The sequence below is a fragment of the Lithobates pipiens genome, unplaced genomic scaffold (assembly GCF_037356315.1).
Source record: "Lithobates pipiens isolate NorthernLeopardFrog02 unplaced genomic scaffold, aLitPip1_a1.2 Scaffold_13, whole genome shotgun sequence".
Classification (NCBI taxonomy): Eukaryota; Metazoa; Chordata; class Amphibia; order Anura; family Ranidae; genus Lithobates; species Lithobates pipiens.
The window spans coordinates 386703553-386847731 of NW_027507718.1; the positions used below are offsets into that span (position 1 = coordinate 386703553).

The 144179-nt window shown below is 43.6% G+C and overlaps 1 protein-coding gene across 1 annotated transcript; it reads right to left on the reverse strand.

Moving 5' to 3' along the window:
* Positions 1–936: 936 nt before the first annotated feature.
* LOC143975194 (caspase-3-like) lies at positions 937–98829 on the reverse strand. Its single transcript, XM_077477301.1, has 7 exons — positions 98768–98829; positions 85459–85550; positions 66655–66773; positions 56888–57040; positions 42454–42629; positions 18284–18401; positions 937–1280 (listed from the first exon to the last, which is right to left on the reverse strand). Exons 2-7 carry the CDS (start codon positions 85515–85517, stop codon positions 1078–1080), a joined length of 828 nt encoding a protein of 275 aa, XP_077333427.1. The 5' UTR covers positions 85518–85550; positions 98768–98829; the 3' UTR covers positions 937–1077.
* Positions 98830–144179: the final 45350 nt, after the last annotated feature.

Below are 144179 nucleotides of genomic sequence, written 5' to 3' on the forward strand. Positions count from 1 at the left end.
TCGCTATATACCCCCAATGAGTTGAAAATGTAACTGTATTTGTTTGTTCAATGCTTTACAAATATTTTCATTTTATTGATATATATTAACAGCATGTCATCATAAATATTTATCTATGTAAGGATTCATGCATTAACGTCTGTATATAGTGTGTATTTAATCATTATCTATGTAATTATCTCATCTACACAGTACTAACTGATGATTCATCTGTAGAATTCACACAACGTCATACTGTGCTATCTTCAAGTCCCTGACGAAGCTGCACTCTCCGTGAAACTCGTAGGCCATATTTCTATTAATTGTTGGATCTGCACACCCTGAATTCAAACCTAATCATACAAACTGTAATGTACTTTTTTCAACTGTTTTTATAATAAATAAAATTGTCTTTTTTCATAAGTTTATTATTGTATTTCATTTGTTTACACTTCTCAGAGGCACAATAAAGTCCCATCAAGTTCCATATATTTTTTGAAACATAGTTGCACAGATTTACTGTAGGTACTTATGGCAGCTTTATGTTAAAAAAAGAAGGAGGTGATCTTTACACTGTGTTTTCTTTCCAGTGTTTAGGTAAGTGCCCATGGAAATTTTGTTTGCAGAAGTTTACTTATTCTAAGAATATCATGAAACCACGTAATGGCTGGAGTTTAGACTGACAATGGAATGTTCGTGCAAAAGGACCATAGTAACAAACAATGCTACTTCAATGTGTTGCTATACTGTATGCTGTTTATGTTACTATCTCAGCAATGACTAATGCTATTCTAGTTAGATAGCAATGCTACGAATGAGTTCTATACAGACTTTTTATACTTGGACATGTAATAACTGATTGGATTTTGATGTATTTATGATCTTTCTGTGTACTCTAATGCTGGGTTTCATAAATAATTTTTTTTAAAACATATATATCATGAAGCAGAACAAAGCTTGGTATTCATTATTATTTTTATTAAGAATCAATAACAACTGTATCCTTCAGTAAAAGCTTGGGAAATGGTTCAGTCTGGTTAATTTTCTTAATGATCTAATGAAAAAGATTGATCATATTGAATGGGTGTTTTTTTTCTCTTATAGATAGATATCTTTAGTAAGTTTGCTGACAATACAAGGCATTTCTTTTTTTACACATGTTCCATATTCGAATGCAACTTTATGGTTTACACGTGTTAAAATCTGCATCAGTTCATACTTCTTCCCATACTTTGTCAGCATATCACACAGCGACTGAATAAACCAGGAGCCATAAGATGTGTCTCTGAATGCCACATAACCTTTAGAGAGAGAAAAGGCATAAGGGTCATTGAATCTGTTGATCTTGTATTTTTTAACTGAAAATTTATATATAAAAAAAAAGCAGACTTCTAATCAGAACCTCCATTTTACCATCCATCATTCTGTCTCAGTCATTTCATGGACTACCTGTACTTTAGTTGAGGAACTTAAGGTAGGTTATCACAAGAATCAGTCTACCCAGAATTGAAGTTTCAGCTTCTGATACCTGGCGGCCATTATGAGGGGTCCCATGGATTTTGTATTTATGTTCTATTACAAAGAATGCAGCAGGAAATATTAGAACACATACAGTGGGGTGTATTCCATATGCTAATTGTCTTGTATATACTGTATATTCTCTCTTTATTATGGTCAGGACACAACACAATTTTTATTTTTAACTTTTTTTCTTTTTAGTCAGGTAAAAATGATATATTGCATTTACGTGTGTGTGTGTGTATATATATATATATATATATATATATATATATATATATTCTAATTTGTTTTGTTTTTTTAAATATTCTTTATTTTACATTTTATTGTAGGAGGTAAAGCATGCTTATGTCAAAAAATATCAGTGCATACATATAAAAACGATGGCATATTAGAGAAGTTGACTATAGTGCCTCAGTCTGACTTCAAAATACTGTAAACTGAAAATAAATTGTCAGTTGTTGTGTTACAAATCCTTCTGTGTCATCTAGATGTACATGCCAGCCAGTAGAATGTCCTGTCTTTCACTGTTAAGCATTGGATCAGGGAGATAAAATATACTACAGACTGGTGTAAAAAGGGGAAGGGAAGAAAAGAGGTAAAAAAAAAAAAACAAGAAAGAAGAAGGGGAGGGGTGTAGAAGGTTTGTTTACTTTACGTATGCATAAAGATAGAATCAAGGCACAGAAAAAAAAAACTCCCTTTGTCCTAATACTCATTGGTATATTTTTTAATATCGAGTCAGCAGGTAGATTTCAGGGATACGTTTTACATGTTCTAAAGGCTCTCCCTAAAGTATAACTAAAGGTAAAACTTTTTCCTAGGGCCTTCATGGCAGCATACCCCTGACAGAGCTCCACCTCAAACTCTTACTTTTTTTATTTGCCCCTTTTGTACTCAGCTGATAGATGCCAGATTGGAACCGATACCGGCTTGGATTTAGACCATTCTTCTTCTGATTAACCCTTTTATGCTTGGTTGCCCAACTGGACTTGACCTCGGCTCAGATCTCGGACTAAGGCTTGCATGGTGCTCCACACCCCTGCCACTCTATGTCCACAAAGCCTGTCTCCATCTCCAGAGGCTTTAAGGACCCGAGGTGCAAGGGAGGCCTCCCCACTATTTCGGTCTCACATCAGGTAAGTGGCCCTCGTGGCGGTCTATACTCTAAATGGCAGGAAGATTATCCTGAATTAGACAGAAACAGGATTGGGAGGATGTCTGGGAGTACCCTTTCCTTCAACCCTTTCCTTCAACTAATAGCAGTTCATGATCATCTAATTCAATACAAGTTACTCCATCAAATTTATTTGACACCCAAAAAGCTAAATAAAATCTACTCTGGGACTTCTGACCAGTGCTGAAAGTGTGGTTGCAACGAGGCAGACTTCCACCATATGCTATGGTCCTGTCCTAAGATACAATCCTATTGGAGAGGGATTATTCAATTTATAACAACTATTACAATCTCCCTAACTGTCTCAGTTTGTTTACTGGGCCTGGTAAACCCCCTAGTGCACCGTAGAGCAACTAAAACTCTACGAGGACCACGACTACGAAACAGCCCGAGGAACCGTCTTAAAATTTTTGGAAGACCCTAGTGAATGCAGCTATTCCCCTATACAAAGCTGCATATTTTTCTCGTGGATGTGTGAGTACATTTAATAGAATTTGGCATATTTGGCTATATTCCCAGAATATTAATGCTGAGCGGTGTTGAAGGGTTGGATATGTTTAGAATAACCAGAGGTAATCACAGTAACCAGAGAATAACCAGAGGACAAAGGATTGTCAATCCTTCATAATTAATTACTTAACCTGTGGATTGGCACATGCTCTCCTCAGTGCACCTATCTCACAGTAGCAGTAAAAGTTATTTTTTTCCTTTTTTTACAGGTATTAACCTGAGAGGTCACCCACAATTGCTACTTTCTCTGTTTTATGTAGAGTGAGCCGGGGAATGCCCAGAGGTAGTGATGGACGAACTTCCGACGGGACGTTTCGCGAACGCGGCCGATAGTTCGCGAACCAGAACGTTCGTGGCGGGCCCCATTGACTTCAATGGGAGGCGAACTTTGCAAACCTGCAGGTCAAATTTGCAGCCACAAAATAATTAATAGCTGTGCAAACATAGTCCCACCACATGGCCAATGACATACAGTGGTGTGAAAAAGTGTTTGCCCCCTTCCTTATTTCCTGTTCCTTTGCATGTTTGTCACACTTAAGTGTTTCGGAACATCAAACCAATTTAAACAATAGTCAAGGACAACACAAGTAAACACAAAATGCAATTTGTAAATGAAGGTGTTTATTATTAAAGGTGAAAAAAAATCCAAACCATCATGGCCCTGTGTGAAAAAGTGATTGCCCCCTAAACCTAATAACTGGTTGGGCCACCCTTAGCAGCAACAACTGCAACCAAGCGTTTGCGATAACGTGCAATGAGGCTTTTACAGCGTCCTAGAGGAATTTTGGCCCACTCATCTTTGCAGAATTGTCCTAATTCAGTTACATTAGAGGGTTTTCGAGCATGAACGGCCTTTTTAAGGTCATACCACAACATCTCAATAGGATTCAGGTCAGGACTTTGGCTAGGCCACTCCAAAGTCTTCATTTTGTTTTTCTTCAGCCATTCGGTGGTGGACTTGCTGGTGTGTTTAGGATCATTGTCCTGCTGCAGAACCCAAGTTCGTTTCAGCTTGAGTACACGAACAGATGGTCGGACATTCTCCTTCAGGATCTCTTGGTAGACAGCAGAATTCATAGTTCCTTTTATCACGGCAAGTCTTCCAGGTCCTGAAGCAGCAAAACAGCCCCAGACCATCACACTACCACCATCATATTTTACTGGTTGGTATAATGTTCTTTTTCTGAAATGCAGTGTTCCTTCTACGCCAGATATACTTGGACACACACCTTCCAAAGAGTTCCACTTTTGTCTCATCGGTCCACAGAATGTTGTCCCAAAAGTCTTGGGGATCATCAAGATGTGTTGTGGAGAAATTGAGACGAGCTTTGATGTTCTTTTTGCTCAGCAGTGGTTTTCTCCTTGGAACTCTGCCATGCAGGCCATTTTTGCCCAGTCTTTTCCTGATGGTGGAGGCATGAACGCTGACCTTAACTGAGGCAAGTAAGCCTGCAGTTCCTTGGACGTTGTAGTGGGGTCTTTTGTGACCTCTTGGATGAGTCGTCGCTGCGCTCTTGGGGTAATTTTGGGCGGCCGGCCACTCCTGGGAAGGTTCACCACTGTTCCATGTCTTCGACATTTGTGGATAATGGCTCTCACTGTGGTTCGCTGGATTCCCAAAGCTTTGGAAATGGCTTTATAACCCTTTCCAGACTGATAGATCTCAATTACTTTCTTTCTCAATTGTTCCTGAATTTCTTTGGGTCTCGGCATGATGTGTAGCTTTTAAGGATCTTCTGGTGGACCTTACTGTGTCAAGCAGCTCCTATTTAAGTGATGCCTTGATTGTGAACAGGTGTGGCAATAATCAGGCCTGGGTGTGGCTAGAGAAATTGAACTCAGGTGTGCACAACCACAGTTATAGTATGTTTTAACAAGGGGGGCAATCACTTTTTCACACAGGGCCATGATGGTTTGGATTTTTTTTCACCTTTAATAATAAACACCTTCATTTACAAATTGCATTTTGTGTTTACTTGTGTTGTCCTTGACTATTGTTTAAATTGGTTTGATGTTCCGGAACACTTAAGTGTGACAAACATGCAAAGGAACAGGAAATGAGGAAGGGGGCAAACACTTTTTCACACCACTGTAACACATGTATGAGGTGAATCTGGGATCGACAACTACAAGCATTCTTTTTTTATATGGGAAATTGTTGTGACAATTCAGGACTGTGGACAAGAGGGAAGGTCAGGGTAGGCAAAGAAGAGGGTGCAGGAGATGATCACCAGCAGCGTGACATACAGCAATGACACCTGCACTGTGATAGAGTCATCTGACACCAGCACCGTGATAGAGAGCACTGACATCAGCAGCGTGACATACAGCAATGACCCCTGCACCGTGATAGAGTCATCTGACACCAGCACCGTGATAGAGAGCACTGACATCAGCAGCGTGACATAAAGCACTGACACCAGCACCGTGATAGAGAGCACTGACATCAGCAGCGTGACATAAAGCACTAACACCAGCACCGTGATATACAGCACTGACACCTGCACCGTGATAGAGAGTACTGACATCAGCACTGAGATATACAGCACTGACACCTGCACCGTAAGCAGCCCCAGGAGGAAGTCAGCATAGCACAGGGACGGTGGGAGCCCCTCATAATGAGCATAGCACAGGGATGGTGGGAGCCCCTCATAATGAGCATAGCACAGGGATGGTGGGAGCCCCTCATAATATGCACAGCAGAGGTACAGCCCCAGGAGGAAGTCAGCACAGCACAGGGATGGTGGGAGCCCCTCATAATAATCAGCCCCAGGAGGATGTCAGCATAGCACAGGGATGGTGGGAGCCCCTCATAATAAGCAGCCCCAGGAGGATGTCAGCATAGCACAGGGATGGTGGGAGCCCCTCATAATAAGCAGCCCCAGGAGGAAGTCAGCACAGCACAGGGATGGTGGGAGCCCCTCATAATAAGCAGCCCCAGGCGGAAATCAGCACAGCACAGGGATGGTGGGAGCCCCTCATAATAAGCATAGCACAGGGATGGTGGGATCCCCTCATAATATGCACAGCAGACGTACAGCCCCAGGAGGAAGTCAGCACAGCACAGGGATGGTGGGAGCCCCTCATAATAAGAAGCCCCAGGAGGAAGTCAGCACAGCACAAGGATGGTGGGAGCCCCTCATAATAAGCAGCCCCAGTAGAAATATGACACCGCTCAACCTCTTCAAACAGGAGGGTACGGGCATATAGTACGGTGTGCTTTTTTTGGACAAGGAAGTGAGCCAAATGAAGAAAGAAGGTCTGTGTGCTCGATTAAAAAAATTGTTTATAGACATATACATGGTCTTCTGGTCACATGTGTTGAATTCCTCCGAGATCCATGCCTCATTCATTTTTATAAATGTGGAGTTGGTTAACACTGTCGTGAGCTAGGCGAGTATGCTCATCGGTCACGATCCCCTCTGCTGCGCTGAACGTCCTTTCGGACAGGACACTGGACGAGGGGCAAGCCAACAGTTCGATTGCAAATTGGGCAAGCTCTGGCCAGAGGTCAAGCCTGCCCACCCAGTAGTCCAGGGGTTCATCACTCCTCAGAGCATCCACATTGGCCGTTAACCCGATGTAGTTGGACACCTGGCGGTCTAGGCGTTCCCTGATGCTGGATCCGGATGACACCTGTCGATGGGTCGGCTGAAAGAATGACCTCATATCCGAAGTCACCAACACTTCTTCAAACCGGCCTCTTCTTGCAGGCGCTGTTGGATTGGTACCCGCAACTCCTTCTCTGGGAGTGGGAATTGCTCCTCTGCCAGCGCACGCAAAAGCAGAATGCAGCATTTCTCGAAGCAAGGCCTGGAAGTGCTGCATTCTGACAGCCCTCTGTGACGGCGGTAGCATTTCCGCCATTTTGTGTTTGTACCGGGGGTCTAAGTACGTTGCCACCCAGTACTGGTCCTTGACCCTTATGCTTTTTATACGGGAGTCCCTATTAAAACACTGGAGCATGAAGGCCCCCATTTGCACTAAAGTGGAAGCGGTGTGGTGGCCTGGCTCCTGCTCATCATCCAGGATAATGTCGTCCTCTTCATTCGCCTCTCCCCATCCACGCACAACAACAGGGGTCCCAGAAAGGTTTAAAGCATGCTCTTCTTGATCCTCCTCATCCGCCCCGGCACCATCCTCCTCTGACTCCTCTTTAGACTCCTGTTGTTGACTTGTCTCAGATAGAGTAGCCCCCCTGGGAATTCATCCAGCATTGCGACTTCCTCATCGTATAGGGCAGCGGTCAGCAGTAGTGCACCTCAACCCTATGTATTGTGGACCTATACCAGTCCTTATAGAATAGCAGACTGTACCTCACTCAACCCTATGTACTGTAGTACCCTATACCTTACCAGTCCTTATAAGGACCTTTGTGGAACAAGTAGGTTGTGTGTAACTGATTAGCAGACTGTACGTCAGTCCCTATACTGATGAAGGACTGCTGCAGTATAGGGCAGTGGTCAGCAGTAGTGCACCTCAACCCTATGTATTGTGGACCTATACCAGTCCTTACAGAATAGCAGACTGTACCTCACTCAACCCTATGTACTGTAGCACCCTACACCAGGTTACCAGTCCTTATAAGGACCTTTGTGGAACAAGTAGGTTGTGACTGATTAGCAGACTGCAGCAGAAGGGCAGCAGTCAAGTATAATATTCTTTCTATATTTGGAAGAAAGAATATTATACGTGTACAAGCCTATTACCATACCACTGATACTAGTCCTGAAAAGAACCTTTGTGGACCTAATATAGTAACAGCTACTGATTAAACTGACAGTCACTGCCTCACACACAGCTTCCTGCCTGTCCCTATATAAACTGACAAAACAGAGGCTGCTGGAACAATAACTGGAATAGCACTTTTGTGGACCTGATAGTAACAGCTAATGAGTAAACTGACTGTCCCTGCAGCACACACCGTCCTGTCCCTTTCTCTACACTGACAAAAGACACTCAGGCTGCTGCAACAATCACTAGCACAGCACTACCTCAAACCTATATCCTGAACTACACCTAACACCTATACCAGTCCTGAAAAGAACTTTTGTGTACCAAATAGCTAGCGATTTGGGTCACTGCAATCTCTCCCTGCTCCACACAGCAACCTCTCCCTATAGTGACAGAAGAAAGAATGTAAAATGGCCACCGAATCGGGTGTATTTATAAGTTAGGGGGAATGTCCAAGTGTCCATGTGCTGTAATGTCTCAATTGGCTGTCCTGTACCCCATGATGGATGTGTCATCATAGGTCAAAGTTCTTTTACACAGTAAACACCGAAGTCCGCTGGGCGAACGGCGGCAATAGTCCGCTGATCGGGCAGACCGCGAACAGCCGAAATTCGCCGTGAAACGACCGCCGGGCGAACCGTTCAGCCATCACTACCCAGAGGCTCTGTATTGTAAGTCTTTTTTCACAAAACTAATAAAAAGAAGTAGTGATTGTAAAAAAAAAAAAGTGACCACTGCAAAAAAAAAGAAAAAAAATCCTCTTGACAAGGTGCATTTATCTTGACCTTAAATTATCTTATCAAGCAGCTAGGGGTGCATGCAAACTGACGATAGCGCCAAGCAGCCAGGTGACATTATTAAAGGCGAATAAGAGAAAAGCCCTCTCTGCTCCACGGGAGTCAAAAAAATCTTTTTGACATGGGGCCTGTTCAAACACTCCCGGTCGCGTTCAGGTTTAAGCACTTTCCATCAGACTGGGTGAGTCACTGTCAAGACCTCTGGGTGGTTTCAACAATCAATTCTGGTCATTTTTGGGCATTCTCTTATCTGCCTCCCCACAATTCCTTCACCCCTGCAAAAGGATTCCAAGTTCATCCTAGATTATGATAATTGTATGGAAGCTCTTACTTTCTCTACAGGAGCAAGCGGTACAATAAAAAATGGTTGGATGGTGTCCTATGATAGTTTTAAAATGATTAAAACTGCTACATATACCTCAAAAGCTTTATACAAATGATCCAACTAGGACGGTGAAGGCCGTCAATAGACCTTTAAGACGCCTGTCTATATATTCTCATTCTCCCAGCATTTCAGAAATATGTAAGATTTGTGGTGGATTAAGTTCAACCACAATTCGTCCTTATATCTGTCTTGGCACTCCTGAGAGAGATTGGGTTTTTGAGTGTGTCATTACATTGACAACATTCTACTCTTCGTGTGCAGTCCAGGCTAGCTCATGGAAAACAAAGATAGTGGATTATCAACATCTTCATCAGACTAAGAAAAAAAACAGTTATCTCCAGCTCTACAGATGATACACTTCGAGACCTTCAGGAGGTTGGGACCCTTGCCACCCCAACAGGTAGCAAGAATGAGTAGAGCATTGGCACGTTCCTGCTTGTTACCTTCACAGTGTTTGAGCCTGATATAAGCTATGGGTGGAAAGGAATCTGATGGACCTTAGGGCAATGCACCTACCAGGTAATTTAAACATTGAGGCAGATCGGTTGTCTTGGAATTTCCTGGACAACAATTAGTGGTCCCTTCATACCCACATCTTCAATCAAGTTGTGCATCTCTGGGGACTACCTCAGATAGCTCTATTTGCTTCAACGATCAACACCAATTTGCCAATGGTCACCTCAAACTTTTCCTGTCACCACTGGCGGAGGGAGTGGATGCTCTTTTGTGCCCTTTGTATTGGATTCTGGCCTACGTCTTTCCTCCACCCCCACTTATCTTGAAATTCCTCTCGAGACTTGTCACAGTCATAGCCATCCTTCCTTATTGCCAAGAGGATTGTGGGTCCCACTGGCTATGAACCTCAGTTCTTGCCCATATATTTCAGATCCACTCTTATCTTGCCTTCTAACACAGGGGAAGTTCAACCACCTGAATGTGGAGGTTTGAGATTCTAGGCTGTTCACAAATGTCATTTCGACTCTCCTGAAGCCAAGAAAACCCTTGACAAAATGCATATATGCTAGGATATGGGAGAAGTTTGTTGCTTGTGCAGTCAGGAAATGTTTCGACCCTCTCTCTCCTTTAGCCGCCCACCTTTTGGGGTTCTTCCAAACTGGTCTGGATCTGGACCTGAGTCAAAGTTCCCTAAAGGTTCAGGTAGCCACAATCTCGGCAATGACTAATACAAGATGGGCTGAGAGTTCCCTGTAATACAGTTTCTCAAAGGGATAATGATGATTCACTCTCCTAACAGACATCCTTTCCTCAGATGGGAATCTTACCATAGTTCTGTAGGTCTTAATGAGACAACCCTTTATTCTGGTGGAACAGTCCTCTGTAACTTTCAAGATAGCATTTTTAATATAGTTCTAACTTCAGGCAGAAGGATTTCAGAATTGCAATCCCTTCCAGAAAGATTAGACTTATGCCCCTTAGAAATGTTTGCTCCCAAGGTTGCATCTTCCTTGCATTTGGATGAACCCTGGGCCCTGCTAACCTTTACAGATCATCAAACAGGTTCCTTGCACGAACTAGACATTGCCAGAGTCTTATGGGTCTACCTTGAAACCAAAGCAGCCTTCAATTTATTAAACACGCAGGTTGTCATTCCTTTCGGAAAAAAAGCATTGTCTAGAACACTTTTATTCTGGATTGTAAAGTTAATTCAAAAAGCCTTTAGTTTGAGAGTCATGGAGCCAGGAGGGCAGTAGCAGCATCTTGGGCAGTGCGAATCAAAACAATTTGCAAAGCAGCCACCTGGTCATCGCAACACACCTTCCTGAGGCAGTACCGAGTGGACCCATGTGCCCTTAAAACTGAGTTAGAAGGAAAAACGGTTCATTCTGCACTTACCTTCTCTGATTAAAACATTATTGTCGATCATCATCCCATCCATGTCAGCTATTATTTATCATGTGTATGCTGTCATGGAGGCGCCAGGAAAATTGAAAAATTGTATCAATATTTACCATAATTTTCCTTTTCTGGTGTCTATACATGGCAGTACACACTCCCACCCTTGCTATTATATATTTACAAAGAATGCTGAGGGTGTACTCGTCTTTTACTTTTGGCTATTCACTGGTCCTTAGGGAAGAGTCCGTGGAGCTTTATCATGTGTGCGCTGCCATGGATAGACACCAGGAAAGGAAAATTATGATAAGTATTGATACAATTTTCTGTTTTTTTAAGATTTGGATAAAGCTGTGAGGGGTAAGAACCACTGTTTTTATTGCGGTCTGTGTCCCAAATCCAGTTACTACGTGATGCATAATCCTCTTTACGTTAACAAGAAAAAAATTGCTTTGCCTCTACCAGGTGAGCCAAATCTTTCTTTTGTGCCTCATGTTTCCCCTCTCAGACACTGCATCTGACAGTGGGAGGGCTTCAGCAGCAGAGGCAGTGCTGCCAATCCAGAAATCAGTTGGTAGGACTAGGTGTGGTGAGTTGCTGACTGACAAACTGCATGCTTGCTAATCAGCTGTGTCAAAACTGATTGCCTTACCCTGTACAACATCTTCTCATCCCAAGGGTTGATTGTTAATTTTGCCTAGTAGACTATGAATAAGGTGATATACTTACTTTATTCCTCACTCCCACAGGCTTCCTCCTCTAGTAAAACCGGTTCCCCAAAACTTTTTAACTTAAATGCCTGGCTGGTCATAGTTGACATCATCCCAGTCCTGCATTATACTGAGAAAAGCCAAGGGCCCAGCCACAACCCATTTTTTTGGACAGTAGAAATAGTATTGGCTAGTGAGGAGCAAGGAATAAAGTATGCTATGTGGCCTATTTTCTAAAAAACATCTGAAATATTTGTATATATGCCTGCACAAGTCAATTACTATTTTTAAAGAAGAAGAAGCTATATATATTGGTGCCAGTCATAGGCACCAATACATGTGAGTGTAATTTTTTTTTTTGCTATTTACTGTTTTACCATTTTTTAATAAATACTACACAATTATATGTTTAATGTTAAACCAGAAAGAACCGCGCTCCCTTCAAACAGTGCTTGATACACACACCTCCCACGTGAGACCAATGTCCCAACCAGGGGAGCTGTGTATATAAAGAATATAAAAAATAAATGCATACAGTGCAAAGTGATTAAACAATCATAATAAATGTGACTACCACTAGCCCATAATACAAAATTTCAATTGTGAATTGAATATAAACCTGGATACATGTATATACACAACTATTCCAAAAATTTGAAAAAAAGAGCTTAACTACACATGTAAATAAATAGTCAAAAGTGTCCTTAATAGCAGTTAAATGTGTCCTTATGTGATAGTCCTCAAAGCGAATCCAACTTATGAAGTCAATTATTTTCAGATGCAAAACACCACGTGTTGATTATAGTGTCCAAAAAAGATACTTCTTTGCTTCATATTCCCAAACCGTGAAACATGCCACAGTGCACCACCACCAAAGGTCAAGATTGGCTCCTTACCAGATGTCAAAAGATAATTTGCTTATCAAAGGATCAGGCCAAGCTATGTATACAAAACAATAAATAGTGTAGCGCTTCTATTAAATGGAAATGTGATCCAAAGAAAGAAAAATCTAAAGTGCGATCACAAAAAAAATCAATCTTATCAGTAATCACATAAAAAAGTCAATGATCACATGGGGAAAGTCCATAGACAATCACAGATGTTATTGGAATCCTCTATGCTGTGACCGGTACACAGAAGATGTGATAAAACTGCTTCAGAAATCAGGTATAACCCAGTACATCGGCTTGTCTGAAGATATCAAAGAAATAGGTAAAATACTCTTAACGAATATGATGGACTCACACAGTCATATGACGGCTGAGTCAAGTGCACTTAGGGTCCAAACCTAGGACCAGAGGGTAGGTTGATGGTGATATAACCAGGTGTAGAGAAGACTCCAAGTGGCTGTAGATCCCAATAGGCGTCTCCAAACGGCTGTAGACCCTGGGGGACGTCTCACAGGGGGTTCTCTGGAGTGTTCGTCAGGTTATCCAATTCGGATGTAACTTAATAAGAGTTACAACTCCAAACAAAGGATGAGGGGTTTATAAATTTAAAACGAAAAAAGAAAGCTCCACATGGTGCGGGTCAAAAATTATTAACCATCAGGTTTTATTAAAAGTCATATAATAAAAATATGAGCGAGCCCGACGCGTTTCGACATAGAGTGTCTTCAACAGGGGCATGAAGACACTGTCGAAACGCGTCGGGCTCGCTTTTGGCACCCCACATTGCTTTTATTTCATTCGTTTGTGATCACTAGTCATAATTTTTATTTTTATTATATGACTTTTGATAAAACCTGATGGTTAATAATTTTTGACCCGCACCATGTGGAGCTTTCTTTTTCTTTTTTCGTTTTAAATTTATAAACCCCTCATCCTTCGTTTGGAGTTTTAACTCTTATTAAGTTATATCCGAATTGGATAACCTGACGAACACTCCAGAGAACCCCCTGTGAGACGTCCCCCAGGGTCTACAGCCGTTTGGAGACGCCTATTGGGATCTACAGCCACTTGGAGTCTTCTCTACACCTGGTTATATCACCATCAACCTACCCTCTGGTCCTAGGTTTGGACCCTAAGTGCACTTGACTCAGCCGTCATATGACTGTGTGAGTCCATCATATTCGGTAAGAGTATTTTACCTATTTCTTTGATATCTTCAGACAAGCCGATGTACTGGGTTATACCTGATTTCTGAAGCAGTTTTATCACATCTTCTGTGTACCGGTCACAGCATAGAGGATTCCAATAACATCTGTGATTGTCTATGGACTTTCCCCATGTGCTCATTGACTTTTTTATGTGATTACTGATAAGATTGATTTTTTTGTGATCACACTTTAGATTTTTCTTTCTTTGGATCACATTTCCATTTAATAGAAGCGCTACACTATTTATTGTTTTGAATTGTTTGACTTTGTTTAAAGTGTTGGCAGCTGTTTTTTTCACTTGTTCTCCCTGATACAGCGCAGTGTTTCCCCCCCCTTTTTTCGTTCAAGCTATGTATACTCCTTAATCCTCCAAAACTCCACCCTCCTTCGGGGTTAAGGTTCAAAAAGGCTCCAGTTTGTATAAATTATAAGATCCACCATAAAAGAGGGAGAAAAAGGCGCTCCAATAGTGTAAAATTGCTTATTTAATAGAAATTAAAAACTAAAAAAAACACACTTACAATCAAGCAGTGAGATATGGCATAACAAGTGGGAAGCGCCGGCTGTACGCAAATCTCCACAGGTCTATCCTTCTCCAGCTGGTATAGTTCACAAGGCAATAAACAGCATGTCACACCGCCCTACGCGTTTCGTGATACTTCACGTCGTCTCGGGGCATGGGTGACACACCATATTGCTTTTCTTATATACTCAAAGATGGCCCAAGCCTCCTCCTCCATAGAGAGCCCAGGCCTTGCTCACAATCCCGCGACGGAAGTGACGCACACACGTGTCCTACCTCCGTAACCAATCCCCATATCACCAGAGCCTGATGGCCAATGATAACTGGTTTACCGCCGTTCGAGTGCGAGGACCAAGCCTCGCTATCGATATCGTAGCGGAAACAACACCTGCATAGCGACAGAGGCGGAAGTGACGCACAAAAGCGTCCTCGCCAACACAGCTGACCACAATGCATTCCAGCCCTACAGCCAATCATTGATGGTATCCTATTATCTATGAGCGAGAACCACGCCTCGCTCTCGATAGTGTATTAATAAAGAACACGCATAAAGGCCAGGCCTCGCTTTCGATTATAAGGCGGAGGCATGACACAATCTAACTTCCGTCATATCGCCCGTCCCAGCAGCGCCTCCCCTATCTTCCCACCCCTCCCAATAAACACGACTAGAACTGTAGTCAGAGGGGGAAAAACAGTGAAGAGTCACTGCAGGTGTATTAGTGCATATTATTGAGCATGGTATGGCACCATCAGAGGAGGAGGCTTAAACCCACATCCTATCTGCAAATATCATAGCTCATAACAATTAGATCCAAACAAAAGCACTAAAACGTATAATACAGAATTCATGATATCAGACTAACCCTGTCCATGTTCATAGTTACAGGTCAGAAGCAAATTGTATACATATATACACTAAATGTATAATTCAAAAAAATATAAAGAATATGTGAAATATAAAAAATATATATAAATTAAAAATTTTAAAATTAATTAATTAATTAATTAATTAAAAAATAGCTTTTCCCAAAGCTCTTCCTTCGTCAAACCCCCAGACTTTTCAAGCATTATTGATGAAAGCGTTGACATCAGTGTCCACGTTCATCCCAAATGGGGTACCGTATATACTCGAGTATAGGCCGACCCGAATATAAGCCGAGGTCCCCAATTTACTCCCAAAAAACTGGAAAAAATTATTGACTCGTGTATAAGCCGAGGGTGAGACATGCCTGTCCATCCCTGTGTGTCGTCCATCCCTGTGTGTGTCCATGCATCCGTGTGTGTGTGTGTCCATGCATCCGTGTGTGTGTGTGTGTGTCCATGCATCCGTGTGTGTGTGTGTGTGTCCATGCATCCGTGTGTGTGTGTGTCCATCCATCCCTGTGTGTGTGCATGCATCCGTGTGTGTGTGTGTGTGTGTGTGTGTGTGTGTGTGTCCATGCATCCGTGTGTGTCCATCCATCCCTGTGTGTGCATGCATCCGTGTGTGTGTGTGTGTGTGTGTGTGTGTGTGTGTGTGTGTCCGTGCAGCCTACCTGTGTCCAGCCTGCCTGTGTCCGTCCAGCCTGTGTCCGTCCAGCCTGTGTCCGTCCCGGCCTGTGTCCGTCCCGGCCTGCGTCCCGTCCCGGCCTGCGTCCCGTCCCGGCCTGCGTCCCGTCCCGGCCTGCGTCCCGGCCTGCGTCCCGTCCCGGCCTGCGTCCCGGCCCGTCCCGCAGCTCTTCGTCGGTGGCCATTCTAGGATTCAAAAGCCGCGCCTCCGTCGGTGATAGGCGGAACACTCAATTTCCCACTGACTGCTGGGAAATTGAGTGTTCCGCCTATCGGATGTCCGTGATAGGCGGAACACTCAATTTCCCAGCAGTCAGTGGTCCGCCTATCATGGACGTCCGCTCATCCTCATACTACGGACGAGGATGAGAGGACGTCCGTGATAGGCGGAACACAGACTGCTGGGAAATTCAGTGTTCCGCCTATCACAGGCGAAGGCGGAGACGGAGGCGCGGCCTTTGAATCCTAGAATGGCCGCTGTCTGTCTGCTCGACACGCTGATCGGGCAGACAGACAGCGATGACTCGAGTATAAGCCGAGGGGGGCACTTTCAGCCTCAAAAAAGAGGCTGAAAATCTCGGCTTATACTCGAGTATATACGGTATATGTCTTTAGCCTATAGATCCATGACATTTTGAGGCGAGAAATTTCTCTTACCAATGACCCACCCCTCCAGTGTGGTTTATATTTGTCTATCCCCATATAGAGGGTATTGGAGGGGTCCCTATTATGTACCTCGTCATAATGTCTGATGTTTCCAATATGTTTATTTAATCTAACCTTCAAGGCCCTCTTGGTCCTCCCCCCATATTGGAGACCACAGGGGCATTGTATGAGGTACAATACCGCCTCCGAGGAACACGTAATAAAAGGTTCTACTTCATATGTCCTTTGAGTGCTTGTGGAAGAGAAACTGCAGATCTTAGAATTGTTATTGATATTCAACGAACATACTTGGCAGTTTTTACATCTAAAGAATCCTGTGAGGTTCTGAAAGAAACATCTGCTCTTCTTAGGAGGATCTTGTACACTAGGGGCAACCCAATCCTTTGGAGGATTGAGGAGTATACATAGCGTAGGGCGTAGGGCGGTGTGACATGCTGTTTATTGCCTTGTGAACTGTACCAGCTGGAGAAGGATAGACCTGTGGAGATTTGCGTACGGCCGACGCTTCCCACTTGTTATGCCATATCTCACTGCTTGATTGTAAGTGTGTTTTTTTTAGTTTTTGATTTCTATTAAATAAGCAATTTTATACTATTGGAGCGCCTTTTTCTCCCTCTTTTATGGTGGATCTTATAATTTATACAAACTGGAGCCTTTTTGAACCTTAACCCCGAAGGAGGGTGGAGTTTTGGAGGATTGAGGAGTATACATAGCTTGGCCTGATCCTTTGATAAGCGAATTATCTTTTGACATCTGGTAAGGAGCCAATCTTGACCTTTGGTGGTGGTGCACTGTGGCATGTTTCACGGTTTGGTAATATGAAGCAAAGAATTATTTTTTTCGGACACTATAATCAACACGTGGTGTTTTGCATCTGAAAATAATTGACTTCATAAGTTGGATTCGTTTTGAGGACTATCACATAAGGACACATTTAACTGCTATTAAGGACACTTTTGACTGTTTATTTACATGTGTAGTTAAGCTCTTTTTCTATTTTTTGGAATAGTTGTGTATATACATGTATCCAGGTTTATATTCAATTCACAATTGAAATTTTTTGTATTATGGGCTAGTGGTAGTCACATTTATTATGATTGTTTAATCACTTTGCACTGTATTCATTTATTTTTTATATTCTTCATTGGTCTCACGTGGGAGGTGTGTGTATCAAGCACTGTTTGAAGGGAGCGTGGTTCTTTCTGGTTTAGTTTTTTTCACATATATATATTTTTGGTGTATAACAGAACTGCAGCACTGACGGGATTTGAATTTTCAGATTTATATTCTGTAGCGCGATTTTTCTTTTCTTTTATATATGTTTAATGTTGTCTCCTGCTTGATTGATGTTTGAGTGCCATAAAACTGGAGGAACTTAGTAGAGACCAGCCTAAAGTAAGAAGCCTTTGAGGGCCATAAACGATACCTGACCTACCTGTAAAAAGGGGTCAAACACCTTTGGTTAGTGTGCATCTACACTTTTGAGCACAAATGGTGAAGACATGGATTCATTTTTAATAGAATAGTCACTTTGAAGAATACTGTATCACAGTTTTGGCATTGGGATTAACATCACATTGCACTTTTTAGTTTTTTTCTTTATTTGATATTTTGCATTTATATGTTTTTAACACTATTGTATAATTTGAAGCATGTAAGGGCAATACTTTCATGTTTTTGGTCAAGTTGTATTTTAGTTTAACAGTATATTTCATGTAATATTCAAGGCTGGTTGCTGGGTGAGCACAGTAAGGAAAGCTGAATCAACACCCGGTAAATTTTACCTTGGGAAGTAGAGTAATGGCAAAGAAAGTCGGCTTCTATTGGAATTTTACCAGTGGATGTTATGGCCTCACTTGCATATGGAGTCACACCTCTATCAACCTTGCGTCCTCTGCATGCCTTTAAAAAAAAACACGAACACACGCAATAATTACTTAGTTACATCTATTATATTATCATATTTTATATAGACTACATTTTAGTAGAACTGGTCTCTTAGCTCAATAACTATATTTTACTAAAGTGTACCTTTGACAGGCTGGCCTACTACATTAAACAAGCTTTCTCAGAATATTTTTTTCTCTTAAATATGCATGAATATCCACTTTTCATTTTACTAACTTATCTGTACTTGCTATTATGTGCTTATGGATTTTAACTTTTAAAGGGAGTGAAGTTTTCCATGAAAAATGTTGTGGGTTTACTACATTCCATATATTATTTAGGATGATTTTAGGGCAAAGGGGTTTTTATTCGATCGTCAAATGTTGACATTTCTACATATATTCAAATTTAAAACCATAAGCTGATCAGCATAGCCAGAATTTAAAACAAAATCCTTTATTGTAATCCATTTAAAAACAATGCATTACAGATATAAAACAAAAATGCTCCATGAATAAATAGATTACAGTATAGGATTTTATTTTATTATGCAGCTGTGCTGATCAATTCAGAGTTTTAAAGTTGATCTCAATGAAAACTAATGTGAACTATGATAGAATTATGAATAGAATCTGTACAAATGTTGCAACCCCCCCCCCAAAAAAAAACACTCTTTGCTATAGTCACAGTGGTTTTGCAAGTTCCTTAACGTAGAAGTAAAGGCAAAAAAAAAAAAAGAAGGTATTTACACTTTGAACTGTTTGAACAAATAGTATGCAGCATATTTATCAGCAGTGGGAAGCAAAGATTTAAATTTGCTTATGTAGGGCGGGAGTTTTTGCCACCTAAGTTACTATGTAAATATGTGATGTTCTTTAAACAATAGTTTGGCTCCCTCTAGTGTCCATTCTAATTAATGTTACTAAGATTTTTGCATTGTGGGAGATGTAGTGAATGAGGAAGTGACTCATATGTTTAAACCATTCAAGGAACTACCTACCCACAATGCCCCACTTACCTACCTACAAGGCCAAGCCACCGAAAAGCCTGCTGGGTAAGGATATATAAGGGACGCCATTAAAGACCTTCCCGCAGGAAGCTGTGGGGCTGCGATTGAAAGACTGCGGCCTGTTTGGCGTGGAGCGGAATCATGTGGCCTCCAAGGAATTCCGGAACACTGTGTGCTGGATCAGCGTGTGGATGGATTGGAGGGCTCAAGACAACCTGAAAGTTTCCTACATTGCAGTCACCAACCATCAGAAGGAGGGTGTGGTGTGACGGCGCTATCGCGGAGCGGGACCGAGATATCAGAAGCGGAACAGTACAAGCAGCTGGGCCTTGTGTGGTGAGCGGGCACTTGCCCAGATTGATTTAATACTTTGTTACTGTGCAGATAGGTCCAAGACCGCTGGTGGGACCTTAACTGCACAGAAGCGGTTTCACTTATTCAAAGACTGTACAGTGAAACCTCAGAGCTCATTTTCCCTGTACTACAGAGGTAATTTTGAGTTGCATGTTGCAGCAAGGAAGAAGTTCTACATGTGCTTTATATAACTGAGCACACATTTATCTACACATCTCCTTTGTCATGATTTGCTATTCACTTGTTCCCTGGATTACAAATACTTCAGTTTAATAAGCTAGCTGAAGAGGAAGAAGACGAGAGACTTTACTATTCACTATAAAGCGTTCTTAAATTGTTAGCCCTTGTACACACGGTCGGACATTCTGACAACCAAATCCATTGGATTTTGTCCAATGGATTTTGTCCAATAGATTTTTGTCCGAAACTGTTGCATACACATGGTCGGACAAAGTTGTCGGAAAATCCGATTGTACATAACGCGATGACGTTATTTCGTTACGACAGGACTACGTTCAGGCTAGTAGCCAATAGCTTTGGTCTAGGAATTTGATCTGAGCATGCGTGGCACTTTGTCCATCGGAGTAGGCTACACATGATCGGAGTATGTCCGATCGGAGCATTTTGTCGGAAAATTTTACCGGCAAGTTGGTCCGTCGGATATTCCGACGGAAACAGTCCGATGGAGACCACACACAGTCAGAATATCCGACAAAACGGTCCGATAGGACACATTCCGTCGGAATCTCCAACCGTGTGTACAAGGGCTTATACATATCCTGAGAACTGCATTACAACCTAGGGGGACTCCTTCAGCATATGACATAGACATATGTACTGTATTACAAAAAATAAGAGCACATGGGAATCTCACCTATATCTAATAAGTAGCGCTCACCGAATATATTTCGGGGGGTGTATATCCAACAGTTAGACCCAAAAAAATGTAAATAAAAAAATAATAATGATAGACATGCCCTAAAATATAGAAATATTCACACTGTTCCATTTGGAACGGCTTAGCTTAACAAACTGCACAGAATAAACCCAACAGTCACCGGACAATCCGGGACATCAAAAGCGTCTTAAGACATCATCAATATTGTGTAAAAACTCAGATAACATATGCTTTTAGTGTTTTTTTCTCTGGGGGGGAGATAGATCTTTTTTTGGGAGTTAGCCCGTGTTTTGACGTGACTTCCTCTTGCTCTATCTATAGGGGGTTGGGGACATTTAGGATGCCTATTTGTTTTCTGCTTTATCATAGCTAATAAATTATGTAGTTTTACTGTTTAGGGCGTGTCTATTATTATTTTTTTGTTTTAATTTTTTGGGTCTATATGTACTGTATTACACTGCTGCATTGTATCTGATAGTGTACTGCCTATTCAATGTGTGTATGCTCTGAGGAGGGAGTGGGACTGTGTTCAGTGTAAGCAATCTATATATTGGGTACAAGTCCCACTCTCTGCCTGTATGCATATGCTTCTCAAGTTACTACTGAGTTTTGGGTTTCACCTACACTTTGATTGTTATTACTTTTATTCTTTATATTGGAATTATCACTGTGTCTAATGTATTGAACAAATTTCTCTTAGAAAACTGTTTATTTGGTTAATTTACAATTGGTGTGAGACTCTGTTGCTACAGCTGATGGAGCTGATGGAGTGACGGATAACTGGGTAATTGTAAATATATCATATATTGTGTTATTATTGTGTTGCTCTTTACCATTGGGTCTTACACTAACATTACTACACAGTTGTGCCAAGGGGTCGAGTTCATTTTCTGGGGTTGAGAGACAGAGTGCAGGCCCAATCAATTATCATCAGATCCTTAGGGGGGCAGTGCTACACTTATATTAGCCTTTCTTTCTACTTTAGGCTAGGTTCACACCTACGCGGCTCTGCAAGATGTGTTTGTGAGGGCACGGCAGACCATTCATTTTGAATCGGGTGCTGTGCCTGTGTTTCATGCAGCTGCACCATTTTTTAAATGCACCCGGAGGGAAATTGCATGGTGCTTTTGTACTATGCATTTTTCCACAACCAAAAACGCACTGCAGGTGCATGGGGGTGCCATTCGGAATGAATGGCAGCCCTGGTCGTCTGCAAAGGTGAAGCACGGTTTGGCTGCAGATGGAGGAACAACTGCAATTTACATAGTAACTCACACCTGCAATCACCTGCACAAGTGTGAACCTAGCCTCAAAGCATATCTAAACAAAAATTATAATTGTTGAAGCTTCCTTTTCCTTTGATGGTGGCTGAATTGATTTTCTTGTTTCACATTTTTTTTCCTTTATTTTAATCTTTTAATCCTGTCAATAACTGTCTTCTCCTAGGGTGACATGGTGACAGTCATACTGAGCACTGCAGTTACCCAAGGACAAGTGGTGTATTAGGACTGTATAGTGCTTCCATTGCTTAATGGGGAGGTGTTTTGTAGTCCACTGAGATAGCAAGGAATAATGCTAACTGATAACAGTCCAGAGGCAGAGAGTACAGGAAGTTAACAGCTCACAGGATTTCTGGCTGGTTGTTCGTGTTTCTATACACTTGAATGTTGCTAAATAGGGATGAGCTTCGAGTTCGAGTTGAATCCATGTTCGACTCGAACATCGTCTGTTCGGCCGTTCGCCAAATTCCGTACATTATGGGCCGTTAGCACCAAATTCGAGTGGAGCGTCACAGCCCATAATTCACTGCGGCATTGCAGTGCATTCCTGACTGCCGATTGGCCAAGCATGCACTATGTCCCCCATGCTTTGGCCAATCACAGCACAGAAAAAATGGAGAGCCATGATTGGCTAAAGCCAGGGTGGCTTTGGCCAATTATGTCAGGGGGTTTAGTACACATCTCACACTATATAAGGCCACCTGTGTGGCGGCCTAGTGCAGTGTGGTGCGGCGGTGGTTAAAGACATAGAGAGAGAGACAGTGTCATTTAATTTGAGTTAGATAGAGTAGTCAGGCGAGTTAGTTAGCTTCAGTTACAGTGTGTAGAGGATATATATGCATCCCAGGTGTGTTGTATATATATTTATACACTGTATTCAGTTTAGCTAGATCTGTTCCTGGTATTTTCTTCATAATATTCTGACAGGCAGGGAGCTGCAGTATTTTCACTTAGTGTACTGTGTCCTTTGCACAGTGTGCACCTAAAGCTTACCTGAATACAATTGCCAGCATTCTCATACAAATACAGGCAGAGAGCTGCAGTATTTTGTTTTAGTGTCCTTTGCACAGTGTGCACCTAAAGCTTTACCTGAATACCATTGCCGGTGTTCTCATACAAATACAGGCAGGGAGCTGCAGTATTTTGTTTTAGTGTCCTTTGCACAATGTGCACCTAAAGCTTTACCTGAATACAATTGCCAGCATTCTCATACAAATACAGGCAGAGAGCTGCAGTATTTTGTTTTAGTGTCCTTTGCACAGTGTGCACCTAAAGCTTTACCTGAATACCATTGCCGGTGTTCTCATACAAATACAGGCAGGGAGCTGCAGTATTTTGTTTTAGTGTCCTTTGCACAATGTGCACCTAAAGCTTATCTGAATACAATTGCCAGTGTTCTCATACTAATAATACTACACATACTATACTACACATACACATACTATACTGCAGCTGAAGATGGCAGCTTAATCTTCAAGCTCCCGCTGACGAGTACATAATCAGCTACTAACAGAGGCGTTTAATCCCTTGACTCATCCGGACATCATGGGAACTTCTTCCTGAAGCTCCTCGGCTTCTCGGTCCAGATCCCCGAGAGACGAGACCGGTAGGATTTCCCAGAATATACCGGAGATGTTCCGTTCGTACAACGCTAACATGGCCGCTGAGTGCAGTCAATATTCACAGGCCGCACAAACCGCCAGCCCTGCACAAAGGAGTGTTCAGAGAACGGATGTCATTCTCACCCCACATCATCAGCCGAGCCTCCAGGATTTGAGATCCATAGCTGAGGACATCAAGGAGTCTCTCACTGCGGCCCTAACTGGGGCAATAGCGGACCTGCGGATCGATCTGAAGGCCATGGCGTCTCGAGTGCAAGAAGTGGAAAAAACCTCGGCAACCCACGCATCGATTCTGAGGAGATCCTGTCAGATTATTGACACTCACACCCTTCAGCTACGTGACCTTAACCGTCACACCGAGGACCTTGACAACCGTGGTAGGTGCCACAACATTCGCCTACGAAGTTTACCGGAATCACCTGACCCGGACAATCTGCCCACTGAAGTCACAAACCTCTTCAACACCATTCTTGAGAGGCCGCTTGACTCTCTGATTGGCATTGAACGTGTGCACAGAGCCCTTCGCCCTAAGGGGAAAGAGACAGACCCTCCCCGTGATGTTGTGTGCTGTATTATCGACTATAAACTGAAGGAAGAGATTCTACATAGAGCTAGGCGGGCACCAGGATCGCTTACTCATAATGGAGCTTCCATCTCTTTATTTCAAGACCTTTCCGCCATAACTCTACAAAGGCGTAGAGAACTCCGCCCCTTGCTGGAAACTCTTTGCGCCAAAGGCATTCCATACCGATGGCAGTTCCCTTTTGCTCTATCTGCCACCTCAGGAGGGAGAACTGCACGATTGCGAGTACCGGAAGATCTTCAACACTTCTGTGACACCCTCGCTATACCCTTCACTGATGTCCCGGAGTGGTACGCGGAGTATCATCCCCCTATGGCCAGACGCACACAAGCTTCCCAGGAACCCATGGATTACCAAGATTATCGTTTCAGGAGACGCCATTCGCCATCGGCATCCAGAGCTCCTCAAACCTGTCTCAGAGTGGATCCGGGTGACAGCTCTCAGAGAACACCGCTACCCAGGAGAGCTCGCAGAGACCGCTGAGTGAGACCTGCTATACAGCCTGTTGACATGGCTACCTGCTCCTTCCTTTCTTTCCACCGTTTCCTTCCTTCTCTTACCTTTCTTGCATTTCCCTATCTCTTTCAGCTTACTGCATGCTTTCTTTACTGTGTCTCCCCTGCTGCCTCCCTTGTTTTGATTCTCGTCCTCCATATGGACTAGATCGGAACTCTTCAACATTCTAATTTATTGTTTCTCATACCGCATACATCTACATCTACTAACTTTCCAGTTTTGATTTTTATCTTGAACCACACTGTAGACTCCGGCTTGACTTGGTTAGTTCTTAAGACCCCTCTATTCCACTGAGTACTAGTGCTCACAGGATCATCGTGGCCCTGTATTTGTCTCCATCCTAATGTAGGTTGCCCCCATTCGAGACATTGAGCGTTTAAATGCTCTAGATCACGTTTTTTTTTTTTTTGGTGCTCTCCCGTGCCTGTGCATATGGCAGTTATTTTTGGGGTTACTTTCTTCACGAAAGGGTTCTTCTGTTCCCCTAATGTATATTGTGTTATGTATTTCGGGCGGGGGTGACAGGGGATTGAAGCTCTGCTGAGACCGACCAGTGCTATAGCTTTTAGCGGCGTAGTGATTCCTGCTTAACACGAACTATAATGGCTACTAGAGCCATTCTAAATTTCCATAGTCAGTCTTAATCTGTACGTAAACCAATGTGCCTAGGTATGTCGCTCCGGTCTCAGCTTAAGCACACGGCATGTAGGGTCTCCACCTCTGTCTCCCCCCCCCCCCACGGAGTGGGTCGGTTTAGCATTTTACATGTTATTGTTTAGTGTTAACTATTTCTCTTACAACCTGATTATTGAATATGTTCTGCTGTATTCGAAGGTGCAGCGGCAGGTACCTCCCCCTTCCCCCCCCCCCTCCTTTCTGTTTCTGCACCAGTTTCTTTTCCCGGATTTTTGAGTCCAGGAACTCTAAGGCCGCGTACACACGGGCGGACTGTTCGCCCAACTTTGTCCGCTGAACAGTGTTTGGGCGGACAGTCCGCTCGTGTGTGGGCTTTCAGCGGACAGTTTCAGCGGACAGTTTGACGAACAAGGTTTTACGGAATTTCCGAAAAACTGGCCGCTGAAACCTTGTTTCAGCGAACAGTCAGCCCGTGTGTAGGCTTGTTCGTCAAACTAAGTTCCGCGCATGCTCAGAAAGGATTTACACGCCGAAAGTTATAATGCAGTGTATAGGACGTCGTATTTTTCGTCCCGTCGTACGTGCCGTTCACGTCATCGCGCACGGTTTCAGCAAACTGTTCGTTCGTCGTGTGTGGCCATGTCCGTCCATGCTAATTTTGAGCGGACTGTTTGCCGAAACTGTTTGACGAACAAGGTTGGGCGAACAGTCCGCGCGTGTGTACGCGGCCTAAGACACAGGTAGTAGGTAAATTGCCCCTGAAGTGTGACAGATGCTCTGGCCTCATGCTTTCCCCGGGGATATTCCCGGGAGGGGACATTGCTGAGTTTATTGCTAGCAATAGCAACGTCCCTTTGGTCCATTTTCTAAGCGAAAGAGCCCTTTCACACTTACCGTTGTTGTTTCCTTATTTGACAGGCTGGTCATCTTTCCAGCATTGATCTCAGGTTAGAAATATAAATAAATCAACCTTTGTTTTATTTAATGGTCGTTTTTCACTACCCCGCCCTGGTTGCTCCCTTCAGCTCAGGTGTCCCAGGCTAGCGGATGGTTCGGTGTCCCAATGGGTTGATATTTCTCCTTTTTATCGTTTTTCTTGCAACAAATAGCTACACGCTTCATTGCTGACCAGTTGTACTGCTCCTAACGGCTATGTGGTTTAACACACCTAAGTACACATTTATAGATCTTACCTGAAATTGCTCCCATGATCTCCGGCTTCTCTCCTTAGCTAGCCTCTCTAACTGCGGGGTCCCTGATTAATCAGGACCCTTTTTGGATTCCTCGGTCAGTGGGACATGAGATGTTCACCCTTTTTCATTTCTTTGGTTGCTTTAGACCTTCGCCCCTCACGGTGGTACTACTCAGCTTAAATAATTCTGACTTAATAACCATATTGCCCACCAATTATTTCCGGACCCTGACTGCTCAGTACCTCTTTGCGGTCAGTAGTGGAAGTGCGAGCAGGTCTTACACTTCACCGGATCACCAGCCTATTGCCTCCTGTCCTCAAGTGACTTATTCATAGTGACACAGTTTTACACCTCTTTACATCAGGAGTTAGTGGACGTCTTTCTTCTCAGATATCCTGCCCATCCTTTTCCGTGGGACCACATTCCCTTCCTAAACGAAGCCCCCTTACCACATTAGGCTCCTCCCTAGCACGTTCAGGTGAGACTCCGGTCAACTATCCTTAGCCCTACATATTAGTGCTCCATCCCCTCCCGGCTGAGTGTTAACAGTATAGATTCCTTCATCCTTACTTGTATTTCAACACCCCCCCTAAACACGCCATTTTACAAAAGATCGCTCATACGTTTTTACCTGGTTCCTAATATGGCTCCTATGCACCAATTGAATGCTCGAGACGCCCTTAAAATAGTCTCTCTTTACACGAGAGGACTCAACTTACCCGAGAAGTGATCGCAAGTGTTACTTTAAATGCAGGGCTGATATAGTCTTTCTACAGGAAACGCATTTTAGAACTAACTATACCCCAAAGCTCTCTAACCATTGCTATCCGTCGGTCTTACATGCCACTAACCCTACATCAAAATCTAAAGGGGTTTCGATACTCATATCTAAACACTGCCCGCTCCAGATTGTGGACACCGTCCTTGACCCAGAGGCGAGGTTTATTTTTGTGAAAGGGAAACTGAGAGGCAAACTTATCACTTTAGCCAACATTTATGCCCCCAACACAGGGCAACCCTCTTTTTTCAGAACGACCCTGTCCAAGCTCGCCTCCTTCCAGGAGGGGATCCTCATTTTGGGAGTGGACTTCAACGTTACCCTTAACCCACTCCCACACCCACTCCAAGACTCTTCTAACGATACATCTTCACTTCCGTACAAAGTATTGCGCTCCATCAAATTACATCATCAAGATTTATGCCTTCATGACTCCTGGCGTACGTTGAACCCCCAAGGGAAGGATTATTCCTTTTTTTCTACCCCCCACAATTGGTACTCCAGATTGGATTACCTATTTTTATCGCAAAGAGACTTACCATGCCTCCGAGACGCCTCTATTGAGGCAATGTACATTTCTGATCATCACCCAGTGTCTATGACCTTACAAATTGCAGATAACCCCCACACGTCACCTATTTGGCGATTAGATCCCTCCCTGCTCTCTGATCCTGTAGTTGCAACCTCCATTCAAGAACACCTAACCAATTATTTCAAAGAGAATCAATCCCCGCATATAGATCCCATGTCAGTGTGGGAAGCCCACAAATGTACAATTCATGGGGAGTTCATAGCAGCAGCGGCAAAACGTAAAAGAGAGATAAATAACCATATAGCACAGCTTACCAACCGCATTAAAACACTGGAACGAGCCCACAAACTTTCCAGACTCAGAGACACACTAGCAGACCTAAATCAAGCAAGACAAGATTTACTCCAGATTTTGAATGCCCAAATTATGAGGAATTATATGCTCTCACCGAAATTCTTTTACGAATATAGCAATAAATCGGGTAAACTTCTTGCTAGAGCACTTAGAAAGCAAAGGGTCACTAGAACTATCCATTCCCTCACAGACCCCAAGGGTAACAAAGTAGTTTCTAACCAAATGATTGCAGACCAATTTGTTCAATATTATTCCAAATTATATAACTTTAGGGAACACTCACCTCGGGAGGACCAGGTACACAGAAGGCGTTTAATTACCGAATTTTTAAACACATACGCTCCTTCACCCATTTCGCAGGAAACGGCGCTCGCACTGGAAGCACCCCTCTCGGCTTCAGAATTTGATGCAGCCCTCAAACAAATGAAACCGGGAAAGAGCCCCGGTCCTGGCGGCCTTACCACATGCTATTACAAATCTTTTATGATCTCGCTAAAACAACATTTCCTGGCGGGATTTAATTCATTGACATCGGACAAACCACCCCCCAGAGACTCACTTAGGGCTCATATAACGGTAATTTCCAAACCCAACAAAGATGACACGCAGGTGTCCAACTACAGACCCATTTCATTTCTTAATGTGGATCTGAAGCTCTACGCAAAGATGTTAGCTAATCGCCTTCTCCCCCTCCTTCCTTGGCTGGTGTCTCTATACCAGGTGGTATTTGTGCCGGGGAGGGAGGGTAGAGATAATACGATCAAAGCGCTTTCAATACATCATTGGCTGACTTCCTCCTCGACACAACAGGGTTTTTTCCTCTCGCTGGATGCGGAGAAGGCGTTCGACAGAGTGGCCTGGGACTATATGGAAGAAGTGTTGTGAAAAATAGGCTTGCATGACCGAATGATATCGCTTATTATGGCTCTTTATGCTTCCCCTACGGCCCAGGTCAGGGTTAACGGTCATCTGTTGGACACCTTCTCCGTGTCCAATGGGACTCGCCAGGGATGCCCGCTCTCACCCTTATTATTCGTCCTTACCTTAGAACCCCTCCTTCGTAATCTGAACTCTAATCCAGACATTAAGGGGATACAGATTGGAACTAAGACTCAGAAAATTGCTGCTTTCGCGGATGATATTCTCCTTTCCTTACTGAACCCCTCATTTCCATCCCTAATCTCCTTACAGACCTTGACGCCTTTACAGCGCTATCCAATCTAAAAATAAATTTTTCAAAATCTGAAGCCCTGAACATATCCCTAAACACCGAATTAATCGATTTATGCCATCAGAACTTTCCTTTTCGCTGGAACAATATAGCAATCACGTACCTAGGCATTCAGCTACCTACCAGTCTGGGAAACATGTACTCGGCCAACTTTGTCCCTCTTCTCCAAACCATTAAGACAGACCTCGAAGCCTGGTCTACCGGACTATTCTCATGGTTCGGTAGAGCCTCAAATATTAAAATGAATGTCTTGCCTCGCTTGTTATATCTTTTTCAAACGATCCCAATCAAACTACCTACGGCCTTCTTTAAATCGTTTCAGTCTCTCTGTACCAATTTTATTTGGAAGGGACAAAGAGCCAGGTTGAGTTTTTCCAGACTGACTCTACCGAAAGCTAAAGGAGGTATTAGTCTCCCTGATATCAAGAAATATTATTTGGCTAGTCACATGGCCAGAATTGTAGATTGGAATGTCCATTCGGATACTAAAGCATGGATACAAATAGAGAATGCCTTTTCCTTACCCCCGCTTAAACTTTTGCCAACTTTTGTTACACCCTGAACACGTCCCTCAAACCTGCAAACTACACCCGCTAATTGCGGGTACTTTACAAGCGTACCGTTCAGCTTGTCACGCCCATCACATTTCCACTCCTCAAAGCCCATTGACCCCGATAAAACATAATCCAGCTTTCCCGGCAGGACAATCTGATGCCTTTCTCTCTGACATATGGCACACACCTGATATTAGGGCTCAACCCTTTTTTTCCAATTCTAGATTCCTATCTATTTCTGATCTCCCTACACAACCTTCGGGACATCCCTTCCCGTTGTGGGCCTATCTACAAATTAGACATTTCTTGACGAACCGCCAATCCAAACCTGACTTTGCCAGGCGGCTTATGCCATTTGAAACACTATGCACCCAATCGGAACCGCAACGCCATGTCATTTCCGGCATATATGCACTATTCTTTTCAACACACAGTCCGAAAGCTAACCTGGCAGTTCACAGTTGGGAAACTGATTTATCTTTGTCTTTAACAGATTCTAATTGGTCAAACATTTATACTCACATTCATAAAGGTTCCTCCAATGTTTCTGTACAGGAAAATAGCTTCAAAATTTTCACCAAGTGGTATCTCACACCTATCAAACTGCACAAATGTAATCCCAACATATCCCCCGCTTGCTGGAGATGTGCAGATAGCGATGGATACTTCTTACATATTTGGTGGACCTGTCCCCGGCTTCAACCTTTCTGGAGGGAGATACACTGCCTAGTTTGGCAAATTACCACACTCCCTATCGATTTCTCTCCTGCCCCAAATGCTTCTCCATCACTCTGCAATTCCACTTAAAACGTATTATCGATCTCTCACGTTGCATTTGTTAAATGCCGCAAAGATGTGTATTCCTACATTATGGAAATCCACTACACCGCCCGCAATCCCTGATTGGATTAAAAGAGTCTCAAATATAGCTGAAATGGAAAATTTGATTTGTCAAGCTAAAGATACCCCTTCTAAATATTGGGCAACTTGGGCTTGCTGGCATCACTTCCGAACCTCAGCTGAATGTCACCAACTGTTGACCAGAGTCTCACCACCGTGAGATTCAGATACCCAATCTTTACATGAAAGTTTCCCCCATCACGATAATTCCTGACCCCGTCAGTCCCCTAAAGCTTGCTAAACATAACACGCATGGGCCTCATACACCTAACTCTTGTAACACTGTGGTCACTGACATTCTTACCTTTTGACCATTAAGTAGAACCCTTCTAAAGACTGCATTCTAGTCTAACCTTCTTAGGTCACTAATAGGATTTCGCTGCATGCTTTAGAGTTCGCTTAAACTTTATTATGTGATCTGTGTCTTATAGCTTAACTAATATTCTGTTCGTCAACCTGGCTTTTTCGGCAGTTGATTTTTGGTTACATGTGGTTGCACATGTTTTGCTGATCTTCTAATTTCATTTGTTAGCACTGTTTCTGATCCATTTTACTCTGTTCCGCAGATATTCTGTACTTGTATTCTCTGTACCTCGCATAAACTTCAATAAAAGCTTTTTGGGGAAAAAAAATAATACTACAGGCAGGCAGTTGATTCTGCTAGCTGCAGTATAATAATAATAATAATAATAATAATAATAATAAAAAAAAATATTATATATATATATATATATATATATATATATATATATATATTATATATTATATACACGTCCCAGCTTTGTGCAGCTACATCTCTCTGTACATTAGTATGTCTGGAAGGCCAGCAAGGAGAGGCTCAAGGGCATCAGTCACTCCTTCCCTAGCCCCACCATGTCCTCCTGAGGTGTCCCCCGAACTGTTGACCACAGTGTTTGGTACATGCTCCAGGAGCATTCCCAGCGTTTTGAAGGCTCAGATGATGGTACCCAGCTAGAGGAAGGCAGTAACGTGAGCCCAGAGAGAGGGGGTGCCCAAGAAGGACAGCAATCTGGCAGTCATGTTCCCCCAGCTACAGCATACTGACAGGTTTGCTCCAGTGATAAGGAGGGAGGGGATGATGAGGTCACTGACTCCACGTGGGTGCCCGATAGAAGAGGGGAGGAGGAGGAGGATGCACATCTCCAACGAGGCAAGATGCCCTCTAGGGGCCAGCTTAAGGGCAGCACACCGACTGCATCACACCGCAGAGCTCCGCATTCCAAAATTCTTTGGTGTGGGCCTTTTTTGAGACGAGTGCATCAGATCGCACCCCTGCTATTTGCAACATATGTCTCAAGCGTATCTCGCGTGGCCAAAAGATCAGCCGCTTAGGCACCACATGCTTGATCAGACATATGTTGACCTGCCATGCAGTTCGTTGGCAAGCGTACCTAAAAGACAGACGCCAAAGAACAAAGCAACCTCTCCTTGCTCCTCATCAGCTGGGATCTCCAACCCCACAATACCCTCAGTCCTCTCTGAAACCTGCACTGAGAGGAATGAAGGTTGTAGAATTAGGTGTGTCACAGCCAAGTACTTGCGGGCAATCTGCTATCAGTACATCGATGTAAGATTGTAACAGGCAAATTCCCTGCCCCAGCTGCTGCATCGCCGAAAGAAGTTCAATTCCAGCCATCCACATGCTCAGAAGTTGAATGCTAGCTTGGCTAAATTGCTAGCACTTCAACTGCTGCCTTTTCAGTTGGTAGACTCTGCACCCTTCCATGAGTTTGTGGAATGCGCGGTTCCTCAGTGGCAGGTTCCCAAACGCCACTTTTTCTCACGGAAGGCGATTCTGGCTCTCTACCAGTATGTGGAAGGCAATGTCTTGGCCTCGCTGGACAGGACCGTCAGTGGTAAAATGCATATTACCGCTGACTCATGGTCCAGCAGACATGGACAGGGACGCTACCTATCTTTCACGGCGCATTGGGTGACTCTGCTGGCAGCTGGGAAGGATGCAGGACAAGATGCAGTAGTGTTAGAGGTTGTTCCACCACCAAGCCTCCAAAATTCTACTAGTGGTGATTCTGCCACACCTCTCTTCTCTACCCCTCCACTTCTTCCTCCATGGCCTCTTCCTGTGCTTTGTCCTCGGAACCAGCGGTGCTCCGTAGGCATTCAAGGGGCTATGCAAGTATGCAGGCAAAAAAGATGCCATGTGGTGCTTACGCTGGTGTTCTTGGGGGACAGGAGCCACACTGGGGCAGATTCTGTCAGCTCTGCAGGGATAGGCTGAGAGGTGGTTGACGCCACGCCAGCTTAAGCCAGGAATGGTGGTTTGCGACAATGGCAACAACTTCCTCTCTGCCCTCCAACAGGGACAACTGACCCATGTGCCCTGTTTGGCTCACGTCCTTAACTTGGTGGTGCAGCGGTTCTTGGGCAGGTACCCAGGCTTACAGGATGTCCTGAGGCAGGCCAGGAAAGTCTGTGTGCATTTTTGCCATTCATATAATGCCAGTGCTTGGCTGGCTGACCACCAAAAGGAATTTAACCTGCCCAAGAACTGCCTTATCTGTGATATGCCCACCAGGCAATGTTGGCCATGCTGCAGCAGCTGCACACACAGAGGGCCATCAATGAGCACCTGTGCGACTATGGCACCAGGACAGGGTTAGGAGAGCTTGGTTTTTTTCCCCCATGCCAGTGGGCCATGATCAGGAATGCATGCACTGTCCTGTCACCATTTGAGGAGGCCACAAGGATGGTGATCAATGACAGTGCATGCATCAGTGACACAGTCCCTCTTGTCCACCTGTTGAAGCACACGCTGCATGGAATAATGGACATGACACTTGAGGCAGAATAGAAGCAGGAAGAGAAGGACTTCCTTACCTCTCAAGGCCCCCCTTTATCTAGACAGTGTTCCTGCTGGCCCACCGATCACACAGGAAGAGGAGGAGGATTGTGTTAGCATGAAGCTGGAGCCTAGAACTCAGCATCAGCAGCAGTCTTTAAGGGATCATTTACAGTCCCAAGAAACCCATGGACTTGTATGTGGCTGGGAGGAGGTGGCTGCGCATCATGTTGTTAGTGACCCAGAGGACTCTAGACCGAATGCCTCAGCTAACCTACGCTGCATGGCCTCCCTGATCCTGCGGAAGGATCCTTGTATTCGTCGGATCAAGTAGAGGGATAATTACTGGCTGGCAACCCTCCTTGATCCACATTACAAGGGTAAGGTTGCAGACCTTATCTTGCCGTCACAGAGGGAGCAGAGGATGAGACATCTCCGGGAGGCCTTGCAAAAAGGTCTGTGCAAGGCATTCCCAGAGACTGGGAGGTTACAAATTCCTGGTCCTGGACAACATGTTGCTGAGGCTTTGGTCAGTCACAGAAGGAGCGGTAGAGAAGGTGGCCATCTCACCGATGCGTTCAGACAATTTTTTAGTCCGCAGCCTCAAGGTATGATCGGTTCCAGCAACTATCGCCAGGAATAACTAGGTGCAAGATCACACTTGGAGACCTTTCCCACCGAAAATCCTCTGGGTTACTGGGTCTTGAGGATGGATCACTGGCCAGAGCTTGCACAGTATGCAATTGAGCTACTGGCCTGTCCTGCATCCCATTCTTTCAGAACGCACATTCAGTGCTGCTGGAGGCTTTGTAACCAATCTCAGGGTGCGCCTGTCCACCGACTCGGTTGATCGACTGACCTTCATAAAAATTAATCAGTCTTGGATTACCACCAGCTACCAAGCACCTGATGCTGATGTAACCGAATAATTTTTTTTTAAAATGTCAGATACCTTCAAGACTGCCTATGCTGATGCTGAGTGCTATCCTCTTCCTCTTCAATGATCATGCTGATAGCTTGTAAGAACATTTTTGGTTCTGGGCAACGCCACCAGTTGCTAAGGCCCAATTTTTCAGCCCCTGTTAAACAAATGTTACAGGGGTGATAACCCTTCCCCATGTTTTCCAAAAAGCTTAAAAAATGAATTTTTGGCTGGCGCTACACTTTAAAAATGTACCAGTTCAAAATTACAAACAGATTCTACTTAAAGCAGTTCTGCACACATTTTTTTTTCTTTGTCCCCTTGTTTTTTGGTGCTCTAACTAGTGCTCAATGCCCCTTTATTTAAATTTTTTTTCCTCCTACCTTTCGTTCTCTGCTGTTCTCTGCTGTTCTCCCTGCGGCTATGGGCAGGGTTTCTGCGTGGATCAGCATCATTTTTGCTAATCTCCGCACTGTCTCTTGGGATTTCGTATAATTTATCCCAGGAGTCAGTGCTCCTAGCCAAAGCATCATGGCAACAATTCTAATTACACCGCTCGTAGCTGTAGCCACTGAGCGTGCGCAGGAACCAGCAATGAATGCTGGTTCCTCCGAAGTGAGGGAAGGAGGAAGTGATTGCTTGTGGGCTTCAAATGGCCACAAGAAAAATGACATCGGCCAAAAATAATTTATAAAAAGAACGATTGAACGGAAAAATGGACATGGATAGCGGGCAAAGTCAGGACAAGTAAGGTTTTTATTTTAAACACATCTTTTTTTTATATTCCGCAAAAAAAAAGTCAGTGCAGAACCGCTTTAACAACAAACCTACAGTCCCTGTCTTGTTTGCACCGCCTGTATACTGCCTGTTCAGAGTATATAGGGCCTGGGTGCCCCACGCCTTTCCTTTTTTTAATTTGGGTGGGGGGTTCCCCTTAATATCCATACAAGACCCAAAGGGCCTGGTAATGGACTGGGGGGATCCATATTGCTGGGACCATACATTACATTAAAGCTGCAAGCAGTTTTAAATGACTTTTATTTCTTTAAAAATTTAATTTTATGAAGGGACTGTTCTAAGCAAAAGGAGGAAACACGCCCCACTTTATGGTCATACTATAGACACCCCCCCCCCCCCCCCCCCGTACGATATTTAAAGGAATATTTCACTTTTTTTTCACTTTAAGCATCATTAAAATCACTGCTCCCGAAAAAACTTCAGGGGCAGGACCTGGGTCCCCAAACCCTTTTTGGGACAATAACGTGCATATTAGCCTTTAAAATTAGCAAATTTTTTTCGAGTCTCATAGACTTTAACAGGGTTCTAAAGTTCATGTGAACTTTCGGTCCATTCGCAGGTTCTGGTGTGAACCGAACCGGGGGGTGTTTGGCTCATCCCTATTGCTAAATTGACAAATATAACTTCAACCATGTTCTCAGTTTTAAAGCTGACCTCCATGTTTTAGTTAAGTTTTAATAGTTTGTTTAGACCAAGCTGGTCCAAACAAACTTTTTACTTCACTAACACATGTAGTGGCTGTTAGCACTGTATGAACCGTTTGTAGCATCAGTACTTTCCATCCCGCTCCCAGAACAAAATCAAGTTGGCGTGAGCACTGTTTAGACATTCACAGGAGGCTTTGTATTCTATGAATGAAAATAAAGCTTCATCTGATTGGCAGTTTTTTTTTGGGGGGGGTGGGAGTTTTATTCCAATACATTGTACTGAAATACCATGCCACAAGAGTGAACCAATCGGCTCGTTCGCTATTACGATGCAGTCCTACTGACCTCAATTTTTAAGTTTGACAGGCAGCACCGCCATATATTACCACTTTAGTCAAGTGGTACAATTTGATTTAACCTACTTTCTATTTCCAGTCTGTAAATAAGAGTGTCTTATCGTAATAAATCACTCTAATGCTCAGGTTGCTTATCTTAAATATATTATATATCATGTCAATAAAATTTAGCAGGCTATGTGGAGCAAAAAGCTGAATATTTTCAGTTTTCCTGACAGACTCCGTGGCAGCATACGTGTGGGAAATAACTCGTCGTACACACTGGGAAGGGCAAAATGTTGAGCAAAGGAAGTTTAACACCGTCAACCGACAGTACTTGTAAGCCAAAATTAACTGAAGATAGGGAAGCTAGTTCAACACAGTATTGGGACATAAACATGTTCGTAGATGACCAGGAAGCCACCCTGCAAGTTACTTTGGGAGCTACATGATGCAAAGCTGCCCAAGATGTACACCCACTCCTGGTAGGGTGAGAGTACACTACCTCCAAGCGAGCCAAGCCCTTGAATCTGTGAGCCTGTTAGATGAACTAGACAATCCAGGTTTGATGTGATGTAAGTAAAGACAGCACAAGCCATGACTGTACAGAGGCCATGTTCATTGAAAAATAACCAGCAGGAATAGGAAACACCACACAGGAAGTGAATACAACAGAGATGCACCATAGAGTTGCATTCAAAGAAACACAACATCCATGACAATCCGTGCCACAATCACCCTAAATGAGGCACATTTCTCTGTCCTTTCTGGCAAAAGAATGAACAGGCATTCTGAAGCCTGAAGAAAGCTGTAGCTTGTAGATATGACTTTACAGTATCTAGGGGATTCCTAAAATTTAAGGAAGGCGCTGCTGGAAGTCAGATCAGGATTCCCTGTTTACTAGACATGTGCTTTAACCAACTAAGCCACAGCACATTTTCTCCCACTCAAGTTAGAACTCTAAGATTGACAGAACAATTTCTTGGCTGCAACGAAGACTGATGCACCCTTGAGAATTGAGTCAAGCATAGGTAATAGCATCGCTCGACTGTAAAGAATGTAAGAAAGTTCTCCATGACAAGTGAACCTATCTCTGAGGCTTTTTATGCCAACGTGATAACCGGGAAAAGGTGAACTTGACAGAGAGGACTCTAACGAAGACAGCCCTAGAACACTCCGCTCCAATTCCCAAGGGGGAGTTGAGAACAAGTGGGAGACTCCATTGGAAAACCTCTGCTTACATCGAGATCTGAGCCTAGCTGCTTCCTTGAAGAATTGTTAGACAGGAAAGATGCCTATACCAGAAAACACCTGTGAAAGCTGATAAAGCTGACACCTGAACTCCGAGGGAGCTGACCAATAGAGTCAGAACTAAATCCAACTGGAGAAAGTCAAGAATATCTAAAACGTCTAGATCACCACATGATCTGTCAGCAGGTGACATGTATTGAACAACTTTGACCAGATCCTCCCATCAATTTTGTCTGCGTTCATTCTTCTAGTATTCAAGAGTGCGGAGATGACTCTGGAAGAGCAGCCGAGGACCTCCAATCTCGAGAACCAGACCGTCAGATGCAACCGTGCCAGACATGGATGTAGAATTGTACTCCTTGTCAGAAGGCCTGGCCTGAGGAGAAGGTGAACTGGGTTCCAGAAGCTGAACTGTGCTAGCAAGGGGAACCATGACCTAATTGGCCGCTAAGGCATCACTGCCACTAACACCACAACCCCTGTTCGGAGTCTTCGTAGAAAATCCGAGGTTGACCAGGACTGGAAGAAATGCATAGGTCCTACTGCATTTCCAATGAACCATCAGGGAATCTGCACCTGAAAACCTCCACATGTAGAGACCATTCGTTGTGGACTCTGGAAAGAAAATCCATTAGAACATTTTGGACTCTGGGAACACATGCTGCTTAGCTGTAGGCTCGATTCTTCTGAGCCCAAGACATAATTGGCTCTGCTGTAATAGAGAACAGGCTGTAAATCTCCAGGCTGTCTTTTGTAGGAGACTGCCGTAGTGTTGACTAACCTAAGAGAATTGACGCTCCCTTTGTTATACAGTGAAAGGCCTGAAATCTGCTTCCTCATTCTCCATCCACATTTCCATCCTTTTCAATATGGCCACAAGAACCCAGGCCGACTTTTGGGCTATTCACTGCATCTTCCAAGGAAGAGTGACATGCTTGCTTGCCTCATCAAGGCCTCAGCCATTTAGAGGGGTGCCTTTAGATGCTTCATGTCCTTATCTCTGAATGGATAGAGCTTGGCCATCTTGCTCAGAAGGGAGGGATTTCTCACAACCTTGCTCCACATATCTTAAATGATGTCCTCTAATTCTGTTAAGAATGAGAATTTAGAACACTCTCCACGGCTATGTCGTGTGATTCAGAGTGCAGCCCCAAATCCAACTTTACAGTCTCTGAATCAAAGTTGCATCAAAAGTCACATCAAAGTAGCGCAGGAACCCTTCATAAATCACTGCAACTCTAAGTTGCATAGATTGGAACAGGCACCATTGAACTTAATGGGCTGTTGCCTGCCATGCGAACCCATGTGTCCAAAGTCGCATTACAAGTGGCAGCAGTGGAAACGGAGCCCAAAGGTGCTTTCAGAACTTCCTCTGGCTTTGCAGGAGAAACAGAAAAGGCACCACCAGATTAGAGCCCATTGCTTTTAATAAATGTACAAGTGCATACATCCACTAACATGTAATGCAGAAGATTTCCAGCACAAAGTCCTCTATGTGTGTCAGACCAGTGTTTTCTTAGACTGTAGATGTGTCCTCCATGAGAGTAAGTAGTCCTGTCTACAGGGCCGCTGATAGAAATCATGGGGCCCCGTACAGCCTACCTGACGGGGCCCCCTTCAGCTCCACCCCTGGCCCCTCCCATGGTCCCTCCTTCAGCCCCACCCTGTCCCAGCCCCTCCCCAGCCCCTGCCTTGAAACAAAGTGCAGGTTTGTCTACAAGTGATAGGCATGGCTGGCACTGTCTGCAGCACATTATGGCATTGGTGGCATGGGTGGCACTGTCTGCAGCACATTACGGCATTGGCGGCACTGTCTGTAGCACATTACGGCATTGGCGGCATGGGTGACACTGTCTGTAGCACATTACAGCATTGGCGGCACAGGTGGCACTGTCTCTGCAGGCAGCACAGGCGTTATGGGCCATAAAGCATGTGCTACCAGCAGACAGTGCCGCCAATGCTGTAACGTGCTGAAAACAGTGCCAGCCGTGACACTAATGGCATAACGCATGTGCTACTTGCTGACAGTGCACCCATGCCACCAATGACATATTGTGCTGCAGACAGTGCCACCCATGCCGCCAATGGCATAATGCCATTGGCAGCATGGATGGCACTGTCTCTGCAGGCATCACATGCGTTATGACATTAGCGTCATGGGTGGCACTGTCTGCAGCACAATATGGCATTGGCAGCATGGGTGGCACTGTCTGCAGGCAGCACGTGTCTTATGGGCCATAACGCATGTGCTACCTGAAGACAGTGCCACCCATGCCACCAATGCCATATTCTGCTGCAGACAGTGCCACCCATGCTGCCAATACCATAATGTATATACGCTGCTGCATCAGTAGTAGATCTTGAATTCCCCCCCAAGCAAGCACACACCTGTGTCATTTTTAGCTGGGCTCCATGAGGCACTTCTTCCCTGATTCTGCTGCGCTGCTGCCTGGACTGGAGTGTCCAACTGTCCACAAATGATTCCATTCAGATGCGATCATGTCAATGGTGCCAGCTACTTATTTTTTGTGTTCTGCCACCGCCGCTCGTCTCACTGGCACTTCTCGCAAGAGGAGGGGGAGGAATCACTCCACGGCGCCAAGGGGGACGGCACGATAGAGGACGCACTGGCTGGGACTTGAGCCACAGCCAGCATGAAGAGCGGGTGCAGAAGAGGTATTCTTCCGCACCCGAAATAGAGGAAATAGTCCCTCCCCTGCCGCCACCTAGTCTGCAGATAGCTATCTGCACAAAAAAAAAAACGTAAAAATAACCGGGGGGTGGTGGGGGCTATTTAGTTGGTAGTTGAGCCGGATCGGCCATGGCTGGAGGATTTTTTTTTTTTTTTAATATTATTTATCTGCTCAGCTTGCCCGGGCCCCCCTGCTGGCTGAGCCCGGTACAACAGGGCCAGTCGTACTGGCCTATCAGCGGCCCTGCCTATCCAGCAGGAATTCCTTATCTGACTATGGGGGCTGAAACCGAGGCTTGGCTCTGGTCAGCAGTAAAACACAGGCATTGAATGCTCCTTCCTCAAGAAGCTTGAAGAAGGAGCGTGCCTGTTTTTCATCCACACAGAGCGCAATCTCCAAAATGTCGCCGCTGCTACTGCTAGTGACGTCACCGCGCTCGATGCCTGTGTTTTACTGCTGACCAGAGCCAAGCCTCAGTTTCAGCCCCCATAGTCAGATAAGGAAATCCTGCTGGACAGGACTACTTACTTCCATGGAGGACACATCTACAGGCTAAGAAAACGCTGGTCTGACAGCACACATAGAGGACTTTGTGCTGGAAATCTTCATTACATGTGAGTGGATGTACGCACTTGTACATTTATTAAATGCAACTGGCTCTAATCTGTGGGCGCCTTTTCTGTTTCTTTTGCATGTTATTTGGAGTCTGCTTTCAACTTCTCCATGAAAGCTAGCCCTGGAGCACGGACTTGTTGCTGAAAATATACAGGTGTCTTTCCCACTTGCTTTCTATAGTTTATCCCTCCCTTTCCTTGATCTGAGAATCAAATGACAAGGTTTGTTTTTGAATGGACAATTTTTGTAATCATTTCAAACTGTGCAACAGCGCCACTATCCTTTGTTTTTTTTTTCTGTATGTTCTTTTGCAGAAGACTCTACCTTGGTTGTGACAGTTCCAGTTCTTCCTGGTCATCCTAGTAGAAAACGCCACAATGGCTGTTGGACTTTGTGTATGGCTTGTATCCCACTCTGTAAGGGATTCTTGCACCACATACCTCAATAGGGATTGCATTTGCTGGAAAACACCCCCACCTGGGCTTAGCATGGCTCACACAGAGACTTTTCCTCTGGGACCGGAGTCCCGCATCCCCAGCAGGCTCCTTCCTTGGAGCGACTGACATAACGGTGGATGCATACAGGAGGATTCATGTTATGAAGGCTGGACCTTGACGGTGACCTATGCAAATGCATTTGGAAAAGGAATGTTGTGACTTAATGAGGTGTTTATCATCTTGTGCCATGTATTGTGAATCTGACCTAGAAGGGCTCACAAAAGCAAAATAGGATAGAAAGGAAATGGTTAAAGAACCCAAAAAGATTACCCAGGTCAGCAAGGACAGAGTTAAACCCACCCTCTCATACGTGCTACACAAGGGCTGGCCATACAAGGGGGCAGTGATACATCCACAGTGTGAACTGCACAGACAGACAGACAACCTGCACAGGTGATCAAATCATAGTAGAAACACACAGAGGAAGCATACCAAGGTGTTGGTGCAGAGCATATACCTGTGATGAATGCACACAGCATTTAGGGAAACCTGCCCACAGAGAAATCCCAATATAAATAGTACTGACCACTTATTGAATTTCTCCACTGAAATGACGCCACCCCCAGCGCACATGCGCTGGGCCCCTGGGCAGGAGCAACCCAGGGATGCCTGGCAGGAAGAGAAAGCAGCAGCTTGGAACGCAAATGCTCTCCAGCTGCCATAGACTGGAAGACATTAGAGCCAGAGAAGAAACAGATAAACAGAAACACACAAACTGCTGCCATGGAATATGTAATATAAAAGTATACATCACCTTACACGGCAACTTCAATCCTGCTTCCACGATCAGACCTGGCCAAGTAGGTTGATCACACTGGGCTAGGGGCAGATAGGGCCACCAGCTAACAGCTGGGCTATCTGGCCATTGCTCTGCTTGCCTGCCAATGGCCAGGCTTTCAGGTAGATGAATAACCAAACCTGTCCTTGGGAGAAAGACAAAGAAAGGAACACGGACACTGGCTTTGAGCAAAAATTTATGAGAGAGGGATGGAGGTGGGGTTAACCCACATGTATGCTGCCATGGAGTCTGTCAGGAAAAAAAGATTACCTGAATAAAGAAAAGTTTTGGCTTCCCGACTAGTTGCTTGCAGCTTTCTCCTTTGAATAGGTTAAACAGGTACTCTTCTTCCATGAAATCATCAGTACAGTAAAATCCTCCTTCTTTTCCATGGCTTAATACAACACAAACAAAGCAACCTCTTTGACTGTGATCTTCCTTGGCAACTTAAATACAGGAAAAACGAATTAACTAATAAGAAGAGTAAAAAGTCAATGAACAATTTCATAACAAACCGAAATAGTGTTATAATCAGCCTCATGCATGAAAGCATCTGTAATGATGGTTTAAAACATGCAATGATAGATTTCAGCTTCAGCAAAGATGCACTCACTGGCTGACTTTTTTGTTTTTCCCCCTAAATATAGTGGTGCATTGACCTGCAAGAACACAACTATCAATGTCTAAAGCAATAGAAGGTGACAAAGGTGTCAGAAGACAGTTGAATTTTGCCTGCATGACGGACCACCTTCCTGAGTCTAACCTTAACCATTTGACCTCTGAAAGGATTTACACCCTTAATGGCCAGGGCATTGTTTGTTATTCAGCTACTTTAACTGGCAATTGCGAGGTCATGCAACACTATGCAAATTAAATTTATATAATTTTTACACAAACAGTGCTTTCTTTTGGTGGTATTTGCTCACCAGTAGGTTTTTATCTTTTGTGATCTAAATAAGAAAAGACCAAAAATTTATAAATTCTACCTTCTGTTATAAAACATATCCAATAAAAAAAATTGAATTTCTTCATAAATTTAGGACAAAATGTATTCTGTTCCATGACTTTGGTAGAACTTTTTTTTTTTCAATAAGTGCATATTAATTATATATTACTGTATTTATCGGCGTATAACACACACATTTTTCCCCTTAAAATCACGGGAAAATCGTGGGTGCGTGTTATACGCCGATCCCCGCTGATCTCCGCTGACTGTGAGCACAGATGAGCGAGCGCCGCCGACATGCAGAAAGCCCAGTTTATGCGGCTCCTCTCGCAGTCCCGCCCATCTCTGCTGACTGTACAGAAAGCCGAGAGTATTAGGCTAGATTCCGCTCCTCTCGAAGTCCTGCCCCTGACTGTGAGCAGAGCAGAGTCTAGCCGAGTACACTCGACTTTCTGTATGTCGCCGGCGCTCGCTCATCTCCACTCACAGTCAGCAGAGATGGGCAGGACTGCCAGAGGAGCCGAGTCTATCCGAGTAAACTTGGCTTTCTGTATGTTGGCAGCACTGGCTTATCTCCGTTCACAGTCAGCAGAGATCGGCGCCAATTTTAAATAATCAGCAGCTGGGCAATTCTGCAAAGAGACTGGCAAGGCTGAAAAGAGACTGGCAAGGCTGAAAAGAGACTGGCAAGGCTGCAAAAGCACTGGGCAAGGCTGCAAAGGCACTGGGCAAGGCTGCAGATGGACACTGGGCAAGGCTGCAATGATGGACAAGGCTGCAGATGGACACTGATAAGGCTGCATTGATGGACATTTAAATGTAAGTTTTTTCCTTAAACTTCCCTCCTAAAAGTTTTTTTCCTTAAAATTCCCTCCTAAACTTGGGGTGCATGTTAAACGCCGGAACGTGTTATACGCCGATAAATACGGTAATTGGTTTGTGCGAATGTTATAGTGTGTACAAATTATAGTATATATTATATGTATATTTCCCCGCAAATAAGACCTAGCGTGATTGTCGGTGATGGCTGCAATACAGTATAAGCCCTACCCCCCCCCCCAAATAAGCTCTAGTTAATGTCCTTGTAGGTCTTATTTTCAGGGTATGGCTTATTTTTTGGGGAAACAGGGTAGGGCTTATTTGGGGGATAGGGCTTATATTGCAGCCATCACTGACAATCACGCTAGGTCTTATTTTCGGGAAAACAGGGTATATATATATATATATATATATATATATATATATATGTTGGAATCAGACAGGAATTATTATTATACATCTACACAGCTGTTTGTACAGCCGAACTCCAGGCAGTTTCACATGTTTAAAAGCAAGGAATGTGACACAATTTGAATAGCAGAATGAGTTCTATTCAGCCCACCTGGAATGTACTGACTTCAAAGATAGTATGGCGACGGCTTGTCTGCAAGAACAAAGGACAGCTGGTGGGGCGTCCGAGATCAAGCCACAAGATTGCAATCCAGTCGGAGCAGTTGCAATTCATGGGCAAACACTGCCCCCCAGAGGCCAAGTATGGCAGGACTGTTAGCCTGGGGGAGGAGACGCCCCAGAGACGCTGATTGGTCTACGGGAAAGTAGGATGGGCTATGGGGTGTGGTATGGCTGAGGTATGTTTAACAAAAAGGTTTGCAACCATGAGGTCTCTCTCTGTCCCTCTTTATTCCATCAGGAGACCCAGTCATGAGGATCGATAAGTATAAAGCTTATATTGCACTGTGATTGTATGCTATGTATTATTGTAACTTCTACTGATACTTGATGCACGTTTTCTTATTTCCTTGGGAAATAAATGAGATTTAATTGGCCTTAGACCGTGTATTGATTTCATAGCCAAGGGTGGTAGCATTGTGGTATTAACAATAACATGTGCTTGGCGTAATAGATCGATAGATTAGCTAAACTATAGGGACTAGACAAAGGAATACATAACTGATAATAATAAGAATAGAGTGAATTGATCAGTTTACTTCATTTGGCACCTCAGAAGGCGTGTAAAACGTATTTTTACACAGAATCCACAAAAATCTAAAGTATTTTTGTTTGAGTCCCTGTAAGCACAGATGCTCAGACACCCAGAACTGAAAGTCATCTCTAGTGTGGACAATATTGGCGCTGGCTCGCGAATTCTGAAACCACACTTGGATGAGTAGGAATATCTCTGTGAGATATTTCACTGGTATAAACGCACGCGTAAAACCTGGTGAGAACTGTGACTGATATATATATATATGTACGTATTGTTGTGTTTGCAAACTTGTAACCAGAGGGCAAATTGGCGCACTGGCGAGATAAGGGACTGATCATCCCTGGTTATGTGATATAACCGCAGATTGACAGGATAAATCGTACAATTTTGAGGGAAAAGTGGAAATATCCACGTGATTGTGAAAAAAACTTTCTGTCCCAATAGAAATTCCCTATGACCTGCTATCGTATAGGAGGGCATTGAATAAGAGTGTGTTCTCCTAAAGAAATTCGTGAGTAAACGGATTTGTATTTGTTTTTTTGTTTTTTTTTGTTTTTTGTATTTGGAGTGGGACTGCAGGTCAAAGCTAGCTTCTAAACAGCTTCATCTGTGTCTTTGGTATCTGATTGTTTAGTGTATTGCTAATGCACAGTGTTGGTTAGAGAGTGGCAGGAATTACCATACATCTTTGAGGAAAAAGTGGGGGAAATATAGGTTTTTATTTCTACACACGTGAGAGTGAAATAGCTCTGGTCCAATAGAAGACCAAGGCATTGATTAAGAGTGTGCCTTGTGTCTTGTATGCTGTAGAACCACAAGTCACTGGAAATTTAAACGGTTCGTATCTATTTTTTTTTTTTGTTCGTTTGTTGGTAGGAATCTGTCTTTGTGGGGGTTATATAATTGTTTGTCTATTGTATAAGCAACTGGTGGAGCAACCTGGTGTGGATAGGCTAATTAGCATATCAATGGAAGCCATTGAAGGTTTCATTAGCAAGCATGGTGGGATTAGATTTCAACTTACTCACAAAGGTAAATTAACATATCAGTTTAATGAACTTTTAAAACAATGTAATACACATAACAGTCGCATATTTAATAAATCAAAAAAAGGCAGGAAACAGAGAATGGCCAATGCCTTATGCATGTTAATGAGAATGAAAGAAATTGCGGAACAAAAAGAATTAGAATGGTTTGCTGATAGAGAAAAAGTGATGGAACAGGTAAGTGATATATCAATGAGGATTGAAAAGGCTGATGCGGATGCTTGTAGTCGGATTAAACAATTAGTGGCTGAGAAATGTGTATTGCAACAGAGATTAGATGAATTAGAACAAACGTGTAAATTAAGAGAAAGTTGCATTGCCTCTTTGAATCAAAGGGAGGCTGAGAATTTGCAGGTTATCACAAGGCTTAAGGCACAAGCAGACATAATGGAGTTATCCTCCAAGTGTGCAATAGTGAAGGTACCCTCCACACATGCTCAGTGTACAGAAAAGCTAGAAGTGAAACATGAAGAAAGCCCGTATGCTATTATTACTGCAAATGATAGTACTGTGATGGGAATCGATGTGGAAGAAGCAAATAAAGGTGGGATAACTGCACTTGAAATTGACTCAGGAGTTGACACTTCGGATGACTCCTCAGACAACGAAAGTGTAAAGTCCGTTCATTCCAGTCGCAGTAATATTATCCAGCAATGTGGGTTTCCAGCGCCATATGCTAAAAAAATGGCCTATGCAGGGAAACCAGAACTAAAATGTTTTTTGTGTAAAAGGGGGGGTCACACTTCAAAATATTGTCGGGCGGCGAATAATGATATCGAAAGGAAATTATACCCGAAAACGACCCCAAGGCTTCAGGTGTGTTATTCAGCAAGGTGGGGTAGCCATCCAAAGCATGGAACCCATAGTAATCAAACCCATTTCCAGTGTAAAACGCAAATGCGGGGTCTAGAAACTAAAAAGCAATATGTAGGACAGTTGCTTAGAGTCAAAATGGAGATAGACGCATGGTTACTCAAATATAGCACTGGGGGAAACAATGTTAGCAGAACTTAGTGAGCTGCAAGCATGGTAAGAATATTCTGGTCAATGTTTCCCGGCTATGAAAAAGGTTTGATGTAAGTTTCAAGTTCAGAATATGATAGAGGACCTGGATATAGATATACATTTTTTTTGTTTTGTACTTTTAGGGATAAACCCCTGAATTGGTATTGTGGTTTTTCTTTTGTGTGGTTAAAAGATGTTTCTGTTATGAGTTTTTTTTTTAATCTTGTGTTTCTTTACTCTTCTCTTATTGTCAGTCTTTGGAAACTTTTCCTCAGTAATATCCAATACTGCTGATTAACATAAGAATTGTGTGTAATCACTTGTGTGTTCCTTTTTCCAGAGACCAGGAAGAAGTTAAACTGGTTCGTATACGGACATTTACATTTGTTTGCAGGTCTCTCAAAGTGAGAACAGTGGGAAAAATATAACAGAACAGGGGTTAGGTTATTGTAAATGCATAATCAATTATCACATGGTACCATGAGCTCATTAGTTAGTAATTGTTTGCAAACAATGAAAAATAATAGTACTAAAAAGAGTTACAAATGAAGCTAAAATGTTGTGATGATACATATGCTTTGTTTTGGTTTTCGTTTTCCCCATTAACTAGTTGTATTTCAGATTGGAATAAGCACTCTTTGCAGGAGGAAAGTCCATGGATGTTGTTAACAAAAAGTTGAGTGTTTGTCATTGTTTTATGATGGTTGTCTTGTTATGTTGTTTGTGTGATCATGGCCAGATTTTTAATTTTTTTACATTTTTTTTTTTTATGTTTATTTTTTTTATTTTTTTTTATTTTTTATTTTTTCTTCTAAAAAATTTTTTTTTTTGATATTGGTTCAGTCCTCTATGTTAGTTATATTTGTATTCAGGTGGAAAAGTAGTAGGTCTAATCCACCTGAAAGGGGGGGAATTGACAATGCCCTCAGTTAGAACCAGTCACCTGAAAAGGGGTAGTGCATACATCGTAAAGATACAGATAGATGCATTGTTTTTTTAGTTTGTAAAATTTGAAGTTTTTGAGAAGCAACACTGACGTTCGGTTTAAACATTTTTTGATCATACCATGGGGATCCATTTTACAGTGGGTTCAGCCTAAAGAGGTCATGGTTGTTTGGATAGTTTGGTCAGAGTTGCAGAAGCCAGGAATACTGAGGTCCTGGGCTCCAAGGAGGGAACTATAAGTAAACATGGTAAGCGAGCAGATATTGTGGATAAGAAGTTGATACTGCTCTGGTTTTTCACTTCCAGAATCCAAGTGGAGCGAGAATTGGAGAGGCTTCTGGAAGATGGATGACAGATGATCATCTGGTTGGCAGTTTGTCTGTGCCACACCATACCACAAATTTGTTCTGATAAACATCAGGAGAGGAAAAAAGGAAAAACTTGAAAGATTCAGATTATACTTGTTTTTTTTTGGTATGGACAATTTGGTGCTAATGCTGAATCTGAAAGACTGTGCCTAGCAAGAGAACTTGTGAAATATTTTTGCTGAAGTCTCTCCTGATGAATGCAAACATGCTATTTATACATGTGCAATGGGTTGGAGGTTGGGGAAGAATTATGACACCGTCATATCCGTCAAAACATGAAAATGTAAAATATGTGTTTTTTTTATTGAAAGAAGAAAGGTTTTAATGTATGACATGCATTGATGTAACGGAGTTAATATGGTGCAGGTACCCAGGAGGCATACTGGCGCTTATGCATAATAAGGTGGCTGTTGGTCAGACTAAAGGGTGCCAGGTGATACATCAGTGGGGTGAAAACTTCCTCGTAGGGGTGGTGTCTCAATCCTAGCGGTCCTAGAGAGAAGCTTTCGGTTACAGGACATGCGGGACACCAGAACTAGACACGAGGAAGATACGCCCGGTTGGTGTCTCACCTGAGAGGTTGAAACCCTGCAAAGATAATGCCAGTGAATACACACAAGAGCATGCTCTGTTAAAATAAAGGGAACAAACGCTGGCTACCAGGGTACCGTAGGACTTCACCACATGGTGCTGCAACAGCTCATGGTGGTTGACAAAACCTATCACCCTATATGTGCTGAGTATACACTGAATCGGGTGCGGTTATTGTACCAGTGACTTACTCCCAGAGATGAGAATGAGGTCCATGCAGGATGCTTATTGCTGAGGAGTAACCCGAAAGAGGAGGGATGTATTCAGCACTATATTGGGGGGGGGAACCATAGCTGGGATGGGTGGTGTTAATGGGGTGGACATCAGCCTCCTGAGGAACAAACTCACAGCCATAGCTTCAGAGAAGGAGCGTGACTTTGTTACCACGGGAGATTGGTGGCATCCTTGATAACATTCAATGAAGTCACAGAAACACTCAGGTTAGAATGGCTTCGGATTTTGTCAACCATGTTGAGAGGTTGGTAGAGAGGACAGAAACCTGTCATTGGCTCTGGCGCGCACTCTGTGGCATGTGGAAATATCAGCCAACATCAAGCTGATTGTACTGTACTGTCTCTGTATGAGGGGCAGTGGCCTGATGAGTTAGCATCACCGCTCAGTAAGATTTTGCCAAAACACGTTGCTTGCACTAATCCAAAGTAGTGGTCGAATGCCTGTATGGGTGGTACTAAGTTGGATTGTGAAAGGTGTTATGCTGTATGTTCCCATATACAGAAGTGCAGACTTGGTCTGTATATTTGGTGGCATCAATGGGCTTACTGACTGGGGACTCTATCTTGTTGCATTTGAGGCTATATCACACATGTGATCAGAGAAGATGAACGCTGGAGGCAGGTTGATATTTCCCTTTGTCGGAAGCATGTCCATGATGTCCTTTGTAGGCCAGGTCAATACATGGGGATGAATGAATAATGTTGGGAAGTTATTTCTCTCTGTATTCTGGATGGAGAGGTCATTGCTGGGAAGAAGGCACCCAGGTATTATTTAGGACATAGGCGAGTTTTTGTTTCTTTGTCCTAAAGAATACCGGTGTAGTGTTAGTCATGGAACTAGAGGGTTCCTTGAACCTAACCGTAGGTAGAGGTACATGGTATACAATGGGCATGATCTCTGAAATCCAGGCACAGGGGTGGAATTGTGTGGGTTTGGTAATTGTTGTAAACTTATATGTGTAGTTAAGCGATATTTATCTAGAAGGGTCTCCCATTTGTCTATGCAAGTTGAGGGACGATTTGACGGTGAGCTCTCTGTGTACAAATTGGAGACGTTGCTGCCAAGTCAGAGCCCTGCAACGCCGCTGCGAGCAAGCCTGCCTAATCCCAACCCGTAGTTACAGTAAAAGGTTATAGGAGGTTGGGAGCGGGGTGCGTAATACATATATATGTATATATTATGGTAATAAGTTGATTTATGTTTGTGGTAGAGTGTGACCTATGGGTATTGTGGGCTAGTAATATGGGCAAGAAAGGCCCTCCTCAAGACTCTGGGTCTGAAAGCTGGGTGATATGTTGCTCTTAATGGGTACTGGTGAATGGTGAATGAATGGGCACCCCTTGCCTGTACTGCCGTCCTGAAGATACCCAAGATGCAGAATGGTGACATGGAAGCTGTCGCTGAAGAATGGTGGAGATGTGTCACTCAGTGGCAAAGCGGCACGTGTTGGGAAACATCACATGGTAAAACAATTATGGACTGCTCCATAGGACCTGTTTCTGCACACGTTGAAAACATAGCGTGGTAAGACACTTGTGTACTGTTCCATAAGAGATGTCTCTGAAGCGCTCGTTGGAAACAACCACGTGTTACACAAGCTAAGGATTGTGCCCCAGGTACTGGTTCGGAAGCACATGTTGGGGAACCACACACGTTAAGACAGTTATGGACTGTTCAAAAGGAGCCGTGTCTGAAGAAGGGTGGTATGCGCCTTCCAATGGTATGCGGTAATTGGTTTGTGCGAATGTTATAGTTGTGTACAAATTATAGTATATATTATATGTATATTTCCCCGCAAATAAGACCTAGCGTGATTGTCGGTGATGGCTGCAATACAGTATAAGCCCTACCCCCCCCAAATAAGCTCTAGTTAATGTCCTTGTAGGTCTTATTTTCAGGGTATGGCTTATTTTTTGGGGAAACAGGGTAGGGCTTATTTGGGGGATAGGGCTTATATTGCAGCCATCACTGACAATCACGCTAGGTCTTATTTTCAGGAAAACAGGGTATATATATATATATATATATATATATATATATATATATATATATATATATATATATATATGTATATGTTGGAATCAGACAGGAATTATTATTATACATCTACACAGCTGTTTGTACAGCCGAACTCCAGGCAGTTTCACATGTTTAAAAGCAAGGAATGTGACACAATTTGAATAGCAGAATGAGTTCTATTCAGCCCACCTGGAATGTACTGACTTCAAAGATAGTATGGCGCCGGCTTGTCTGCAAGAACAAAGGACAGCTGGTGGGGCGTCCGAGATCAAGCCACAAGATTGCAATCCAGTCGGAGCAGTTGCAATTCATGGGCAAACACTGCCCCCCAGAGGCCAAGTATGGCAGGACTGTTAGCCTGGGGGAGGAGACGCCCCAGAGACGCTGATTGGTCTACGGGAAAGAGTAGGATGGGCTATGGGGTGTGGTATGGCTGAGGTATGTTTAACAAAAAGGTTTGCAACCATGAGGTCTCTCTCTGTCCCTCTTTATTCCATCAGGAGACCCAGTCATGAGGATCGATAAGTATAAAGCTTATATTGCACTGTGATTGTATGCTATGTATTATTGTAACTTCTACTGATACTTGATGCACGTTTTCTTATTTCCTTGGGAAATAAATGAGATTTAATTGACCTTAGACCGTGTATTGATTTCATAGCCAAGGGTGGTAGCATTGTGGTATTAACAATAACATGTGCTTGGCGTAATAGATCGATAGATTAGCTAAACTATAGGGACTAGACAAAGGAATACATAACTGATAATAATAAGAATAGAGTGAATTGATCAGTTTACTTCAATATATATATATATATATATATATATATATATATATATATATATATGTATGTATATTGGAATTTATGCAGCTATAGATGCTATACTATAATGGAATTGGACAGCAGTTTATAGTGGGACTGTGATAGGGTGAAGAGCAATCTGGCGCTAACAGACACTATATGGGAGGGTCACTAGCTGACACTGACGTCACTAGTGACACTAATACAGTGATCAGTTATAATACTGCACACCGACACTGTACTAATGGTACTGGCTGGTAACATCTAGGGGCAATCAATGGGTAACTATGTGCCTAACAATGCGTGCTGTTTTTACTTTTGATCTGGCTGTTTTTTCTCTTTAACCACTAAAGGACCAGCCGCCACAGTTATACTGCCGCAGGTTGGCTCCCCTGGGCAAATCACTGTAATTGTACGTCGGCCGTTTAAAGACCACTAGGGGGAATGCCCGCAGCGTGACGATGGAGCCGATGTCCGCCGGGCACTCGCGATCGCTCTTGAGAAAGACAGAACAAAGATCTATGTTCTGTCAGGAGAGAGGAGACAAATCTGTTGTTCATACTACTGTAAGTATGAACAGTGATTGGTCTCCTCATCCAGGCAGTCCCATCCCCCCCAGTTAGAATCACTCCCTATGACACACATTTAACCCCTTGATCGCCCCCTAGTGTTAACCCATTCCCTGCCAATGACATTTATACAGTTATCAGTGGCTATTTTTAGCTCTGATCGCTGTATAAATGTCAATGGTTCCAAAAAAGTGTCTGATCTGTCTGCCGCAATGTTGCAGTCCTGCTAAAAATTGCAGATCACTGCCATTACTAGTAAAAATGCTAAAAATAATGAAAATATGATAAATCTATCCCCCATTTTGTAGACAACTTTTGCGCAAACCAATCAATATACGCTTATTGCGATTTTTTTTTTTTACCAAAAATATTTAGAAGAATACACATTGGTCTAAATGGAGGAAGAATTTTTTTATATATATTTTTTGGGGGAATATTTATTACAGCAAAAAGTAAAAAATATTCCTTTTTTTTCAAATTTGTCACTCTTTTTTTGGTTATAGCGCAAAAAATAAAAACCGCAGAGGTGATAAAATACCACCAAAAGAAAGTTCTATTTGTGGGTAAAAAAGGATATCAATTTTGTTTAGGTACAGAATCGCATGACCACGCAATTCTCAATTAAAGCGTCACAGTGCTGTATCGCAAAAAATGGCCTGGTCATTAACCGCTTGCCGACCAGCCACCGCAGTTTTACTGCGGCAGAATGGCACGGCTGGGCTAAACAACATTATCTTACGTTGCTTTTGGCAACCAGAGGCGCGCGTCTGCAGCGTGTGCCCCGAGCAAATGCGATGACCGCCAGGCACCTGCGATCACTCGTGACAGTGCGAGAACTGGGATCTGTATGTGTAAACAGGTAAGGGGAGTAGAGACAGATTGTGTGTTCACACTAAGTATGAACAGGGCCGCCTTTAATGCAGGGCAAAAGGGGCAGCTGCCCTGGGCCCTGTCATGGTTGGGGGGCCCACCAAGTGGCCTGCGCTGCCCGCAAATTGGGGTCCCCTGATAACCCCACCAAGCACAGAAAAACATCACTGTATTGCCCGGCCAGAAGGACGGGGGTGGTGCCGGGAACTCCACTGCAACTCTGACCCCACCCTATCTCAGCCTGAGCCTCTGGACTCTTTGAAACCCGCCCCCAGACCTTTACGAGTCCTGCCCCCAGACCTTTGCGAGTCCTGCCCCCAGACCTCTGAGGGCCCTGCACCTGGACCTAGGCTTATAGTTTCATAGTTAGTAAGGTTGAATAAAGACACCAGTCCATCCAGTTGAACCTGAGTGAGTTTCTACAATTGTCCCTATCCCTTGCACACTCATGTCAGTCCCCACAATCCAAGGTCCCCATTCATATACTAGGGCCAATTTTGGACAGAAGCTAATTAACCTACCTGCATGTCTTTGGATTGTGGGAGGAAACCGGAGTACCTGGAGGAAACCCACGCAGGCACAGGGAGAACATGCAAACTCCAGCAGGTAGTGTCGTGGTTGGGATTTGAACCAGCGACGCTTCTTACTGCTAGGTGAGAGTGCTAACCACTACACCACCGTGCCGCTCTGAGAGCATCATCCCTGAATCAATGAGAGTGGGTGGTGAGCCTGGCTAGCTAGGTAGGTCCTTCTCCCCATAGACTGCTTGTTGCCTGTTATCCTAGCCCTGACCTGTTTATGAATAGTATAGCTGTAAACTGCTGATAGGTAAAATTTTAGAATGGTTACTTAGTTGATTGCCTCCTGTACTCTGGTCTCTGGTTAACTCCTGTACTAGATTTGCAGTCTCTGGTCATCTCCTCTATTAGATTTGCAGTCTATGGTTATCTCCTGTACTAGATTTGTAGTCTCTGGTCATCTCCTGTATTAGATTTGCAGTCTCTGTTCATCTCCTATATTAGATTTGCAGTCTCTGGTCATCTCCTATATTAGGTTTGCAGTCTCTGGTTATCTCCTGTACTAGATTTGCAGTCTCTGGTCATCTCCTGTGCTAGATATTTAGTTGCTAGTTATCTCTGGTGCTAGATTTGCAGTCTCTGGTTATCTCCTTTACTAGATTTGCAGTCTCTGGTCATCTCCTGTATTCGATTTGCAGTCTCTGGTTATCTCCTGTATTAGATTTTGTAGTCTCTGGTTATCTCCTGTATTATATTTGCAGTCTCTAGTCATCTCCTGTATTAGATCCGCAGTCTATGGTCATGTCCTGTATTAGATTTGCAGTCCCTGGTCATCTCCTGTATTAGATTTGTAGTCTCTGGTTATCTCCTGTATTAGATTTGCAGTCTCTGGTCATCTCCTGTAGTATGTCTCTCAGTGAGCAGTAATGATTTGCAGTAACCTCTAGCAATGAATGAGAAAGCAGAAATGATGTGTTGTAACCTCCAACAATCAGTGATCAGTAATAATATGCTGTATCCTCTGGCAACCAATTGCAATTGCTGCCTGATCTGCTGCAGTAAACTGATTTTGAGTCTTACTGCTATTTGTTATATGTCTTAGCCATGGTACACACGGTCGACATTCCGATGGAAAATGTCCGTGTTGTCAGATAATCTGATCGTGTGTGGGCTCCATCGGACTTTATGCAACACCAGTTTCGGACAAAATACGTCGAAAAATGTGGTCGGAATGTCCGACTGTGTGTACAAGGGCTAAGAGCGGTTGGGGGGGGGGGCCCCAAGAAAATCTTTGCCCAGGGCCCAATCAATATTAAAGACGGCCCTGAATATGAACACTGATCTCTCTCTCCTCCTAGACAGTTCCATGCCCCCTACAGTTAGAACAAACTTAGGGAACACAGTTAACCCCTTGATCGCCCCCTAGTGTTAACCTCTTCCCTGCCAGTGACATTTACATAGTAATCAGTGCATTTTTATAGCACCGATTGCTGTATAATTGTCAATGGTCCCAAAAATGTGTCAAAAGTGTCCAATTTGTACTCCACAATATCGCAGTCCCAATAAAAATTCCAGATCACCGCCATTACTAGTAAAAAACAATATTATAATAATAATAAAAATGCCTTAAATCTATCCCCTATTTTGTGGGACGCTATAACTTTTGCGTAAACCAATTAATTTACGCTTATTGTGATTTTTTTTTTACCAAAAATATGTAGAAGAGTACATATCAGCCTACACTGAGGAAAAAAAAAAATTTTTGATAAAAAATTTGGGATATTTATTATAGCAAAAGTTAAAAGATAGTGCTTTTTTTTCAAAATTGTCGCTCTTCTTTTGTTTATAGCGCAAAAAATAAAAACCGCAGAGGCGATCAAATACCACCAAAAGAAAGCTCTATTTGTGGGGAAAATGTTTTAGCGTAGCCAAATCTTCCGGGCTGAAGTGGTTAAGAGGGCAAACCCTTCCGGGGCTTAAAGTGGTTGTAAACCAAGAAACAAAATTAAAAAAAGCCTGCGAGACAAAGGCGTAATGAGCTAGTATGCATAGAATACTAGCTCATTATGAATTACTTAACTTAGCTCGAAGCCCCCGCAGCGGTCCTCATACCCCGCTACAGCCAGCGACATTGCTCCCGGAGTTACTTCCGGGTATCACGGGCTCTGGCACTGTGATTGGCTGGAGTAGCAATGATGTCACTCACACGCATGCGCGCAGGAGCTGCCACTAACGGCACACTCACCCAAGCACGTGCCATTGGTTTAGTATGCATGTGCCAATGACGTCGGCACATGCAGATACAAGGGATATCTCCTAAACCGTGCAGGTTTAGGAGATATCCCGGGTAGCTACATGCAAGCCTTATTAGAGGCTTACCTGTAGTAAAAGTAGTTGTAAAGGGTTTACAACCACTTTAAGTGGTTAAAGCTGCACTTCTGTTAGTCAAACAATATTTTTGTTTGTTTATTAAACTTTTTTATTTTAGTTTTTTTTGATTTATAAAGCGGTTATATATCACAATGGCTAAATCTGTGTCTATAGTGCATGTTCAAACCTTAATATCATAACTAATAACATAGATTTTTCCTCCAGAGTTTGGAAATTCTAGAGAAATGCTTAAATAATGCATTAAAATTTAATTAAACCCATTCGATTTTAGTCGACTAAACTAAACGAAACTACAATAATTCAGATTACCAAAATATGACTAAAATTAAAATGCCCTTTCAGTCAAGAGACGGTGACAAACTAAATTGAAATTTGACATCATAAAATAACACTGCTAAGCAGTAATACTGACCTTTTTCCATTACTTCAATTATTTTTTCAGCTGTTGCATTGTTCTCAATTCTTACTTGAAATCCAAAACTTTTAAAGACCTCGCTGAGTGCTTCCACATCTTTATTAGTACCTGGTCGATCTCCTGTTGGTAGCTTTTCTTTGGAAATTAGTTCTTAGAAAAACATTAATATATATAAAAAAAAGAACATAAAAGAAAATTTCAGCTAAATAGAAGAAATATTGTAAATCATTATATATTATAATATATAGTATATATTATATAGAAGTGATTTTTAACAGCCTCTTGTAGTATGTCTTGAGCCTCTGACAGGCTCCTGTAGCATGTCTGCAATCTCTGACCATCTCTTATATCATGTCTGCAATATCTGACCATCTCCTGTATTATAACCATGGTCTCTGACAATCTCTTGTATCATGCCCACAGTCTTTGACTATATCCTGTTGTGTGTTTGCTGCCTATGCTAATGAATGGTCACAGACTGCATGTGGACCCCTTTGGTGAAGTTGGGAGGTGCATTTGAGACCCCTCATATCAAAAAGTTGACCACCACTGGTCTATAGTGTTTAAAACGAGCTACATTGGTTATTTTAAAAACATAAAAAACTGGTTAAATTGATATAAATACCATATTGATCAGTAGTGACAACTTTCTAGACATATGTAAGGGGCCTCAGTGTGGTTTTAGGTCACCAAAGGGTCACGGATTACATTAAAAAGAGATGTTGAGGAATCATACTGGATGTAGCAATGGTCTAATGCTGCATCTGTCCCCCACCGGCTATAAGACTGAGAGTTACTGCTGTCTGCTCGGCCACCCCGCATTCACTGGAGCGCTGGGCTGTACAGGGGCAGGAGCAGCCAGCTCAGGCTCTCAGGGGCTCGCTGAGAGGTTGAGCCAGGTCTAATCTAATCTAGTTTTTGTTAGGCCCCTTTCACACATGCGGATGGTATGTCCGTATTTCATCCATCCGTTTGCGAATGAAATACAGACATACATTCATCCCTATGGGATAGCGGGTGTCTGCGGATGAGCATCCGCAGACACCCGATATCGTCCGCTACTGTCCGATTCTGCAGACGGAGGAAAATCCTATTTTTCTATCCGTCTGCAGAGCGGATCGGATGAACACGGACAGACGGTCCGTGCTCATCCGATCCCCATAGAGGAGAGCGGAGAGCTGACAGGGCGGTCCCTGCACAGTGTGCGGAGACCGCCCTGTCCGCCGCCGGCTCAGCGGGGACAACGGAGCGATCCCCGCTGAGCGAGCGGATCATCACGGGGCGGATCATTACTGATCCGTCCCGTGTGAAAGAGGCCTAATGGTTTAGATGAAAAGGAAGCTTCCTGCTAATTTCAACAAGCATAAGTGTGTGTGTGGATTTTGTTTGTGCAATGCCTTTTTGTATTTTATTTTTTATTATTTTATTTTTGTTTTTGCTTATGATAATCCTGCATTTTTTAGATGTTTGGGTGAGTTCTGTAAACCAAAAAGATTTGTCATGGTTGTTATTAGCTTGAATTGTATCCCTGATTTTCTAATGTGATTTTTAATGTGTCAAATTTTTAGTGTCCTACCCTGGTAGCTGGTAAGCTCTTTTAAGCAGAGCCCTTCTAATTATATTGTCAAATGCTGGAGCATCATTTCCATGCCTTTTTATTTAGATTTTTTTGTACATTAATGTAACAAATGTTTATACTACTGTTGCAATAAAAGGTTGATCCTTTTTTGCTTTATGTTTGATTTTTGCAGACCTTAAATACATATTTTCTATGTGCAAACTATTCATAGCCCTTCAAATCTGTATTAAATCTAGTTGCATACAAAAGTATTTGGTCTTTCACACATGCAAGTCCTTGAGTAGAAAGTGTGGGGGGGTGGGAAACAAAAAAAAAAAAATCACTGCTCCAATGCTGTTTCAGGGCTCTATTAATTATTTTGTGGACTAGGTAAACCATTATATATATATATATATATATATATATATATATATATATATATATATATATAAAATAAAGTGCGCAAACCTAACAAGACTGCAAATTTATGAAATGATGTTATATCATAAAGTCCACATAATGATGATAAAAAAGATAAAAATAGTGAATGTCTATATATATATATATATATATATATATATATATATATATATATATATATATATATATATATTTCAATGCACAAAGTGGATATCTGTATATTCAGTGGTGTGGTCTTATTATTACATAAAGGAAAAAAGGAAGGAATATTGGCCTCTTACCAGACAGGATGAATCCCAAATTATAGGGAAATTAAAGCCCTTGTTATCAGGTAACCACCTGCAGTATTCCACACTGTCTGCTACCAAGTGAGCAAGACCCCCCCGCTGTACTGATCGATCCACCAAAGAACACTTACCAATCCTTTAATAGGTCAGCTCAGTTGCTCTCCAGCATCTGTCTGAGTAGCCTGAGCCATTCGTAAATGCACAGTCCCAGGTGTCTCCTAGTCCAGGCTCCAGTGTCTGTAGAATCTCAGTCAGCACTGCTCACTATGGCTTTCCTGCTGCTGATTTCTGCAGGAAATCTCAAGCAGAGATCAGCAGCAGGAAAGACATACATGTTCAGCTAAGGGCCTGGTATGGTCTGGGGGGGCTATTCTTACATTACAGCCGCGAGCACGTTTAAATGACATTTTTTCCTTTAGAAATGTAATTATTGCTGCAGCATGTTCTTGACATTGCACAGTTGCGCCACAATACAGGCAGACTAGGGGGACTCCCCCCCAAGGCATGAGGTTTAAAGGAATATTTAATTTTTATTGTTTCATTTTAGGCATCATTAAAATCACTTCTGCTTTAAAAACTATTCTTTTACAAACTTTTTTTGCATTGATACAAGTCCCCCAGGGCAGTAACCAGGTCCCCATACACTTTTTATGCCAATAACTTGCATATAAGCCTTCAAAATGAGGACTTTTGATTTTGCATGGTCGAGTCCCATTGACTTAAAAAATTTGCGCATATGCCGATTCGACATTTACAAAGACATTTTCGCCGGCAATAGTGAACTTTTCCATTTGCATGTTCACCCAGTTAAAGTCTTAATTGGCTGAAATGGGAGTAACTAAATTTAGAAGGACCATTACTTCCTGGATTTCTTAGTAAATGAACAGCAGTGTGTTTGCCTGCACTGGATCACAAGGTATTGAAGTACCATGCAATCCAGTTGTTCTGCATTTCGCAAAAGTAGTGAAAATTAATGGGCTGAAATTGCACTGCACCCAGATCACATGTGAATTGCACAGGAACACACAGCATGTTCCTTGGCAATTCATGGTGTGAACCGCCCCAAGTAACAATGTAACTGGGTGACATTGCTGCTAGGTAGGGATGAGCTGAACACCCCCCGGTTCGGTTCGCACCAGAACTTTCGAACGGACCCCAAATTCGAACGAACGTTAGAATCCCATTGAAGTCTATGGGACTCGAACGTTCGAAATGAAAAGTGCTAATTTTAACGGCTAATATGCAAGATACTGTCCTAAAAAGGGTTTGGGGACCTGGCTCCTGCCCCAGGGGACATGGGTCAATGCCTAAAATGTTTTTAAAAATGGCCGTTTTGGCGGGAGCACTGATTTTAATGACGATTAAAGTGAAAAAAAAGTGAAATATTCCTTTAAATATGGTGCCTGGGGGGTGTCTGTAGTATGCCTGTGAAGTGCCACGTGTTTCCCGTGTTTAAAACAGTCCCTGCACAAAATGACATTAAACGGAAATAACACCATTTAAAACTGCTTGCGGTTTTAATGTTATATCTGGTTCCTGCAATATGGTTGAAAATCATTGAGAAAAATGGCATGGGTAGCCCTCCCTGCCCATTACCAGCCTATTTGTGTCTTGTACGCATATTAAGGGGAACCCTGTACCCATATTAAAAAAAGGAAATGCGTGTGGCCCCCAGGCCCTATATACTCAGAACAGCAGTATACATGCGGTGCAAACAAGACAGGGACTGTGTAGGTTTGTTGTGTTAAGTTGAATCTGTTTGTAATTTTCAACTGGTACATTTTTAAAGTGTAGCTCCAGTCAAAAAAACGATTTTTAAGCTTTTTGGAAAACATAGGGAAGGGTTATCACCCCTGTATAATTTGTTTTCTCGTCCATCTTTTTTCATCTCACTTGCTGTTGTCTCCTTCCATTTGCAAGTAGGAGATGTTTGTAAGTTGGATGTTTGAAAGTAGGGGCCTGCCCTATATGCTCTGCAGAAATGGCGGAACAAGGTGTTGGTTTTGCCACAACATTGTAAGCCCTGAAAGTGACTCTTGGTGGGCGCTGGAGCACCCTGCTGTGAACAATTATATCAATAATTGTAATTACATGCCATTGTTGAACAGTGGTAGAAAAATTGACCTTTGGTGGTTGTGGTGCTGGTGCCACAACACTATAAGTCCTCACCGTTACTCTGGGTGGGCACAGGAAGGGGCCCTCCTGTGAAATATTATATCAAGAATTGTAATTACATGTCCCTGTTAAACAGGGGCAGAAAAATTTGGCCTTAGGCACTGCTGCTGGTGCCACCACACTGCAACCTCTGCCATATACTCTAGTTTTAATGCAGGAATTAGCCCTGCTGCAAAGCATTGCATCAAAAATTGTAATTAAACGCCCCTGTTAAACAGGGGCAGACAAATTGGGCCTTAGGCACTGGTGCTGGTGCCACCACACTGCAACCTCTCCCATATACTCTTGTTTGATTGCAGGAATTAGCCCTGCTGCAAAGCATTGCATCAAAAATTGTACTTAAACGCCCCTGTTAAACAGGGGCAGAAAAATTGGGCTGATGGCATCAACCAGAACCAGAAATGTTCTTCCAACATATCAGCGGAGGAGGAAGAGGATAGACAATCAACATAACAGGACAGTCACTCAGCATCAGCATAGGCAGTCTTGAAGGGATGTGGTATTTCAAAAAAAATTATTCGGTTACATCAGCTTCAGGTGCTTGGTAGCTATGTGTGATCCAAGACTGATTCATCTTGATGAAGGTCAGTCGATCAACTGATTCGGTGGACAGGCGCACCCTGTGATCGGTAACAAAGCCACCAGCAGCACTGAAGGTGCGTTCCGAAAGAACGCTGGATGCAGGACAGGCCAGTAGCTCAATTGCATACTGTGCAAGCTCTGGCCAGTGATCCATCCTCAAGACCCAGTAAGCCAGAGGATTTTCGGTGGGAAAGGTGTCCAAGTCTGACCTTGCCCCTAGGTATTCCTGCACCATGTAAATCAGACGCTGGCGATGGGTGCTGGAACCGATCATACCTTGGGGCTGCGGACTAAAAAATTGTCTGAAAGCATCAGTCAGACGGCCACCTTCTCCACCGCTCCTTCTGACCGATGCCTCAGCAACACGTTGTCCAGAACCAGGAGTTTGTAACCTCCCAGTCTCTGGGAACGCGTTGCACAGACCTTTCTGCAAGGCCTCCCGGAGATGTCTCATCCTCTGCTCCCTCTGCGATGGCAAGATAAGGTCGGCAACCTTACCCTTGTACCGTGGATCAAGGAGAGTGGCCAGCCAGTAATGGTCCCTCTCCTTGATCCGAAGAATACGAGGATCCTTCCGCAGGCTTTGCAGGATCAGGGAGGCCATGCAGCGTAGGTTAGTTGAGGCATTCGGTCCGGAGTCCTTTGGGTCACTAAGGACAACATAATCCGCAGCTACCTCCTCCCAGCCACGTACAAGTCCACGTGTTTCTTGGGACTGTAAATCATCCCTACAAGACTGCTGCTGCTGCTGCTGATGCTGAGTGCCAGCCTCCACCTCCATGCTGACACAATCATCCTCCTCCTCCTCTTCCTCCTCCTCATCCTCTTCCTGTGTGATGGGTGGCACAGCAGGAACACTGTCTGGATAAAGGGGGCCTTGAGAGGCAAGGAAGTCCTCCTCTTCCTGCCTCTGTTCTGCCTCAAGTGCCCTGTTCATTATTCCACGCAGCGTATGCTCCAAGAGGTGGACAAGAGGTACAGTGTCACTGATGCATGCACTGTCACTGCTCACCATCCTTGTGGCCTCCTCAAACAGTGACAGGACAGTGCATGCATCCCTGATCATGCCCCACTGGCGTGGTGAGAAAAAACCGAGCTCCCCTGACCCTGTCCTGGTGCCGTAGTCGCACAGGTACTCATTGATGGCCCTCTGCTGCATGTGCAGCCGCTGCAGCATGGCCAATGTTGAGTTCCATCTGGTGGGAATGTCACATATAAGGCGGTTCTTGGGCAGGTTCAACTCCTTTTGGAGCTCAGCCAGCCAAGCACAGGCATTAAATGATCGGCGGAAATGCACACAGACTTTCCTGGCCTGCTTCAGGACATCCTGTAAGCCGGGGTACCTGCCCAAGAACCGCTGCACCACCAGGTTAAGGACGTGAGCTACACAGGGCACATGGGTCAGTTGTCCCTGTCGGAGGGCGGAGAGGAGGTTGGTGCCATTGTCGCAAACCACCATTCCTGGCTTAAGCTGGCGTGGCGTCAACCACCTCTCGGCCTGCCCCTGCAGAGCTGACAAAACATCCGCCCCAGTGTGGCTCCTGTCCCCCAAACAAACCAGCGCAAGCACGGCATGGCATCGTTTTGCCTGCGTACTTGCGTAGCCCCTGGAACGCCTACGGAGCACCGCTGGTTCTGAGGACAGAGCACTGGAAGAGGCCATGGAGGAAGAAGAAGAGGAGGGGGTGGAGGAGAGAGGTGTGTCACAACCAATAGTAGCATTTTGGAGGCGTGGTGGCGGAACAACCTCCAACACTACTGCACCTTGTCCTGCATCCTTCCCAGCTGCCAGAAGAGTGACCCAATGGGCCGTGAAAGACAGGTAACGTCCCTGTCCATGCCTGCTGGACCATGAGTCAGCGGTAATATGCACCTTACCGCTGACCGCCCTGTCCAGCGAGGCAAGGACATTGCCTTCCACATGCCGGTAGAGAGCCGGAATCGCCTTCCGTGAGAAAAAGTGGCGTTTGGGGACCTGCCATTGAGGAACCGCGCATTGTACAAACTCACGGAAGGGGGCCGAGTCTACCAACTGAAAAGGCAGCAGTTGAAGTGCTAGCAATTTAGCCAAGCTAGCATTCAACCGCTGGGCATGTGGATGGCTGGGAATGAACTTCTTCCGCCGGTCCAGCAGCTGGGGCAGGGACATTTGCCTGCTATAATTGGACGTGGGTGTACCGCTAGCAGAGTTCCCGGAAGCACTTGGCTGTGACACACCTAATTCTACACCTTCATTCCTCTCAGAGCAGGTTTCAGAGAGGACTGAAGGTCTAGTGGGGTTGGAGATGCCAGCTGATGAGGAGCAAGGAGAGGTCCGCTTTGTTCTTTGGTGTGGGTCTTTGAGGTACGCTTCCCAACGAGCTGCATGGCAGGTCAACATATGTCTGGTCAAGCATGTGATGCCCAAGCGGCTGATGTTTTGGCCACGTGAGATACGCTTGAGACATATGTTGCAAATAGCAGCTGTGCGATCTGATGCGCTCGTCTCAAAAAAGGCCCACACCAAAGAACTTTTAGAATAACGCGCTGAGGCAGCGCTCTGCACAGGCGGAGCTCTGCGGTGTGATTCAGTCGGTGTGCTGCCCCTAAGCTGGCCCCCGGAGGGCATCCTGCCTCGTTGGACATGTGCCTCCTCCTCCTCCTCCTCCTCCTCCCTCCTTCCAGGCACCCACGTGGAGTCAGTGCCCTCATCATCCCCTCCCTCTTCATCGCTGTAGCAAACCTGGCAGTATGCTGCAGCTTGTGGAACATGACTGCCAGATTGCTGTCCTTCTTGAGCATCCCCTCTCACTGTGCTCATGCTACTGCCTTCCTCTAGCTGAGTGTCATCATCAGAGCCCACAAAACACTGGGCATCCTCCTGGAGCATGTACCCAACACTGTGCTCAAAGAGTTCAGGAGACTCCTCAGGAGGACGTGGTGGGTCTAGGGAAGGAGTCACTGATGATGACATTGAGAGGAGGGAAGACGATGCGTTGGCAGCTGCTTTGCTACTACCCTGAGACTGGGTGAGAGAGGATGAGGAGGATGAAGAGGGCTTGGTCATCCACTCTACCAAGTCGTTGGCATGTTGCGGTTCAACATGTCCAGCTGCTGAAAAGAAGGACAAGCATGTCCCATGGCCACGTGCTGATGACAATGCACCGCGTCCACGACCAGCACTGTTGTCTCTAGACACAGAGCCTGCTTGCCCTCTTTTATCGGCTCGCGCCTGTCTGCCTCTCCTTGCTGGCCTTCCAGACGTGGTAATGGCCTGAAGGGAGTTGGGTAAAACAGCAGTTGGGTAGTGTATATTGTGCTGGAGGCACACAACACCCACTAACTCCTGCAGATGCCTTTATTATAGAACACCAGAGATAAAAGGGGTATATACAGATGTATACTGTGCTGTGCTGGAGGCACACACAACTTCCAATAACTCCTGCAGATGGCAAGTGGGCTCAAATAGAGAACAGCTATGTAGGTGGATATAGCGGTATGTACTGGGTACAGAGCACGCAGACAGCACGCACTATCTCCTAACACTACTGGGTACAGAGCACGCAGACAGCACGCACTAACACTACTGACTGCAAGCTCTATTATAAAAGATAGATCACTACTACTAGCTATATAGGTGAGGTGAATATAGCGGTGTATACTGCGGTCAGGGCACGCAGACAATAACCAGAGAACACCAGAGATAAAGGGGTATATACAGATGTATACTGTGCTGTGCTGGAGGCACACACAACTTCCAATAACTCCTGCAGATGGCAAGTGGGCTCAAATAGAGAACAGCTATGTAGGTGGATATAGCGGTATGTACTGGGTACAGAGCACGCAGACAGCACGCACTATCTCCTAACACTACTGACTGCAAGCTCTATTATTAAAGATAGATCACTAGCTATATAGGTGAGGTGAATATAGCGGTGTATACTGCGGTCAGGGCACGCAGACAATAACCACTACACAACAGCAAGATAGAAAAGCGGCCGAAAACGATCGGTGTGTACTGTGTTGAAGGTACACAGAACACCCACTGCTTCAGACGCCAACACACTACACGAGGCCGCCGCGATGGCGGCCTTATATAGTGTGGGGCGTGCACTACACAGCCTGAGCTATGATTGGCCACAGGCATCCTGCCTGTGGCCAATCATGGCTCTCCTCGCTGCTGGCACTGCGATTGGTCAAGCATGCGGGGTCACAGTGCATGCTTGGCCAATCATGAGCCAGCAATGCACTGCGCCATCGCAGTGCATTGTGGGCCGTGAGCGCCACACGAATTTGACGCGAACGGACCAAAATGTTCGGACTTCGCCGAACGGACGAACAGCCAATGTTCGAGTCGAACGTACGTTCGACTCGAACACGAAGCTCATCCCTACTGCTAGGTGCAGGAAACAGAGTCGGTATTGTAGAGTTGTGGATCGCTAACCTTTGGTATTGAGCATTTTAAATAAGAACTAGCAGTGGTACCACATTTCCAATAAATGTAATTCATGAAAGTCATTTTGGCAACTTTTGTGGCCCTTTTGTTAATTAGAAGCCCAAAATAACTGGGCTCCAATCGCACTGCACTGAATCGCATCTGAATTGCACAGGAAAGCAGTGTAATTCACATGCAGTTCATAGTGTAAACCAAGGCTTATTCTTCTAAAGTCCCTGCTAAACTAACTGTATTTCACAAGAATAACTGAGCTTAAAGGACACAGATGTCATAATAGTATGATTTGAAAATATTTCTGATTACCTACCAGGAGTCAACTTTTCGATGTTTATAATGACACATACTCCCTTCTCAGGATAATCCATTTTATATTTGTATTTTTTTATGTCTTCAAGGTCTTCATCTCTTGTAATGGAATCATTTTTCCTGGTCAGAAATAAGTAGTACATAAATAAAAAAAAAATACACGTACAAATAAAAAAACAATAATATAATTTAAGGGTTCAGACCATCCTCCTATGTACATCACATGCAAAAGTGTAATCTTGTTGTGCTATCTTGAACCCAATGAAACAGAAAAGACACATTGCTGTTGGGTACACATTATATGGGTTATGCCCTGAATTTTGGGTACGTTATGCAAATTTATTTTCAAACGTGCTCAATTGGGTTTTATGCATGATCAAGAAGAGGAAATAAATGAATAAATAAAGTCGCGCTATGGAAAAATCAGATCTCCAATGTGATAGAAATATGTGAAATATAAAATTAAAATTAAAAAATGGAGAGAGAAAAGGAAATATACTGGGTTAGAGCTGCCTGTGCCTGAAGCCCTCACTTCCTTATTGGGGAGGAGAGGGAAATGAAAAGTGTGAAATAAAAAGGTTATGGCGCTAAACCCTATCAGTGATGAGATGGGTTAACTTATCAAAACCTAGTGTTAATTTTTTATATAAAAAGAAAAAGAAAAAAGAAAAAACTGTTGGTGATACCGTGCAGAGATATCCTAAAGCAATTTTATCCAAAGAAAATTGTGTGTGATTAATGTGGAGTCAACATTCATGTTCCATTATAATTAAAACCAAAAATGGGTGTTAAATTATCCTATACGTATCAACCTACTAAAAACATGTAAACATTCATTTAAATGTGCAAAATAGTGGAAATAATGTTAGTATTCGACAATATGTTAGTTTAAAACAGATTGTGCAAACATGTGCAAAAAATGTGCAAAAAAGCAACTAAAGGTCAGAACAACCAAGGATCAGAAATAATTCAACCAAAAAAACGCATGAAGACGCAAAATGTGCAAATAGACAATAACTAAGGATCAAAACAACCAGGGGTCTGAAATATTTTCAACCAATAATCGCATGAAGACGCATCTGTGTCCAATATAAGTCCAAAATTAATATTTGGCTTGATAATACTGCCTCTTCAGATTATTGTTGTAATTGTTACAAAAAGTCAATAGGGAGTATTTGATTCACTCGTGCAAATAGTGCGGGCTTTCAATTAGAGAACTTCATCCCCGGTGCGCCACTCAGTGCTATAGTATGTGAATGCTCTCACCAGAGTTAGTGCCCCTGTGGGGCTGGATGGACCTTCACAATGTAAGCCACTGTGTCGCTCTCTGGCTGCTGCTGGTGCACTGGGTGAAGCTTCGTTATTCCGTCCGTATGGTATCCAACGTTAATTATATAAGGAAAGACATATCCATAGTGTAATACGTTCTTAACCAAATCGTTCGTTTATTAATATTAAGATCTACTCACATTTTACATTAAAAGCATATGCGTATAGAAAAAACTCCGCCGTTCGTCTCAAACGAGTGCACACAACGTGGCCACGCCCTACGCGTTTCGTCACTACGCTCCAGAGGACGTCGTAGTGACGAAACGCGTAGGGCGTGGCCACGTTGTGTGCACTAGTTGGCTATTATAAATGTAAGAACTGTCAGGTCTGTACCCTGAATTCATATAGGGGCTCTAAGATTTCTAGTATCGCATCTTCGAGCACCTCTAGGACATATGACATAGAGTCCTTTATTACTTGCTCCTCGGAGGCTGTGGTTTACCTTTTACAGTGCCCCTGTGGCCTCCAGTATATTGGGCGGACCAAGAGGGCATTTCGGGTCAGGGTGAACGAACATATTGGCAACATCAGACGGGGGTTTGACAAACACCCTGTGTCCAGGCATTACGACCAGACACACAAGAGAGACCCATCAGGCACCCTATTTGTTGGCTTAGACAAATATAAGCCCCACTGGAGGGGAGGGTCCTTGGTCAGGGAGATATCCAAGCTCGAAATGGCCTGGATTCATAAATTAAAAACATACACTCCGTTTGGCCTCAATGTGGACACCGATGTAAATGCCTTCATTAATAACTCATGAGGTGACCTGTTTTGATGTAATGTTTCCCTACAATGGTTTTACTGTATTAGTTACTGTGAAAAACCACCTGATTGCATTATTAACTTTTCTTGCTGCATTATTAATTTTTAATTTTTTCTTGCTGTTTACTTTGGTGTATATCACTGTAGAGCATATTCTGGTGTGACAGACCTGGCTTTGGGTCTGGTGGCCTTTTAGGTTACTGTTAGGTCTATCCCTCGACGTTGTTTTGGGGCACTCCAGAAGTCCCTGGGGAACACGCGAGACAAGAAGGCACTTGAAATACATGTCTACAGCAATCTCATTTCCTAAGTGAATTTGATTGCTATATAAACACACCGGGTAAACGCACTACCTTTGAGGTACCTTTACACCTATTTGTCCACACGTAACGGGACCTGTTGGCCGTATGAATGCAGCAGGAAGCGTAGAATTTCTGATGCATTCTTGTCCCTATTTGGGATGGCTTATTTATTTTTTTCTATTTTTTATTATTATTTTTCTAATTCATTATCATAATTTTTTATTTTTTACCTTATTGATTTTTAATTTATTTTACCCTTCTGTTTTGGCGATCCACACTGTACCCTGTTCCGGGGTTCAGGAGGCGCACTTTCATGTGAGGGCATCTGCCATGTTACTCTGCCGATAGGGCTAATACCTGGAAGCGAGGCTTGGCTTATGATCCTATAACGTCCACATGAAAACGAGGCTTGGCCCGCAACCATAGGACGTTCGTTGCGGATACGCACATTTGACGTTCGTGAGTGATAGTGAGGCTTGGCCTACGTTCTCTTTGATTACTATTGTTTGTGACGTCTAAAATGGCCGCTGACCCAAAGTGAGGCTTGGTTAAATATATGGTTATAAAAGGGGTGACGTCGCACGCCGCCCGTGCCCCTGGACGACGTAAATTATTACGAAACGCGTAGGGCGGTGCGAACGTGTCGACGTCACCCCAAGTCGTGTTCGTTTTTGTGGACCAGGAAGGACGGGTTGGTCTTGGCGTTGGCGTGTATCCGGCCGGTGCACGTCTTTGTTTTGAACCTGCTTTTAAAGTCTTTTATGTAAGTGTTTACGTTCGCTTTTTAAGAATTAAAGTCATTTGGTTTTACACTATCTGGAGCCTATGTTTTCCCTTATGTGACACCACGTCGTGTTGGGAGTGAGTAACAGCCATAACCCCATCGTGTGGAAGATTCGTGACCATCTGAGGAGGAGGCGCTATCCGGACACCCTTTTGACTACTACTGCTTGTGGTGACCCTCTGTAACGGGGGGTCGTCTGGATCTGGTAAGGAGCTGATTCATTTATTTCGGTGATGGGATAAGCACACTACGTCTTTGGAGAAGATTTTCAATCCGTGCATTTGCAATTCAGTCGTTTGGAACTTTTCTTTATTGCCGTACCTTATTTGAAATTTTTGTTTCACTGGTGTTCATTCACTATATGGACATTTATTTTTTATGTTTATTTTTTATGTTTTATTTAATTTTTCAATTTTTTGATATGTGACTGTATGGACATTATACAGAGTGTCTCTGAACGCAGATTTAGTATTTTTTCGATAGGTCATTTATGCCTAATAGCAAATATATATTCTTTATATTCTTATCTTTATGGTTTAGGGGTTTATGCACAGAGTTTGATGCACATATATTGAGTTTGGGGAATTCACAATATTAACACACTAGATACTAAGACCCACAGTGTGGGTCTGATACTTTTATATACCCTAATCACATTGGGTATCTTGTGGCTAGCGCAGTTCTTCTTTTTTCTATTTTTGTTTGATATATTTTTGGTATATATTTGAATTGCAGCTTCCGTTCAACACTATTTGCTTCTTTTTCCCGTAGCGCAGTTTTTCCCCTCTTTTTCCTCTTTATAAATGAAATCCCAGAGATTGGTAAAGCTTTAAAATGATTCTAAAGTTTTTTATTTTAATGCATTCTCTGCAGCAAGATAAAAAAAAAAACATGACTTGTTCTAGCCCTCCTGTCCCTATACACTTTGTTGACTCCCGTTCCAGCGCTGTCCCAGCTGCAGCACCGCTCTCCTCACTTCCTGGTCTCACACGAGACATTGGGCTCTATTCACAAAAGCATCTTGCATGCAGTATTTGGGCGTCCAGACACATTTTCCCTAAATATCACATGTGATCCTGAAATTATCAATTCACTGTACTGTTTTGTGGTATTTACAGCAAAACACTCAAAACTGTCAGTAAATACTGCATGAAAAGGGGTAAAAGTTAATTCACAGAAGGAAATAAATATTTAAATGCATGCGGTAATTAGCCGCTTGCTGACCAGCCGCCGTCATTTTACTGCGGCAGGTCGGCACGATCCCACGAACTGTCATAGCTATACATCGGCTCGCGGGATCGGGATAGCAGGCACATGCACACGCCCGCTGCACAGCGAGGGTGCCGATGCTCGTGGCCAACAGTCGCGATACAGCCAGCCACCAGTGATCGCGAGCACGAGGGAAAGAACACGGAAATCTGTGTTTTGTTCTGAGAGGAATGACAGATCATGTGTTCCTATTAGCTAGGAACCACGATCTGTCACTTCCTCTAGTCAGTCCCCTCCCCCTTCAGTTAGAATCACCTCCCAGGGAACACAGTTAACCCCTTGATCGCCCCCTAGTGTTAACTCCGTCACTGCCAGTGACATTTTTACAGTAATCAATGCATTTTTATAGCACAGAATAAATGCCAATGGTCCCAAAAATGTGTAAAAATTGTCCAATGTGTCCACCATAACGTTGCAGTCATGATAAAAATCACAGATCGCCACCATTACTAGTAAAATAAAATAAAATAAAAATGCTATAAATCTATCCCCTATTCTGTAGACACTATACATTTTGCACAAACCAATAATTAATATAGGCTTATTGCGATTTTTTTTTTTTTTTTTTTTTACCAAAAATATGTAGAAGAATACATATCAATCTAAACTGAAAAAAATAAATAGCTTTTTTAAAAATAAAAATGGGGATATTTATTACAGCAAAAAGTACAAAATATATATTTTTTTCAAAATTGTTGCTCTTTTTTTGTTTATAGTGCAAAAAATAAAAACCACAGAGGCGATCAAATACCACCAAAAGAAAGCTCTATTTGTGGGAGAAAAAGGAAGTAAATTTTGTTTGGGTGCAACGCCGCACAACAATTGTCAGTTAAAGCGACTCAGTGCCGAATCGCAAAAAAATGGCCCGGTCGTTCTGCAGCCAAATCTTCCGGGGCTGAAGTGGTTAAGTATTGGTCCAGGCATGCAGTATTTAAGGAATGTAAAAATATAATAGACAATGTTGAGTAGTCTCTTCCTTTTTGAATCAGTTCTTCCAACAGTAATGCATAAAAACCTAAATATGGAAATCATTGGGGCTGATTTACTTAAAGTTCCCGCCCCTTTAAAAATGAAAAGCCAGCAGCTACACATACTGTAGCTGCTGACTTTTAACATTAGGACACTTACCTGTCCTGGAGTCCAGCTATGTCGGCACCTCCATGTTTCCATTGGCTGGTTGGGTGCTGCCGCCGCCATTGCTAGTAAGGGAACCAGGCAGTGTAGGCTTTCGGCTTCACGGTCAGGTCCCTGCTGCGCATGTGCGAAGCTCGCTGTGCTCTCTCACTGGCCTGGCAGAAGAGGAGGGAGGAGGAGGCTGGCCGAGCTGCTGATGTACTTCGCCGCGGCCCTGTCTCCCGGAAGCGGGGACAGGGTAGCTGTCAAAAACAGGTCCAAATGTGGCTTGGGGGGGGAGACGAATAAGCAGAAGTTCTACTTTTGGGTGGAACTTTGCTTTAAAGTATAACTAAAGAAAATTGCTGTCTTGGCACCATTAAAGAGGAGTTTACTTCCTCTTTCATTCCCTGCAAAGGTAAAGCATAATGGACTACTATGCATCGCATAGTAGTCCATTATGTGTCACTTACTTGACACAGGAGCCAGCGAAGTCACTGCTATCCCCTGTAGTCCGGCGCATCCATCTTCTCGGTGGGGCTCGCTGCTCTGCCACTGTCATTCGGCGAAGCCGCGATGATGTCACTCCCGCGCATGCGCACGGGAGCCGCCACTATCGCCATTGACCGCGGTGCAAATATCGCCTAAAACGTGTAGGTTTAGGAGATATTTCTTGGACCTACAGGTAAGCCTTAATCTAGGCTTATCTGTAGGTCAAAGTTGGTTGTAAGGGTTTACAACCACTTTAAGGAGATTCACTCTCTGTATTTGTCATGGATTTTTATTATCATTGAAAGGGAAAGTAAAAGAAAATCCCAAATGTTGTGTTGTCCCTGGAAAAGTAATAGAGGGGAAATCTTCCAATGAGACACAGATGAAAATAAAACTGACAGGATTTATAATTCTCCCTTACTCTTTTCAAAATGCATAAAAAGTTGTGCCTATAGTTCCACTTAAAGGTTAATAGATTGCACTTTTCAATTTTCTTCATAGCTTAGTAAATAAGGTAAAGCTTTACTTTACAAAGAATACTCAATCACAGGCAAGGAAAATAAAAAAGTGAATTTTTTCTTATCCATGATAGGATGATGGAAGTCATTAACTCCCACTCATTTATTAAGCTCCGGAGGAACTGCACTTGCAAATTCCTCAGTCTATCTGCCTTTTTGTAAATCCACCATAATTTATAGACTCTATAACTTTCACAAAGACCAAATAATATACACTAATGCAGGTTATTTTTACCAAAGATATGTAGCAGTATAAATTTTGGCCAAAATTTATGAAGAAAAACTACTAATTAGCAAAATTTTATGACAGAAACAAAGAAAAAGGCTTTTTTTTCACAAAATGTACGTTTTTCTTTATTTATAGCACAAAAAATAAAAAACCCACTAGTGATTAAATACCACTAAAAGAAAGCTCTATTTGTGTGGAAACAAGCACACAAGTTTCATATGGGTACAGCGTTGCATGACTGAGTAATTGTCATTCAAACTGTGAGAGCGCTGAAAGCTGAAAATTGGTCTTGTTAGGAAGGGGGTGTAAGTGCACTGTATTGAGGTGGTTAAGCATTTAGGTGTCCGTTTAGTAAAATTTGATAAGCTGAGATCAGGATGATCTCTGCTTATCTCAGAGCATTGCAGGTTTAATATACCGAGATCAGTGCTGGAGAACTATTTTTTCTCTTCTCATCTCAGAACACAGAACGGCTGCATTGACTGCAACAGAAACGGCATGTTTAGTATACAGAGATGCCACTTTATCTCTGTGCTTCTCTTTCAAGTTCTCCTTTCTGGCTTCTCCAGCCCAGAGGTGGAGATATCAGGAGATCTCTGCCAGAGAATAGCTTTTTCCTTCTCCCGTGGCCAAAAATGAAAGTAAAAACTTTCTTAACTGCAGTGAAAAATACACCAACAGCAGGTTACAAATACAATAACTATACAATTGCACACAGAGATTATATATATATGTATATATATGTATATATGTATATATATGTATATATATATATATCTCTATATATATATATATATATATATATATATATATATATATATACACACACACACACACACACACACACACACACATATATACATATATTTATATATATAAATATATATATATATATATATATATATATATATATATATATATATCTGTGTGTGTATATATTTATATTTGTGTGTGTATATATATTTTCAAAAAACTCACGAAACGGATCGTTCCTGGGATCAGAGTCACGGATTGGATCATTTTTCGGATCAGCAAATAATAATTGGCTGAGCATGACTGGGTATCGCTGAGTATGGCTGGGTATTACCGAGTATGGCTGGGTATTGGCAAGTATTGGCTGGGTATGGCAGAGTATTGCAGAGTATTGGCAGAGTATGGCAGGGTATTGGCACGGTATGGCAGTATTGGCAGGGTATGGCAGAGGATTGGCAGAGTATTGGCACGGTATTGGCGGAGTATTGGCACGGTATTGGCAGAGTATTGGCACGGTATTGGCACGGTATTGGTAGAGTATTGACACGGTATTGGCAGAGTATTGACACGGTATTGGCAGAGTATTGACACGGTATTGGCAGAGTATTGGCATGTTATTGGCAGGGTATTGCAGAGTATTGGCAGGGTATTGGCATGGTATGGCAGTATTGGCAGGGTATGGCAGAGTATTGACAGGGTATGGCAGAGTATTGGCACGGTATGGCAGAGTATTGGCACGTTATTGGCACGTTATTGGCACGTTATTGGCAGGGTATTGGCAGGGTATGGCAGTATTGGCAGGGTATGGCAGAGTATTGACAGGGTATGGCAGACTATTGGCATGGTATGGCAGAGTATTGGCAGAGTATTGGCACGTTATTGGCAGGGTATTGGCAGGGTATGGCAGTATTGGCAGGGTATGGCAGAGTATTGGCACGGTATTGGCGTAGTATTGGCACGGTATTGGCAGAGGATTGTCACGGTATTGGCAGAGTATTGGCACAGTATTGGCAGAGTATTGGCACGGTATTGGCATAGTATTGGCACGTTATTGGCAGGGCATGGCAGGGCATTGCAGAGTATTGGCAGGGTATTGGCACGGTATAGCACTATTGGCAGGGTATGGCAGAGTATTGACAGGGTATGGCAGACTATTGGCACGGTATTGGCAGGGAATTGCAGAGTATTGGCAGAGTATGGAGGGATGACTGTGACTGCAATTGTTACAGAGCAGCGCTGTGGACACTACAGATCCAGCCCACAGTTAGGGTTGCCACCTTTTCTTCAAGTCAAACCCGAACACTTTTGCGGCGCACAGCAATTTTTTTTATAGTATAAACTATATATATATATTTTGCTATTAAATAACATTTCTAATCATATGAAGTTAAGAACAAGAGCCCCCCCTTTACATCAGAGTCCACATAGTTCCCCTTTTACATCTGAACTCGCAGAGTTCCCTTTCACTGTAATAGGGGACTCTGCAGACTCTGATGTAAGGGAGAACTCTAACATAAGGGATGCTCTAGGAACCCTGATTTAAGGAGGGACCCTGAGAACTCTGATGTACGGAGAAGACTCTGATGTAAAGGGGAAACACTGTGGCCTCTGGTGTAAAGGGGAAATCTGATGTAAGGGGTGCTCTGAGAACCCTGATTTGCCTTAGTGTACTTACTCAGAGGCAGGAGAGAGAAGGGGGGAGACTTCAGTCACAGACAGGGATGGATGGTGAGCTCACTCACCACCTCTCATCCAGATGTATCTGAGGCTGCTGGACTTCAAATTTCTGGCCCCGACTTACTTTCCTATTCTGGGGCTCAGCACCAGGGATTGGAGTGTGGGCAGACACTCCTGTGTATGTTTGGGGGGGATTGTTAGTGCTGGCTTTGGGCAGTGTTAAAGAGTGTAACAGGCACTCTCAGCTTAGACAACTGCATGCAGCAACCCGGCTGGGAGGCCATAGTCCAGTTTAAATAATGTGTCCTGGTTTCAGGCAGTCTGAAACCCGAACGCATGATTCCAAACCCGAACTGTCCGGGTGAATCCTGGACAGGTGGCAACCCTACCCACAGTGCTGCTTCTATCCGATCTCTCCCCTCCACTTTACAGAAGGGAGAGAGGAACCCACGTTTGTTTACAAGTGATTGCTCCATCATTTGACAGAGTGATCGAATCGTAAACGGCTGATGGGTGCACCAAGATAGCTGCCGCTCCAGAGCTAGGCCGAAGCCACGACCTTTCCTAAGGCCGAGACCGCGGATCGCTGCGTGTGCCGATCAGAACAGGGTGACCCATTCGAATCACGGATCAGTGACGATCTGTTGCACCCCTAATATATATATATATATATATATATATATATATATATATATATACATACACACACACACACACACATACACTCACACAGATATACACATATATATAGGCATATATATAAAGGCAGTGTTGTGGCTACAGAAGTACAACTGATGCTGTAATTTTGACAGCTGCGCAGATGATGCATCGCTGATAACGCAAGGTGGCTGTAAAATTCAGAGCATCAGATGAGTCCAGTACACACTGCGTTTGCATAAGTGTATATGTTAATACGCCGGTATTATTTATTTTTTATATTTATTATTATTATGTATTTATTTATTATTATTTTAATTGTTAATTTAATATTTTTAATATTAATTAATATTAATATAAATTAATTATATAATATTAATTAATTCATATTTTTATTGTTATGCTTTTTTAAAATGACTTTGAACTATTTAATATATATATTTATTGTTTTTATATGAATGGTGCATATCTGCATGACAAATAGGGTACTATCATTTCAGAATACACCATTCGCATAAGTATGCACATATGTTATGTATTAATTAGAATGTTTTACAGTTATGGGGTGTCTGTTTATTGGGTAGGGGGATTATATCTTTATTATTAATTTAATATGTGCAGTGTATGTGGAGGGCTTCGTATTTCACTTTGGGATTCTGATACTGAAATCTCCTGAGCTATTGTGAGATTACAGAAACAGAAGCCGTTCAGGGTTCTCAGAGCGTTTGTAGATCACTTCTATTCTCAGTGGGAGAAGTGATCTATATGATATATTAAACTGCCACATGGGTGAGAACAAATATCTCTGAGAAGAGCAGAGAACTCCAGAGATGTAAAATATCAAAATATACTAAACGGACACCTTATTTAGAATTGCAAAACTCATTGTATACTCCTGGAGTAAAAATCTAAAAACATGTTGCCATTTATGGTATTAAGGTTTGAACATGCACTACAGACACAGATTTAGCCGTTGTGATATATAACGTCTTTGTAAATAAAACCAATTTTTATAAACAAACAAGTATATTGCTTTTGACAAGCAAAAGTACGATTTAAAAATATAAAAATCCCAAAAACGGTATTGCCTGTAATGCCATTGCATGTTACTTGAATATATCACCAACATTAAATATTAAGAAAACAAATAAGAAAAGCCTTTTTCTGATTTCTTTTTCTTTTAGCAGCTTAGTAGATGCCCACTACATATTCTTATGTGGTAGCGCGGTATTCATTTTGATGTCAAATTTCAATTTAGTTGGGGGCGTGGCCAGGATGTGAGCCAGAGAAGATGCGTGCCTTCAGAGCTCCGTGCAGATCCATTCAATTATCCCTGACTACTGACTCGATTTTCACCGTCAAGGTGTCTATCTGTTCCTCCAAACATCCTGGATCTCCCTATCACAGGGATCATGTCTGCTAAAGGCTGGGGAAAGGCCCAAAAGGACCCAAAGCCCCAGCGCCCTGAGAAGGGGCGGGCCGCTAACTCACCAGGCCCCATCTTAGCATCCACTTCCGGAGCACAATGTGGGCAGAGGATGGAGCAGAGCCCAGCGGTATCCTCTGCAGGGATGTCGTCTCCTTCTCCAGAGCTGGAAGCTCCTTTATTTCCTGCACTCTCAGGGGCAGCCCCGGACTCCATCACTAAGCTTATACTGGCAACCATTGAAGACTTTAAGACCATGCTGATGGTCCGTATTTAACACCTGACGTCTGAATGTACCCTGATCCGCCATGACCTGGACAAAGGGAGGATCACAGAGGCAGAGGGCTGGATCAGCCCGGTGGAAGATCAGCAGGGATCCCAGGCCTCACAAATTGCAGACCTACAGTCGCTGGTGAGTTGATTGATAAATAAAGTGGGCGACACTGAGAACAGACAAAGGCGCAATAAAATTTGTGTGTTGGGCCTGCCTGAGGGTGCGGAGGGCTCTCGCCCTGCTGTTTTTTCTGAATCCCTTTTCAAAGAGTTGCTGCACTTGCCTGACATGCCTCCTACCTATGTGGTGGAAAGGGCTCACAAAGTACCTACTGACCATCTCCCAGAGGGAACACCTCCAAGACCGTTCCTGGTGCATTTATTAAACCTTTGTGACAGAGATATGATCCTGGCAGAGGCCCGGAAGCACCCTGGATTACCCTATGAAAATACCAAAGTGATGTTTTCCTGGATTTTTTGGGCTGCGGTTCAGCAGCGTTGCAGATCCTTTAACGAAGTGAGACGTAAAAAAAGACATCAAGTAAAGCATGTTTTGCCCCGCCGACTGCGTGTTCTCCACAGAGGCACCATATGTTTCTTCGATACACCTATGGAGGCCCATGACTGGATCGATGGTTTGTAAATATGTGGCTGGTAAGCATGTGGTTGGAAAATCAGTTTCCTGCAACTAGGGATCCTTTGTGGTGAACAGGGCTGCTTATGATAATCCTATGGGTGGGGGTACACTGGGTGCCTATGTTGCTCACTATCTAGTTTCTGTTATGACTATGTCGCTGACTGGCCTGGACTGTACCCCAAGTCTCACAAAATATTTTTCCTGTGGGGGTTGCACACCTACTGGAAGACAGAAGAGTCCTGCTTCCTTGATATACTTGATTGAAGCATGGAGCAGTGGTGCCACAAACACGTAGGTTTTCCAAACTGTCAGATTTAGGAATTTCACTACTGTTTTGGAACAAGTTTTGGGAACAAGCTGCGTGTACAGGTTTCAGTTTCATACACTGCAGCAGGGAGTTACATGGGACTGGGTTCTTGTTTTAAGGGAATGTGCCATGTTTCATATCGGGCCCTTGGTTACCTGTACGCACTGGTTAATTTCAGACCCTTAGGGGTATCTTGGTCACTTCAACCTGCAATGCTAACATACTGCATAACTTATGTCTTGCTAATGTATGCTCATGGGGGTCAAATATTAATTTAGTGTCTAGGAACATCAGAGGTTTGAATGATAAATTCCGTAGAGCTTTGATGTTCCAATACTTGAAACCACTTAAGTCCCATGTTTCTGCAGGAGACGCATTTGGATGGAAACAGGCTTCTGACCTTGCACCACTCCTGGATCCATTGCGCGTTACACGCTACTTACTGCATGTATGCCAGAGGGGTAGCTATTCTAATCAGCAAGATGGTCCCTGTACCATCCATCAAGTTATATCTGACCCTGGAGGTCGGTATTTGATAGTTGTTGCTGATCTATACATAAATAAAATGGTGCTGGAAACCTCCATGTTCACCCCCATTTCAGATACAGTTGTTATAGGATTGATAGGAAAATTGGCTCCCTTCATGCATTTACCCCTTATTATAGCAGGTGGCTTCAATGCCATATTAAGTGCCGCCCTGGACTCCTCTAATACATCTAGGGTGGCATCTGTGGATCTCTCTGCCTGGGTGACTACTGCTTCATTAATGGAGCTGTGGAGATGGAAAAATCCTACTACCAGGAGTTTCTCACATTTATCTAAAACCCAAAAATCTGGGGTTTGCCAATGCCCCATGCTGCAGTTGGTGAGGGGAACCAATTATCTAGCTGGTGGTTTCTCGGATCATACACCTTTTATCTGTATGCATTAGTCTCCCCTTGCAGATTGGGGGAGAGCCTGGAGGTTGAACCCAGGTTCGTTGCAGGTGGAGTCAGTGTCTTCTCAGGTGGTGCCATATTTTTCGGGCTAATGGGAGGGGGCAACCTCGCTTCAACTACTTTACCTATTGTATGGGATGCCTTCAAGGCGTATATGCTTGGACTGTATATCTCAGCCATTAAACAGGCTCGTAAGGCTTTCAATATCAAGTTGCAAGAACTACAGGATAAGAAAAGGGCTTGCGAACTAGCTCATGCAACTGACCAGTCAGATGTCACATATATAGAATTGTTAGAGGCTCGCTGTCTTCTGGCGCTGCACTACACTGAGCTGAAGCATACTTTTGGACGAAAAGGGCTGAGTCCTTCTTTGAACAAGGTGATAAGAATGGAAAGTTAATAGCTATATTAGTTGAGAAACAGAGTCCAGACAAATATACCTTACATTAAAAACATGCAGGGGGATATACTCACAGATCCAACTGACATTCCGGACACTTTTGTGGAATACTATAAAGCATTAGATCAGCCTTTCTCAACCTTTTCAACACAGAGGAACCCTTGAAATAGTTCTCTGGTCTCGGGGAACCCCTGATCAAAATTTGAAATCTACAACTCATGATACATTAGTGTAATGGTCAGTGGGAAGAATGGTCCTTACACTTGTGGTCATTGGGAAGAATTACCTCTTTACAGATTGCTAAAAAGATCAATGGTGTGAGTGGGAAGTTATCTGAGAGGTAGAAATTGCCCAATTCTGAAGGAACCCCTAGCAACCTCTGGAAGAACCCTAGGGTTCCACGGAACCCTGGTTGAGAATCACTGCATTAGATGCTCCTATTCTGGCTTACAATTAACAGGACTTGGAAGCTTTACTGTCTTCCCTGAATATTCCTGTTCTTTCTGAGACGGATAGAAATAACCTGAAGGCCGAGATTCCGGAGAAAGAGATTGAAATTGCTATTAGGGCCTTCCCCCCTCACAAATCTCCAGGTCCAGACGGGTTTTGTATAGAATGGTATAGGCTACATTTGGAGGTTCTGGTCCCGAGACTAAGGGCCTTGTTTAATTTCTGTCTTGAAAATACATTTCTCCCAGACTCCCTTATGGATGCTTAGGTGATTCTGTTGTTTAAACCGGGCAAAGATCCTTACTCCTGCTCTTCATATGGGCCTATAGCTCTCCTAAATAAGGTTTTAAAGATCTGATGAAGATACTGGCTACCAGGCTGTCACCAGTTATCCCTAGCTTGGTGGACATAGACCAAAACGGGTTTCATCCCCCAGAAGTCTACAGGCACTAACCTTTGCAGGCTGTTCACACACCTACAGCTTGACCATGCTAGCTCCAGGGCTAGGGTGGTTGTATCCCCTGATATGTACTACGAAATATGGGGTTTGGAGATGTGTTTCTGACGTGGATCTCTTTGCTCTATAATAGACCTAAGGCGGCTATAAAGATTGGCGCGTCGGTTTCCCCTCAGTTTGTGGTGGGTAGGGGAACACGTCAGGGGTGCCATCTCTCGCCATCCTTATTTGCACTTGCAATCAAACCAATTTCCATTTCTCTGTGAAGCTCACTAGAGGTGAGGGCGTTGGAGGTATTAGATATCCGGGAATACACTGCCCTGTATGCAGACGATATGCTTCTTTTTTTACATAACCCAGGATTATCTCTAGAGGCAGTGTTTGCGATCTGGGTTGTGATGCGTTCGGCATCACAACCTGATCAGCGCATGTACCCAACAGGTAAATAAGCCGGAACGGGCCGTAGAGCCCATCTGAAGCCAGCTGCACCATCTTGAAATCTTCAAAGCAACGTATCTAAGCAGGGGTTGTCCCAAAAAGTTTGAGAAGGCATGTTAGTGCTGGCTTGCGGCCAATGATACTCTAGACTAACTTTCCAAGGGACTGTTTATCGTATCATTGTTCTATTTGGGAACTAGGTGAACTGAAATTTTGAATATGACTGACCAAGCAGTTGTCAGACTACTTGAGACTCCAGTTTATACTATTCCAGTACAATGATGTTCTGTTGGGAGGGCTACTAGTTCTGGTCATGCTCCTGCACTTTATGGAATGTTGCAAAAGGGAGTGGAGGCAGGGGCGGATCGGGGGGCAACAGGGCAATTGCCCCCTCCGAAAATATTACTGACTGCAGTGCAGTCCCGACTCCCGAGTCTCTCTCTCTCAATATCCTCACCAGCTGATCAGTGGCGCAGAGAGAGAGAGACTCTGTAATAATTACGCCGCTGCACTGAGGAGGTGGGTGGAGCTGCGCCGATGGCTTGGCCTCTGTCTGTTTTTCCTACACTGGTTGCTAGTGCCTAGCAACCAGTGACGTCAGTGAGTCACATTGCCGCTGCTAAGGAGGAAAGAGAGAGAGAGCCCCAGCATTCAGAGTGGAGTCTTTTTCCGACTGACTCCATCCCTGAGTGAGAGTGTTGGCTCCACCCCCTCAGCTCCTCCCCCCTCCATCTTCTCCACAGTCCATCCTGCAGGCCTCTGCCCCTGAGTGGGTGTTGGCTTCACCCACCTCCTCACTCCATCTTCTCCACACTGCAGTGCAGAGCGGCATGAACCCAGGACATCTAATGTCATCTAATGCTGCCTGTGGAGTGCGGACATACTAGTGCAATTACCAGATCCCGCTCATCCTGCTCCTGCTCATCTCATTGCTCCTGCGACCTTCATGGGAACCCCTCCCCCAACCAGAGGTCCAGAGCACCAAAATATTTTACTAAAAGTGAGTAAAAGAATAAATGATTGTGTCAAATTACAAAATAGATGTATGCCGTAACTGTCATCAGTGATTTTTAAGTAAGCAACACCTAATTTTCTGGCAGTGCCCCTCCCAAGACTAGACTCTGGATTCGCCCCTGAGTGTAGGGGGATGATGGGATGTTTTGTATGTTTTTGTACTGTATGTCTTGTTTAAAATGTTGAATAAAAACTATTTTCCAAAAAAATAAAATTTTCTATTTCGTTTTAGTCATAGTCTTTTGACTAAAATGCCATTTTAGTTTTAGTCATATTTTTGTAATCTCAATTGTTTTAGTTTTAGTTGTATTTTAGTCATCTATAATAGTACTAATTTAGTAGACCAAAATATTTTAGTCAACTTAATTAACACTGCTCACGGAGCACTATTCAATCCATTATCTGAAAATGTAAAGAGTATGGCACAAGGCAAGGAAAGCATTAATCAGAGAAGCAGCCAAGAGGCCCATGGTAACTCTGGAGGACCTGCAGAGATCCACAGCTCTGGTAGGAGAATCTATCCACAGGACAACTATTATGTGGGGAACACAGCAAACATGTGGAAGAAGGTGCTCTGGTCAGATGAGACCAAATCGTAACTGTTTGGCCTAAAAGCAAATCGCTATGTGTTGCTGAAAACGAACACTGCACATCACCCTGAATACACCATTCCCACCGTGAAATATATTGGTGGCAGCATCCTGTTGTGGGGATGCTTTTTTTCAGCAGGGATGGGGAAACTGGTCAGAGTTGATGGGAAGATGGATGGAGCCAAATACAGGGCAATCTGAGAAGAAAACCTGTTAAGGCTCATACACACAATCAGACTTTTCAACAACAACTGTCCGACGGACCTGTTTTATCAGACAATCCGACCATCTGTATGCTCCATCATACAATTGTTGTTGCTTTTTCAATGAACAAATGTTCGCTGTACATGCTCTTAAACTTTGCCAACAAATGTCCAATGGAGGATAATCCGATTGTGTGTACATAAGTCCATCAGACTAAAGTCCAAAGTACAAACACGCATGCTCAGAACCAATGCTAAGCATCAGCCAACAATAGCAGAAGTTGCCCAAAGGGTGGCGGTAAAGAGCTGAAAAAGCATGTGATTTGGTGAAAGTTGGCTGAAAATGTTCTGCCGTGTGTATGCAGAACAAGGCCAATGCCCATTCGGACAAAAATCCACGGAAAAGTCTGATGGAAGTCCGATCATGTGTATGAGGTTTAAGAGTCTGCAAAAGACTTGAGACTGGGATGAAGGTTTACCTTCCAGCAGGACAATGACCCTAAACATACAGCCAGAGATACAATGGAATGGTTTAGATGAAAGAATATTCATGTGTTAAGGCCCATACACACGATCAGACTTTTTGACAACAAACATGCAAATTAGCTGTTTTGGAGCAACATCCGACCGTGTGTACGCTCCATCGGACAAACTTTTTTGGTTTTCATCAGACTTTTGTTGGCTGTGCGAACGGACAAACTTTCTGGCAACAAAAGTCCGATGGAGCAAAGTCTGATCGTGTGTACAGAAAACCATAGGACTTTTGTACAAAGTGCAAACAGGCATGCTCAGAACCAATGCAAAAGATCAGACAACAATACAGAAGTTGACCAAAGGGGGCGGTAAAGAGCAGAAAAACCACGTGGTTTGGTGAAAGTTGGCTGAAAAAGTCCTGCTGTGTGTATGCAATACAAGTTTAGGGCCGACGCCCTTTGTACAAAAATCCAAGGGAAAGTTTGTACAAAGTCCTATCGTGTGTATGGGTCTTTAGAATGACCCAAACAAAGTCCAGAAAATTGCTGTTCACAGATGCTCTCCATCCAATCTGACAGAGCTTGAGCTATTTTACAATGAAAAATGGGTAAAAATGTCACTCTAGATGTGCAAAGCTGGTAGAGACATTCCCAAAAAGACTTGCAGCTGTAATTGCAGTGAAAGATGGTTCTTCAAAGTATTGACTCAGGGGGGCTGAATACAAATGCACGCCACACTTTTCACGTATTTATTTCTAAAAAAAATTGAAAACCATGTATCACATAAAATCCCCATGAAACACATTTACATTTTTGGTTGTAACATGACAAAATGTGGAAAATTTCAAGGTGTATAAATACTTTTTTCAAGGCACTGTATATATTAAGCAGTGATGTCGTTTTTCACACGCAATTATTCCACTTAACACAGTCAGTGTGAGATTTGAAAGCCACCTATGAAGGCACTGTCTTTGATATTTGCTGAACTCCCCTGAAGAGTCAGCCACTGCTTGCATCAGGGCTGAGGGCTCTTGAGAGGACTACGGAGGCAGGGTGCTGTAATGTTTTCAGGAAGTTACCTATGTACAGCACCTTGCCAGCCCCTTGCACTAGTCATGATCTGGCTGCATAACATAGGGAAACACAGAGAATCATCACTAGATCTAACATACTGTATGTAACAAAAACAAAAAGGTTTTCTGTAAAAATATATTAGCATGTTGATATGGGGCGAAATGGGAACCAGGGAAGGCAAAAAAATATGCAGAATAAAATTCAGCTTTAAACATATTGCTATAATTACATATTTACCTGTTGGAATCAGAAGGCTCTGTCACATTCTGAAAACTTTGCCCATTTTCTTCTGCCATATCTGACACTGCTTAGGCTCAGTGATTGAATAACTGAGAACATTAAACAGAGTGTTAAAGGTGAGCTGTACCAAAAGAGAAAGCACATTCACATAAATAATTTCCTAAGCTACAATAAACCTGTGAACCTTGTACTACAGCATTCCAGGAAACTGTGTATTGGACTAACAACAAACATTCTTCTATCAAATACTCATGTACTAGTGGCAGCAGACATCTATACCAACATTTAGGTCCCAAACAACATACTCTGAAGGTATGTTGTGGTATTTGGCACCAAGTTGTCAGTAGCAGATCCTTTAAGTCCTGTAAGTTGCAAGGTGGGGCCTCCATGGATAGTACTTGTTTTTCCAGTACATTCTACAGATGCTCAATAGATGGAGATCTAGAGGCAAGTCAACACCTCAAACTTGTTATTGTGTTCCTCAAACTATTCTTGAACCATTTTTGCAGTATGGCTGGGCATATTATCCTAATGAAAGAGACCACTGTTATCAGGGAATACTGTTTTCATGAAATGATGTACTTGGTCAGCAACAATGTTTAGGTAGGTGGTATGTGTCAAAGTAACATCCATATAAATGGCAAGACCAAGGTTTCCTGGCAGAACATTACCCAAAGTATCATACTGGCTCTACCAGCTTGTCTTCTTTCTATAGTGCATCTTGGTGACATCTCTTCCCCAGGTAAGCACACACTCACTCAGCCATCCAGATTAAATAAAAGAAGACATGATTTATATTAAAACAGGCCATCTTCTTCTCTTGGTCCAAATCTGATTGGTTCACGTGCCTATTGTAGGTGCTTTTGGCTATGGACATGGGTCAGCGTGAGCACCCTGACCGGTCTGCAGCTATGTGATGCCTATTTTTCCTGCTTTCAACGCATCAACTTCATGGACAGCATGTTTACTTACTGCCTAATATAACTCACAGACTTTAAGATGTTATTGTGAGAACAAAAGACATATTATTCACTAGGGATGATACGGACACCCCTTGGTTTGGAATGCACCAGAACATGTGAACAGACAAAAAATTTGTGCCATAAAAAGTGTTTGGGGACCTAGATACTGTTTCAGGGAGCATGTATCAATGCAAAAAAAAAGTTTTTAAAACAGACATTTTTTTCAGGAGCAGTGATTTTAATAATGCCTAAAGTGAAACAATAAAAATGAAATATTCCTTTAAATATTGTGCATGGGGGGGGGGGGTCCCCTTAGTCTGCCTGTAAAGTTGCACATCTTTCTCATGTGTTTGATAAAGGAAGCATTTAAAGCTCATTGTATCGTGGAGGCGGGGATACTTTAAAGCTGATAAATCATGTATCCATCTAGCCTCACATTGCAGGAGTAGTTTATCATAATCACCTCCCCTGATACCGGGTGAGATATGCTCTAATGCAAAAAAAAATGCATTTTCATGCTATTGAAATTATGATTGATGCCTATATGGCGACTGATAGAAGTTTCCATTCATTTCTTGTGTATCAGGGAAATATGGTCTCAAATCCGACAGAAAAAAGATTCACAAAAACTCTTTCAAACCCCCTGGTCATCCAATTGTCTCGGGGAATGGCTCTTTGACTGAAAAAGCAAGTCAATTGGTAGACGATTTTCTTAGACCTCATGTGGAGGGTCTGGCGTCCCAGTGACACCAGCGATCTACTCATGGTCCTGGATGGGATTGTTATCCCTAAAGGATCATGGCTGGTCGCGCTTGATGTGGGGGCCCTCTACAACACCATCCCCCATGATTTGGGGGTGGATGTTGTAGAGGGCTTCATCAATGAGATTTGTGAGGCGCCTGAGCAATACTATAAACTAATTTTAGACCTACTTAGATTCATTCTTTCTAACAATATTTTTTTGTTTGGTAATTCCCACTACCTCCAAATACAGGGGGTGGCTATGGGGACCAAGTGTGCCCCCACATATGCCAACCTGTATCTGGGGGGTGGGAACGCAATCTTTCTTTTCAGGGATATGCAATTTTTTTGGGAGTCGATACCCATTTGGAGATGCTTTATTGACAAAAAATTTTTTGTGTGGCTGGGGACCAAGGAAACTCTTCTTCTTTTCCTTGAAAGTCTAAAGATAAATAAATACAATCTCAAATTTACTTTTGAATCAAGCCAGCAGAAACTGACTTTTCTAGATGTGCAAATTTTGGTCAATGAGGATGGCAGCATTGGAACAATGCTTTATCGGAAACCCTCTGCAGGGAATTCCCTACTTCATGCTGCCACCTCTCACCCTGCACCATTAGTAGCAAGTGTGCCATATGGCCAATATTTGCAACTAAAACGCAACTGCAGCTCTGATTTAGATTTTGAAAAAGAGGCCAAACTGCTGTGTCTACAGATGCAGCAGCGATGCTACAGCCAGAAATGTCTAAAGAAAGCTTATCTCAAGGCAAAGAACCAAAATAGAATTTCACTTATACATGACAACAAACCCATAAAATCGAATTCTGGTGTTCGAGTGATCACCACATTTTTGGGTCAACATAAGCAAGTTAGGGACATCCTTAACAAACACTGGTATTTATTGATGGGCGATGAAAAGGTTCCCAAGCACCTCAAATTGCATCCTGAAATTACTTTTAGATGATCCCGATCTCTCAGGGACAGCCTTGTACGCAGTCATTACACTCCACATATAAAAACTCTAAATAAATCCAGAAAGGGCACGAGACCATGCCACAAATGTAATTTCCGTAAATTTATTTGAGCCGCCTGATCAATTGTTCTACCTAATGGTCGGATTCGAGACCATTTTTCTCTGATACACAAGAAACGAATGGAAACTCCTATCAGTCGCCATATAGGCATCAATCATAATTTCAATAGCATGAAAATGCATTTTTTGCATTAGAGCATATCTTACCCGATATCAGCGGAGGTGATTATGATAAACTGCTCCTGCAACATGATTTATCAGCTTTAAAGTATCCCGGCCTCAATGATGCAATGAGCTTTAAATGCTTCCTTTGAATTTATCAAATTGTATATAGATTAACTAATACTTTATATTATATTTTTTTCCTTTTTTATTATTTCTTCATGTATGTTTATTTATTTTTTATTTTTTCTTTACTTTATCTTATTTATTTATTTTCTTATTTTATCATTTAGTACTTTATTTAGTTTCTGCCATACATGTTTGTCATTAATGTATGTCATATGCATCCATCCAGGATCTGCTGACCTGTTGCCCTGTTGCGGCACAGTGGTGTAGTGGTTAGCACTCTCACCTAGCAGGTCGCTGGCTATAATCCCAACCCTAACACTACCTGCCTGGAGTTTGCATGTTCTCCCTGTGACCGCGTGGGTTTCCTCTGGGAACTCCGGTTTCCTCCCACACTCCAAAGACATGCAGGTAGGTCAATTGGCTTCTGTCCAAAATTGACCCTAGTATATGAATGGGGACTTTGGATTGTGGGCTCTGTGAGGGTAGGGACCGATGTGAGTATGCACTGCACAGGGATAGGGACAATTGTAGACACTCCCTCAGGTTGAACTGGATGGACTGGAGTCTTTATTCAACCTTACTAACTATGTTGCCGTAAATGTATACCCCCAAATGGAGATCTTTTTACTTTTCATAATTTCCAATTTTCAAGTTTTTAGGTATCCCTTTGCTCTAAGTTTTTTGTTTGGACCACACGGACACCCAGGGCACCCAGCAGCGGAGTGGATAATCAACCGCTTGGTTGTTGGGAGCCCTAGAGGATATATTCCCCCATTGACACGATTTTGACTGTCACATCTAACCTCTGTGGCGTGACAGCATTCTGTTTCCAGATTTCAAGATGACGCAGCTGGCTTCAGACGGGCTTTACAGCCCGTTGCAGCTTATTTACCTGTTGGGCGCATGCGCCGATCAGGTTGTGACGCTGAACGCGTCACTCCCCATAGTTCCACCCAGATTCAGCGATCCGGTCCAATGGGATACCTCACTGTTTGTCCACATTGTCTGTCTCTGGCATTGTGTTAACAGGGGGGATTTATGTCTCCTGACATCCATCTGCCACTCAAACTTTTAGATGCCAAAAGGTAATTAATCCTCCATGATACATATTTCTTAAGTTAGGCTGTGAGTGAATTTACTTTTGGTAATTCACGCTAAGTAATTTTATATATATATCTATATCCTTTTATTATTCTAGATATATGTTCCTGTGGATCATTGAAGATCTTTTCACCCCTTTGTGAGCTGTGATACCTTTACCTCACAGCTACACACAGGCTCAAACTTTTGCGTGAGGAATATTCCTTTAGCCAAAGAACTACCTTGATTCTATTGTTTAACAACACATAGGTAATTATTCCTCAATTATAAAGTTAAATAGACCTTAATGTTATATACCATGCTGCCTTGAGATAGGCAGCTGTTTCAACATGATCCATGCTTACTTATTTATTATTTCCTGACGCATCATGGCAGCACACTGGGGTTGTGACTCCGCCTCCACAACCTGATAGGACTGGTTAGCTATAAGATTTGAGGAGGAGTCCACCATTGTATTCTCCTTTTTTTCCTCACCTGAATGGGACATCACGTATTCGATCGGTTAGCAATGGAGCCCCTTACCGCACTACCCCAGCTAGGTTCTAGGTAGGCCTCTCCTACCTAGAAGCCCCTGTCCGTACGGTCTCTAAATGAGCTATAACGCAGGGGGCCCCACTCTAGTGGTCTCAGGGGCAAAAAACAAGATCAACAAAAAAACAAAACCTTAAAGAGGTTTTAATGTTCTGCAGCGGTCTCCCTCTACCTATTTTGGTTCCAGCTACTACTCTCCTACTTACTTCCCCAGGCATGCCTCTCTCTTCTGTTTCGTTTTCCTCTTTTTTTTCTCCTTTCTTTTCTTTCTTTTTCTTCCTCTGTGCATGCTGAGCCCTGTAGTTCCACAGCGGTTTGCCCTTTCCATCATGGCGGCCGCGTGTGGACGCTCGGCGCTCAGGAAGTGACATTTCCCCTGCCCTCTGCATTTGCCAGCATCCAAGATGGCGCGGGGTGGCGCGGCCGGCCAGTGCACATGCGCGGCGGTGACATCACTCCTCCGGCGACGGCGGTCTATTTAAAAACTGCCTTTTTCATTTTTAAGTGCTGCTTGTGTTTCTACACCACCTGTCATCCTGGTCTCTGCACACAGCCTGCTGCCTTGCAAGACAAGTCCTCCTTGATCTCTGGTAAGGTTTTTTCTATCATCTTTATGTTACTTTACCGTTTATTTCTGTGTCAGCACCTTCTGCCTATACTCTGCATTAGCTCTTACACTGAAAACCTCTGGTCACAGGTGTACTCTATTCTTCCCTATGGAGACCGCTGCCTTAGTAGACCATCCAAGAACTACAAGGTAAGGGGACGTATGGATTGGTAAGTAATGAAGAGGAGAAAAGAGAGCACTGCCATTAATACCTTTCATTTTGGTAGCTCTGGCAGGTCATCGGGGTCATCCCATTCTAAACGAAAGGAACGTTCCCCCTCAAGACACTCTCACTCTCGGCGTAGTCGGTCAAGGTCTTCCCGTCACCGCAGAGAAGCGCCATCCTCGCACCGAGAGGAGCACCATACCCGTTCAGCGGTTAATACCTGCTGGGTCCACGGTCGGAGATTCCGTCGGAATGTGTCCTATCAGACCATTTTGTCGGAATATTCCGACCGTGTGTGGTATGCATTGGACTGTTTCCGTCGGAATATCCGTCGGACCAAATTTTCCAACTTGCTGGAAATATTTTCCGACAAACTGCTCCGATCGGACATACTCCGATCATGTGTAGAGAATTCCGTTCGGACAAAGTGCCACGCATGCTCAGATCAAATTCCTACATCAAAGCTATTGGCTACTAGCCTGAACGTAGTCCCATCGTAACAAAATTACGTCATCATGTTCTGTATGCAACAGTTTCAGACAAGATCCGTCGGACAAAATCCGACAGACAAAATCCGACGGATTTGGTTGTCGGAATCTCCGACCGTGTGTCTTCGAAAAAAATACTGATTACATTGTCTTTAAAACAGTGTATCTCCAAGTTTGTTATGCAGTATATGTATTGTTATGAGTTGTATCTCTGGAACATAATTGTTTTGCATAACTGTGAAAGGTCCCATGACGCACATGGGGGGTTGTATAATTTTGGATGACCAATCTTCCCTATATAAGCGTGAGAGAAATAAAAGCTTATCAGATTTACTCTGACCAAACTACAGCAACCTATCTGTGTCATTGTTTGTCATGAGTATATCTCCAGGCCTGTCTGTATACTACGAAGGGAAATCAGACTGCGGTCTATAAATAGCTTTAACCCTTACAAGAATGACTCCCAGTAGGACTACAGGCTATTCTCCATTTGAGGTCCTAATGGGTAGACCATTTTCTACCCCTTGGACTAGGACACCTTTAGTCTTGGAAACAGGAGAGTTAGACCAGTTTAGGGAAGGGTATGTCTAAAAACTGATTAAAACTTTAGATCAAGTTGAAAGAAATGTTACTTGCACCTCTCCTCTTTCTCCACAGGATCTGCCTACACATCCCTTCCAGCCCGGTGACTGGGTCGTGGTGAAATACCTGGCACAGACCAAAAAAGGAGGATACCCTGTTGGACCAGAAACCAAGGTGTTGGCCGTAACGAGTACTGCAGTCCTGGTGGGAAACTAACAGGCCTGGATCCATGCCAGCCGTGTAAAACCCTTACGCAAGGAGAGTGCGAAGCAAGCTGCAGGAACCTGAGCTGATTGACCTTTACACAAGGAGATGCGAAGCAAGCTGCTAGAACACGAGCTGACCCAGAGATAAAGACAAGGAAAAAGGAGGCGCAGTAGGTGATTTTAGCCCTCGAAAAGCGAGTGAAGCAGGTGTTTTATATAAGCAGGTGTTTTATATATATATGTATATATATATATATATATATATATATATATATATATATATATATATATATATATATATATATTATATGTATTGTGATGAATTGTATGTCTGGAACATAATTGTTTTGCATAACTGTGAAAGGTCCCATGGCGCACATGGGGGTTTGTATAAGGTTGTATGACCAACACCTAGGATGCATATATATCCTCTATACACTGTAACTGCAGCTAACTGACTAGCCTGCCTACTCTAATTTAAATCAAATGACATTGTCTCTCTGTCTATCTCTCTCCATCGCCGCAACACACTACACAAGGCCGCCACGCAGGTGGCCTTATATAGTGTGGGGCGTGTACTAAACCCCCTGAGCCATAATTGGCCAAAGCCACCATGGCTTTGGCCAATTACAGCTCTCTCTGTACAGACGGCGCTGTGATTGGCCAAGCATGCAGGTCATGGTGCATGCTTCGCCAACCATCAGCCAGCAATGCACTGCGATGCCGTAGTGAATTATGGGCCGTGACGTGCCACTCGAATTTGGAGTGAATGGGCCATAACGTTCACAATTCGATGAACAACCAAACGGGCAATGTTCGAGTTGAACATGGGTTCGACTCAAACGCGAAGCTCACCCCTAGCCAAGAACATACAGCATTTTAACAGGACAGGTTCCACTCAGAACAGGCCTTGCCACGGTCGACCAAAGAAGTTGTGTGCACGTGCTCAGTGTCATATCCAGAGGGTGTCTTTGAGAAATAGACGTATGAGTGCTGCCAGCATTGCTGCAGAGGTTGAAAGGGTGGGGAGGTCAGTCTGTTAGTGCTCAGATGCACACTGCATCAAATTGGTCTGCATGGCTGTCATCCCAAAAGGAAGCCTCTTCTAAAGATGATGCACAAGAAAGCCTGCAAAAAGTTTGCTCAATACCAGCTTACCAAGGACATGCATTACTGGAACCATGTGCGGTGGTCTGATGAGACCAAGATAAACGTATTTGGTTCAGATAGTATCAAGCTTGTGTGGCAGCAACAGGTGAGGAGGAGTACAAAGATAAGTGTGTCTTGTCTACAGTCAAGTATGGTAGTGGGAGTGTTCTGGGGCTGCATGAGTCCTGCCATCACTGTGGAGCTACAGTTCATTGAGGGAACCATGAATGCCAACATGTACTGTGACATACTGAAGCAGAGCATGATCGCCTTCCTTCACAGACTGAGCCACAGGCCAGTATTCCATCTTGATAATGACCCCAAACACACCTCCATGATGACCACTGCCTTGCTAAAGAAGCTACACCCTATTGAGCATCTGTGGGGCATCCTCAAACAGAAGGGGGAGGAGCACAAGGTTTCTAACATCCATCAACTCTGTGATGTCGTCACGGAGGAGTGGAAGAGGACTCCAGTGGCAATCTGTGAAGCTCTGGTGAACTCCATGCCCAAAATATTGATACTTTTGGCACAATTTGTCCACAGTGCTGCAGCTCAGTTTCAGGGACTTGACAATCTTCTTATAGCCTAGGCCATCTTTATGTAGAGCAACAATTATGTTTTTCAGATCTTCATAGAGTTCTTTGCCATGAGGTGCCATGTTGAACTTTCAGTGACCACCTACTCCGCATTCACACCTCAGACCTTGCAACACTAACGAGTCACGTGAAACCAGGGAGGTAAAATGGATAATTGGGCCACATTTGGATATTTTCACTTAGGGGTGTACTCACTTTTGTTGAGAGCGGTTTAGACATTAATAGCTGTGTGTTGAGTTACTTTGAGAGGACAGCAAATTAACACTGTTATACAAGCTGTACACTTTACTTTGTAGTGACATTTCTTCAGTGTTGTCACATGGAAAGGTATAATAAAATATTTACAAAAATGTGAGGGGTATACTTACAGTACTTTTTTGAGATACTGTATATTAAGGGAGGGTCGCAGTAAAAACGTGCATTCAGCATTTTTAGCATTGTACCACAACACACAGTAGTGTGTTTTTGAGTGTGTTACTGAATGTTGCAGTGTGCTGCAATGCAGGTACACTTAGCCCTTGTACACACGGTTGGAGATTCCGACAACCAAATCCGTTGGATTTTGTCTGACGGATCTTGTCCGAAACTGTTGCATACACACGGTCGGACAAAGTTGTCGGAAAATCCGATCTTTCAGAATGTGATGACGTAATTTCGTTACGATGGGACTACGTTCAGGCTAGTAGCCAATAGCTTTGATGTAGGAATTTGATCTGAGCATGTGTGGCACTTTGTCCGATCGGAATTCTCTACACATGATCGGAGTATGTCCGATCAGAGCAGTTTGTCAGAAAATATTTCCAGCAAGTTGGAAAATTTGGTCCGACGGATATTCCGACGGAAACAGTCCGATGCATACCACACACAGTCGGAATATCCAACAAAACGGTGCGATAGGACACATTTTGACGGAATCTCCAACCGTGTGTACAAGGGCTTAGAATGTGCATTGGCGTGTCATTCAGAATTAATTGTACCAACATGGGGAATGTGCATTCCTGTGCAGTGTGGTAATGTGCACTACTGCAACTGAACTCTCAATATAAACAGATATATCACTTTGGGGATTTCTGTTACCAGATATGACCTGGACTGTTGTCTATTAGAGTAATGTGTAGTAAATGCTTATTGATAAACTTCAAAACTATGCTGGTGTGTTTGGCTGGTGTCATCCAATACCAACATTATGGGTACATACATCACCATAGCAGTGGAGGGACTTTCAGGGTCACAGCAGTCGCACTTGCGACTGGGCCCTGGCTTTCTCTCGCCATCTCCCCCTGCACCTCTGTCTGTCCATTTTAGTATGCAGTCGGGGGGAGGCAGCGAACGGCAACTGTATGGTGCCCACGAGCAACGTGATCTCACTGGGGCTAGTAGTTCTCTCTCGGAATGTATACAGCGGAGAGGGGAGGGGCCTCTGACCCAAGCATGTATCGGCTTCACTCTTCAGTCCAGGGGTCAAGTCCTGGGGAAAAAAGTGTGGAAACTCCCACCCAAGATCCACTCCCCCACAAAAAAAAAAAATGATACGCTCATATGCACGAACGCTTCAAAAGTGGTATTTTTCATCCAATTTTCATATTGTGTGTATGAAGCTTAACTGCTAGTATATAAAAAAAACACCCTCAATAAACTACAAACTACAAACATAAATACGGTAATTCTCTGAATAATCAGCATTCATTCAATTGTGCTTCCATGCAAATGTGAACATCATGTTCTGATCTTTATAGGGGAATGTTATTTTGTATATAGAGTGTTTATGTGGTGAGTTTACACTTTTATTTGGATAACACAGGGTTAAACGGAAAGGTCATAAATTATTTGCACATAATCTGGACAGAATGCTTGGGGAGATAGTGATATATTTCTACTTAGGAGATGTATGTTAGCTTGGGGGGGCTGAAAACTCTGCAGGGCTCCAACACACACTCGCTGCTATTCCAACCCTTCACATATTTCCACATAAACTTCCCTCCTGGCATTAAACTTTGCTAGGTATTGTGCTCAGCTTACCACCTCAAACTGATGTTCCTCCCTCAGCTCACCTCTCTCCCTGCATGTCCTGTGAGCAGAATATCTGAGCTCCTCCTCTGGGTTCTCTCATCATATGGCACTGAAGATAGAGGAGGGGGGATTCAGAGGGACACACAGAGCAAGTATGCAGGAAACTGGAAGGGGGGGGGGGGGGGTGAGGAGACAGAAAATCAGGAGGGGCCAGCAGGGAGGAGCGCATCACGAGAGGTCTGACTAAATACAATCCCTTAGCAGCAGGGACCTGATCTACCCGTCAGCTAGCTGTGATTGTCAGGTAGTTGGAAGAGGAAGCTGCCATGGGGACCCCTACTGGCAATGCCTGAATGATCAGTCCACCCCTGTTGTGTGGCACTTACTATTGCGAGCTGTGTCGGCAGCTGCTGGTGTAGCACCTTCCACACAGCTTGCATACTTAAAAGTCTTGCAGAGCACGGCTGCTAACGGGAACTGAGTTCCTGCTGTGGAAAAAGTGCAGGAACTCCGTTCCCATGCGTTCCCGCAGGACTTGAGCCCTGTATACACATGTGTATGCCCGCCCAAGCGTATAACTTTCTATAATTTGCTGCTATGGGCTCTAGCCCAAGATTGTTTGTAGACCTAGCAACGTCCCTGGTGTGGGCCCTTCATAGTTTCTTGGACCGGGGCCCTGAAGATTCTAGTTACGCCTCTGCACCTCAGGGCTGGAATCGTCATACATAGTGTGTTTAGCATTGGGAAACCTGCCATGGAAAATTAGTCATACGGTGAGACAATGATTTCTAGAAACTAGAACTGGAATAGGAAACTGACCTGCACAACTAAAAGGGGGAGAGAAAAATACTGACTTGGTTAGGTAAGAAACAGCCCATGAGAGAGAGAGACAATGACAGTTCTGGTGAGACAGTTTTGGTAGAGAGAGATATGGACCAGAAGAACTTAAAGACAGCCCTGGAACAAGAGAGAGAAAAAGAAATACTGACCAGTGGAATTATTAAAGTGATGCAGAGAGGAAGATACTGGCCAAAAGAACCAGGACATAGCCTGGAGCAAGATGCAGACCAGAAGGACTAATTGGCTGTACACACGATTCGAAAATCAGATGACAAATACCGCTTTTGACACAATCTACGATAATCAGAACGTTAGTACAGAGCTTTCCAGAGCCGATCACGACAGTTCATCTGATATTATCCGTTCAGTCAAACCAGAAAATTTTTCTCGTACAATACCAGTTCGTTTTCATTTACTCATTCATTCATTTACTCAGTACAGTTGTCGTCCGAAAATACAATACAAATACACTACAACACATGACATTGCCTCCGATTTTTTGTTCTGTTGTACAGAAAGAGAGGGAAAGAGAGGGAGAAAGAGAAGGTAGAAAGAGAAAGAAAGAGAGAGAGAGACTGACCAGAATAACTAAGGGACAGCCCTGGAGCTAGAGAGAGAGAGAAAGAACCAGAGACAGAGAGCATGAGAGAGAGAGAGAGAGATAATGACCAGAATAACTAAGAGACAGCCAAGGAGCATGAGAGAGAGAGAGAAAGAACCAGAGACAGAGAGCATGAGAGAGAGAGAGAGATAATGACCAGAATAACTAAGAGACAGCCAAGGAGCATGAGAGAGAGAGAGAAAGAACCAGAGACAGAGAGCATGAGAGAGAGAGAGAGATAATGACTAGAATAACTAAGAGACAGACAGGAGAGAGAGGAAGAGATACTGACCAGGGGAACTAACAGATAGCCCTGGAGATATAGAGAATGAAGGAGATTCTGACTAAAAGAACTAAGAGAGAGCCCTGGAGGGAGAGAGATAGTGACCATAAGAACTAAGAGACACTCCCAGAGAGCCCGAGAGAGGGATACTTACCAGATGATCTAAGACAGCTGTGGAGAAAGAGAAAATGGGAGATACAGACCTACAGAATAGCCTTAGAGAGAAAGGGTGGATAATGAACATAAGAACTAAACAGACAGTCCTGGAGAAAGAGTGACCTGAAAAAATAAAAGATAGTCATACATCGAGAGAGAAGTTGAGGTACTGACTTGAAAAACAAAAAGACAGCCCGAGAGAGAGGGAGATATTAATGTCTGGTACACACAATGAGATAAGCGGACGAATGATCGTCTGTTTTTTTGGGGGGGGGGGGGGGGTTTTGCATACTAATCTCATATCAAAAAAGAAGAGGTTACTAAAGTTATGAAAATTCTCTGATGACAAAACAAAAATTTGGAAGTATGTAGTATATTGTATTTTCAGACAAAAACTGTGCTGATAAAATAAAAATCGTAGGATTTGGTATCGTACGAGAAAATTATTTGTGCTTGTCCCATCGGCTAATATTGGAAGGACTGTGGTGATCAGCTCTCTAAAGCTGTGTACTAACGATCAGATTATGGTACGATCACTTCAAAAGCAATATTTGTGGTATGATTTTCTGATAGTGTTGGAGAAAGAGAGAATTTTAGAAACTGATCTACATAACTATGAGAGTGCAGAAAAGAACAGTTTGATCGGAGAGAGAAAGATTTCCCTGTAGAGCGTTGGGGAGAGATAGCATTACTGCCCTGGAAAAAAAAGAGAGACCGGAAAAAACCCCACATAAACACTTTAAAAAAAAAGTTCTTCATATTCTGAGAATGGCCTTGGTAACATTTATAAATGATAAAAAGCCAAAGCTAAGGAATTACAGACGGACTATCATCACAAAAATTATTTCACATTCCATTACGTGACAGCTTTAACCTAAAGCCAATGATAAAGTAAACCTGACCTTTGTATGAGAATAGCAATTTACATTAAAGGATTGTCACGGTTTGTTCTTAACGCACCTGTAGTAGGAAGAACGCGTTTCCGATCTTTATCTGATATAGACTGTAAGTGAAAGCTGGAAGACAAGTGTTATATTAGTCTATGCTAAGTAGCAGAGGGGTGGGTCATTTATCACTATTGGCTGGCAGGATGTACAATACAATACAAATACACTACAACACATGACATAACCTCTGATTTTTTATTCTGTCGTACAGAAAGAGAGGGAGAAAGAGGAGGGAGAAAGACAAAGAAAGAGAAAGAAAGAGCGAGAGAGACTGACTAGAATAACTAAGGGGCAGCCCTGAAGAGAGAGAGAGAGAGGGAAAGAGGAGGGAGAAAGAGAAAGAAAGAGAGAAAGAGAAAGAAAGAGAGAGAGAGATACTGACCAGAATAACTAAGGGGCAGCCCGAGAGAAAGAAAGAAAGAGAGAGAGAAAGAAAGAGAGAGAGAGACACACACACATACAGATACTGGCCAGAAGAACTAAGAGACAGCCTAAGAGTGAGATAGAGAGAAAGAGATACTGACCAGGGGAACTAACACAGTCCTGGAGAGAGGAAGATACTGGCCAGGAGCACTATAGCACAACCCCAGAGAGAGGACAATACTGGCCAAAAGAACTAGGAAACAAGCTGGAGCAAGAGTGAGAGATACAGACCAGAAGGACTAATTGGCTGTACACACGATCCGAAAAGTGGACGAAAAATCGATGATAATCTACGCAATCTACAATAATCGGATCGTTAGTACAGAGCTTTCAAGAGCCGATCATGACGGTCCATCCGATATTATCCGAACAGACAAACACAAAAAATTTTCTTTTACGATACCAGATCGTAGGATTTTTGTTTGATCAGTACAGTTGTTGTCCGAAAATACAATACAAATACACTACAACACATGACATCACCTCTGATTTTTTATTCTGTCGTACAGAAAGAGAGGGAAAGAGAGGGAAAGAGGAGGGAGAAAGAGGAGGGAGAAAGAGGAGGGAGAAAGAGGAGGGTGAAAAAGGAGGGAGAAAAAGAGAGAGAGACTGACCAGAATAACTAAAGGACAGCCCTGGAGAGAGAGAGAGAGAGAGAGAGATAGAGGGAGGAAGAGAGAGAAAGAGATAGAGAGAGGTAGAGAGAGAGAGAGGTAGAGAGAGAGAGAGAGAGAGAGAGAAAGAGAAAAAGAGAGAGATCCCTACCAGAAGAACTAAGAGCCATCCCAGGAGCAAAATAGAGAAAAAGAGATACTGACCAGGGGAACTAATACAGTCCTGGAGAGAGAAAGATACTGTCCAGGAGAACTATAATGCCTCATACACACGGTCGGATTATCCTACGGAAAATGTTCGATGGGAGCCTTTTGTCGACCATGTGCAGGCTCCATTGGACAGTTTCCATCTGAGTTTCCGTCGCACAAAATTTGAGATCTGGTTCTCAAATTTTCTGACAACCAAATCCGCTTGCGCAAATTCCAAACGTGTGTAGACAATTCCGACGCACAAAGTGACACGCATGCTCAGAATAAATTATGAGACGGAAGCGCTCAGTCTGGTAAAACTACCGTTCGTAATGGAGAAAGCACATTGGTCACGCTGCAATTTTTTAAATAGTTTAATGCAGCGCATTTTCTTTAGAATGCTAGAAGAATTAAGTTGTTTTGCTGCTCATATTCACACAGAGTTATCACAAACTGATTTCTTTATTATTTCTAGTGATCTCATGAATAATATAAATTTTTGTTTTTCATCACATCTGCTTAATAATGTTTTTTTTTTTTTTTATCAAGATTCTTTCTTTTTTTCTATCTATTCTATTCTCTCCATAATATTATTTCTGGTTTTGTGTGTCAAGTTCCCAAAACACCATTATTATCTTGTAGGTACGGAGGTCAAGGGACACCAACCAAACAGAGATTGGTTGGTGTCCATTGTTAATTTGACTTTGTATTTTTGAAATGTACCTGCCTACTCACAAACAAACTGTCCTTTTTGAAATAAAACACATAGCCAAGTATTTGTGAAATTCTTGGTCATAACAAAATAAAGAGAAAGGCAACGCTGGAGAAACTGGTAGCCTTTGTACCCCAGGGCACACATCAATTATTTTTAAAATTGGTGGCCTGAGGAGTCCTTATAATAGTGAGCACAATCCGGTCCAGGAATACAAGAGATCAGGAACAGCAACATATGACATATCTGTCCCCAGGCTGTGGTCATACCAGACTGAACCCAGGCCATCAATCTCTTGTCTTCCTTATATGCTTCCTTCCAGGCTGTGGCTCTGGTGTTGGAGTTGTGGCAGGAGGTGGAGGAGGACCTGGAGGAGGAGGAGGACCATGGTTCAACTAACAAATATGGCTTTGGCTTGTGAGTTCGCCCCTCAATCCCTCAACCCCTTATTTAGGGCTTGTAACATAACTTCCTCACATAAGAGGCATTGGCCCTCCTCCATGTCTAGCATTTTGCAGGCTGTCAAGCAGGCATAGTCCTCTTGAACAATGGGGAGGGGTTCTGAGGCTGCAGTATCCTTCAGAAATAGGCCAATTGCTGCCTCCTGTCTCCTTCCTCCTCTTCCTGACACTTTTTCTTTGGAAGGCCGAGGGGAGGGACCTGGGATTCGGGCAGTCTACTGGGCCCGGCCACCTTCTGGCTGCCACTTTCCACAGCCTGTGTTTGAAAAAGGGACATAGTTTTAGTTTTTGGTTCATCAATCACACACAATTTTCAGCTCATGACTTTTGCAAATTCAATGTTAATAGAGAAAAGACGATCATTCTGACCCCAGCATTTTTCATTCTTGTTCCAATCATTTGTGGCCACTACTGTCTATTGATATGTAAAACACTTTGTGAAATCAGAAACTAGTTATCAAAACTAACATATATTTAACCCTTATTAATTTGACAACCAGAAATATTTTGAAGAATGCTATACCTGACTCAAGCTGGGCTCTTCCACATGTTGCTGCCCGGAAGGCCCAGGTTGGTCATCGGAAGCCTCAGCTGGGGGGAAGGAAGCCTTGAAGGAAGACTGGAGAGTGCTGGCCTGGGTTCAGTCTGTAAGTATACTCATAATAGGGGCGCTAGAACAAATACCAAACAATAAAAAATGTGAAACTAGGTGATCATATAACATCTAAAATAATACACACCCTATCACAAAACTGCAATATACCAAACAATTGCAACAAAAATAAGGTACAAAACAATAATAAGTAAAGTCCCAATTAGGTGATGACACCAAAAAGGAAATCAAAAAATAACTAAATAAATATAAATCCAAAAAGTCCAAAACAGTGATTTTTTCAGTGAAAAACTCCTTCTGAATCCATGAATCAGAACAACTGCTGGGTTCAGTCTGGCCTGGGAGAAAATGCAGTCTGTCATGGTACCACAGCCTGGTTACATAAATGTTGCAGCTCCTGATCTCTGGGAATCCTGGACCTTCTTGCACTCCCTATTATTAGTGCTCCTCATGCCACTAATTAGGGCCTTCAAATAGGGGATGTCTGCCGTGGGGATCACCAGCTTCACAAATTCCAGCAATTGATCCAGCGGTGCCTTCCTCTTTGGTTTATTGTTCTAAAAGGGGTGGTTTACCTGCCACAGACAGGGAAGCTCCCTGTATATATCAATGAATATGAGGATAAAGTCCACATCATTGAATAGATCCATTTTCTCTACAAGACACAACACAAGACAAACCCTAATGTCAGGCGAAACTCTCCTAATCTTGACCCAATAAAGGTCTCAATCTATAAGCAGTATAGGCCACTGATGCACCAACTTCAAATTGTATCTTCGTTATAACGATCGCCGCTTCCGTTACTTTGTCTTTCGCTCACAGATCGTACGTACATCGCACACATTTTCCGCTTTATATACACTGCGCACACATGAAACTCCCTGATGTTCTTTCTAGTCTATTCCCCACCCCTTGTCTTTCGGCGCAGTGGGAAAGCACATGGCGGAGAGATAACAGGTGCAAAGACAAAAGGCTGGAGCCCCGAACCTCTCGATCCTGAAGGGGATTGAAGGCCTCAGTTATGGCCTTTATAGAGATGGTGGAGACAGTGGACATCTTCAAGAGGTCCGACTATGGTGGGAAGTATGGAAGTATGGACCTTACTCAAACCCAAATGTGAGAAAGGCCAATATCATGCCTAAAGTTGTGAAGAGTCTGCACAGGAATTTTGTGGTACAGCGATCCAAGGATCAACTGAGGAAACGATGGTCAGACCTCAAATTGAGGGAGCACGATCAGTACAGAAGAATCAAGAGAGTGCTGCAAAAAAGTAAATATTTTGTTGTGTGTTCCTATTCTTCTTCTTAACGTTTGTGCTGCTCCATGTGCTTTTCTTTACTATTGTATATTTTAAAATGGCAACTTTCATGTTCATGGGCACAGTAACTGATTTACTATTTACTATTTGTATTAAAATAAGTTTGTTGACTAGATGGGTTTGTAACCATAATGAAATACAAACTTGATTCAGTGTAAGGGGAGGACCCTCAGCAGTTGTTTACACATCTGGACGCAGGAGCACTAGTGTGAGACACCAGAATCAAACTTTTTAGGGTGTCCCACACAGGTGCTCCAGTGGATACTATAGGGGTGTCTACTGGGGGTGTTGAAATGAATCGTCAAATCGATGCATCGGGATTCGACCATCCACGATGCAACATTGATGCTATAGCTTTAAGACATCGATTATTGAGGATGATCTCATTACGCTGTGCTGCCGCGCCATGCCCTGCCTCCGAGTGGAGCCAAAAGCAGCCGAAGCTTTCGCGCCATTTTCTCACCTCCCAGAGGAGCGGGAGTGGACTGGACAATGGACATCCCCCGCTTTCCGCCACTCTAGCCTCTTAAATGAAATACATAAGAGAAAAAAATAATAATTTTAAAGTGCCCCGCGAGGCAGCTCGTGCAGCAAAGAAAACGCATATGGAAGTCAGCAAGTCACGTCCGGCCCGCATATGTTGTAAACGATGTTCAAATCACATGTGAGGTATCGCCAGGATCATCAGAGCGAGAGCAATAATTCTAGCACTAGACAGACCTCCTCTGTAACTCTAACCTGTGGTAACCATTTTTTTCTATGGTGTCACCTATGGAGATTTTTAGGTATTGTCGTTGACTTTTCACCATTCCATGAGTGTGCGGCTGTGCGCCAACTTAAAGCGTGACATGTTTGGTATTTATTTACTTGGTGTAACATTATCTTTCACATTATACCAAAAAATTGGGCTAACTTTACTGTTTCTTTTTTATTTTAATTCATGAAAGTATCTTTCTCCCCAAAAAGTTGCGTTTAAATACCGCTGCACAATAAATACAGTGTGACATAAAATATTGCAACAATTGACATTTTTTGTTTCTCTAGATTCTCTGCTAAAAATATATATATAATGTTTGGGGTTTTTATAAATAATGTTCTAGCAAAAGATACAGATTTTAACTTTAACTTTAATAAACACCAAATGTCAGAGAAATAGGCTTAGTCATGAAAGGGTTAAAGTGAGTTTAAGTGACAGTGACCATGCCATTGCCAATGTCATTTAATTAATTATGGTTTATGTAGGTCTAGCTCTAATCTATTGAATGTCCAATGTCTTATGCTACATACACACGACCAGACTTTTCAACGGACTTGGTCCGGCGGACAATCTGACGGACTTTGCAGCTGAGGTCTGCCGGACTTTCAAACGAACGGACTTGGCCACACACAATCACTCCAAAAGTCCGGCGGATTTGAACGTGATGACGTAGAATAAGGAAGTTCATAACCAGTAGGCAATAGCTACCCTAGCGTTGGTTTTAGTCCGTCGGACTATCACACAAACAGATTTTTCTACCAGACTAGAGTCCATCAAAAAGATTTGAAGCAAGTTTTATTTCTAGGCCCGCCAGACTTTTGGGAAGAAAAAAAAATCGATGGAGCCCACACACGATCGAATTGTCTGATGGATTCCAGTCTGCCAGACCAAGTCCATCGAAAAGTCTGGTCGTGTGTACACGGCATAAGTGATTGATCACAACTTCATTGATACCTGTATGACTGATTTATGGTTTTGCTCATCACTGCCCCACACATGCTGAATCAGTGCATGGCACATGCATGTGTCGGGCAGTGATGAGCAAAACCATAATAATCATACAAACAAGATAACTAATGAAGTTGTGATGTGAATCAATCACTAAGACAATGAATACATAAAACCATAATTAATAATGAAATGGCATTTTACGTTGGCATCTTGTGGCAGGCTTTAGGCTTCGTCACTTAATTTTTTTCCTCCTTTTTTTTTAATACTGACAGAGTTTGTAAACATAGACAACATTGTCATCATTACCCCTGTCATAACAATTACATGGCATGCTACACTAGTAAAAATGGCAGAAGGAGACCAAAAAGAACGAGAGGTAAAAAATGCACCTAGCTTTTTAAAAGCAAACATCTGGGCACATTTTGGCTTTTATGAACATGAACAAAGTGGTAAGCATGAATTGGACAAGTCATACGCTGTGTATAAAGCCTGTCACACAAAAATTAAATATCTAGGGAATACTACTAATATGAGAAACCACACTAGGCGTTTTCACTCAGAGATGCTAAAACCTGCCACCACCACCAGTGCCAAGGAAAAAGACCCAGCTCAGCCAAGAATTGATGCAATACTCTCAACTTTGCCACCCAACTCTGAAAAGGGGAAGAGAATAACAAAAGCTGTGGCAGCTTTCATAGCTAAGGACCTGCGCCTTTACTCTGTTGTGGACAACACTTCGCTACCTGTTGAAGACGATAGAACCGCGTTACAAGATCCCGTCACAGAGTCACTTTACAGAAAACGTTATACCTGCACTCTACCATGAAACCAAAGCTCAGATAATTGCGTCAATGAGCAAAGCAAGTCGAGTCGCAATAACGTGTGATTCATGGACTTCAGTCACGACAGAGCCTTATGTTACAATAAGAGCACATTACATAAAGGACTGGCAGATCTTGTCGCATGTGTTGCAAACGAGAGCCATTTATGAGTTTCACACATGTGCTCATCTGGCAGAGCTATTGCCTCATGTTGTGGAAGAATGGTAGCTGTCCGATAAATCTGTAGTGCTTGTGACCAACAACGCGTCAAACGTGAGCTCAAGTTGGGAAATTCCCCCATGTGAAATGCTTTGCCCATACACTGAATCTTGCATCCCAGCAAGCTCTGAAAGTGGCCACCCTCTCCAGGCTTTTTAGCAGTGTGCAACAAATATCCAAATTTTTTCACCGCAGCACTAGAGCAAGCCATTGTCTAAAAGAGAAACAGAAATGTCTTGGCCTGAAGAATCATAAGCTGATAACCGATGTGCCAACAAGATGGAACAGCGCATATGACATGGTCGAGAGGTTCTTAGAACAACAACCTGCAGTCTGTGCCACCTTGCTGTCTCCAGAAGTCAGAAAAGGATAATCCAATCTCTGCACTCTCAATGAAATGCAGAGGACGCTGTGAGTGCATTAAAGCCAATGAAGGATGCAACCATGCTGATGTCAGAAGAGCGCAATCCAATAGTTTCTCTCATTGCCCCTCTAAATGCACAACTCCTCCAGAGCATGACAGACACCGTGTGAGACACACCCATGATCCATGAGATCAAGAATGCCATCAGAACAGATCTCCAGAAGAGGTACAGCAGTGAGGCAGAGAAGAAGATCCTTCATTCAGCCTCTGCATTGAATCCTCGCTTTAAGAGACTGCCTTTTATACTCACAGAGAAGGAGAGATTGGAGATACAGTATACAAAGGAGTGACTGAGGAGGCTGCATCCTTGGAGATAATTAAATTAATTTGAATTTCATCATGTTTCCTGAAACGAACTGTAGTAGCACTAGCTAGCTAGCTAGCTGCTACATAGTGTAAGCCACGCTTCTGAATCTGATGTGGTGAGGGAACTGCACCGTCCGTTTCCCGTGCTTTTTCATCAGAATCATACACAATTGATAATGTGCTTTTATTTTATTTTTTTCTATTCTTTTTTTGTTCAAACACAGATTACATCTAAGCCCTTGTACACACGGGCGGACATTCCGACAACGACAACAGCGCCTTGAGGCGATTCAGTTCACATTGTGCGCTATACAAATATTTCATTCATTCATTCATTAACAAAATCAGTCGGATTTTGTCCGATGTATTTTGTCCGAAACTGGTGTTGCATACACATGGTTGGACAAAGTTGTCGGAAAATCCGATCGTTCATAACGTGATGACATTATTTAGTTACGACAGGACTATGTTCAGGCTAGTAGCCAATAGCTTTGGTCTAGGAATTTGATCTGAGCATGGGTGGCACTTTGTCCGATCGGAATTCTCTACAAACGATCGGACAAAGTCCAATCGGATCATGTTGTCGGAAAATTTTTATATCCAGCTCTCAAACTTTGTTGGTCGGACATCCTGACTGAAAAAGTCAGATGAAGCCCACACACAGTCGGATTATCCAACAACACGGTCCGATTGGACATTTTCCTTCGGAATATCCGACCATGTGTACAAAGGCTAAGAGGATACTTGAGGATCAAGTGCCTAGAAGAAAAGAAACTCTGGAAGAAGAAGAAAGTTCACCCATTGAGGACAACCCAAAAGAAAGGCCAGATCGCTGCACATGACTTTGCTGGGGCAGTCTTTCACTGACACTGAAGGTACAATAGAACCCAAGACCCCCTATGCCAAGGCTGAAGAGGAAATAGAAAAATATTGTAAAACCCCACCTCTGCCTCTCACTGAGGAGCCTTCGAACTGGTGGCGTGAGCATGAGGTCATATTTCCCCTCCTTTCTCAGCTGTCAAGCAATACTTATGTATCCCAGGCACAAGCGTGTCTGCAGAGCAGGTTTTCTCCACTGCAGGAGATGTGGTAACTGCAAAAAGAAGCACCCTCAAACCAGAGCATGTGGATCAACTAGTGTTCTTACAGAAAAAAAAAAGGTTTTTATTTATAAAAGGGTTCGGCGCCACTGTAAATTAGCTCCAATGGGGTGTGTATATAAAGTAAAGGTACACTTCCACCATTAGCCTATCACAGAACCACAAAGGGTGTCGTTTAGGTATCAGATCCTATCCAAAGGAGTGTATATATGAGTTACAAAGGAGGAGAAAGGAAGGGGAAGTACATATAGAACACCCCTCAAGTTAATCACTACTAATATGCAGAATTAAGGAAATAAACACTACCAGCAGTAATGTACACCAATCCCTAAACTCAGCCAATAAGGTACCACAAAAGATGGCTATAATTAGACCAAGCTTGACTAAGTAGACACAAATCTAGACAACTACGTGAGCAGCGGAAATTAATAGTATAATAAGTAATCGTATAATAAGTGATTGTCGCTGAAGACGTCTTATGACAAAACGCGTATGACGCAATCACGCACGCCACTTCCGCATTGTCACGTGTATTAGGTGGAACGCAGGACGGAACGCATGCTAGGTACGGCTGCCTACGTGCTTGCTCCCGTGCTGAGGCTGGGCATTGTGAACCTCCACATAGGTGGCAGGGCTCCCCCCCCCCGTGGGAGGATCGACGGCGGAGCTGTCTCCATCCCCCCAGCCTTTAGCCTTTTTTGAACGGAGCGGACTGTTAACCTGGGGACGGGTCAGATGTACTGAACCCCCCTGCTCATCCAACCCTGCTCCTTATTATATATAACATCTTGTAGTATCAGCGCCATATTAAGCATCTTACCAGGGCTCGTCATAGGGCTTATGGTTCTGGAGAGGTGTATATATTTACAGCCACCTTATACTCTGTGCACATTATGAGTCTCTTATATATATAGACTTATATTTTACATCTTGTTTTTTTTCTGCATTTTTTACTTTTATTTTTATTTTTATTGTTATTTTTCTAATTTATTTTTTAATTTATAACTTCTTTTTTTTTTGTATCCCTTGGAACTGATACCTACCCTCTGTGTCATACTGGGGTGGTACATTATATACCCCCCAAGGGTCATTTGTGTGGTATTTTTTGCGAACTCCTGAAAATTTTTTTTGCAGATTAGCTTTATATATATATCTTTTGTTATTATATTTTTTAATTTTTGCAAAACACATCCCTGTCTGGATACTGATGTGTGAATAAAAGTTTATGGTTTTTTAAACTACATACTCTTGTTGGAATTACTACACTATGGAATCCTCCCCCCTTCTTTCTCCTTGAGGAAACTATGAATATCAATATCAGCCTTACCTGCTCATCAGGACTTGAGTGGACGACAATTTCTGAAAAAATCTTTCATCAGCGCATCTACGTCTGCTGTGTGATATCTATGGGCCTGACTGCCCTGTGTGGGCTCATAGTTTCGGTGAGTGGGGAGCTAAAAGGGGGTTAGCACGAAAGTCACCTAAAAATTTGTTCCTGGGCACCAGTCACTTTTCACCTACTGCACTCTTTTTGCTTTGAAGAATTTGTGGACTTATTTTTTATATTTTTTTATATTTTTTATTATTAATTTTTAATAGTAATATTTTTTAATCACTTTTTGGACTGCACTTATAGATTTACATATATTAACTCTGAGATTTATATGTATTTTTTATGGATTTTCTTGTGTAATATTTATCACATTGATTTATTTAACATTTATCTATTTATGTAATATCTCTTATTTTACGGATATATATTCCTGGTATTATCACATATTTAGTTGAGGGTATATTACACTGTATGGTCACCATATTTTTATTTTTAACTCCAATTAATTTCACTGTGTCAACTTTATAATTCACCTATTAATATAGCGGCATATCTATATTCTATTATTTATCACGTATTTATCACTTCTGCAGGTTATGCATATTATTATACTATTAATTTCCGCTGCTCACGTAGTTGTCTAGATTTGTGTCTACTTAGTCAAGCTTGGTCTAATTATAGCCATCTTTTGTGGTACCTTATCCAGTTGCCGACCGCCGCACGACGATGTACGTCGACAGCATGGCACGGGCAGGCATATGGGCGTACATGTACGTCCCTGCCTGCCCCCGGGTCGGGGGCCCGATCGGGCCCCCGCCCGGTGCCTGCGGCGGTCGGTATTCGTTCGGGACCGATCCGGGATGAGGGGGCGGCCATTCATTCATGGCCACCCCCTCGCGATCACTCCCGACGAATGAAAAGGCAGAGTGACATCACTTCCTCTCCTGTAATGTAAACACAGGAGAGGAAATGATGTAATCTCTCCTCGTGTCGGTCTTTTTCGTTCCGGCACGGAGGAGAGAAGATCGGTGAGTTGCACCAACACACTACACTAACAGTAGAACACGCCAGGCACACTTTTCACCCCCCGATCACCCCCCAATCACCCCTGCCCCCCCCAGTCACAGTGACACCAAGTGCATTTTTATTTTTATTTTTTGCATTGGTGTCATTTGTGACTGTAATAACTGTTAGGGCAGTTAGGGTTAGCCCCCTTTAGCTCTAGGGTGCCCCCCTAACCCCCCCAATAAAGGTTTAACCCCGTGATCACCCCCCGTCGCCAGTGTCACTAATAAGCGATTTTTTTCTGATCGCTGTATTAGTGTCACAGGTGACGCTAGATAGGCAGGTAAGTATTTGGGTTCGCCGCAGCTTTTTATAGCATCAGGGACCCCCATATACTACCGCATAGCCCCCTGATTGCCCCCCAGTTAACCCTTTCACCAGTGATCACCATATAACTGTTACAGGTGACGCTGGTTGGTTAGTTATTTTTTTTTTGTTTCAGGGCACCCGCCATTTATTACCTAATAAAGGTTTAACCCCCTGATCCCCCGGCGGGTGATATAAGTTTTTTAGGGTCAGATAAGGCCTGCGTCGCCCCAGCGTCAGGTTAGTGCCAGTACCGCTAACCCCCACGCGCAAAGCATACACCTCCCTTAGTAATATAGTATCTGATCAGATATATATTAGCGTTGCCTGCATTTTAGGTTTCCCAAAACGCATTGTTAGCGGGATCAGCCCAGATACCCGCTAGCACCTGCGTTTAGCCCCTCCGCCAAGCCCAGCCCAGCCCACCCAAGTGCAGTATCGATCGATCACTGTCACTTACAAAACACAACACACATAACTGCAGCGTTCGCAGAGTCAGGCTTGATCCCTGCGATCGCTAACAGTTTTTTTTGTAGCGTTTTGAAACAGTCGCTGACAGGCTAGGTGCTTTTTTACCTGTGAGTCTCACTAGTGTACCCCTAAATTTAGAGCCCAAAATGGCAAAGCGAAGGTACACTAGTGATGAGGCCTACACGTTTCTGAGCATGACAGATAGTGAAGAGGACGTCACTCATCTGTCAGATTCAGGCTCAGAATACGATCCTGTAGAGGACAGCGGCTCCATGACAGATAGCTCTGACGACGGAGATGAGGCCGCTGCTAAGAACAGGTGTGCCCAATCCCGTATGTATTCTGTTGTTGAGGTGCAGGAACCGCAGGTCACTCGTATGGAGCAGAGACGTACTAGAGCCGCTCATCCTTCTGGTGAACTGGCAAGCACCAGCGGCCTAGTACACCCTGGACCTACATCCAGCATTGCAGTAACACGTGGTGACGTGGCGAGTCCCATAAGTGCAGTTCAAGCTGGCGAGGTGGCAAGCACAAGTAGTGTCCCGCTGCCACCAAGAAGACAAAGACAGGCCCGTCGTACCCATAGTGCCCTTCCTGCAGAATTCGCCAATCCTATTTGGGTGCCCACCACTTCTGCAGAACCCGTACTTCCCCCATTCACTGGCCAACCTGGCATTAACGTGGAAACAGTTGATTTTACGACACTTGACTTTTACTCACTGTTTTTCACCGAAGATCTCTTTAGATCTATTGTGGACCAAACCAATTTGTACGCTGCTCAACACATCGCCACTATTCCCCAGTCCGCCCTTGCCAGACAATGGAAACCAGTTACGGTTTCCGAATTTAAAATCTTTCTGGGCCTCTCCCTCAACATGGGCATAACCAAAAAGAGTGAGTTGCGGTCATATTGGTCCATTGACCCAATTCACCATATGCGCGTGTTCTCTGCTTCCATGTCCAGGGCACGATACGAGATGATTTTGCTGTTCATGCACTTCAGCGACAATGAACTCTGTCGTCCTCGTGGAGACCCTGAGTACGATCGGCTCTACAAAATTCGGCCCCTCATAAACCACTTCAACCAACGTTTTGCAGACTTGTTTACTCCCGATCAAGTTGTCTGCGTTGATGAGTCCCTGATTAAATTTTCTGGTCGCTTGTCATTCAAACAATACGTCCCCAACAAGCGTTCCAGATACGGGGTCAAGATGTATAAGCTCTGTGACAGGGCCACAGGCTATACACGTAGTTTCATGGTTTATGAGGGAAGAGATAGTCACATAGAGCTGGAGAACTGCCCTGACTACATAGGAAGCGCTGGCAAGATAGTGTGGGACATGGTGTCACCCTTATTCGGAAAGGGGTACCACTTGTACGTGGACAATTATTACACAAGCGTGCCACTGTTTAGTCACTTGTTTGATCAGCAGATTGGAGCATGTGGCACCGTGCGACCTAATCGCCGGGCCTTTCCCCAGCGGCTTGTAGAGTCCCCTCTTAGGCTGGGGGAGAGAGCCTGCTTGCGCAGTAATAATTTGCTCGCTATGAAGTGGAGGGATAATAAGAATGTTTTCGTTCTTACCTCCCTTCATGCAGACACGACGGTCCAAATTCCTACGGCGACTGGTGTTGTGGAGAAACCCCTCTGTGTCCACAAATATAACCTTAACATGGGAGGGGTGGACCTCAATGACCAGTTGTTGGCGCCGTATCTAGTTGCCCGTAAGTCCAGACGCTGGTACAAAAAAGTGTCTGTTTATTTATTCCAATTGGCTATACTGAATGCTTATGTACTACACAAAGCTTCAGGACGGACTGGATCCTTCCTCAAATTCCAGGAGGATATCGTCAGAGCCCTTCTGTATCCAGGCGGTGCTCCACCTCACCTTCCCCTACCAGATGCAGTAAGCCGGCTGCATGAGAGGCATTATTCTTATGTCCTCCCGAGTACCCCTACCCAACGAGCCCCCCAAAGAAAATGTCGTGTCTGCAGAAAGCGCGGATTTAGGCGTGACACCCGTTCTTATTGTCCCCGCTGTCCTGACCAGCCTGGTCTTTGTCAGGGTGAGTGTTTTGAATGCTACCATTCACTAGTTGAGTATTAGCGTAGGGTACAGCATTGCACAGGCTAGGCACACGTTCACAGGGTCTCCCAAGATGCCATCGCATTTTGAGAGACCCAAACCGCTGGAACCGTTACAACAGAAAAAGTGTTAAAAAAAAATAAAAAAAAAGTAAAAAAAACAAAAAACCAAAAAAAATATTAAATAAAAAAACCAAAAATAGTTGTCGTTTTATTGTTCTCTCTGTCTCTATTCTCTCTCTATTGTTCTGCTCCTTTGTACTGTATTCTATTCTGCAATGTTTTATTGTTAACCATTTTTTGTTTTCAGGTACGCCATTCAGCTGTAGCGTGGATTTATTTATCTTGACAGCAACAGCGTTTGCTCCCACGATATGTAAAGCCACGACTCCAGCGCTGTCGGAGGTGATTTCACCACCACAGTTAAAAAAGAGCATATATGCCGAAGCATGGGGGCATAAGGGGTGGAGGATCGATTTTGCTCCTAATGCCGCGTACATACAGTCAAAATTCCGACGGAGGGCTTGCCCGTGGAAAAGTTTGAATGTATGTACGCGGCATAACTTTTTTGCGGGAGGATGCCCCCATGCTTCGGCATATATATATTTTAGGCACAGATTGTGTTAAATGTGTTATTTTTTGCGATTTTTTTTGTATTTGCTTTGCAGGTATGGTAAGTCCTACTGTTATACTGTAATGTTACTTTGTTTTATTGTTAACCATCATTTGCTTAGCAGGTACGCCATTCTGCTGCAGAGCGGATTTATTTATCTTGACAGCAACAGCGTTTGCTCCCACGATACATAAAGCCGCGACTCCAGCACTGTCGGGGGTGATTTCACCACCACAGTTAAAAAAGAGCATATATGCCGAAGCATGGGGGCATACGGGGTGGAGGAGCGATCTGCTCCTACCTTTTGCGGGAGGATGCCCCCATGCTTCGGCATATATAAATGGTGCATGTATGCCCACCATTAGAAAGTGGGTGGATGAAGGGTGGTATCTAATGGTGGGCATACCCACCGATCAATATTTTTTTTTCGTTCAGCCCACAGGCTGCATGAAAAAAAATATATAATATATGCCCAACCAGTTCCAGCAACATACTGGTATGTTGCGGGACTTTGAGTGCTTATACCAGAATGATGCCTGCAGGTTTAGGTATCATCCTGGTATCATTCTTTTCAGCCAGCGGTCGGCTTTTATGTAAAAGCAATCCTAGCGGCTAATTAGCCTCTAGACTACTTTTACAAGCAGTGGGAGGGAATGTCCCCCCCCCCCCGCACCATCTTCCATGGTTTTCTCAGGCTCTCCTGTCCCAACAGGGAACCTGAGAATGCAGCCGGTGGTTCCGCCAGCTGACCATAGAGCTGATCAGAGACCAGAATGGCTCCAATCATCTCTATGGCCTAAGACACCGGAAGCTACGAGCATTTCATGACTTAGATTTTGCGGGATGTAAACAGCGCCATTGGGAAATTGGGAAAGCATTTTATCACACCGATCTTGGTGTGGTCAGATGCTTTGAGGACAGAGGAGAGATCTAGGGTCTGATAGACCCTAATTTTTTTTAAAAAGAGTACCTGTCACTACCTATTGCAATCATAGGGGATATTTACATTCCCTGAGATAACAATAAAAATCATAAAAAAATATATATAAATGAAAGGAACAGTTTAAAAAAAAAATAAAAAAGCAAAATAAATAATAAAAAAAATAAAAATAAAAAAAAACACCCCTGTCCCCCCCTGCTAAGGCGCAACGCGAAACGCAAGCGTTGGTCTGGTGGCATATGTAAACAGCAATTGCACCATGCATGTGAGGTATCACCACGAAGGTCAGATCGAGGGTACTAATTTTAGCAGTAGACCTCCTCCGTAAATCTAAAGTGGTCACCTGTAAAGGCATTTAAAGGCTTTTAAAAATGTACGTAGTTTGTCGCCGCTGCACGTTTCTGCGCAATTTTAAAGCATGTCGTGTTTGGTATCCATGTACTCGGCCTAAGATCATATTTTTTATTTCATCAAACATTTGGGCAATATAGTGATTTTTAGTGCATTAAAATAAAAAAAAGTGTGTTTTTTCCCCAAAAAGTGCGTTTGAAAAATCGCTGCGCAAATACCGTGTGAAAAAAAAAAATGAAACACCCACCATTTTAATCGGTAGGGCTTTTGCTTTAAAAAAACACTTCATGTTTGGGGGTTCAAAGTAATTTTCTTGCAAAAAAAAATATTTTTTCATGTAAACAAAAAGTGTCAGAAAGGGCTTTTTCTTCAAGTGGTTAGAAGAGTGGGTGATGTGTGACATAAGCTTCTAAATGTTGTGCATAAAATGCCAGGACAGTTCAAAACCCCCCCAAATGACCCCATTTTAGAAAGTAGACACCCCAAGCTATTTGCTGAGAGGCAGGTCGAGTCCATGGAATATTTTATATTTTGACAAAAGTTGTGGAAAAAATACATTATTATTTTTTTTTATTTTTTTTTTGCACAAAGTTGTCATTAAATGATATATTGCTCAAACATACCATGGTTATATGTAAAATTACACCCCAAAATACATTCTGTTGCTTCTCCTGAGTACGGGGATACCACAAGTGTGAGACCTTTTGGGAGCCTAACCGCGTACGGTACCCCAAAATCCAAGCACCACCTTCAGGATTTCTAAGGGTGTAAATTTTAGATTTCATTCCTCACTGCCTATCACAGTTTCGGAGGCCATGGAATGCCCAGATAGCACAAAATCCCCCCAAGTGACCCCATTTTGGAAAGGAGACACCCCAAGCTATTTGCCGAGAGGTATGGTTAGTATTTTGCAGACCTTCATTTTTGTCACAAAGTTTTGAAAATTGAAAAAAAGAAAAAAAATATACATAATTTTTTTTTTCTTCATTTTCAAAAACAAATGAGAGCTGCAAAATACTCACCATGCCTCTCGGCAAATAGCTTGGGGTGTCTACTTTCCAAAATGGGGTCATTTTGGGGGGTTTTGTGCTATTTTGGCATTTTATGGCCTTCAAAACTGTGATAGGTAGTGAGGTGTAAAATCAAAAATTTACACCCTTAGAAATCCTGAAGGCGGTTCTTGGTTTTCGGGGCCCCGTACGCGACTAGGCTCCCAAAAAGTCCCACACATGTGGTATCCCCGTACTCAGGAGAAGCAGCAGAATTTATTTTGGGGTGTCATTTCACATATGTCCCTGGCATGTGTGAGCAATATATCATTTAGTGACAACTTTGTGAAAAAAAAATAAAAAAAAAATAAAAGTTTGTAATTTTCCGGCAACTTGTGGCAAAATATAAAATATTCCATGGACTCAACATGCCTCTCAGCAAATAGCTTGGGGTGTCTACTTTCTAAAATGGGGTCATTTGTGGGGGTTTTGTGCCATCTTGGCATTTTATGGCCTTCAAAACTGTAATAGGTAGTGAGGCGTGAAATCAAAAATGTACGCCCTTAGAAAGCCTGAAGGCGGTTCTTGGTTTCGGGGCCCCGTACGCACCTAGGCTCCCAAAAAATCCCACACATGTGGTATCCCCGTACTCAGGAGAAGCAGCAGAATTTATTTTGGGGTGTCATTTTACATATGCCCATGGCATGCGTGAGCAATATATCATTTAGTGACAACTTTGTGAAAAAAAAAATTAAAAAAAAAAGTTTGTAATTTTCCCGCAACTTGCGGCAAAATATAAAATATTCCATGGACTCAACATGCCTCTCAGCAAATAGCTTGGGGTGTCTACTTTCTAAAATGGGGTCATTTGTGGGGGTTTTGTGCCATCTTGGCATTTTATGGCCTTCAAAACTGTAATAGGTAGTGAGGCGTGAAATCAAAGATTTACACCCTTAGAAAGCTTGAAGGCGGTTCTTGGCTTTTGGGGCCCCGTACGCAGCTAGGCTCCCAAAAAGTCCCACATATGTGGTATCCCCGTACTCAGGAGAAGCAGCAGAATTTATTTTGGGGTGTCATTTCACATACGCCCATGGCATGCGTGAGCAATATATCATTTAGTGACAACTTTGTGAAAAAAAAAAATAAAATAAAAAAAGTTTGTAATTTTCCCGCAACTTGCGGCAAAATATAAAATATTCCATGGACTCAACATGCCTCTCAGCAAATAGCTTGGGGTGTCTACTTTCTAAAATGGGGTCATTTGTGGGGGTTTTGTGCCATCTTGGCATTTTATGGCCTTCAAAACTGTAATAGGTAGTGAGGCGTGAAATTAAAAATGTATGCCCTTAGAAAGCCTGAAGGCGGTGCTTGGTTTTCGGGGCCCCGTACGCGGCTAGGCTCCCAAAAAATCCCACACATGTGGTATCCCCGTACTCAGGAGAAGCAGCAGAATTTATTTTGGGGTGTAATTTCACATATGCCCATAGCATGTGTGAGCAATATATCATTTAGTGACAACTTTGTGAAAAATGTATAAAGTTTGTCATTTTCCCGCAACTTGTGGCAAAATATAAAATATTCCATGGACTCAACATGCCTCTCAGCAAATAGCTTGGGGTGTTTACTTTCTAAAATGGGGTCATTTGTAGGGGTTTTGTGCCATCTTGGCATTTTATGGCCTTCAAAACTGTGATAGATAGTGAGGAGTAAAATGACATATGTATGCCCTTAGAAATCCTGAAGGCGGTGCTTGGCTTTCGGGGCCCCGTACGCGGCTAGGCTTCCAAAAAGTCGACCACATGTGGTATCCCCGTACTCAGGAGAAGCAGCAGAATGTATTTTGGGGTACAATTCCACATATAACCATGGCATGTGTGAGCAATATATCATTTAGTGACAACTTTGTGTAAAAAGAAAAAAAAATTTTTTTTTTGTCATTATTCAATCGCTTGCGGCAAAAAAATAAAATATTCAATGGGCTCAACATGCCTCTTATCAATTTCCTTAGGGTGTCTACTTTCCAAAATGGGGTCATTTGGGGGGGTTTTGTACTGCCCTGCCATTTTAGCACCTCAAGAAATGAGATAGGCAGTCATAAAATAAAAGCTGCGTAAATTCCAGAAAATGTACCTTAGTTTGTAGATGTGACAACTTTTGCGCAAACCAATAAATATACAGTTATTGACTTTTTTTTTACCAAAGACATGTGGCTGAATACATTTTGGCCTAAATGTATGACTAAAATTGAGTTTATTGGATTTTTCTAATAACAAAAAGTAGAAAATAACGGAAAATTCCTATCAAAATACTTACCGTAATTTTCCTTTCCTGATGGACTCCATGGCAGCAACGTGTGGGTTAAGTCCCGCCTCCACTACCCTATAGGACACTACTCCCATAAATCTTTGCTCCCTGCCCATGGCCGTGTTCGATAACTAGCCTACTCCAGCCATTTTGGGAGGGAACTCCTGCTGCCATGGAGTCCATCAGGAAAGGAAAATTACGGTAAGTATTTTGATAGGAATTTTCCGTTTTCCTGACAGACTCCATGGCAGCAACGTGTGGGAAATAACTCGCCAAACACACTCGGGTGGGCAAAAATGCTGAACCAAGGTTTATTTAACACTGTCCACTGACAGCACCTTTAAACCAAAATCAACAGAAGATAAACTGGCAGGTTCGACACAATAGTGAGCCATAAATGTATGAATGGACGACCAAGAGGCAGCCTTGCAGATAACCTCAGGAGCCACATGACGTGAAGCTGCCCAAGAAGTAGAGAGACTTCTCGTGGAATGTGCCGTAACCGCCTCAGGAGGAGCCAAGCCCTTCTCTTTATAAGCCCACTGGATCGCCTGAACCACCCACGTGGAGATGGATCTGACCGAAGCCCTAAGGCCTTTGTTTTTGCCATGAAAAAGAACAAAAAGGTAATCTGATTGCCGGAAAGAGGCTGTCGCCTCCAGGTACCGTTTCAGAATAATTCCCATGTCGAGAGGATGAAGATCCTGACTCCCAGCAGAATTAAAGGTAGGAAGAGTAATGTCCTGATTTTCGTGGAAGACCGAGGTAACCTTTGGGTTTGAACCCAGCATTGGCACTAGGACCACTCTGTCAGGGAAGAATGTGAGGAAAGGTTCCTTTGATCCTAAAGACTGAATCTCAGAGACTCTCTTCGCTGAGGATATGGCTACCAAAAAAGATGTCATTAGGGACAATTCTTTGACTGAAAGTGATCTGTCCAGTTGAGAGAAGAAGTCGAGAACTAAGGGTAAATCCCACTTGGGGAATCTGGGTTTCCTCTGTGGTCTAAGTCTAATTGCTCCTTTAAAAAATTGCTGAACCAAAGGATGTTTAGCCCAAGATACTCCAGAAAAGGCTGAGATTGCCGAGACTTGCACACGAAGAGCGCTGACAGATAGCGGAATGTCTAGTCCGGACTGTAAGAAACTCAGAACATCCTGAACCGTCAAATTACCATTGGAGCAAGACCTGGAAGATAAGTGATTTGTGAATCTAGACCAAATCCTCTCATACACCTGGTTGGTACTTTTCCTTCTAGCACTCATGAGAGTAGGGATGGCCTCCTTTGGACAACCCAGAGCCTCTAACCTTCCCCTCTCAAAAACCAGACCCTCAGACATAGATGGGCCGGGCAGGGATGGAGCTTCGAGCCCTGGGACAGAAGATCGGATCTGAGAGGTAAGGGAATCGGATCCCTGACACTGAGGAGCATTAGAAGCGGAAACCATGGCCTGTTGGGCCAATAAGGTATTACAGCTATCACCTCTACTGCTTCTGATTTGAGTCTCCGCAGGAACTGTAGAATAATAGGAGTTGGAGGAAAGGCGTAGGCTTTGTTGAACCACCATCGATCCGTCAGAGCATCCACTCCGTAAGCCTGAGGATCCCAAAACCTGGAATAGTATCTTGCCAGTTTCTTGTTGCAAGGGGAGGCAAATAGGTCGACCTCTGGGACGAACCACAATGTTAGAATCCACCTGAAAACTTCTACGTGAAGGGACCATTCGTTGTTGTCCAGACTGACTCGAGACAGAAAGTCCGCCTGGACATTCTGTGTTCCTGGAACATAAGTTGCTGTAATGTTGACCAGGTTCTTCTGAGCCCAAGACATGATTGGCTCTACCTCCCGAAGAAGGGAGAGACTCCGAGTACCTCCTTGTCTCCTTATATATGCCACTGCTGTTGTGTTGTCTAGTCTGAGTAGGACCGAGGTTCCTGAGACCAGGTGACGAAAGGCCAGGAGTGCCTGAAAGGCTGCCCTCAATTCTAGAATATTCGACACCGTCCCCCTGGAAGGGAAGTCCCAGGTGCCTTGTGCTACTTCCGACAAACAGTGGGCGCCCCAGCCCCTGTTGCTGGCATCCGAAGTTATTGTTATCCACGAGATGGGGAGAATGGAATGACAATTGAATAGGTTCACCTTCTGAAGCCACCAGGGCAGAGAGATTCTCATTGAAGATGTGATCCGGATAGGTTGAGTCTTGTCGCCTAGCCATTGGTGAAGAAAACCTTTTTGAAACGGTCTCATCTTCCATTGGGCCCACTTCACCATCGGAATCGTTGCCACCATGGTGCCAATAATTCTCAAGCACTGAAGAGCCAGAAGATGGGAGGCTGAGAGGGCCGGACGGATTCTGTCCCGAATTACCACTACTTTCTCCTCGGGTAATGAGATGGTACCCTTCACTGTGTTGAAGAGTGCGCCTAGGAATACCAGAGACTGGGAAGGAATCAACTGACTCTTTTCTAGATTCAGGATCCAACCGAAATCTTGAAGAGTGGAGATGACCTGCTCCTTGTGCACTAACAGACGGTCTCTGTCCTGGGCTAGCAGCAGAAGATCGTCTAAATAGTGGTGAAGACGAATTCCCTTGGTTCTCAATAGAGCCACTACGGCCAACAACACTTTTAAAAACACTCGGGGGGATGTTGAAAGTCCGAACGGGAGACAAACGAACTGGAGATGTAGTTTTCCTACTGAAAATCGCAGAAACTGCTGAAAATCTTCTGCCACAGGGACATGAAAGTACGCGTCCTTTAGATCTATTGAAATCATCCAGTCGCCTGACTGGACTGACTGTTGTATTGTCGACAAGGTTTCCATCTTGAACCTTTCCTTTCTGATAAAATGATTCAGATGTGTAAGGTCTATGACTGGTCTCCAAGAACCGTTTTTCTTTTGGACCATAAAAAGAGGAGAATAAATTCCTCTCCCTCGTTGATCGTCTGGCACGGGTACGGCAGCGCCTTGAGCCAATAAAGATTTCACGTAGGCCAACAAGATCTGCCTTTTTTCTTCTGAGGCTGGAAGGGAGGTGGGAACAAACTTTAGTCTTGGGGACCTGCTGAAGGTCCAAGAATGGCCTGAAGAGACCGTTCTGACGGTCCAGAAGTCCTTGATTGAGGCCGCCCAGACATGCCGAAAATGTAGAAGACGAGCCCCCACCTGGCCTATCTGAGCGGGCCCAATCTCAAAAAGATTTGGTTGGTTCCCTCTCTCCTGTCGCACTGCTCTTGGCAGATTTCTTGAAGGATGACTGCCTTGATTTCCATGATCTAGAATATTCCCGACCCGGTCTATAGCTACGGGCCTCCCTGGCTTGCTCTTGATACTGTTTTTTAGGAAAAAATCTCTTCTGGCTTTTTAGACGTCTGTCCTGAGGAAGAAACCCCGATTTACCACCAGTGGCCCGGGATATGGCGCTATCCAATTTATTCCCAAAAAGGGAAGAACCCTCGAAAGGGATACGGCACCACACCTGTTTTGAAGCTGGATCAGCCAGCCAGGGACGGAGCCATAGGGCCCGCTTTGCGGTTACAGCCGAAAGCATAACCCGAGACACTAGGCGGATGATGTCAATCGAAGCCTCCCCCAGAAAAGCCGAAGCAAGCCGTAACTCCTGAATAGGAGAACTTTTAGCGACTTCCTCCGAAATGTTTCTGAGGGTATCATCCACACCGTCCGTCCAGACTTCCATGGCTTTGGACATTGCCGCTAAAGCCAATGCTGGCTTGCATGCCATACCGGCAGTGAGGTAGACTCTCTTTAAATCGGAATCAATCCGTCTATCTAAAGCATCCTTAAATGAAACTGTATCCTCCAAAGGAAGGGTCACATGTTTTACTAGTCTCATCATCGCTGCATCCACGAGAGGAGCTGATTCCAGATGCTTGACCTCATCCTCCTTAAAGGGATATAACCTTAGGACTTTTGAGAGCATATTATTCTTTTTCTCCACTTTACTCCATTCATCCGTGATGACCTCACCAAGTTCGGACAGAAATGGAAAGTTAAGACGCTCCCTTTTAAGTTGCTTAAAATACTTCCTTTGCTTGGAAGGATTAGCCACCTCATCTTCCCAGTTCAAAGCCTCTCTGATGGCCTTCACCAAGGGGGAAAGTAAAGCAAAATCAAAACCCACACAGGGACTATCTTCCTCAGATTCACTGTCTGAAGCAGCAGCTGAATGATGGCTGGTTAAAGAGGATTCCCAGAGCTCTTGAGCATGCGACTCCCTGACTGGTGACTGAGGTGACTCTGAGGCACAGGGGTCTGATTGGCCCCGATCCCCTTGAGGGACTCCTTCACCACTTTTTCCACAAGGGATCTTAGTTGCTGGTCCGTACCCCCTCTCTCACTAGAGGCTTTGGAAAAGCAGAGGTCACACAGGGATTTTCCAATGGGAACTTGTGATCTGCATCCCCAGCAAGAGTTGATAACTGAGTGGCTGGAATGAGCCCTGGAGGAGCGAGATCGATCCTCGCTACGGCGCCCAGATCTAGAGGGTGAGCTGTGATGCTTAGACTTGGAATATGAGTGCCGGTGGTAAGATTTAGAAGAATCGCTTCCTCTGTGCGTTGAGCTGCGTTGCTGTTCTGATCTAGATGGGCTAAGACAGAGATAGAAGAGACATACAGATAAGGAAAGATAACAGACTGACTAATACCGGACCCCTTCCCCCCCCCTTACTTCCCCCCCAGACAGTACCTATTATGAGAGGGCTGGCCACATACAGGCGGAGGTGAATCCGTATCTCTAAGGGTCTCCATAACTGCTGCAAAGACATATAAGTAAGGCTGAGGATGCTATAAACACACACACATGCCCACCCCCATCTTCCCAGAAGGCCACCTACCTCCACAGCAGAGAACCTGGACAAGGGGAAGTCACGAAATAACCTGCAAGCATTCCCAAGGCTTGCAGGCTATATCCCATGTTTAAATAAGGCGCCTTAATGACGTCATCACCGCATCCCGTGCGCCGCTACCGCGCATGCGCGAATAGCGTCACTTTGCCGCTATCGCGCATGCGCGAACCAAGCCTCGATCGTGAGTCGTACTCGCGCATGCGCAGAACGAACGTATTAACGAAAACCAGGAAGTGAGCGACGGCTGGAACGCAGGCTAATCCGACCGCAATGTCTAAACCCATATACCTATACACAGGAAAAAACGAACAGAAAGAAGGGAAGAAGGCAAAGAACAAACACAAACTGCTGCCATGAAAAAAGAGGAACAATCTTACCGCTCCCACACGAACGTCTCCAGGCCGAAGGTAAGCACAATACATACCGGACTTCTTAGGGCACAATAGGTCACCTGCTATTTAGCTGGGCTATCCGACCAAATGCGCAGCCTGCCTGCCAGTGGCTAGGCTCCTGGCTTTCCTCCAGCGCTTATATCCAACTGCCCACTCCATACCCCGCTAGTAGCTAGGGCTTAACGGAGATATGCGACAACTTCATCCACAGTCGCTTTTCGGCCAAACCAACGACGGAATCATGTGGGAGCAATCTTCAGGTAGAAAGACCGTAATGGGTCCTACGGAGGAGGACAAAAAAAGAACACGGCCATGGGCAGGGAGCAAAGATTTATGGGAGTAGTGTCCTATAGGGTAGTGGAGGCGGGACTTAACCCACACGTTGCTGCCATGGAGTCTGTCAGGAAATCATTTTTTTTCAAAATTTGCGGTCTTTTTACGTTTATATCGCAAAAAATAAAAATCGCAGAGTCAGTCAAATACCTTTAAAAGAAAGCTCTATTTGTGGGAAGAAAAGGACGCAAATTTCGTTTGGGTACAACATTGCATGACCGCGCAATTACCAGTTAAAGCAGCGCAGTGCCAAAGTGTAAAAAGACCTCTGGTCATTTACCAGCAAAATGGTCCGGTCTGAAAGTGGTTATTGGCTGAGTTTCGGGATTGGTGTACATTACTGCTGGTAGTGTTTATTTCCTTAATTCTGCATATTAGTAGTGATTAACTTGAGGGGTGTTCTATATGTACTTCCCCTTCCTTTCTCCTCCTTTGTAACTCATATATACACTCCTTTGGATGGGATCTGATACCTATATGACACCCTTTGTGGTTCTGTGATAGGCTAATGGTGGAAGTGTACCTTTACTTTATATACACACCCCATTGGAGCTAATTTACAGTGGCGCCGAACCCTTTTATAAATAAAAACCTTCTTTGATTCTGGTTGCAACCCCTTGGGGTAGTAACTTTTAGGGTTGGCGACATTGGTTGTGAGTCCTTCTATTTACGCCTGCATCCCATTTGAGCCTCCGTAACACGCGGCCTGGGATCTGTAAGGTCTAAGCATTTCTTTATTATTTTGTTCTTACAGAAAAATCTACACATTCCCAAATCCTGAGCAGCATTGCTCGCAGTGATCCATTTTTTTGGGGTTTTTTTGTTTGTTTTTTTCATGATTTTTGGCACATCCAGGAAGTGATGATGTAGTGTCTGTCTGTCTGCCAGTGCCACTGCCCCTGCCCTGCCCACTGTTAGTCTGCCACACCAAACTAGTGTTGTAAATTTTATAGATTTTGTTTATATCACTGTCTGCCACTGAGATTTAGTTTTTTGAAGATTATTTATATTAATTCAGTTTCAAAATAAGCAGGGGTTACTTTAACCCTCAGCTAAATACTAAAAGTTCCAAACCACTGATACCAACCAAGCCTCATCATCCCCTCAGCCCAGTCTCTGTCTCCCCTCCCAGTCTCCACCTCTCCCCTTCCCCTCCCTCCCCCTACCCTTCCTTTTCCTCTCCCCCTACCATTCCCGCTTCCCCTTCCCTCTTCCTCTCTCCCTCTTTCCTTCCTTCTTTCTTTCTCCTTCTTTCCTTCCTTCTTTCTCTGTCCCTCTTTCCTTTCTTCTTTCTCTCTCTCCTTCTTTCCTTCCTTCTTTCTCTCTCTCTCTTTCCTTCCTTCTTTTTCCCTCTCTCCTCCGAGAGAAGGAAAGAAGGAAAGAGAAGGAAAGGAGAGAGAAGGAGATGGAGAGGGAAAGAGGGACCCAGGAGAGAGAGAAGGAAAGGTGGAGAGAGAGAAGGAAAGGAGGAGAACTTCTCTCCTCCTTTCCTTCTCTCTCTCCTCCTTTCCTTCTCTCTCTCCTCCTTTCCTTCCCTTTCTCCTCCTTTCATTCCCTCTCTCCTCCTTTCCTTCCCTCTCTCCCAGGTCCCTCTTTCCCTCTCCTTTCCCTTTCTCTCTCTTCCTTTCCTTCTCTCTCTTCCTTTCCTTCTTTCTCTCCTCTTTTCCTTCTTTCTCTCCCGGGTCCCTCTTTCCCTCTCCGTCTCCTTCTGTCTCCTTTCCTTCTCTCTCTTCCGGGTTCCTCTATCCCTCTCTGTCTCCTGTCTCCTTTCCTTCTCTCTCTCACGGGTCCCTCTTACCCTCTCCATCTTCTTCTCTGTCTCCCGGGTCTCTCTTTCCCTCTTTGTTTCCTTCTCTCTCTCCTGGGTCCCTCTTTCCCTCTCCGTCTTCTTCTCTCTTCTTTCCTTCTCTCTCTTCCGGGTCACTCTTTCCCTCTCCTTCTCTCTCCTTTCTTTCTCTCTCTCCCGGGTCCCTTTTTCTCTCTCCGTCTCCTTCTCTCTCCTTCTCTCGCTCTCCTCCTTCCCTTCTCTCTCTCCTCCCCTCTCTTCTCTTCCTTTCTCTCTTCCTCTCTCTCTCCTCTCTCTTCATTTCTCTCTTTCTCTCTCTTTCCTCCCTTTTCCCCGTTTTCCCTTTCCCTCCTTTTCCCTTTCCCTTCCCCCCTTCTCCCTTCCGTCCCCTTCTCCCTTTTCCCTCCCCTCTCCCACCCCCCTCTCCAACCATCCCATTCTCCCCACCATTTCCCTTCATGTCTACATCCCTCTTTCTTCTTTTTCCCCTCTCCCTCCCTACTCTCCCTATGTCAATAAGAACTTGTAACACAAGTTATGCCACTCGATTCTAGCATCAACTCAACGCAGTCACAGTCACGCTGTGCTGTTGACTGACTACTGGTGTCAATGGCAGGTGGCCATGGCACTGGCAATTGCAAACAATCAATGATTATCAGTCACAGTGAACCTGGAATCATGATATATTATATTGTTGTTATAGCTTTTCTAGCACTGGAGGAGATGGAGAATGGTTTTCTATTGTGTGTCCTGTCCGTGTCCAATAGTGTGACGTGTTGTTGTCAGTGTCACACTGTGTCTGTCTTGCTCTGTGACTGTTTCTAGGGGTTTAACATTCAACTAAATTAATTCTGTATATAAAAAAAAAGAATATTTTATGGTGAGACTTTAAATGAAGCATAGCTGCACAGTAGGTATGCAAGGACATGTCTGAAATTCATTGGTTGAGTTACAGAATTCAGAAAGTATAAAGTAATAACATCATAAACAATAGTATCAATAGGTTATATTTCATATAAGTATACATACAAGCGCATATTGCAACATGATTTACAGTAGTAATCAACATATTAATAAAATCCATGATTATAAAAAGAGCAAAAATAGTCTTCAATTGATTGAAGCATAAGGCATTGTAGATAAAGTGGGGGGGGGGGGATTTCAGACATATGCTTGCAGATGGTAGCATAAAAGCGCTCTACGCGTTTCGTGGAGTTCGTCCACTCATCAGGAGCAATTCCAGTGGTTAAAATTATCTACAAAGAGATAAGTAAACGCATGAGGATCAAACAGGAACAGCACAAAAGGACACCATAAAATATTATTTTTTTATATTGAACCAGGGATGGAGGTAGATGAATTGATATATTCAATGCCTCATATAAAGTCCCAACTCTCCCCCTCCCCCTCTTTTTTTGTCTAATGACATTAGGGATGGAAGCATAATCCTGCAGTAGCATTTAATTATTATCCTCAGAATCTTTGATTGCACTTGGATCGGGTCAGCACCCTGGGTCTTCATTTGTATATATCAAATATATTATATATTTTGTGCTGTTTTGGTTGCTAGTGTTCAGTTCTATTTCCGGAGCTGTGATGTGCCCAGGGTCCCTTCCTCTTCTCTCCACCCTTGTGGTCGTAGGGTCGTGGGCGGGTCCCTCATCGCATCAACGCCACGCCCCGCACGCCATGCGTTTGACGTCACTTGTTGGCGCCAGGCGGCTGGCTTGGCGAGTGTCCATCTGCTATAAATATGGGGTAGGTGTGATTGTCGGCCGCCGAACGCTGTCAGCTGTTGGAACGCCCACGCCGCCTCCTCCTTAGATTTTGCAGCGTGATGTAGGCGGTCTTTGGGGCCATATCGCACCACCAGTTGATGCACGTCGTTTGACCTGTTTCCTTCACAACCTCTTTGTACCCTGTTTGACACTCATTTTCTTTAGCTATTGGTAATTATGGGGTGTTTGGTATATTTTAATTTTAGTTTTTTTACTGTCTACACTAGTCTATCTTTCACTCCCAGTGTACTTAACCTATCGGGTTGGGCTATATGCCTCCCCTCTCTCTACTCACTTTATTCCTTGATTCTATCACCCTCTGCACTGCAATTTCGATTAACGTATTTCTGTATAGACACATCTACATACCTATTTAATTTATTCCTCTATAGAGGTCCTTCAGAATTCCCCTACATGGTCACTCTGGGATTACAGTGTCTTAGAGCTCGTCCCCCTCGATTAACTGTGGTGCCTTGTGGTCTTTGAGATTTCTGCCTCAGCTCCGGAGAAGACTTGTTCTCATAGCGTCCTTATTTGCTAATGGTTTTGTCTCTTCAAGTTACAGTTTCATTGTAGGTAAGAGTGTTTGGGGGAGCTGAGTTTCTCCCCCCCCCCTCTGTTCCTCTGCCCTTTTGTGCTGTTCCTGTTTGATCCTCATGCGTGAACTTATCTCTTTGTAGATCATTTTAACCCCTGGAATTTCTCCTGATGAGTAGATGAACTCCACGAAACGCGTAGAGCGCTTTTATGCTACCATCTGCAAGCATATGTCTGAAATTCCCCCCCCCCCCCCACTTTATCTACAATGCCTTATGCTTCAATCAATTGAAGACTATTTTTGCTCTTTTTATAATCATGGATTTTATTAATATGTTGATTACTACTGTAAATCATGTTGCAATATGCGCTTGTATATATACTTATATGAAATATAACCTATTGATACTATTGTTTATGATGTTATTACTTTATACTTTCTGAATTCTGTAACTCAACCAATGAATTTCGGACATGTCCTTGCATACCTACTGTGCAGCTATGCTTCATTTAAAGTCCCACCGTAAAATATGAATTGATATATTCAATGCCTCATATAAAGTCCCAACTCTCCCCCTCCCCCTCTTTTTTTGTCTAATTCTGTATATAATTCAAGACAACTGACACCTGCCAAGCCCCCAGAGGATGCAAATCCTTGAAAGAATAAATTGAATCTAAAAACCTAGAGTAAATCCAGACCCAGTGGCCTGTCCTTTCTCATTCTAATTCTGATCCACTTACGTGACGTGTGGGTATATTTCTGATCCCATAACAGTTTAACTCAAGGTTTTAAGCTTCAATTGATTAATTCTGTCAATGATTTTCCGGCTTCCTATAATGGTGGCGTGGCTTGGCTTCAGTTACAGGTGTATCATGGTAGAGTGCAGGTAATGTTTTCTGTAAAGTGACTGCTTGAATACATTTTTTGATGAAAAGTTTAAAACCATTGGCACTTGAGTATTAATCGTGATGCATCGTGATGCATTGTGGAATCGCATTGCATCGAATAGTGGACATGATAATCGTAATCGTGAGACCAATGAAGATGCGTAACCCTAGTGTCTACATGTGTGATACTTTAACAAAAAAGTAAGTATTCCAGCTTTAGAAAATAAATAAAATGTTCTTCAGCTTGGAACTCTGCCAAAACAGACAATTGTACGACACTTCCAAGCAATGTTTCATATTCTTATTTCTGCCCTCCAATATGTGTGTGCTAAGTATACCTATTTTTTATTCACATAGGGGAGAAAGGATGTGAGACATCTGAGGACACCAGGGACCCCCCACCTCCTAAAGGGGAAATCCCTACACCACAAGCAGAGGATGAGGAGAGAGAGAGGTTTATGAAGTGGGCAAAATTGTCACCACAACAGGTGAGTGTCTGAGACCACAGTTTCAGGTAAGATATCTGTTCCTGCATATTTCTAATACATGGTGTGTTTTTTTTATTTTAGGTGATGTTGATGTTGTGGAAGAAGAATCTAATTTCACCAGTGAAAGTGCCCAGATCCTCATCGGGAAGAGAATGGGTTGCAATCGTGATTCAGAAAATATAAAGGAAAACATCAATGATGTTCAAAAAAGAAAAATGAAGAACATCACTGATGTTTTAGGCAGAATTGAAAACACACAAAATTGAACCATTTTCTTGTTTATTTGTGATTAACCACTTAATAACCGCCCTATAGCCGAATGACGGCTTTAGGGCGGTTTCTTAACTGTGGGAGGCCGTCATATGACGTCCTCCCAGAATTCCGCTCTCGCGCGCCCCCTGGGGCGCGCACTCGAGAGCATCGTCACGGCCGTTTACCACGTGATCGCTCCGTCAAATGACGGAGTGATCACTTGTAAACAAACCGGCGTCATGTTATGACGCCGGTTCCTCCCTTCCCCTCTCTGTACCGATCGGAACAGCGGAGGGGGAGGAGATCGGTGTCAGCAGCGATGTGGGCTGCATCTGCAGTGCCCACATCGCTCCTCACCGAAAATTAACCCCTCAATTCCCTGCAAATACTCTGCAATACCCTGCCATTACTCTGCAATACCCTGCAATACCCTGCATTACCCTGCATTACCCTGCATTACTCTGCATTACCCTGCATTACTCTGCATTACCCTGCATTACCCTGCATTACCCTGCAATAGTCTGCATTACTCTGCATTACCCTGCATTACCCTGCTTTACTCTGCAATACCCTGCAACACTCTGCAACACTCTGCAATGCTCTGCAACACTCTGCAATGCTCTGCAACACTCTGCAATGCTCTGCAACACCCACCAATGCCCTGCAACACTCTGCAATGCTCTGCAACACCCGCCAATACCGTGCAACACTCTGCAATGCTCTGCAACACCCTCCAATATCCTGCAATGCTCTGCAACGCTGTGCAACACTCGCCAATACCATGCAACACTCTGCAATGCTCTGCAACACCCACCAATACCCTGCAACACTCTGCAATGCTCTGCAACACCCGCCAATACCGTGCAACACTCTGCAATGCTCTGCAACACCCTCCAATATCCTGCAATGCTCTGCAACGCAATACTCTGCAACGCCATACTCTGAGATACCCAGCCATACTCTGATATACCCAGCCATACCCAGCCATAGTCGGTGATACCCTGCAATACCCAGCCATAGACACCCCCCCCCCTCCCGCCGCCCTCCGGTGCTTCTACCGACTCGCCAATACTATCAAATCCAGAATCTTTTTTTTTTTTTTTTTTCAGGCTTCCCAGCTTAGAGGTGAGATGCGGGGTCTTATTGACCCCACATCTCACTGTAAAGAGGACCTGTCATGCCATATTCCTATTACAAGGGATGTTTACATTCCTTGTAATAGGAATAAAAGTGATCAAAAAATTTATTTTTGGGGAAAAAAATGTCAAACTAAAATAAATAAAGTAAAATGAACAATACATTTTTTTTTTTTTTTTAAAGCGCCCCTGTCCCCATGTGCTCGCATGCAGAAGCGAACGCATACGTAAGTCCCGCCCACATATGAAAACGGTGTTCAAACCACACATGTGAGGTATCGCTGCGTACGTTGGAGCGAGAGCAATAATTCTAGCCCTAGACCTCCTCTGTAACTCAAAACATATAACCAGTAAAAAAAAAATTAAATCGTCGCCTATGGGGATTTTTAAGTAGCGACGTTTGGCGCCATTCCACGAGCCTGTGCAATTTTGAAGAGTGACATGTTAGGTATCAATTTACTCGGTGTAACTTCATCTTTCACATTATGCAAAAATTGGGCTAACTTTACTGTGTTTTTTTTTTTTTTTTTTTAAGCACAAAACTGTTTTTTTTCCAAAAAAAAGCATTCGAAAAATTGTTGCGCAAATACCGTGCGAGATAAAAAGTTGCAACGACCACCATTGTATTCTCCAGGGTGTTTGCTAAAAAAACATATATAATGTTTTGGGATTCGATGTAATTTTCTAGCAAATAAATGATGATTTTTACATGTAGGAGAGAAATGTCAGAATTGTCCTGGGTGCTCCAGAACGCCTGATGGCGCTCCCTGCATGTTGGGCCTCTGTATGTGGCCGCACTGTGTAAAAGTCTCACACATGTGGTATCGCCGTACACGGGAGTAATAGCAGAATGTGTTTTGGGGTGTAATTTGTGGTATGCATATGCTGTGTGAGAAATAAACTGATAATATGACAATTTTGTGAAAAAAAAAAAAGTAAAAAAAATCTTGATTTTGCAAAGAATTGTGGGAAAAAATGACAACTTCAAAAAACTCATCATGCCTCTTACTAAATACCTTGGAATGTCTTCTTTCCAAAAAGGGGTCATTTGGGGGGTATTTGTACTTTTCTGGCATGTTAGGGTCTGAAGAATTGAAATAGGCCGTCAGTACTTCAGGTGTGATCAATTTTCAGATATTGGCACCATAGCTTGTGGACTCTATAACTTTCACAAAGACCAAATAATATCCACCAATTTGTACTTATTTTTACCAAAGATATGTAGTGGTATAAATTTTGGCCAAAATTTATGAAGAAAAAATTACTAATCTGCTAAATTTTATAACAGAAATTAAGAAAAATTCATTTTTTTACAGAATTTTCTGTATTTTTTCTTTTATAGCACAAAAAATAAAAAACCCAGCGGTGATTAAATACCACCAAAAGAAAGCTCCATTTGTGTGAAAAAAAGGACAAAAATGTCATATAGGTCCAGTGTTGCATGACTGAGTAATTGTCATTCAAAATGTGAGAGCACCGAAAGCTGAAAATTGGTCTGGTTATTAAGGGTGTTTAAGTGCCCAGTGGTCAAGTGGTTAAAAAAGAAAGTTGTAAAGTTTTTTAAAAAAACAAATTTTGAGGATGCACACAGTGTGTCAACATGTGCTATCTGCCATCACGGGATATCAATGTACGCGTTTTGTGGGTGCAACCCCTTCCTCCCAACTTAATTAGGTGAGAGGAAAGAGTTGCACCCCCAAAACACATCCATTGATCCCCATAATGTGAGCTACCACATGTTGACATTAGGCATGTGATCCGGAGGGAAATCCCCAGTTTGAATCCCAATTTGTGTGTATCTTCAAAATTTGGCTTTTACATGGATGACATCACCCCATCTGATGAAGACAATATCAACACAATTTGGACATACTCATGTCTGATATTGCCTTCACTTTGTCAAAGTTGAACTTTGTAAGTTCCTGAGTTGTGTATATTATGCTTTGAAACATGCCTGTTTAACCAAAAAAAGCATATTTACAATGTGAAACAAAATAAAATATACACCAAAGATGTTGTTTTGTTCCAAAACCCTTTTCTAATGCACATGTGAATGTGCTATAAGTAAAATGTTTTCTACTCAACAATGTGTGGCTTCTTCTTTCAATGCTCAATAGCAATTTTTGTATTAAGTTGGTGTTTACAGTGACAATGGGGGTTAGTTAGGCAAATCCCCTTTGCACTAAAAGTGCAGTTTCATGTGAACTTTTAAGTGCACTTGGAGTGCAAAGTGGAATTTCCTTTAGTAAACAACTCCCACAGTGCTTTCTAATTTGCCACAATCATGCCATTTTCATGACTCCACAAAATTCATTCATGGTGCTGAAAATGATGAATATTTTTGTCAGTAATGAATTACATACAGTACATTAACAACAAAAACAAGGTGTGTGTAGCAGACCCACATCATAATAATAGTTTGCTGAAGAAGAGATTGTCACCTCATGTATCAAATAAATTACATTTGCACCATTGAAGAAAAAGGCCAAAAAGAGAAGCCCATTGGAGAACCTAGGAGATAGCTAAAACAAACCCAGGCAGTAAAGCAAAGGAAATCTTCTTTCAGTTTAAGTTCATACATTGTTGATAAGATGTTTCTTAAACAGTTTCTGGCATATCAGTGCCCCCCCCCCCCCCCACCTGCAAAGTACTCGACATACTTCTGTCTTACTTCACTGGCGCTTTGAGGGGGCAAGCCAGGTGGACCAGCTTCAAGCACCGTCAGGGTTTCTTGCTGAAGTCTGGCCTTAGGCCCAACTGAGGCCACATAGTTCATTGAATTTCTCCTTATATAGTTGTGTAGAATGCAGCATACAAGGATTAACTGACCAGAAGAGACAGGTCTGGAGAGAGAGAGAGGGAGAAAGAGATACTGATCATGGGGAACTAAGAGACAGCCCTGGAGAGAGGAAGATACTGACCAGGGGAACTAAGACAACCCTGGAGAGAGGACGATACTGGCCAGGAGAATGGAAAGACAGCCCTGGAGAGAGGACCACACTGGCCAAAAGAATTAGGAGACAGCCCTGGAGCAAGAGAGACAGGGATATAGACCAGAAGAACTTATGCCGCATACACGCAATTGGAATTCTCGTCAGAAAAGCTATGATGGTTTTTCCAAGGGAAATCCGCTCAAACTTGGCTTGCATACACACGGTCACACAAAAGTTTGTTGAACTTTCGACCGCCAAGAACGCGGTGACGTACAACACTATGACGAGCCTAGAAAATGAAGTTCAGTGCTTCCGAGCATGCGTCGAATTGTTTCTGAGCATGCGCAGGAATTTTGCGCATCAGAATTGCTACAGACGATCGTAATTTCCGATGGAAACTTTTTCCGTCAGAAAAATTGAGAACCTGCTCTAAATCTTTTGCTGGCAGAAATTCGGCAAGCAAAATTATGATGGAGCATACACACGGTCGCATTTTCTGATGAAAAGCTCTCATAAGTCTTTTGCTGGGAGAATTTCCAATCGTGTGTACGCGGCATAAGAGACAGCTGGAGAGGTATTTACCAGAGGATCTAAGAGACAGTCCCAGAGAGAGGAAGAAACTGACCAGAAGAGACAGCCCTGGAGAGAAAGAGGGAGGAGGAGAGAGAGAAAGAGACACTGACCAGAAGAACTAAGAGACAGCCCTGGAGAGATAGAAAACGAAGGAGATACTGACTAAAATAACTAAGAGAGAGCCCTGGAGGGAGTGAGATAGTGACTGTAAGAACTAATGCCACGTACACACGATCGGACTATCCGGCAGACTTAGCCCAGACCAGAGCCCGCTGGACAATTCGCCCGTGTGTGGGCTCTGGCTGACTTTTTCTTCCCAAAAGTCCGGCGGACTTGGAAAGAAGTCTTGACTCAAAATTGTCCGCTGGACTTTTCAAATGAACGGGCTTGCTGTCAGAAACCATGAATCAGACCGAGACAGAAGTGCAATTAAATCACACTTGTTTATTAAATAAAAATAAAAAGGGAAATAGAAAAAGCATAGTCAAAGCATAGCCAGAGTCCAGTAACTGGATCGAGGAGTCAGCCAGGCCAGAGTTCAATAACCAGATCGGGTAATCAGCCGGGCCAGAAGTCAGGGATCCAAGTAGAGCAACAGCAAGCAGGATAAGGAGTCAGAAGGGATGTCAGCAAGCCAGTCTTTAAATAGAACCGCAGGAGATGGTTTCTTGTGATGTGACCAAGGCGAAGGCAGAGGTGAAGTGAGCTGGACAGCTTTAAGTAGGCAGGCCAGGCGAGCATGATCAGGAACAGCTGGTAACTGGAGAGAGATGAGAGCTGGCAATTAGCCGACAGCTGAGCAACCAGCCCAGAGAAGGAAGGGCTAAGCCAGCCCTGACAGTACCCCCTCCTCAATGACCCCTCTCCCTCAGAGGGCCACTGGACTTGAGGGGAATCCATCTATGGAACTCGTGGAGGAGGACAGGGGCATGCATGTCTGAGGATGAAACCCAGAAGCGTTCCTCTGGACTGTACCCCTTCCAATGAACCAGGTACTGTATGCGCCCACGGAACCTACGGGAGTCAACAATGGATTGTACCTCATACTCATGGTTCTCAACCTGAATAGGGTGAGGACGTGGCACTGAGGTGGTAAATCGGTTACAGACCAATGGTTTCAATAAGGAGACATGAAACACATTTGACAGGTGAGTCCAGGGCCTCTCTCCATTGGGTATGGGTATGGGTTGTAGGAGGCCCACTGGAAGGTGTCGTGGAGTCTTACTCTGAGCACACACGGGACAGGCAGCTATGAAGGCAGTAACATCAGCCCGTAGACTAGGCCACGAGAAATGTTGGGAAATGGCCCAAATTAGTTGATTCTTCCCAGGATGGCCAGCTGCCTTGGGAGAATGGTAAGTCTGTAGCACAGCAGTACGGAGACTCTCTGGGACAAAGCAGTGGTCACAAGGTTTCTCAGGAGGAGCATGGACCTGAGCAGCAAGAATTTTGTCACCCAAAGGAGAAGTAAGACTGGTGTGAACCGTAGCCAAGATACGATCAGGAGGAATCATAGGAACCAGAATTGACTCCGACTTGGAAGTGGAGGAAAATTGTCATGACAAGGCATCAGCCCTTACATTCTTAGTAACGGGTAAGAATGAGACAATTTAATTAACGCTCGACAAGAAAAGAGCCCATCGCACCCTTCTGGGAGAGAGTCGCTTAGCCTCAGACAAGAATGTAAGATTATTATGGTCAGTAAAAATAAGAACAGGCACAGGGGTACCTTCAAGGAGATGTCTCCATTCTTTCAGGGCTAAAATGATCGCCAACAGCTCTCTGTCACCAATCTCATAATTGCACTCAGCAGGTGACAATTTCTTGGAAAAGTAGCCACACAGATGCATAGCGCTCTCAGAGTTAGGACGTTGAGATAGAAGGGCGCCAACTCCAGTCTCAGAAGCATCAACTTCTAGGATAAAAGGCAACGTAGGATCAGGATGTGCCAACACATGAGCAGAAACAAAGGCAGCCTTGAGCGTCTCAAAGGCCTTAATGGACTCCGGAGACCAATTCTGTAGGTTACTGTCCTTTCTGGTCATATCAGTCAGGGGCTTGACCAGAGACGAGAAGTTATGAATAAACTTCTGACAGTAGTTGGCAAAACCCAGGTAACGCTGCAGAGGACGTAAACCCACGGGTCGAGGCCACTGTAGGACTGCCGAAAGTTTCTCAGGGTCCATCGAAAAACCAGCAGCGGAAATGACATAGCCCAGGAATGTAACCTGTTCACGATGGAACCTGCACTTCTCCAGTTTACAATAGAGATTGTGCTCTCTTAGTTTCTGAATCACACGACAGACATCTGTGTGGTGGCTCTCCAGGGACTTGGAAAAAAAACACCACACATAACTGCAACAAATCTCGGAGGACATCGTTAATAAATTCCTGGAAAACTGCCAGGGCGTTACAAAGGCCAAAAGGCATTACTAGGTATTCATAATGTCCTGTTCTGGTATGAAACGCAGTTTTCTGCTCGTCGCCCTTCTTAATGCGCACGAGATTGTATGCCCCTCTCAAGTCAAGCTTCGCGCAGACCATTGCTCCCTTGAGGCGGTCAAATAACTCAATCAATCAATGGAATGGGGTAGGCATTCTTAATCGTGACATGAATGAGACTCCTATAATCTATACAAGATCTCAGTTCACCTCTCTTCTTCTTCACAAAGAAGAAACCAGCACCAGCAGGAGACGAGGATTTGCTGATGAAACCTCGAGAAAGTGCGTCAGCAACATACTCCTCCATGGCCTTATCCTCCAAGACCGACAAAGGGTAAACCCGGCCACGAGGAGGTATAGTACCAGGTTGAAGGTCAATTGCACATTTATAAGACCTGTGTGAAGGCAAACTACCAGCTTGACCTTTATTAAAGAGATTGCTAAAATCACGGTACTCCTCCAGCAGGGAGGGGAGTGAGGAGGTGCACAGGACCTTGGATACCTTCAGGAAGCATGTCTCACTGCATTGTGGTGACCAGAAGAGAACCTCAGCATGGAGCCAATCAAAAGAGGGGTTGTGCCTCTGTAACCAAGGATAACCAATAACCAGCGGAAACCTGGGTGAGGAAATAACTTGGAATTGGATTATCTCATGGTGAAGAGCCCCTACGGCCATGGACAACGGAACCGTCTCATGAGTCACATGGGCAGACTGTAAGTGTCTCCCATCAAGAGCCTCAATGGCAAGTGGAGTGTCACGCAGCTGCAGCGGAATCGAGTGCTGCAAAACAAATGCAGCATCAATGAACAGGCCTGCAGCCCCAGAGTCGATTAAAGCCTGTATCTCGATGGACGACTCAGCCCAAGAAAGGGTGACCGAAACCAGGGGCTTATCCTTCTGCATAACTAGGGACGAAACAACACCACCTAAGGTCTGTCCATGACAGGACCTCGAGGTTCGGGCGTTTCCTTGGACGGGTAGGACAAGACTTCAAAAGTGACCTGCCTGACCACAATAAAGGCACAATCTCTCCCTCCTCCTAAAGGCTCTCTCATCCGCAGAGAGACGCGTGAAGCCCAGGTGCATGGGTTCATCTTCACGGACCAACTCGGTACCAGAAGGCATGGGAGGTGAGGGAGGCATGGGTGGGACTACAAAGCTCAGAGGCAAACGTACAGAAGGCTTCCGCGAGCGCTCCTTAAGAGAAAGTCTTTCTCTGAGTCTGGAGTCAATGAGGATGGCAAACGAGATCAAGCTCTCCAGCTCAGTGGGTATATTTCGGGATGGCCTGTGACTCAGGTTGTACTGGAGCAGCCACCGTGGGGGGTTCCAGGTGAGCCGTGTGACTCAGGAGCATTTGTAACGCCATGGCAAACTGATCCATGCGGTGATTTTGCTCATCCAATCTGGAAAAAATATTACCAACTGTATCTTCTGAATTCATAGCCTTCGCCTACTGTCAGAAACCATGAATCAGACCTTTAAGTAGGCAGGTTAGAAGAGCATGATCAGGAACAGCTGGTAACTGTGGAGAGAGATGAGAGCTGGCAATTAGCCGACAGCTGAGCATCCAGCCCAGAGAAGGAAGGGCTAAGCCAGCCCTGACACTTGCCCACACACAGACTAAAGTCTGTTCATTTTGAACGTGACTTCAGGTACATGTCACCGGGTGATGTTACATGGTGACCCCGCCCCTTATGATGTCACAGTCCCAGCACCCCCCAGGACTGTGACATCACAAGAGGCAGGCCACCATCTGACATCACCCGTTGACCCCACCCCTTATGCCTATGTAGCGGCGGCTCCTTTCTTAGTAATAGCCTGGAAGGGCTGAAGTACCCAAGAAAATCCGATCTCGTGGATATCGCCAAGCTGGCTGAAAGATTCAGGTATCCTATGAGTGTTCTTCAAGTTTGTTTTCCTACATGTTCTACAACAATGTCTGTAGCAGAGACATTATCTTGTACGTTTTACAACATAGTCTGTGGCAGAGACTTGTTCCTGAATAAGCACCTTGTTGGCTGCTAGGCCTTGTGAGAGAGGGACTATCCAACTTGAGTCAACATCCAGTTGCGAATGGTTATTCTCTGGATGCAGTCAAAGTAAGCAAGTTCTTCAACATTTTGACTTTGACACTAAGAGTATCTGAACTTCCTTTCCAACCCTCTGATCCCAATTTAAGAGACTGTTCATTGTCTACTTTTTGCAAACAAAATCCATTCAAGTGGATCTGTTGTCAGTCTCTCGAGTTACTGGGCCATTTACCACGGGACACCCCTAGACGTGAAACGAGGAGAACAGAAGGTAACGGTAAGCCCAAATATAACCAGCAGCTCCGTCTGGGGTAGTGCTACACCTATATAAGTCGCAGCACAACGTGTCCCCAGCATTACAGCCGGAGAGAGCATCGTGTCAACATCAGAAGAAGAGAAGAAGGAAGAAGAAGGCGGTGGCGGTGGTGACGAACGAGAAGACCGGGCCAACGCTAGTAAAAGAATTGTAAGAAGATAGCGGAGGAGCCCAGCAGAAGAATCGAAGAGTGAAAGAAGAGGCCGGAAAGCACGGAGAAGTCGGAAGAAGACCTCTGAAGTCAGAAGAAGACCCCTGGAGTTGCCTAATAAAGGACTTTAAAAACCTGTGTTGTGTGTTTTTTTATTACCACTTTTTCCCCCTTGGTGAATGGGTAGGGGTACGATGTACCCCATACTCATTCACATAGGGTGGGGGGGCCGGGCTCTAGGGGCCCCCTTATTAAAGGGGGCTCCCGAATTCCGATAAGCACCCCGCCCACAGACCCCGAAAACCAACAGCCAGGGTTGTTGGGAAGAGGCCCTTGTCCTCATCAACATGGGCACGCGGCCTGGTACGGTACAGGAGGGGATAGGCGCTTGCTCGTCTCCACCCCATTTCCTGACTGGCTGCGTGCTCAGATAAGGGTCTGGTATGGACTTTGGGGGGACCCCCACGCCGTTTTTTTGAAGTGGGGGTTCTCCTTAAAATCCATACCAGGCGACGGGGCTATCAAGGTGTCAATCTCTCCGATGGAGGCGGCGACATTGACTTCCTTTTCTAGTCCCGTCGTACCTGAAGTCACATTCAAAATGAACGGACTTTACTCCATGTGTGGGCAAGTCCGTTCATTTGGAAAGTCCGGCGGGCCTCTGGCAAAAGTCCGACGGATTGTCCGCTGGACCTAGTCCGCCGGAAAAGTCTGGTCATGTGTGGGCAAGTTCGCTCGTTGGGAAAGTTCGGCGGACCTCCACTGGAGAGTCTGGCGGATTGTCCGCCAGATAGTCTGATCGTGTGTACGTGGCATAAGCAGCCCTGCCAAGATACATAGCTGAACCTGTCACTTAGAGGGCCACTGTCAGCTGCTAGGAGATTTGGAACAGCGAGAGAAGCGGGGGCGGGCTGTGCTGTGAACAGTAGGCGGGGCTGAGGAAATGTGTAACAGCATGGGCTGGAGGTCAGTTTATTGTGCAGCAGATTCCCCTCCCCCTCTCCAGCCCACCACATTTAACTACACAGATGCTGAATGGGGGAGCTGGGAGGGGGATACACAGTACCTGAAGCCCCAGGAGCACCAGCGGGGTAATCTACCTGCTATCGTGTGAATGTGGTTGTTTTTATGTCGGTAAAACAAAACAGGAGTTCTGGAAACGGGCATATAGACACATCAATAGCATGCGTACATGCGACCCAGATCTTCCTCTGGGCCGCCATACTATATTAGTTCAAGGGGGGAAATTTCCAAAAATTAAATTTCTTATTTTAGACAGGGTTCATCCTAACCCCAGAGGTGGTGATTGGAATAAAAATCTCTTGCAGATTGAATCAAGATGGATTTATTATCTAAAAGCTACTCAGGCCCCTGGCCTCAATGACGCCATCTGGTTCAAACCCTTCCTGGAGGGCTTTGTATCAGGGGGGAGGGAACAATAATATATAGGCCATTAAATAAATATTTCTTGTAATACCTCTTTATTTAGAGGGTACCTTTGTGTTTCTACAAAACTTTGTATTCTCTTATTCTGGTCCACTAAATTTGAAGTAGTGGATTCTGTATATTTAATGTTATAATTTCTATTGTTTATTGTTTTCAAAAAAATGTTCATCTCTTTTCTGATTGTACTTGACCCTGCCTATGCTCATGGTTACTACCCTTTGTCTTAAGCTATTATACTAGCTTTTATAAATATTACAATTACCATTAGTAAAGTTTACCTTTTTTTTTTTTTCCTCCATGGTGGTTGTGCAATCAGCATCAGCTGTTGATAGTTAAAGGGGCCTTTATTATTAGAGCCGCCCTGACCGGTGTCTGCAGACCTTATTGGCAGGATGGACCGTGCATCCTCTCCCGCAACGCCATATGGTGAAGTAAGTTATCAAAGTGCGGATAGACCATAAAGTGACTCTATGTGCAAAAAACACAAATTTACCATACATATCAAAATTCATATATAAAATGTGTAAACGTAATTAAATGTGTAGAGAATTGAGCCAAAGAAAATTATATGAGAAAAAATAAAAACAGATTCTTAATCCAAGTGATTCATAATGAAATGTCCCATACACAATCAAATCAAGTCGTGCAATTCGGTAGGCACACTAAATTAATCCCAGTTGGGATCCCAGTTGAAGTCTTGACGACGTAACGCGTAGGAACCCGGAAGTGACGTCCATATCCGGTCTATCTGCTGTCTGTCAAATGTGTATACCCCTGCTTCACTTGTGAGTAGTTTTAATTCTTGCAATAAAATTGACACATTTTAAATACTACACTATGGCGGTTCTCTCTGGTCTTTTCCCCTGAGTTTATCCACCATTCATGAGGAAGCTAGAGAAGTCTCCGAAAGAGTCTGTTATACAGCCATCCCTGCAATCATCCCTGGCTATCTTGGTGTCCATTACTAATTTTGCTGTGTTACCCACAGCAGTGAGGTAATTGCATAGCATTAACACTATCTGCACGGATCATCACGGATGGATTGATTGCTTAGCACGCTGCACGTTTAATTTAGTGTGCCTACCGAATTGCACGACTTGATTTGATTGTGTATGGGACATTTCATTATGAATCACGATTGTCACTTGGATTAAGAATCTGTTTTTATTTTTTCTCATATAATTTTCTTTGGCTCAATTCTCTACACATTTAATTACGTTTACACATTTTATATATGAATTTTGATATGTATGATAAATTTGTGTTTTTTGCACATAGAGTCACTTTATGGTCTATGCACAGATAATCACTTTATGGTCTATTACAGCTCAATTTTAGTTCATTGTTATATATGCACAGAGTCACTTTCTGATTTATTTATGCATGGTTGCACTTTATACAATTTTATAATCGCACATTACTGGTTTTATTGTGGCTATTGAATGTTTTGAAATTAGCGCATCACACCTTTTTTTCATTTTATTCTTACTAGTGAGAGACAACTCATTTAGTGATTGCTGCTTTGTTCATTTGCTATTCTCGCCCTCTCCTATTTTTTCCATAGAGCGCAGAAGCCTTTAGATACATATATTACAAGTTATCAAAGTGTGGTTCACCCTGCGTTTTTTACTCCTATGCAATATTGATCACAGCAGGTATAGTTTTCCCTGTTGTTCTATACTTCTAAGGTGAATTCTGCTTGTGCTATTCAGTGTACTGTATATTTGTTTATTTATACAGATGATATCTGATATCCCAATACTCTTTACTCCATTACATAATAAGCAGATTTGTCTGATACACATAATATATAGGGAGGCCCCTTTTGCAGCACTATCAGTGCCGAACCTTTTGTTACTACATTGCTGGCTGTCATCTTTTAATTTACTCAGATGCAACCTATACTTTAATAAATTTTTTTTTTTTTTGCTCCATAGTGGTTGTGCGGTTGCGGGTGGGGTTCGCCCGGCACATCCGGCCGCCCGGGAATTTTTTTCCTACGGGCGGCCGAAAAGATGGCGATGGGGTTGCCTGTGCTCTTGGGCTGCCTATCGCCTATCTTGTCTCTCCTGCGGACACCCCTGCCTGCTAGAGTTTCTGTGCCGGTGGGGGGAGTGGGTGGGGCCTCGCTCAGACGCTTTCGGGCCTCTCTGCCGGCGTCGTGGGCATGGTCTCGCTTCCTGTACGCCGGCGCCATCTGGCTACTCCCTGGGGGCATGCGCTGTCCCCCGGGGGTGGCGTCTTGATGGTGCCAGGTGTGGTGGGCGTGTCCCCGGCCCGGTGCCATCTTGCTACTCCCGGGGCACATGCGCTGTCCCCGGGATGGATGCTCTGATGGCGCCGGGTGTGGTGGGCTTGTCCTCAGCCCGACGCCGTTTTGCCACTCCCCGGGGCACTTGTCTCGTCCCCGGGATGGGCGTTTCAGCGGCGCCGGGGGCGGGTCCCTGACCCGGTACCGCTTGTGGATTGGTCTGGGTGGCGTAGGGGGCATGGCCCCGCACACACCGCCCAGGGGGCTAACCTGTAGCAGGGAGATAAGTGCTCACCAACAGCTGATGCACTGCAATCAGCATCAGCTGCTGATAGTTAAAGGGGCTTTTATTATCAGAGCTGCTCTGACCGGTGTCTGCAGACCTTATTTGCAGGACGCCGGCTGGACGGACCTCTCATCCTCTCCCATAACTCCATATGGTAAAGTAAGTTATCAAAGTGCGGTTCACCCTGCGTTTTTTACTCCTATGCAATATTGATCACAGCAGGTATAGTTTTTCCCTGTTCTATACTTCTAAGGTGAATTCTGCTTGTGCTATCCACTGTATATTTGTTTATTTATACAGATGATATCTGATATGCCAATACTCTTTACTCCATTACATAATAAGCAGATTTGTCTGATACACATTATATAGGGAGGCCCCTTTTGCAGCACTGTCAGTGCCGAATCTTTTGTTACTACATTGCTGGCTGTCATCTTTTAATTTACTCAGATGCAACCTATACTTTGATTAATTTTTTTATATTGTACATTTTAAATGACGCGCTAGTTTCTGCCCTGCACTGTAATTGTCAGCCCCAGTGTTTCCCCACTTGCACCGCTTACCCGGTGGGGTCAAACCTTTTACTTTTTATTTATTTTCTATTTATTATTTTTTATTTCTTTTTTTTTTTTTTTGTTTAAGCATTGTTTAATGTTTTAACTTTCAGTCTTTATTTATATATATTTATTCTTGCCCCATTCAAATTACTATCATTACTTTTTATTTCTCATTTTTTCCTATCCAGGTGTTATTCTGGGTAAAACAACTATAAAAGTCCCAGTTCATATGAGAAAAAAAAAATCTTCTTCCCCCAATAGGGGACTGCAGACCTGTTTTCACATCACTCCTGCAGGATCTCTACAACACTTTATTGAATAGAGTTAGACTGGGGCATATACCTCGAGCATTGGCGGAGTCAAATATACCCATATGGTCCTGTACAATTGTTTGTTCTTTTATCAAATGGTGCCCAGCGGCTATTGTCATATATGTTAACAGTATTTTAAGTATTTTGAAATTGTGTCTGTTTATCTATTTTTTTGTATCCGTGTGCCACCACCTGTTTAGATGCTATATAACTGTGCTACCCTGTTCCTTGCCATTTATTAGATTCTACAGAAACATTGTATCCACACACCCCTGAAGAAGGACACGCTTTTCCAAGCTCC

What these genes read in the sequence shown, in the direction of transcription:
- LOC143975194 (XM_077477301.1), bottom strand. Translation starts at nt 85,517, where the DNA reads ATGGCAGAAGAAAATGGGCAAAGTTTTCAGAATGTGACAGAGCCTTCT. An exon ending in GAGCCTTCTGATTCCAACAG is followed by an intron (nt 66,774 to 85,458) that starts GTAAATATGTAA and finishes ATTTCTGACCAG; the next exon opens with GAAAAATGATTCCATTACAA. An exon ending in AATTGAAGTAATGGAAAAAG is followed by an intron (nt 42,630 to 56,887) that starts GTCAGTATTACT and finishes CCTGTATTTAAG; the next exon opens with TTGCCAAGGAAGATCACAGT.